The sequence below is a fragment of the Callospermophilus lateralis genome, chromosome 5, assembly GCF_048772815.1.
Source record: "Callospermophilus lateralis isolate mCalLat2 chromosome 5, mCalLat2.hap1, whole genome shotgun sequence".
Classification (NCBI taxonomy): Eukaryota; Metazoa; Chordata; class Mammalia; order Rodentia; family Sciuridae; genus Callospermophilus; species Callospermophilus lateralis.
Window position 1 is genome coordinate 165170824 of NC_135309.1, and position 141655 is coordinate 165312478.

Consider the following 141655-nt stretch of genomic DNA (forward strand, 5'->3'; position numbering starts at 1 on the left):
TCTCCGCGCCGGGGGTCGCCCGCCACTGCCCAGCAGCCCCAGTTGCCGGCGCGGCTCCCGCGGCCGCGCGCTGCAAGCCCGGCGCCGCCCGAGAACACTGAGTCGGTGGCCGCAGCGCTCTCCGCCCGCGAGCCAGGGGCGGGTCCCACGCAGGGGGCGGAGCGCAGAGCGTTGCCCAGCGCGCACGCGCGGTCAGCGGCAGCGCGCCGTGTGCACAGCCGGCGCTCGTTCCAGCGGCCCCGCGCGCGCCGCCGCCCTGCGTTGCTCAAGCTCGCATCGCTGCAGCCTCCTGGCCCCGCCGAGTTGCCGCCGCACGCGCTTGAGCAGGAGGAGACGCCGCTGTAACCAAGACCGCCGCCCCGGCCTCCCCGAGGGTGGCCTGGCCCCCAGGGTCTCCCCGCCCTGCCAACCTGGCGCCGCGAGGCGCCTACACCCACCTCGCCCAGGTGCAGACCTGGCCTCCAGTCGGGAGGTCTGGCAGGTGCTCCATTTTGGGCTACTGCCCGCTTGCCGCTTCCAGCCGAGCGGCACTTCTATGTTGATCTTTCGTTGTCACCGTGACTCAGGGACAGGAAAGGCCTCAGAGGCCTGTGACCATCTTCATCACGCCAGGCCACTAGGTCAAGAACAAAAGGAGTTTTGCCCAAGTGATAGGCCCTGACCAGTTCCGCCCGCCTCCCCCCCCCCCAGCTGGTTCTCACCACCCTCAGTGATCTCCCAGTCCCAGAGTGGGGGCCCAAGCCCCTCTGACCCCTGCATACCCATTTGCCAGGTCTCCAAACTTCCCGGTGGCCACATGGCCTGTAGATGCAATCACAGGAATATCTTTGCTTTTGTGTTTGGGCTCCTCCAGTCCAGCCTTTGTCCTGTCCTCCCCCACTGAAGCTCCCTTAGGACTGTCCTGTCCCATCAGAAAAATCTCTGACTTGAGCTTTTCCTTCTTTTGCTGGGGTGGGTGCAGATGGCCTGGCTGGGCTGGGGCATAGAGGGGGCCTCACAGGCACCCTTTATTCAGAATCAGAGCTAGTTATGCCCCACTCGACACAGTGGCAGAAGAGCACTCAGGGCCATGGGTGGCTCCAAGGAGGGCTTGGTTGAACATCCTGTGCCTGCCCTGGACTCCTTCCATCTCTCCAGGGCTCAGGACAGAGCCCTGTTCCTGGTGTGGTGAGAGGAATGCTGCTTCCATTCTGCAGAACCTGATGGGGCCTGTTTCCTTCTGCCCCACCCCCCCTTCAGGCTGCAGTGCAGGTCTCACTTGAGGAAGACCAGAGGGACTAAAGTGGACTCAGTCACAACCCACCCCTGAAGCTTTCCTGAAACCACTCAGCTTTCTGCTCAGGAAAACTAAAAGCCCATGTCTCAGGATAGAAGTGGACATTCACGAGTCCAGGAGGTCAGCAGCAGTGTGCACTGTCACTGCACATCAGGTCTTAGGCAGGAGAACATACCATTTCCTGTTGGCAGCTTTACTGTTTGGAGAAACAGATGAAGACAGTGCCAGTTTGTTCAAGCCTCCATGGCTTCTCCTTGAGCAGCTTTCTGTGATGGAAACATCAGCTCATCACTTAATCCCTAGCCCATTCTCAGTGGTTGGGGCAAGTGTCTGGCTTGCAGCCATCTTTATCCGCTCTGAGGCCAAGTTCTGCCAGGGCATAGCATAGCTGGCCCAGCAGTGATCCCACCAGACAGCACTGTTGGTGCTTGTTGGGGGCAAACTGGGCCACCCAAGGGTTCTCTGAGAAAAGCTCATCAGCACCCACTATACCCCTGCAGCCAAGCCCCCTGCGCCTGCCCTTTGATGAAGCTGCCTTAACACCCCTGGACTGCTGGGCATGGGGACTGATCTCCATGGCAGAGTCAGAAGCCAAGCCAGACCAGCAGCTCAGATGGCACCCCGCGGCCGTGCACTGGACCAATACCAAAGCCAGCAGCCAGGGTGTGAGCCTGCCCGACACCTCCTTGACGCTCCATCTACCAAGGCCCACCATGGTTGCTCAGCTTGTGTGATCAGCACATCAGGGCACAATCATGATGGAGCCAGACTCCAGGCAAGAAGGGGTTGCTACCAGAAGCTCACCATGTGTGCTCAGATGCCCCCATGCTGTGACCGGCACTGTGGCTGCAAATCATAGATAGGAATCCTGCCATTCCTCTCCACTGTTTTAAAGCAGAAGGCAAAGTCCCGTGGATGTATTTCCTTAGGAAAACTGTTGTTATAACATTATTTATTTAATAATGAACTTCTATTTTGTGGTACTATGAAGTACAAAAATTTAGGAAATTTCTTTTTCTTACCTGCATTTTATTGAAAATCTTGTTATGGTTTTCAATATTCTGCATATTACTAATCTTGTTAAAAGAATTTTGTCAAAACTGGAAGTGTATTTTCTGAGTGGTGAAAACTGTATGTAATGTTGTGAATGTAATCAAACTTTTGTGTACTTCTGATCACAAGGATGATGTGCCTTAAAACACCCCTCCTACCGTGCCAAGCAGGGAGCCAGTCACGAACACCATGCAATAACCAACTGCTTGACCAATTCTATTAAAAACATTTCAAGGCATTTTGGGTGCAAACTCTGTTTATAAATGGACTTAGGGAGCAGATGTTCTGCATGAACACCAACATGATCTATGTGTGGTGTTTCTACCCTGCTGTGAAGCATCCCTGGCTGGAGGGAACATGTTGTATGGAACAGCTGTGAAGCAGTCCAAGGTCCTGGGCAGAGTGAGTGCTGGGCACTAGCATCCCCCTTCAGAGGATGCCTGTCAGATTCTCTCAGATGCCAAAGAGGGGTCTGTATCTGGGCAGTGACTGGGCCATGGGCAGCTGGAACAGCATCCACTGGGCCTGAGTGGGAGGAGGTGGCACCTGAGGCACCAGAGTGGCTGGGCACAGGCTGTGATGCCAGGAATATCGGCGTTCAGAGCCTGGTGGCCAACAAGGTCCTTGCAGGTTGAGATGAGGATGGTACAGAGGCAGGGGTATGGGTGCACCTGCCACACTTATAGGAGGAGCCTCCAGCATGTCAGATATAAGACCTAGGTGTCAGATGCACTTTTAAATTTTATAATTTTATTAATAAAAACTGCATAGCTGAGTCCACAGACACTGATTATAAGAGACGTGTAAGTGGTAAATCCACAGTCACCTCAAAGAAGATATAATAGTGAATGTGAGTGAACCAGAACCACAGACTGGGGGCTCCCAGGTCACTCCTGCAGGCCTGGAGGCAGTGCAGCAGCGGGGGAGGGGTCCTCTCTGGGCTCTTCCGGGCTCCAGTGGCTTCAAGAGGCCTCTGCCCTCCCCCCACATGACTTCCTCTCACCTTGACCTATCCCCATCAGGTACCACCCTGTTTCCAGTTACACTAAGATACTGTGACAGGCCTTGACTTCTCTTTTGGGGGGTTATAACTCTGCCTATCACAATGAGGAAGAGGTGTGAGTAGAGATGGCTGTTTCTCTAGTTTCCCCTTGGCTTGGGGGTGTGGGCAGCTGGGCTGCGGTGCCCCAGGCATATGTGCCTGGATGTTCCTCCATTCTTTTGAACAGAGGGGGCCTGGCCCACCAGCCTCTTCCTGACAGATATTTGGGCTATTTTGGAGTGTGCACGTTAAGAGGAAGCAGCCAGAATGTGCACTGTGCAGACGTGAAAGCAGGATGGGAATGTGAGATGCTCTGGTCTCAAGAGCAACCTAGGAATACGTCCTGGAATTCTGCTGCTGTGGAATTCCCTAACTGATGACCCCTGGATGGAGTATAATCCTAAAATGAGTGGGCATGCTGTAGGAGCCTCCCACACTCCCTCCGGGTCCCTTTCCCCAGTTGGCACTCAGAAGCCAGACTCCTGGGCAGGAAGCAGACACTGGCCTTTGGTGGGGCAGCTGGGCTCTTTGCTGGTGCCGCCTGTCCAGGCCTGTATGTGGGCATCCTCCACTTACTGGCCAGAAGGCTGGCCCCGGTGTCAGGATGAATACTGCCCACCCAGAAGGATGTGGGTGGTCTGGTGCCACCCATGGCTCCCGGCAGACCCCAGCCAGCATCCCACCTCCAAAAATCCCACTGTCCTGCTGTTGGAAAAACTGCTCACACCTTGTGTCTACAGGCAGAGCTAGGAGTCAAATGCTTAGCCTTCAGGGGTCCTGAAGACCAACAGTAGCAGGGACAGCGGATGCCATGTGGGCACACTGCTGTTCTGAATATCCACCCTGGACACCCACGGCAGCCTGGAGTCAGGACTCTCAGTGGGATAGGAGTGTCCTTCATTCCTGTAAGGGCGTGAAGAAGCTCACATAGGCTGAGACTTCACCAGCACAGGACACACTCCTTGAAGGCATGCAGGCAGGCACTCAAGGGCACAGGCTTGCTGAATGCAGCCAGGAAGGCCGTATCTTCCATAACCCTCCATGTTCAATTATCGGATTCCACTTGTGAGGATGGAATAAAAGTGGAATATAGCTCTGCCTTTGTGAGAGAGGAACAGCACTCTCCCATGCAAGGCCCACAGTCCCCTCCAGAGGTGAGATGCCCACAGCCCAGCCTCCCAGGCTCTGTGATGAGGGTGGGTGACTGCTCCACGTGAAGGGCTGGTGGCAATGCTGCTGTGCTGAGCAGTGGGCAGCTGGCTCTCAGACAATGGCACAGGGACAGCAAGGACACAAGGCTTGCCATCCTTTCAGGTAACGTTGAAGATGAACATGCAGAGGGTGCTGCCAGTGAGGTGAGGCGGTAGAGGGGCAGCTATGCAGGGAAAAAGAATTTTAGGGACTCTGCACCAAGAATAAGTGAGACTCACGGACCCAGAGATGTATTCCAGACACCGATTTTCATACATGCCTTTATCAAAACCAGCACTCAGGACATGCTCATCCCACATGACTGGCTCACCTGACCTGGTGGCATGCCCATGCGGGCTCTGACCACTGGGCAGGCTAATTGGGACCAGCAGCTGATTTTTCCTATGTACAGGACTGAGGAACCAGTCAAGCACCTTCAGGAAGGCCAGGGTAAAACCTTTCCACGTGGGGACAATGAGGGATGCCCACCACACCTTCCCACACAGGGAGACCAGACCCCGGGAGAACCAGGGGACAGCCACCACACCTTCCCACCACAAGCCACAAGAGGGTCTCATTGGCAGAAGAGTCCTCACAGAGCATGTTCCTGGGGTAGAACACCCACAACAAAATCACTTCCCAGCACTTCACATCATGTGCATCCGGGCACCAGAGCAGACAGGTACATGTCACCTTGACCACCAAATGTGGCCTGGAGTAGGTTTTGTTTTAATGTGTGTGAGGGTAAGGAGGCGAAGCCACAGTGACGTGCACAGGACAGGACAATGCAGCTACTTGAGGAGCTTGGCCACGTTCAGACTCGGCACGGTAATCTCCCTGAAGATGGGCACGTAGCTGGGGTTTGCCTGTGCAGGGCCCTGCTCCAGCGTCTCAATTATGGTCTGCTTCATGTCCCGGCTGGCATCTCCTCGCACGGCCAGCAGTGCACCAATGTGGTCGTCTCTGTGGGTTGGACAGGGGTCAGTCTGTCCCACTCTGCCCTCCCTTGTCCCCCACATAGTTGTCTCCAGGGGTCAGCCTGTACCTGCTCTACCCTCCCTCGCCCCCACAGGGCAGATGCTCAGGCCCCAGACAAAGGGCAGCGTTTCCTTCTCAGAGAAATCGAGTCTCAGCTGGTGGTGGCCTCTCCAACCACAGATGCCAAAGGCTGCATCTGTAACTGGTGGCTTAAAACTGCTAACTAGGGGGACCCCAGGGGGTTCTTGCTGCAACAGAGCTGTGGCAGTGAGAGGAGGGGCCTCAACGGAGTCAGCTATACTTGGCTTCGAGGTGGAAGGTCCCCCCCCCACCTCCGCCTGAGGCTGGGGACCAACAAGATCACGTGTGCAGGAAAGTGTCTGGGCCATGTATGTCAGGTGGGCTTGCTTTCTTAGGTCCCCAGAGCACCACAGGACAGATATAACCTAGCCCTTTTGGGCTACGCACATGACCCTAGCCTTCCCTACCCCAGCATCCTCTGAAGCATCCAGCTGGAATATTCTTCACGGCCTCTGCCCCACAGCATCAGGGATGGGCCATACAGGAATATGTGGGCCTCGGCTTAGGCAAGGGGCATTAGGCAGAGGACACAATGGTGCCCTGGCCACCTTCCTCAGGCACCCAGTTGGACAAGTATGTGCTCCTCCTCTTCCCAGTGACACTGGGCATTGCAGCCGCTCCCCAGCTCAAACAGGAAGGTGCACAGCTATTACCTGATGTCCGGATATTTGCTAACCAGGGTTGAGACTTCCAGGTAGAGCAGGGAAGGATCCGTCAACTTAATAACCTCAGCCACAGCAACGATGGTGTCACAGTGACCATCCACGTCTTCGCCAAACCCCTGGAAAACAGCAGCAGGGTGAAGGCAGCCTTGGCTGCAGGAACAGAGGCTGGCCTGACACCTCCTACACCCTCTCCTGGCCAACACCTTGCTCTTTCTGTGAATACCTCAAGGTTCATTCCAAAGGGGAGCTGAGCTTGTGTGACTACTTGGCCTGCTCATGCAGCTGGGGAGCCTGGGGTGAGGAGTGCCTGGTCACATCCTGGGCTGCAGACCAGGTGGCAACCAGCATAGTATAGAACAGGTCACAGGCAAGGGCAGAGGATGGGAAGGGAGCATCGTACCATTGAGTCACGGCTGCTAGGAAGCCAACAGTGGCCTCTGTGCTAATGTGTCTCTCAACCATGAAGCCAGGTGGGCTGTGGCCCACCGACCCTAGGGAGGAAGAACTGCCTTCCTGCTAATGCAACTGGTTCCTACCTACTGGCCTAAAATGGCTTGGGGCTGGAAACTGAAAGCCAGACAGAGAAAGACCAGATCCTATGCATGGCACCTGCCGTGAGCTCTTGACAGACTTCCTGAGACACTCACTGAAGCCAGCTTCCGGAACAGGAAGCGGAGCTGCTCGGCCTCCCTGACCATCTTCTCAGCGCCCTCCTTGCGCTCCTCGGCACTCCGGAATGAGATGCGCTTCTGCATGACAGCCCGCAGGTACTCCACTACCACACGCCGATGCGCCTCGGCCGTCATCCTCTGAGAGAAAAACGGTCAGCTGCAGGCTGCTGCTCTGGCATACTCGTCGTGCTCCTTAAACCTGGGTGACATGGGACCAGGCTGCAGCCCATTCTTCCTATTTCCATCAAGATTGCTGGCAATATTTTGCTGGCAACTCAGCCAGTTTAGATCCACAATGCCCTGAGGTTCCCAACAGCACACAGCAAGCAATGGCTAACACAGGCCACCTGCAGCACTGGCACACATGGGTGGGGAGGGCACCCACCACACAGATCCATCCTTGAAAGCAGGCAGAAACATGTGTCCGGGCAGGAACTCACTTCCCACACCATCTGACTCATAGCCAGAGACGAATAGTCTCTGCAGGAACAAGTTCAAGCAGGCTCAAGAGGCTAGGCCAGCTCAGCACTGCTGACCTGAGCCCTCCCCAGATTCCCAGGACATGACCCCTCCTTGAGGCCCACCGCACTCTTGGGGGTTCCAGAACATGAATGCTCCCTGGGGCTGATGGCAATCTTGGGGCTGCAAGCATCTCACCCCATAAATGAGCATGGGCTCAACAGGGGCAAGGCCTGGGTACAGGGTACAGAAGGATTCGTAGGACCCTGTGTGGACCAAATATGCAGCACTTGTCCCATGGTCTCAGGTCAGTGCTGGTCCCAGCAATGTGACATCTGAACAATGATAGGGACTTCCCAAAAAAGAAGAGCCCTGGGACACATGGCACAGCTTACCTGGGGGTCCCAGGAAGGATACAAACGAATAAAGGAAAACCCAGGGCATCACAGGGAGGAGAGGGCTGGAAGCCCAACACAGGTGGTCAGGCTCATCAGAGAGACAGTGCCCACCACAGGTGACAAGGCCTGGAGAGAGGCATCAATGGTCACCCTCAGCTGTACAACCCCTATGGCAATGCTGTCAGCCATGGCAGGGGGCAGTGTGCCCAGGAGAGCACCAGCCTCCCTGGAGGACAGCCCCTTCCCTCAGGCTCCAGGGCTCCAAGAGCCCTGCAGATACATGCAACCACCGGCTGAGGATGTCAGAGGGGGGCCAAACACCCACTGACAGAACACCTACACATGCTAAAAAGAGCAAAAGCATGTGGGCAAAAAGATTTAAAACCAACCAGATTAGTCTGAAAAGTAACTGTGGCTTATAGAAATTAATGTAAGCTTGACAGGCAGGAGAACTCCGCTGAAAGCCTGGTTTGTGGCCAACACACAGAATGTTTACATATATATGTGCAACAACACACAACATGTACATGAATATGCACACAGCACACAAAATACACAAGTGTACAACTCACATATAAAACTACCTATGCATGCATGCACACACAAAACACATGCAATAGAACATGCTCAACATGCACATATGCAATACACACAATATATATGCCACACATAAGCATACACATGTAACACAAGTGTGCACATAAAACACTTGTGTAAACATCAAACACGCATGCCTTCACATAGCACACATGCATTGCACATGCGTAAGTATACACAGGTGTGTATACATATGTGCAATACATACGTGTATGACACACATACAGGAATGGAAAAATGTGCACATGCACTTGTAATTAGCATATGCACATACACTCACACACAGCCTCTCTGGAGTCCCTCCCTCCCTGGGTCAGGAGACTGCAGCTCTCTCTTTCCACTTGGGCTGTATCCCTTTCTGAAAACAGTGCTGTGGCCCACAGTGTACAGGTGACTCTCACCCACAGCAGGGCACTGAGCATGGGGGCTCTGAGTCCAGAAGGTCCCACCCTCATCATGAGGCTCACTGTGGGTGTCGGAGCCCGAGATCAAGGGTGTGTAGGCTCTACCCGTAAGCTGTTGGTGTGGCACTTGAGTCCTGGTGTCCCTGCTGTTATTGAGGACTGGCCTCATCAGAACTGTCTCATGTCCCTGCTTTGGCTGAGACAAAAGCTGTGGAGCCTGGAGCTGTCTTTTGCCCACTGCAAACACATACTGGCCTTCCATGCTCTTAACAACAGGCACAGAGATGGGATGTGGACACAAGGGCCTCACCAACTTCTAGCAGATCTCCCAATAGCCAACAAGGATGGCCAAATTAGCTTGGTCAGTTTGAAGCACATGGTCTCCCTGGTCAAATCACTTCTGGGGCTTGTTTGGTTCTAGGGACCGAACCTGGGGCATTTTACCACCAAGCTACATTCCTAGTCCTTTCTCACTGGTTTTGAGAGGGAGCCTTCCTAAGTTGCTGAGACCACCTTGGAACTAGTGATCCTCTTGCCTCAGGCTCTGAGTTGTGGGGATTATACACATTGCAACTGCACCTGGTTATAAGGACCACTCTTAATGACAAAGAGCTAGAAGATTTTCCTTTAAAATCAGAAAGTGGACAAGGAAAAGGCATAAAAGACCACTGTGCATACACTATGCCGCCTCCCTCCCCAGATTAACCAGACTTGAGATAAGCCCTCCCACATCCTTACCTTTTTGTAAGGCTTTTTGATTTTGGCAAAATCGTTAAAATAGTCTTCCACAGTGACACAGATGATGTCCACAGCGTTCGACCCCAACAGCCACTTCTTTGTCATCAGTTCATTCAGATGTTGCTGAAAAGCAGAGACAGGTCACAGAAATCCTAGCCCACAAAATGCCCGGGGTCGTGTGATTTGGGAGGGTTTTGTCCTTTGATTACAGCAGCAATACATGGTCGGGTAAAATATCTATTTCTGTGTAATCTGCACACCTGTACTTAAACAGGAGTGTATGTTACACAGCCTTGTGATAACATGGAACCGCACGCTTGTTGTGAGGACACTCACTCTATCATATACCCACCCAAGTCTCTGCTGATGAACATCTGCAATTACAAATAATGCTACAACAAATGCACATTTTACATGTCCAATTTCTTGAGTAGAACTCCTCACTCAAACGTATGCAAATCAAACAGCCCTCCAAGGACTACTAATCCGGCTCTACCCAGAACACAAGAAGGCCCTCAGCTGTGCCTCCCTGGCAGTCAGGACTGGGCACTGCTTCACACTGAGGACCCTCATGACTTTGTATCATTTGTGTCCTTTGGATGCCTGCCAGTGCCTTTCCACTGCTGTACAACCGCGGGTGATACTCCCTTCCCAGCAGGACCTATAATGCCCAGCTTCACTTTTAACAGGCACAGGGGTTTCTGACAGTGCCTCCCAGGAACACCGGGTCATGCCTGTGCTATGCAGTGGATCCTGCCTGTTCATGGCCTGGTATGCCTTCCACGGCAAAATTCACTCTGTAAGTTTTGCTGGTGTGCATTTCACTCTTTACCCCAGAGCCAGGCTGTGCATGTGCTCTCACTGTGCTTTGGGGATGGTCTCTTCACACTTGCTCTATCTCTTAACTCACATGCAGCTTGATGCCTCAACTTTAGTGGGAGTCTCCACAGATGTGCCTAAGATGGAGCCCATGTCATCCAAAGTAAGCAGGAGCCCCGGAAGCCCCTCACTCTGGTTTAATGCAGACATAGGGGTATAGCTCAGGTCCTGTACAGCATCCACACTGGGCAGGAGGTAGTATGTTCCAAAGGGCAGCATGGAGACCCTTGTGATCTGCCCAGGAATGGAGGGAGAAGCCAGAACCCCAACCCTGGGGCAGCACAGAGGCCTTCTACCCAGCCCAGGAAGCAGGAACCAGGCCCACCTCCAGGTCCAGGAAGACTTCTTCCAGCAGACTGCCACAGCCTTCCTTGGCAATGGTGTCTAGAATCCCATCCATGCTTGGCTGGCTCAGACACACACCCTCCTCCGCTTCACCCTTTAAATACTTCCTTTTCAGGCTGACAATGGACTCTCTGCAACGAAGAGGTTTGGGTTCAGGGATGTACCCATGTGTGCTCACTCTCCTCCCTGTTCCACACACCACTTACTTGAAGGTCTGGCAGTTGTTAATGATGGCGATCATGTACTGGACATAGCAGTGTGGGTGCTGCCGGTTCTTCAGGTGCTCCTCCTTGTACAGCTGGGCTTCATCCTTGTATCTGGGAACCACATGACAGTATTAGTAAAGGTGTCCTACAGCTGCTTCCAGGACCATGCTGACCTCATGCCCAACAGCACCAAGACGGGTCTTGGGTGGTCATATGAATGAAAAAAGTTGTCTGCTTTAAGTGAATATTAAAAAACAATTTTATGTCAGGTTTTGTGATCTGGTTCAGGTCCTGATCATGAAGATGTTGTGAAATACGTGATTATAAGTAATCAGGAAAACATCAAATGCTAGGTAAAATGTCCCTTTTCAAAATGCTACCTTAATTAAAATATCAAATTAAAAAATAACTTCGAACTGGGCAAGGTGGCACAGGCTTGTAATCCCACTGAGTTGACTCAGGAAGCTGAAGCAGGAGGATCGCAAGGTCAAGGCCAGCCTGGGCAGCTTAGTGAGACTATGTCTCAAAATATAAGGACTGGGGCGTAGCTCAGCGGTTGAGCACCTGGATTCAATCCTTGGCACCACGAACAATAACAAAAAAAAAACAACTTAAGATTTTTGAAATGTCAAGAACTGAGACACCACAGGCTTCACCATAAGAGGTAAGCATCTGCTTGTTCTGCCCTTCTGTCCACGTGTGACTCCAGAACCAACCAGATGAAACTGGTCAGGGGAAATTCCTCTTCCCAGAAGATCCCCACAATTGAACTGATGCTTCAGCCATGGCCCCATGGGTACATGATGGGAAGCTGGGCCATAGCCCCATAAGTGCATGATTGGGGAGCTAGACTGTACCCTCGTGGGTACATGGAGAAGAGCTGGGCCATGGCCTCATAGGTGCATGGGGGGGAGCTGGGCTGTGGTCTTGGGGATTAATGGCAGACAGAATTCAGGTAGGGGTCTGGTGGCTGACACCCAAGTCACCAGAGCAGGACAGATGTGAGTCCACTAAGCTGCAACATGGGGTGCATATAACAGTAATAAAGAGAGAACCAAGTCAAGTCTCTGAAGCTGACTCCTGGTCCAAGTGCAAACAGCAGTGCAGGAACTAGGCTGATGACCCCACAGACAGATGTTACAGGACTGTGATCTGTCTCTTCCACAGACCAGTGCCTAAAGGGCAGCCCTAGTGTCCCAGAGACCTAAGAATCCCAAAGACCATATGCCAGGCAGACTGCTAGCCAGCCAGTGAGATAAGAGGAAGCACCAACACTGTCAGCTGAGCCTTCTATATGTGAGCTGGTGACATATATGGTTACAGCTGAAAATACAGGACACGACCAGCTGCAATGTTTGAGCAACAGAGAGAGAGAGATGAAGGAAAAGGGGGGAGGGGGAAGACGGGGGGAGGGGTGGGGAAGAGGAACAGATCAGGTGGAGTGGTCTGGAAGGAACAGCTTTTTGAGCCAGGATGATGGTACACACAGACTTAATGCCATCCCTTCTTCTGTCTAGGTTTAAAGATCTTCATCGAGAACAATTCAGAGGGAGAGGCACACTAAGATCACTTTGAGTCCCATCGCTGAGGGCTGGTAACACTGATGTTTAGGGGAGTCACCCACCCGGACTCTGTCTGCACAACTGGCTACAGTGCTCATCAGGTCCAGGATCCCAAGGGAACAGTGTGGTCCATTCCAAGGAACATTAGGAGAAAATCTGCAATGCTTTTTTGCCCTTTTTTTTTAATTAAAAAACTTTTTAGCTATTGATGGACCTTTATTTTATTTATTTATATGTGGTGCTGAGAGTCCAATCCAGTGCCTCACACATGCTAGGTAAGTGTTCTACCACAGAGCCACAACCACACCCCACATTTTTGCATTTCTCAGTAAAATTCTAAATGGCTTATGGGAATCTTGAGGCTTAAATTAATTTTAACAACAGCATATTACAATCAACGCATTTTTGCTTTTAACTTTTAAAAATACAGTTTATAAGAATTAGCATACTTGCAAAAATACATACCTACTCAGGAAAGAATTCATTTGCTGAAGACACAAAACTAATACTTTTGTTTTCAAATCTTCACTTATCTGAGCAGCAACTTGAAGATTCTGTTCAAACATCTAAAAATTGGAGAACTTGTGAATTCTAGTAACAATCTCATAGGAGTATAACGTACACATTCCCCATTTATAAAACCCATCTGCTAGGATAGTCCAAATTAGAGAAAAAGAGGAACCACTAGGAAAATAAAGTTACTTAAACAAACAACTTTCTTAAGCAGCACCAAGCCAAGTTGGGACCTGCAGATTGTTTTCTATGGAGGAATGCAAGTTCTCCCACTGCATCCTCTAGGATGTGAAGAGGGCTGACGGGGAGTGGGGCCAGGAGGTCAAGGGACTGGGCCATGTGGATCCCAGGTGCTGGGCTGGAAGTCAGTGTCCTAGCTCTCACACTGCAGCTCAAAGTGATTCATGCTCACCCACTTTTAAGGGTGTTGGAATGAAGGTTTCTTAAGAATCAGGAGGTGGCCATGCTGGAGCTAGGAGAGCTGGGCTCTTAGAGACGGAGAAGTGCAAGGTGCCCAGCGTGCACGCCAGGCTCTGGTCATGATCCATGTGTCAGAATGTCAGTTTCCAAAAGAAAGGCAAGGTAGAATCCCAACCACCGCCCCATCACTAGGTAACACCATCCTCCCAGGCACAACTCCAGCCCACTCCTGCCTTGAAAGGAGAGAAGGAACTAGAAGACACAGCTTGGGGGCCAGGCATCAGAAAGTGAGTTAATGGTAAGGACACAGGTGAGTCTAACACCAAGCACTCTGACTCGTGAACAGGAAAGCATCTTATCTTTATTGCTGTAGGCCTCCTCCAAACTCCCCAGATTAAATTCAATCATGTGGCACTTAAAGACAAATCCTGGATATTTAAACAAGCAAACTCAGAACGGGAGAGCTACATACAACTAACACAAAATTAGGTCCAGTTCAAGCCCAAAAAGCCTTCCCAGGAAAACCTAGGTACCATGGGCAAGACTACTTGGCAGGTCAGATCCTGGATCCTAACTCCAGAGACGGACATTGAGGGTTCTCAACATCTTTACTATGCTCTGCCTCCATTGGTGAGACCCACAACCCTTCTAGCCACCCAAGAAACAGTCTATGGAGCCTATGGCTTGTACCTGGAAGACAATGGCAGGAAGTGTTGTCTGGTAGTACCCATCTTGGTCAGCCTCAGGCTCTGTCTCTTTGCTCCAGTCTTTTCTGTCTGTTTCTAGTGCTTTCCGCAGCCAGGCAATGATGTTGGACTAGAGGTTTGGCATTATGAAGAGAAGGGAAGGTTAGAGTGGGTAGTTATGTCCAAGGATATAACTACCATGTGTAGCTATTGCATAGGCTATATGCAGCACATCAGGCAACCCCTGCTTCCAAGCAGAGGCCCCCAAAGAAGATTCCCTCTCCAGTGGCCCTAGTGGTAGGGTGTGCAGTAGCCACACCAGTGTCTGTGGGTAGACCAAAACCCTCGCTGCAAGTACAGAGGGAGAAGGGACCAGGGACCTCATGGATGAGCACTGTGCTGGAAGACAAGGCCAGACTTGTCAGAAGACCAGAGACAGGCAGGCAGGCAGGCAGGCACGTGGTCAAGCTCAAACCCAACACAGCAACCAGGCCAGCTCAGGATCCAGCACAAGACTCTCTGCCCCAGGGAACCTCCATGAGACTCAGCACACCTTTGTGTTGCCCAGGCACACCCTGATGTCCCATCTTACTGAGACTGGCCAGTGGTCTTGAAGCTGCAGTCAGACCCATTCCTTGGCCCCCAACTGCTACCCCAACCAGGAATCAGCACTAAGAACCCGGTAGCACCACCACAGCCATATGGACACGGGGGTCTGTCTGGGATGGCATGGGCTGCTCCTGCAGAAGAAGAGGCTCCTGTGTCCACAGGACAGGCTCCCCAGACAGGCACAGTCACAGGCCATGAAAGGCTACCCTTCTCTTCACAAGTTCACAGGGGGCCACCAAGACAGTTTCTAGGACTGCAGGCCAGACTTTACTCACAGTGAGCGTTGACATGTATGTGTCGAGCAGCTCAGAGACGACGTTCGGAGAAAGTAACGGCTCCAGGGAGTGCACATCCACTTCTGGGGCCAGCTCCATGTTCCCCATCATCTCCACACTATAGTAAAAACCGTAAGTGACAGATGAACAAGGGACACAGAAAGAACATTCTCAAGTGAGTGTGTGTCTGGTTCACATGGAAACACCCGCTCGCCCTAAAGACCTTCGCGTGGCCAAGGTCCACAACTTGGGGAAAAAGTAGAGGGCCTTGTGGAGACCGTAGGCAAGGGGTTCAGGGACCAGGGTCCCTCCATGACGTCACCTCACTGGTTGTGTTGGCCATGTAAGTCACCTGACCCTGACCTCATCCCACTGTGCCAGCTGCAGTTGTATCAGGGCTCAGGGTGCGAAAAAGCCCTTGGAAGGCGAGATCCCCTGCTCCCCTTCACTGGGTCTCAGGATCTGAGAGCAGGGCTAGCCAAATGGGCTCTGATGGTCACACTTCATTCTGAAAGAAGACAACGAGCAAGGACTGCAACCGGACAGCATGAGCACAGCAGCCCAGAGGCAGAGCCACCACTGTCTGCAGGAGGGCGCAGTCCAGGGCATGGGCACTCGGCACTTCTGACACAACAAACCAGCAAGAGAGAAAAGCTGCAGCCGGCCCTGCAGAACACATGGAGACAAACCAAGTCCCAGGGAGGCCTTCTAAGGGGACACTTACTACTTGTTCATGTGCAGGGGTCGTACAGGTCAAGGTCTGAGCACTCAGAAGATGCACAGGCCCTGGTGCCATGTTCTCCAGGTGCTCAGAACAGTGCCGAGCAGTTACCGACACTAGTCCACTCTCTACACAGGTTCAGCACCTCTAGGGTGAGAACGTGCTTTGTGAGTTCTGCAAGTACTGACACTTTTTCAGCTGAGGGGTTTCTGCACCAAGCCCCCTGCTGCAGCGCACGAGTGTGTTCAGCATGACTTCTCCAGGACAGTCTGATGGGACACATGTGGCCAGGTTGGAGCACACTCCCAAGGACAGGAGATGCTACAGTGTGTTAGGGAGAAACAAAGTCAAGACACAAAACTGAGTAAGCCCCCTAAGCACACCTTCCAGAGGCGAGAGGTAGGGAGGGACTGACCCCAGCTGTGATGCCTGCTGCTTACCTGCTGGCCATGCAAAGGGGCACATTACTCCCTCTGCACCTCAGTTTCCTCACCTACCATGGGAGGGGATCACAACACCCCCTGCCTCACGGGCTGCTGGAGCACACAGTGCATTGAGGCCAAGACTATGCTGGGTAAAGGATAGAGAATGGGTGGCTATGACACGTCATGGCTATGGTGGGGACCAGGGGAGGAAGGAGGTCCGGGACTACTCGGTGAAGCCGACAGACACTGATTCCCAGGGGTGGCTGATATTTTTCTCACACCTCTGTGCTGAAGGGCACAGACTACCACAAGCAGCTACCACGGAACCATGGCATACATGAGAATAAGCTTCGCTGCTAAACAGGAAGGTTTCCTTAATTCTTCCCCAGTAGCAACCACAAGGGCAAAAGTCAAGCCATATACCCCAGCACATTACTAAATGCTGCTTCTGTCCATGAAGCCATGCAAAGTCACAGAGCATTACCCTTGGCTCCCCAATCTCCAAGGACTCAGACCACCCCCGCCACTGCCTGCAGATGCCACCTCACACCATTCTGCAAACCACCTGGCTTGCATTCCCTCATGTGCAAACCAAAGTCCCACGCTGAAAAGTAAAAGGAGTGCCCATTTTTCTAGAACTGTACATGCCTAGAGCCAGCTACCTATTTATTCAGAGACAGGTCTCCCTTGTTGCCCAGGCTGGTCTTGAAGTCCTGGGCGCAGGTGATCCTTCAGTGCTGGCGTGACAGGCATGTACCACTGTGGCTAGCTTATGACTGCCAATTTTTAGAAGATTAATTGCTACACTGTAAAAAACCTGGTGGTCTCCTCACCTGCCCAGTGATTGCAGGTCATAGGGTCATATGCTCCCACCTGAAAAGCTAGGCAGCAGCAACCTGCCAGAGGGTGCCACAGTGAAGAAGCATGTCCAGACACAGTGGGCACAGAAAACCAAGTGCATGCTGGGGTGCTCACATGGAACACATTCAGACCACAGCCAGCATGCTCCAGGCCAAGCCTCTCTGGGTAGGCCAGGGGGCCCTTTACAAGCCTTTAGAAAGCGAGGACACCAAGCCCTTACCCAGGAAACCACCCAGGAGACCTACAGGTGTCTCCACACATTCTCACACAGGTTTCTAGGCAAAAGAACGCATCAGGCTCTACCTGGTGTAGGTGTTCAAGACCCACGTCAGGAGGCTCACAATCTCGCTGGCCTCGAGGTCCTCTGACGCCAGCTCCTGCATCCTTGTGCTCAGGGCCTGGTGGTACATTCTCAGGAGGTTTTTAAAGATCTCATAGTGGGGAGGGAAGCACTGCACCATCAGGTTCTTGGCGACCAAAAGGTCATCCAGGACATACTTCCTTATGATCTCCAGGTGGCGCACGAGCCACATCTTGTCCGACTCCCTGGTGTCTGCCTGTGTGCCCTCGATTCTAGTTGTCACAGTCCTGTCCAAGATGGAGAACATCTTCTCTTTCCAATTTTTGGGCCTCCCAGGAGGAACAAAGCCAGTTTGCTTTTTTCGGTCAAGTATACGTCTGTCAATTTTTTCTTCCCTTTCGATGATCCTGACCACAGAGACCAGTAAGGTGGGGTCCCGGCGGACAGTAACCAGTGACCTCTGCAGCACCATCCACAGCTGCTTGGCCAGCTCATCAGAGAGACCCTGTGTGCTGCTGAAGTAGCCATGGATGAGGGTCATGTCTCGTGTGTTTCCACTGTCCATGCGGTACTGCTCGCACATGAGCCCGTCTCGGGAACACTCCAGGTCCATCAGTTTTCGGTGGGCCTGTAGCAGCGCCCCCTGCTCAATAAGGTCCTGGGTCTCCCTCACGATCTCAGGCACTAGGGAAAAGGTACAAGTTGGCCCCTTAGAAACATACAAGGCTGTGTGCAGGATTCTGTGAGACAGCAGGGCAAACAACCTGAGGCCTCTGTCTCCCCACCTGGAATCTGCTGAAGGCCAGTAACTCCCAGAGGAGGCCTGGACGGTAAATTGGGTTATTTTTGGCCAATCTCAGCTCGTAGCACAGCAGTGCTGCCCACACTCCACCCACTGTGTGGCAGTTGGCTGGGCATGTGCCTAGAAGCAACATGAGCCCCTCTCAAGAGCCAGGGTAGGCAAAGCACTATCTTCCAAATATGGAGACTGTGTGCTCTAAGTGCTGAAGGGACTCCTGATCACCAGGGAGTAGGCAAAAAGGGTGCAACTGGCTACAGAACTCCTCCTGCTGAAGAGTTTGGGGTGGGAAAGTGGGAACCCCCATCTTCCAGCAGTTCCAGGGGTGGAAAAGGCCAGTACTATCCCTTCATCTGCTTGTCCTTCTACTTTGGAATCCAGACTTTCAAGAACACTAACACTTAAAAGCAAACTGCCTACAGAGGATATCTGAAGTCACTGTGCTGATAGGCAAAGGCTCAGGAAAGACCTGAGGGGACTCCAGGTGTATGCCTCAGCAACCCCAGCAGAGAGCCTGCACCAAACCAAGCACAAGAACCAGCAGAACCGGTTGAAAGGGGCATTTAACTGAAGGATTACCACACACCTTAGATTTAATAAAAACTCAGAAGACACCACAAAAAGAGGAAAATAAAAACAACTCAAAAATAAGAACAAGGAAAGCTGCCCCTAAAGACTCAATGGCCTGTTCATTAGACTAAACAACTTGTTAAAGATTCTCAAGAACCAAAAAGACCAGGGTTGGGAGGGAGGGGGGAGGCGAGTGCTGAAGTGGGTGGTGGCTAAATTACATTGTTATATTGTGTGCATGCATGAATCCCACCATTTATGTACATTATAATGCATTGCTAAAAACCTGAAGACCACAGAAAAACAAAAAGAAAATAAGTGATTGTTTTTCATCTTTCTATCTCATTTCCATACACCTAGCATAATAAAAATCCTTAGTGATTAAAAAAAAAGATTCAAGAACTAAGTGAGAAGTGGAGAAAGTAAAAGTGAAGTTTGAACAAAGCTAGAATCCCAAAAGAGAGATAGAAAATGTAAAAAGAAACAAAGAAGCCCTGGAACTAAAAGTACAATGTCTGAGCAGATCTGAGCAGGCAGGAGGCAGAACAGCAGTGTCAAGGGGCATGACAGGGTCTCAGATGTGAAGACAGACAGGAGATGGCTATGGAGAAGTGCATAGAGCCCACGGGACTCGTGGCCTCTAGAGCACAGCAGCATAAGCACTGTGGGAGCTCAAGAGGAGAGGGGCAGGCAAGATGGCAAGATCTGAGAGCAGACAACGTCGCTTGTTTAATGAAAGGCAAGCAGGCAAACATCCAGGAAGCAGGGGAAACAGACAGACCCATACCAAGACAAAGAGGAGCCTGAAAGAAGTAGGAGAGATCATACAAGGACTCCTAAACAACATTAGCAGCAGATTTCTCAACAGAAACTTTGGTGGCCAGAAGAAAGTGGGCTGATGCATTCAAAGTGCTTACAGACAAATGCTGCAGCTAAATCTCACACCCAGCAAAATTGTCAAATCAAAAGTGAGGGAGGCAGGGAGCAGTGACGCATGCCTGTAATCCCAGCGGCTTGGGAGCTGAGGCCCTAGGTGACATGTCTACTCCCTGTCTTAAAATAAAATATGGAAGGGGCTGGGGATGTGGCTCAGTGATTAAGCACCCCTGGGTCCAATCACTGGTGCCAAAAAAAAAAAAAAAAAAAATGAGGACTGGGATTTAGCTCAGTGGCAGGCACTTGCTAGCATGTGCAAAGCCCTGGGTTTGATCCCCAGCACCACAATAAATTAATAAGTTAATAAATAAAAGAGTGAGGGAGAAATTAAGACCTTCCCAGATGAATAAAAGCTGAGGGAGAGCTTTCAGTAATAATAAAGAGATGCAAGAAGTAACATGTAATCAAATAAGAGAAAAAAGATCTTAATAAAGACATTAATAAAACCTAGTATTAAAACTTCTTCAGTTTTTAACCTACCTTTTATTTTCCATATGACTTAGAACACTAATATGCTTAAAAATTATTCTAAAAGCTAATAATACCGTAACTTTGGATCATGACTCCACATTTGGTTTTCTGTATAAGAAACAAACCAACAGTCATCAGTCTATGTTTTGTACACACACAAAAAAGAGCGATACAGAAACAAGAGTTTTGTATGCATTGAAGTTAAGCTGATAAATTCAAACTGCAGGGATATAACGTTAGGATGTTTAACACATCTCCATGGTAATCACACAGAACATATACAAAAGAAATGAGAAGGGAATTAAAAATGTTTCACCACAAAAAAAAATCAAAAACACAAAAGACTGTAATGCAGGAAACGAGAGACAAAGTTATCTTGCATATGGAAACCATGAGCAAAGTGATAGAAATCCTGCCATGTTAGCAATCCCTTTAGGTAAACAGATCACACTCTATGATCAAAAGAAAAGAGATGGCAGCATGGATTTTTAAAAAATTTGGTTCAACTTTGTATATCTACAAGAGACTCCTTTTAGAGCCAAAGACATGAATGGTCGGGCTGTGAAAGGTAAAAGAAGAGTCCATGCCAGTGAAGACCAGAGAGCTGGCCACAGGATCATCAGAGCAGACAAGACAAAAGCTGACAAGAGAAAGGAAGGCCGTCACATATCCACAGAAGGTTCCGCAGAGACTGTACAACTGCATAACAATTATGCACTTATGCAAATTCTGCATTTACTAACAAACCATCAAAACCTATGAAGCAAACACTAACAGAACCAAAGAGAGAAACAGGTCTTCTGTGGCAGCATCTGGAGACTTCAGTACCTCCTCTCAGTAATGGACAGAACAAGCAGACAAAAGTAGGAAACAGAGAAAGAACATGAGCACAACAGAGAGCACATGCTCTCTCCTCCAGCATACATGGACCCTCCCCAATCAGACCATATTCGTGTCTGACAGTAATTCTCAGACCGTAAAGACAGATCCATGAAGTGGGCTGTGGAAAGGTGCCTTCGTGAGCCTTCTGGTGGTTACCATCCCGCCACCTGCCACTCACCTGAGAAGATATTCTTGAGGTTCTCCACAGCTGCAGCCAGCTGGCTGTGCTGCGCTACAGCATCCTTCACATCCTTGAGACTCTCGACTGTGTTGATGCTCTGCCTCCAGTCCTTGCTGACATCGGCCAGCGACTGCTGGATGTCTTTGACATCAGTTAGTGCATTGTGGAGCTGGCTCAGGCCTGTGCGCACCCCGTCCAACTGTGACTGGATCGCAGCCTGCAGGGAGACACCATGGGGTAAGCAAGGCCAGGGATGGCCACATGCTGCTTCTTGATGGACAGACCTTCTCCAAGAGTGTCAAATTCAAGGAGCCAGAACAGCCACTGCCAGAGAAAGGATTAAAACTGACAGGGACCCGACTCACATGACCACTTTTTTCACTGCTCTCTAGGAACACAGCATTTACAAACAATTCACAGCATGCTTGCCAGCCCCTTGGCCTGTAATGCTGTGTGCCACTGGAGGCAGCCAGGCTCATGGCCGTTATCAAATGCATCTTTAAAAGGACACAGCCCATGTTCTCCCTGGGCATTTCCATTTCTTGACAGGGCTTATCAAGGCAGAGAACATTCTCAATATTTCTTCATTGTTGGGAGAGGGGGGCATCCAGCCAGACCAGATTCAGCTGGAGGACAGTGACCTTGTGACACTGACTGCACAGGTGAGACTCAGATCCACACTGTGAGGCAGGCCCAATGCCAGCCATAAGGTAAAGGGCTGGCATTGGGTAAAACAGATGCAGGGGGACAGGAGGTGAGGAAAAGACCAGGCTGCATCAGCCATGGTAGGAGCAGCTGTCATCTAAGAGTGTCAGTTACATTTGGCCACAATGATCACTTGAGGGTTCCAAGTCACTATTGAGTATCACCAGTTAATCCCACAAGTTTCTAGAACAGATAAAAATTCAGGCTAAAAATGTAGCAAATCCAAACTACTTTCTAAATTAGTACAAAACTGCTGTCTCAATTAGTGAGCAGAATAAGTGGGTGCTTTGATGATGCAGCTACCACATCAAGCCGACTGCTCCCTCGGCAAGCGTACAGTTCTCAAGGGAGAACACTCAATGCCAGGTCAGTGTTAGGATGAACTTTCCTCAAAGGTACTCTCAAAAATCCCCAAAAAATTCTGCTGCATGTCAACTGCAGAAGGTCATAGTCTTAACATTTTATAACTATACTAAATGTTTATTTTAATAAAACCTTGCCTTCACAGAGTAATTAACTTGAAAGCCCATCCAAATCAGAAAACAGCTTGAAAAGGGATGACTCCTTCCCTGTCTCTCACTTTTTCTTTTTTCTGTGGTGCTAGGAATGGAACCCAGAGCCTCATGCATGTCAGGTAAGTGCTCCACCACTGAGCTACATTCCCAGCATCCCCCTATTTTTTAGACATACTGCAATGCTGCCCAGGCCGGCCTCAAGCTCCTGGGTTCAAGTCATCCTCTGGCCTCAACTTCCTGCCTTCTGGGACCACAGTGCCACCACCACATCAAGCTCATGGTCACTTACATGTCTACCTATTTTCCACAGAATGGCTGTGGGTCCACTATACTAAGCGTTAAAGTGATTTAAACAAAACTCTCTTTACTGATACTCTTCAAGAGAGCTTTAAATAAACAAGCAGTTCCCTTTCCAGGTAATGCTTAAAAGGCTAAATGGACTCTTTCAGGTAGGCACCAAGGTTGCCCTTGTGGTGCCAGCAACATTCCACAGTTCTCTCTGAGAACCGACTGCTTTGGCAATACACTGTTGGAAGGAGCTGCTCAGTCCAGCTCTGCCTCCTCTTCCATCACAACTTAATTTGGTGAAATCACCATGATGTCAAATAAGGACCAGAAACTCAGGACACATGGCCCAGTCATGCCTGAGTGAAGTCTCCTACCTTCAGTCTGGCCTCCACAGAGGCCTTCTTCCGAGCCTCCCTCCTGCGATACTGCTCAACTTTGTCCAGCTGGTCTGGGCGCTGGAGCATCCCAGCCACCCTCTGGACCGCTGTTGCTACAGCCTCCCTGTCTGTCTCTTTCATGGTCAACGAGTAGGCATCCAAAGGAACCTGTGTGCAAGACGGGTGGGTGTGTGAGAAGAAGGAAGTGCTGGCCCAAAAGTACCCACCAGCCATGACCACAATGGAGTCACAGGAACGTGAGGGAACGTTCAATCCAGGAAACCTGAAAGTGGAATTCGCGTCGCGAACTCCTTAACAAGAACACAAACCTCTGGAACTGAAGTGTGGGAAAATTTCACCTTCAGGGAGAAACGGGGGCACCTCACAGCGACAAGACAGGGACACACAGGGGATGTCTGCACAAGGACCAGGCCACTCACCCAGCCAGACGTCATGTCCCAGGCACCTCTCTCCCCGGCTCGGGGCCAACTTCTCATTTCTGGAGCCCTCGCCCACACCCTGTCCACGCTGTAGGCGGCTGCGTCAGGCCCCTGGAGGAAAGGGGCTCAGGCTGAACCTCGCGTCCCCCCAGCCCAGCCTCCCGCTCAGCCGCCGGGCAGACTGTCTCCACGCGCGGCTCCTGATGAGCACGTGCAACCGGGGCTCAACGACTCCACAGGCGGCGTTCCCGCGGCGGCCGGCGGCAGGGCTCCCACCGTGGGCAGGCAGAGCCCTTCCCTGCCCGGGGAGGGGCGCCACGGAAAGCCGCCCACCTTCCCAGCTGCCGGCCCCGGTGGCCGCGGACGCCTGAGACCGAGAAAGGCCGAGCGAGCGGCGGGACCCCTCGCTAGGGACCCGGGCCGCGCGACCCGCCCCGCCCCGCCTCACCTGAACTGCGCCGCCGCCTCTGGGGCGACCGGAAGTGGACGGGGAGCAGGAACTTCCGCTTCCGGCGATAGGCCGGGGGCGGGGCCCGGGCCACCGGGAGGGCGGGGGAGTTGAGCCGGCGGGGACCCCGGGACCCTACCGGTGGGACCTGCGGGACCTCGGGGCGCGGCCTCGGGGCGGGACCTCGGGGCGGGGCCTGGGGGACCTCGGGGCGGGACCCGCGAGCCTCGGGGCGGGGACCCTGCGCCACATAGGACCTCGGGACGGGGCCTCGCTGGGACCCTGCGTCGATACTGGACCTCATGGCGGGACCACGGGACCCGGTCCCTGGCAAGGGGATTCAGCTGGGAAGGGCCTGGGAGCGGAGACTCTGCAGCCCCGCGGGCAGGGGGCAGCGGACTTCCGGGAGAGGTGGCTGCGCACCACTCTCCTTGGCGGGAACGCTGGGCTCTGAGGACTGGTCCCCACAGGGGCAGGTTTACTGCTGAAGGGACTGCTGGCCTGACCCAGCCCCTCCAGCATTCTGGCCCTTCCCGCCGCCCTCCTGCCTGTTGTCTGCAAGGGCTCCCACAGGCTTGCGCACTCCTCTGGTTTCCCTTGCTTCTCAGGATTCATCCTCCAGCTCCAGTGCCCACAGCTCCTCTCCTTAACCTCCTGCCTACCCCCGGCACCAGCCCTTTGTCCTGTTTTTTTGCTTCATGTGTTCATGTCCCATTGTTGCCCCCACTTCAAGGTGGCAGGGCTGTCTCCTTTGCTGTAGCCCAGGGTATGGTACTGGGCAGACAACATGTGTAACAGGTGGTAGCTCATCACATTGGTCATGACTGCCACCCAGAGACAACTGGGCAGCTGATTAGGGAACTGCCCTGTTACTCCTGGAATCAAAAATGAACTCAGCCCCTGGAGGAACACAACAGATCAGAAACCCAGTAGGGGCAACCGTGGGGTTGAGTCAGGGAAGCTTCAGGACAGTCGTTGGGTCTTGGAAGCAACACTGATCCTTGACAGGAGTGGCAGGGAAGCCTATGGGAAGGACATTGCTGGGGAAGCTGTGCAGAGTCCAGGAGTCCAGGCAGGCGGTCTGAGTTCCTACATGGAGGAAAGGTCCACCAGTCAGGGCTGCACCTTCCCTTAGCAGGAACAGTGTGTGCTAGCCAACCAGGATTTCAGAATTGGTTGAGCTGATGGGGACACTACTTGCCTTAACCCGCCAGCAGGAGGCAATCTTCTACTGTGTTACCAGCTGCTAGACAGCGTGGCACTTCTTGAAGACCAGCCAAGGTAGTTCAAATGGAAGAGTCCGAAGATGGCAGGGAGAGGAGGTACCCCAAGTACCACCGCAACTACAACCACAGCCTGTGCCAGCAGGCAGCAGCACCATAGTGGTGCTGACAGCTAACCTCACTTTATGAGTTCACCTTCTTTATCTTCTAACTTCAGAAAACACCAACTAGTTAAACAATGAATAAATGTAAATAAAATGCCTCTATTATGTTTGAAAATATAATTGTAAATATGTTTTGAAACTAAGAGAAAATTTGCCAGAATGACCAAAGCTTTAGGACAGTTACTTCAAAACAGACATTTAGTGCATAACCATTCTCTCTGGGTCTGGTAGGATTTGAATGTACAGCTCACACACCTTCCTCAGTTAACCAGGATGCTTAGAGATGGGTTGTCTTACTGCAAGTTTAAATTTTTCCTTGCTGCCAAAAAATATTAATTAAAACTCTTTCTCTGTGTCATGGGTTCCCGCAGGTATGGGTTGGAATAGACCCCTGTGGAGGACCGCACCATGCCTCTGGGCAGTGGGGTAAAGAGCCAGTACATGAAGCACTACCAGGAGCTGTTCTGGAAGTATGCGCAGTGCTACAGCATGCTGCCGGAGCAGGCACGTGCTCCCTGTCTCTGAGCGCCCGGTGACAGTACTGCCCTAGGACAATGTGGCCCCTCAGCGATGTCAGCCCCATACCCTGGTGGTGCTCACAGAAGCCACAGAGGCCTCAGTGCTGGAGGAGTCCCAGTGGCCTGCTGGGAAGCAGGGCACGGAGGCTTGGAGGAGCAGGATGCAGCACAGCCAGCACTGCCAGTGAAAGATGTAGAAGAAAAACCTGAACAGCAAACCAGAATGAAAGGACAAGTTTTCTGTCCTCAACAGCAATCAAATGCCTTATTTGCCAGAGGAAACAGGAAAGCAGTTACAAGACCACAAAGATCATCCAGTAAAAAACAAAAACAGAACAAAAAACAAGCACCCATTCACTCTTAAAATGCTGGGTGGGGAAAGACTGGAAGACAGAAGACTCCCAGCACCTGTGTAGGCAGCCTCTGTCAGAGGCAGCCTGTGCACTCTGTGGAGGTGGACAAGAGCAGGACAGCGAGGTTCCTCCACCGAAATCCCCTGGGTGACAGTACATGTGCTGCTATTCAGCAAGCACTCAGACCCATGCCTGTCCTGAAGGGCTCCCCAAGGGACAAGACTGTCTGTGAACTGGGACATGGGCCAAGACCTCGAACACGCAAGCTTCTCAGAGAACAGCCAGAGGCTGTTGTGTTGATGAACCTTGTCACCTACCCCTACAGTAGGGCAGAAGGTTGAAGCCACGGAACTGGGTTACTCGTGAAGACGAGCCCACAGGCCCCTGGTATTCTTGTAAGAGTTGTTTCAGAACATCTCTTCTTTGAGGTGCTGACACCAGATGCCTTTAAACAGCTAAGAGGCTTCCGTTCCCCTCTGGGTGGTACAGGTGGACTGTGAGAACCATTGTAGAGGCTCCAACTCCACACTGGTGAGGTCCCCATCCTGCATGAGACTCAGTTTACTGGTGCATGTAGTTTTCTTTGTGAGAGAGTACCAAGCAAGAAGCACTCCCCATGACCTAGCGTCCATCTGTGGTGAAGCAGGGCTGTGGTGGCTACTGCAGGTACAGAGGGGCTTGTGTTTCAGCTCACACCATCTTCACGTGGGTCGTGTGTTCAAGGATTGGGCTGGTGAGGCCCAGCTTCTCTGGATGGTCTCCGGGGTGCTCCCCCAGCAGTTTAATAGCCACACATATTCTAGTAGACACAGCATGGCCACTGTGTCTAGGTGGTGGTGCAGTTGCTGTGAGCCAGCTCACCCCTCTTTAACTATAGCATCTCTTCAGAACACATAAGGTGCAGCTGGCCACTGTTACAGGCTGTGGACTCTAGCCTCTTCTGCAGCAGCTGGCAGGACACGTAGAACGCATGACCTGGAATCACATGGAAAGGACTGAGATTGGCCCGTGGGGTGGGGACAGGGAAAGATACCATTAGAGACGCCCACACACCTTCTCTGCTCTTCCTTCCATGGCACTTAGCGTTGACGATGTGTGGTGCTCCTGCTTCAGGCTGAAGAGGCTGGCAGATCTTAGCTGCACCTTACAGGAGCGGGGGGACCTGAGCATGCACAGCTGTATCTCAGCAGTGCCCGTCCTTTTGTGCATTTGCCTCTAGGGTGGGAAACAGTCTTCACACTCATTTCTCAGATGGTGGGTGGGTCTGTCCACTGATGAGGCCTGTCCAGGAAGGATGAGGGCATGTGCTCTAGGGAAATAAGCAGGTGCTCAGTCTACAGCTTAGCCCCTGAGGGCGTGTGTTTGGACCCGAGGCTCAGCATGCCTGGGTTTTTACTCAGGGTCTCTGAAGTCCACTGGCTCTTAGCATACAGACTAGTCTCACTCCACATAAAGTGACCATCTTGTCACTGTCAAGCCGTGGGAGTGCCTCCTAGAGCCTCCTGAGCGCTGTGGTCCTGAGGTGAACCTCTGCATGGAGAGCACACCTCGGTGTGGAGGAGGTGCTTACCAAGAGGAAGTTCTACACGGTGTCTGGCACCCTGGCTAGGAATTCTGGTGAGTGTTGGTTTAATCTGTCACACGTCTTTAAATGCTGTGGGAACCTACAGGTTACAGGACCCTGGCATGGTGACAGCGTGGCTCAGGTGGTTTCACCCACCTGGCTGAGCATCATGTTGCATCTGACCATCTTGGAAAGATGGCCGGGTGCGGCGCCTGGAGCCCCACTCCTCCAGCCTGTGGTCTGCCGATACCTAGGAAACACTCGTCTTTGTGTGCTTTCCCCGACTCTAGGCAGAAGTGAGCAGAGAAGGCAGATTGGCCAGCCCCCCTTCTTTTTAAGCAGAAGACACGGACAACGTTAAGGGACTTCGATGTTCGTGACAACCAATGGCTGAGTGTGGGAGCTGCGTTCCCTCCTCTGTCCGAGCCCTCCAAGATTGAGATCACCTTCTTCCCTCTTCTCAAGGGCAGCGGTCACCTTCAAGCCTATGAATTTCTGAGTCATGACAATGTGATGTTCCTACTTTCTTCTTTTTACCAGAACTGATGTGGTTGTAATCGTGTCTCTAATTCTTGGGACATATTGCAAGATGGAGATAGTTTAAATCTGCCTTCAGGTTAGAAAAAGTCTAAAACTCGTTGAGAATCCAGTATTACCTAAAATAAATGCTACATAAAGGCATTTAAAAAACCTTTCTTGGGTGTTTAGCAGATGAAATACAAGAGAAACCTCCCCACACTCAGGGATGTTAGGTGAGCAAGTGTCCTTGTGCAGTCAGCTGAGTCATGGGCCAGCGCAGGAGGACGCGCAGAAACAAGAATGGAGAAGAGGGTGCTGGAGCAGAGGCTCTGCCCCCTGTGAGCATGTGAATGGCCTCCAACCCAGGCTTGGGCTTCTGTACCCACACAGGGCGGAGCGGGGCAGGGCTCTGGCTCCCACAGTGGAGCATCCTCAGTGGAGCATCGTCAGTGCAGGACCAGGCCCCCTCCTGGCCTGCCTGACTGCTGGACTAGGAGTGGGAAGGCCCAGAGAGCACTGAGCTTGGACTCCCCTCCTCACCCTGGGCAGGGGAAAGCCAGGAGGCTTCCTGGTGCTTCCTCAACCCCCCGGGGCTGCTCGGGAGCCAGAGGGAGAGTACTGAGGTGTCTGAGGTCTGGGCCTGGTTCTGGGAGGACAGAGATCTTGCTTCATCCCATGTTGTTAGGGATAGCCATTAAGGAGACAGAATTGCAGCTTCCATACAAGTGGAGGTGGGAGAGGGAGGAGAGTGCCAGGGATTCCAGAGAAGGCTAGGAAGGGGGACCAGGTCAAGGGAAATTGAACTGAAAGAGGGGGAAAAAGCTCAAAATCATTAATAATCTGGACGAGGTCATAGGTTAATGGGTCAAAGACAGTGAAACGGGTATGTACACATGGAGAACAAGGGCTTGGAGTGAAGGGGCTTTGGCATGCCAGCCAGTAAGGCCTGAGGAAGTTTTCGGGGTGACGTTAGCATCAGACAGCGTGGGTTCTGTCAGAAGCCACAGCCAGAGACAGTAACAAAGACACAGAAAGCCATGAAGACACCGAATTCTGTGTGAAAATGCTAGATGGCTGTGTGATATGAGGAAGATACCCTTCAATGAAAAGACAAGGTAGAGCAGAGAGAAAACGCTGGGTGTTTGTAACTGAGCAGAGATTGCTATGTGGGAGAATGACACTGCAAGTGACCCAAGTGTGACAAGGGTGGGAGGACACAGCCCCGGGTGGAGAGGCCAGGACCCTGCCTCCCTCAGCCTGCCGGAGGGAGGCCTGGGTCCCCCAGCCTTTGCCCCCCACAGCGTGGCTCCCCTGGTCCGGGGAGACTGGCTCACAGGCTGGGCCTGCACCCCATACCCAGTCCTGCCTCTCCTGCCCTTAGCTCTAGCCTCCCCAAGTGCAGCCACCCGTGAGGGTGTGCCACCCCACCACTCTGCTGTACAGCACCTGTGCTCTGCCACCAGCACAGAGCGCAAGTGTTTCCTGTAGCCGCTAGCAGGGCACCAGCAGGGCACCAGCAGGACACCATGCACTGCGCCCTGTGCTCCTCCTGCATGGATCCCGGGCACCTGGCACAGGCCCTCTAGCTTTTAGCAGGGGCTCCACAGCGACAACAGAATGAGTGAGAGGGACAAGTGCCTGTGAAGTGGCTGCCCACTCACCCCCAGGAGCCACAGTGCCAGGGTGCTGCCATGGGAGGGGCCCCCATGGTGCCTGGTGAAGGGATGTTGCCCTGTCTCCCAGCCACAGTCTACACCTGGGGCAGTGCCTGGGCCAGTGGAGCAACCCCTCAGGTCCACCTGCCATTGCTGGGAAGGTGGAAGTGCATCTGGGGTCCTGCAAATGGCCGAGCCATCCCAGCAGCAGGCCTGGCTAGTCTCCCTGGGGGAGAGGTGGCGAGGCCTGTGGTGACCACCACTCTGCCCAGGGGTCCGGAAACTCTTCAATCAGCGGTGCTCTTGGACCAGAGGGAGTGAAAGCCCAGCTCCCAGGTCCTGGAGGGCCCCTCCCACACACCTGTTACCCATGTCCTGTGACAGGGTCCCTCAGCTCTGCCCTTACAGGACAGCCCAAGTCTGGGGGTCTGAGGCCCCAGAGGGTCCCCAACCCTCAGGGACGACAGGGGAGGGCCTGGGGAGGGTGCCAGTGTAAACTCAACCCCTGCGTGGCAGGAAACAGTGACTCTGGCTGGAAATCTAGGCTCCACTGGCACTGGACGCACACGCACCTGCAACTTTTTACACAGTTTTTGCAAAAGTGTGAGAGAGGCAGTGTGTGAGACATGGCTGAGTGCTCTCGAGGCCCTGGGCAGCACAAAGTGCACCGCAGGGCATGGCGAACATGAAGGAGTGGCCAGGCACTCTAGGTTCTGAGGACGTTTCATCTGCGGCTCAGTGTCACACACCCTCACCGGTTCTCAGGAGGCACATGGTGACTGAGCTATAAAACTTCTGACTGGAGGGCAGGGGGAGGTGCTGCCAGGCACAGCGTGGGCCCCACATATCCAAGGTCCACAGCACACGTGGGAGTCCCCACATATCAAGCCTGCAGAATGGAGGAGTGGATGCTGAGCTCTGTCCACAAAGTATGGCCTTCCAGGTGGCCCTCGCCTGGCTTCTGTTGGTCCTCTCAGAGGGAATACGGGTCGAATGGCCCTCTGCGCAGGGCTGTCCAGGCCTCGGGCATCCGCAGCTCTTGGTAGGTCCGTGGTGCAGGGGAGAAGGGGTGTCTGGCTACTGTTGGCAAAGTGAGACATCCCTTGCTCCATCTTCTTGATCTCATTGTTTCAGGTTTCCCTGGCTCTAGGACACAGCTCTCTGCCCTCTGTCAGCCCTTGCAGAAGAACTGGTTCCTCTCTGGGAGGCCAGCAGCCCTCAGGCAAAGGGCGGGGAGATGAGGAGAACCTGGCTGGGCCACGCTCTCTGGGCAGGCAAGGGTGGCATGGCCATTGACGGGAGCATTCTGTCACCTTGATGGGAAAGGGATCTCCACAGTCAGGAGCTGGGCATTTGGTTAGAGAAGAAAGTGAAAATTCTGGTTCTACTTTACTCTTAAGACTAAATCCATAAATTCCCAGAGAGCAGGGGTAAGCTGTGTTGGGCAGAACTGGGTAACACTGGGACACTGGGCCAGTGGGCTGAGCAGGGAAGCAGAAGCTGGGCTCCCCGTCCTGACTTCTGTGCCAGGTGGCAGGAGTGGAGGCCAGGAGTCCTCTGGTTGCCATGACAGAGCAGCACCCATGTCACCTTTTGAAAGGCCGCTGAGGGCTGGGCAGAGAGGGAGAGGCTGTAAGTGGCCACTCTCAACCCTGGCTTGGGTGGGTGAGTGGGACACTCTCAGCCCCCTTCCTGCCCCAGGCGAATCCTCCTTACACACCAGGTAGACCGGGGGCTGGGCCGGAGACCCATCTTGCAGAACAAACCCGAGTTTTGACAAAGGAGATGTGCATCCCAACAGCCTCTGCTCTAAGCTGGAGCTGAATACTGACCCCAGGCCATCAATGAGGACACCTAGGAGGTGGAGCCTGGGTCCACGCCCAGCAGACTTTAGCACTCCCGAGATCCGGGGCAGGCCATTCAGAGGACCAATGGTCCCTGAGGAAGAGGGGGCCACACAGGCAAAACTTGGGCTACGGAGACCTTCCCTTTCCGAATTCCTAGAGTGGACACCAGACGAGTCCTCAAGCATGCTGGCTGCAGCATCTAGGAACACTGGACACCTGGAGGGCACAACCTCCTCAGCCTGCCTGTGCCTCCCAGTCTGGCTGCGTGGGTACTGCCAGTCACCCAGGCCTGAGGAGTCGACGGTCCTCAGGGCCCCGCAGAGAACACTGGGAGGTTCCTGGAAGGGACCCATCCACCTCCGTGCCCACAACCTCCAGATCCTGCCCAGGGGTGGGCTCAGCCTCCCCCAGTGAGGCCTGCTGCACATGTAGTCTGTGTGCCTCAGATGTCCACACAGACAGGAGGTGGCAGGGGTGGGAGCTCAGGAGGCCACGAGACATCACTGGAAGCTTCTGACGGTGGCCTTGGGGGCAAGGGATGTCGGCCATTCCCTTACACATTTTGACTTCTCAACACCATCCTGCTGGAACAGACTCAAGCTTGCATGTATGATTTCCCGGGATACTTCCCAAACTCCAGAATGCCCTGCGCACAGGCACCGCCCTGGGCTGGAGGTGCATGGGGCAGCACTGTCAAGAGCATCACTTGAACTGGCTCCAGTCACACCCACCACCTGGGGGAGGCAGCCAGGGTGGACTGAGTGTGGACCGACTGGCCTGCTGGAGAGCCACGGTTAGGGCAGGAAGGCTGAGGTGCTTTTGGGAAACAACCTGGGCACGGCTCCCTGGCTGGGGGCAGCCCAGGGGGGTGAGTCCAGGGGCTCGCGCTTGACCACAGCAGCGGCCCTGGGAGCTCTGCAGTCACAGCCCCGAGCCAGGTGCTGGTGCTCGGGGCAGCTGGGTGTGCAGAGGTGGAGGGGAGGCTCTGGCTCTGGGCAGGCGCAGTGTGAAGGGAAGAAGGGAACAAGCTCCCTGCTGCCTTCAGTGGTGGCCTGGCTGTGGGGGAGAGCCCCTACCGCACCATGCACGAGGTGCGGGGTGTGGACCTGGTGCCTGCAGTCCAACTCTGTCTTCAGGTGCATCCTGGTAGGGAAAGTGACCAGCTGTCTCTTGGCCATATTGCTGGCTCCCAGCCACACCTGGCTGGGGGTGCAGATGTCCACTGCGTCCTCAGACCCAGAGTCATTTTCCATCTTGATTGGCACTTCAAGCAACAGTGCTGGACTGCGTGGGGCCTCTGGGGACACCAGCAGGCCAGGCAACTTGGCATCCTCAGTAGAGTAGCCCCCAGCTGGGAAGCACTGTGCTCCGGGCACAGGGAGCCTCTTCTCCAGACCGCTCTGCAGGGTGTGGCAGGGAGGATGCCCCTGTTCCTGCTGGAGGTCCCGTCGGGGTCTGCTTGGCCTGCTGCAGTAGGCACTGTGGGGAGAGCCTGGCAGGGGCGAGAGGGGTGAACTTCTGAAGGTTGTGGTGCCACTGGTACCGAGCGTGCCCTGGGCTTCTGGGTAAGGCATGCAGGAGACGTGGGACACTCCGCGCATGGATGGCCGCTCGATCCTGGTGGGCTGTGGCTTCGGCTTGTCTCGCTTGTCTGCCGTCCAGCTGGGGTGCCTCATGGGTGTTGGTGTCTCCCAGCAGCAGTTGTGTGCCTGTGTCTCCGGCCGGCCTCTCCCTGCAGCACAGCCGCTCAGCACTCTCTGCCGCTCTGCGTCTTCCCCGTTGCTGCAGAGCAAGACAGTGTGGGGCTGAGTGACAGCTGAGGGCCTCCCGGGGGTCGACCTCTTCGGAAGGGTGCTGAGGTAAATCTGTCCTGGTAAACCCCGGCTCAATGTGCAGGGGCAGCTGCAGGCCAGGCCTCAGGCCATGTGGTCCCTGACAGCCACCCAGCAGCCCGCAGGCCTGCCCCCTCCTGTCCTTCACCTCAGCTCCCGCAGCCCCAAGTCCAGGAAGGCTCAAGGGGGGCAGGCTGGTGCCAGGCCCGGCCTGCTTCCCACCCTGTGCCGCAGAAGGCACTTCTCTGGGACATGTGCCAGTCCAGCAGCACCCGCAGGTCAGGTCTGCCATGGTGGGAAGGCTGTCAAACTGAAAAGCCACCTCTGTGGCCAGGCCAGGTGTGACAGGGACCACACCTGCATCACAGGAGACTGGCTGAGGGTGACACATGGTGGTCAGTCTGGGAAGGCAGACCCACTGGTCAGGGCAGAGTGGCAGGCAGGGGCAGCCGGGTGGTATGGACGGGATGGGGAATGCAGAGGGTTTCCAAGCAAAGCCCACTCCTCCCCACTGTCCCTGCATGTGGACACTGTCCAGGCTGAGAGCTGTGTGGACAGCACCAATGGCAAGGCCTAGTGGGTCCTCTCCCAGCAGTCCAGGCCACCACTGGCTCCTCTCCACACCTCTCTTTGGCCTCCATGGTGACAGGGGCGGGGTGGGGTGGCCTGCACCACTTACCCTGCAGCCCCTGTGGGGTCCAGGATGAGTTCAGGGCCACCCCTGAGGCACAGGCACAGGGCCCTGCTGGGAGCCCGGGTCCAATGGCCAGTGTCCATCTGTGACCTGAACAGGGGAACGCAGTTTTCACCATTGCTGCTTCCTGCAGGGGGTCAGAGGGAAAGCCTGTCACTGGGGTCCTGGAGGGCCCTGGTCTAGGTGCAATGTGGCCCCCAAGTTCCTGAGCCGTAGGACCAGAGCAACAGGGCAACTGTCCCTGTGTGCCACCCACCACCCTCAGAAGTGGCATTTCCACAAATCCCCAGGGCTGAGGGAGCCAGCTCTCCAGGGGACAGGCTGTGTCTCGCCATGTGGGAAGGACGTCAGAGGAACTCCAAGAAGTACCTGCAGTGAAGCTGGGCTTTGCACGTGCGTCTGGTCCACACAGAGCTGTGGTGGCCTGGGCCCTGTGGAGACAAGAGCCAAGTGGCATGAGTGTGCAGATGGGGCAGGCACACGGTGGCACTGTCACCCGAGGAGGGGGCCAGAGCTCCCACTCGCTTACTCCCAGGTCCTTCATCAGGGACAGATTCCAGACAATCTGAGACACGTCATTTTTTGAGCCAGGACAAGGAATCTGCTCTGGAGGTAGATATGCCCACACAATGCATTTGACTTAGGGCTTGGACGTCTTCTTGGAAGGCCACAGGGAGAACAGTGGACTCCAGGGACAAGGTTCTCTAAGAGTCAGTATGAGCAGATGGAGACCACGGGCCGCGGCTCTGGGGAGGGGTGTGGTGACCGCCACAGTCTCCTCCTAATAGTCTGCTTTCTTTTTAGAGGAGGAGCTGAGAGCCTGGAGCTGACCACTAGAAGATTCCAGGGGACTTCTGGCCCAGACCTGGCCGAGTCTCCCTCCCTCTGGGGAGCTGAGGCCAGAGGGGCAGGGTTTCTGAGGGGAGCGGGCACTTCCTGGGAACCACATTCTCACCACTGTGAGTCTGTGGTCACGGAGTGCAGCCAGTGTCCACTCTGCATCAGAAATAAATATTCGTGAGGAAGAGAATCGCACAGTGGCTCCAAGTGTGGAGAGGGGCAACAGCCTGTCACCAAACCTGTCAGGAAAGGCTACGGGAGGCAACATTTGTCATCTGGCTGCAGGCCTGTCTGCCCCAGAGTGCCCTTCGAGGGGAGACCGGGGGTTTGTGTTCTCGGTGGCCGTCCCTCACCCTCCTGGGTTTTAACAAGGCTGTGAGTGTGGGGGCCCCGAGGTGCCTCCCCTTGCCCGATCATCTACCACAGGGCTGCGGCTGACCCAGGGACCCACACCTGCGCCCTCTGCTTGGGCTCCGGGGGCAGGGGTGCCGCTCTCCAGGTCAGCTCCAGAGGAGCCTATGCCGAGTCCTGGGCTATTTCAGGGCTGAAAACAGGAGAGAGAAAGCTCATTCTGAGGCCCTGCGTCAGACCCAGCTCGACCCAGAAAGCAGGAGAACGTGGTGCCTGCAGCTGGGGCCCCTCAGAGTGAGCCCAGCAGGCACCAGGCTGCCCCCCACCTGTCCGCCTGTGCAGAGCCGGGTTCTGGCCTGGCCTCATCACAGTCTTCGCACCTCGCCACTGTGGGGTGGCCCTCCCTAGGGGCTTCCATCTCTCATCCTTAGCAGTAAGGATGGGCACAGGCCTGTCAGACAGGCAGAACAAAAGGGGACCTGGCGTGCCCAGGCTGGAGCGTGTCCTGGAAGCCACCCTCCATCCGCCCTGCACACAGCAGAACGAGGAGGAGGAACATGGGACCAGATCTCCCCACTGAGAGCCTCCCAGAGGGACTGGAGGTGAGGGAGGCCCTGCAGAAGGACAGACCTTGGGCCCTGGCCTCCAGCCTTGGCATCTGGACAGGGCCCGTGATGAGGCACCCACAACTTTGTGGGACCCAGTGGGCCAACCCTGACCAAGCTGTCCCGTTTCCGTGGACGAGGACTGGGGCAGTCGCCTGAGCTGCTGGGCAGGCAGGTGCTGGTGTTGTGGAGTCCCAGGCCTGAGCCCTCATAGGCTCTTGGGCCCATCTAGATGAACCTCAGGAGAGCTGAGGAACACAGGCAGGCCCACGGCCAGGTGAGGAAGAACAGCTCCGCAGGCATGTCTGAGGAGCAGTGGCCACCCAGTCTGCAACGCTGGGTCCCTGTGAACAGCCCAGCACCCTGCTCCTGTCCCAGGGGGGCCGGAGGACTGCAGCTAGAGGGTGAAGGGCAGAACGATGGGCAGGATTTCTGGCAATGCCAGGGAGGAGCGGGCAGTTTCTCCAGAACTGCAGGCTTATTGTGTGTGAGCAGAGCCCACAGCCTGGAGGCTGTGGGGGGCCCTAGCTGATGGCTCCTGGGAGCTGCAGCAGGCTCACACCCACCCCATCAGTGTGCCAAGTCAGAGGCCTGCTAAAGTCTCCTTCCTGCTGGCCCTTGCTGCCCTTCGAAGTGGAGAACCACAGACAGAAACGCAGGTCCACAAGTGATTTCTGAGAGCAGCTGCAGGCTGAAGGGACAGGCCGAGGGCCAGGGCTGAGCACAGCAGAGGCTGACTCGTGACAGAGACCAGGTCTCTAGCCTTCACCTGAGGACCTGCAGAGGGGCCAGCCCAGTTCTGTGAGGCCCATCCAACAGGAGGGGCAAGGAGGACAGCCCTGAGGAGGCCCAGGTGTGCTGTCCACAGGCCCTACTGCCCTTAGGAGGGACAAGGCCTCTAGGAGGAGATGCCAGGGCCCTTGTTCCCTGAGCACCCTGCAGCTGGACAGCTCCTGCGAGGGGCAGGCCAGGTGGTTTTGGCTAGAATTGGGGGCCTATCGGAGACCCTGCTGGAGAGCCCCCCGCCTCTGGCACTATTCTCTCTGAGCCACGCTGGCTGCGGTGACCCTCTGTGGCCCTGGCTCTGGGTGTGCTCTGGGAGTATCCTGCAGCTCACTGAGGCCAGAGGAGGGGCTGGGGACTGGGGATCTTCCAACACAGAGCCCCACATGGGATTCCATGGAGTCATCTCCCACGCTCGGGGAAAGGGGAATGGGAAAACCCATTCTTGTGCACAGCATTTTAAGTCGCTCCCAGGAAACACAGGTGGGCCCATTCTAAGACACAGCAGACAGTATGCCCCAGAAAACCTAGCCCTGGGTGTTTTCCACTTCTGAAAAGCTCAGAAAGCCTGGCGGGACCAGGCTCGATGGACCAGGGCCTGCAGCAGCACAGCCACTGACCCTGGATGGGCCACTGACGCGAAGGCAGCAGGCCAAGGCACCGTCCTCGTGTTGAGTGGTTCTGTGGCAGGCCAGCGTGGGTCAATCAGGATGGGCAGGATTGGAAGCTAGTGTCTGCAGATGAGGGGTTGAAACAGTTTTTCCTAATGGTTGTCACCTACATGGTGACATACTACTTGACCGAAATGAACAAAGAAGATACCGGGCACGCGACACGTGCAGGTGCTTTGTGCCACAATGACTCCTGCTCACCTGGGGTCCACTGTGGCCGTGGTGTCCACCCTGTGCTTGGCCCTCAGAAACGCACCCTTCATCTTCACCTCTGCCAAGGCTGGCAGGAGGACTGGCGCCACGGTGCAGAACAGGGAGAGCCGCGGGGGCAGGATGCTTCCTGATGGGGCCTTCTTCTTCTGTCCCAGCAAGAATTTCAGTTTCCCTTGAAACTGCATCATCTGGCAGAAAGCAGAGGGAGGCGCGTTCACAGCCTCAGAAGGAACCGGCTCGGCTGTGAGGACAGCTGAAGCCTGGCTTGGGAGGGTGTGGAGGACGCTCTGCTCTGGAGCCTAGGGCACCCGCCCACATGCAGGTCTGCCTCCTGCAGACCAGCCCCACCCAGGCCTTCAGGGTGACCTTGGTGGCTCTGTGACTGGTGTAGCCTTGCAGGGACGAGGGTGCTCTTGTGTGAGCGCTCATGGCTGTGTGCATGCACACAGGTGGCACCAGTGCATTTGCTTAGGCTGCCATCAATGAGAGCCTAAGCCACCAGCTGCCTGCAAGGTAGCAACTGTGGTGGTTCTCTGAGGGCTATTTCAGCTTAAATGTCCCATTTCTAAATTATCAGGACCATACCAGAGTCCAGAGTCCAGGTGAGGAGAAGAGATCCCCAGAGCCACAGTCCAGATGGGGAGAGGAGACCCCTAGAGCTCAAAGTCAGGGAGAAGAGACCCCCAGAGCCAAATGTCCAGGTGAGGAATGGGGAGATAGGATTCCCCAGCGCCCACAGTCCAGGGAGACAGGACACCCCAGAGCCCAGGGAGGTGGGACCCCCAGCCCTCGGTCCTATTAGGGTGTGACATGCAGTGGTCACAGGAGTCCCTGGTCATGGGTCCTGGCACAGGGCCCTAAGGCTCTCAGCACAGCATGGACCAGAGGAGTTGGCAGGTGCAGGGACCCAGGTGCAGGCTCTACAGAGGCGAACGCTGGGGGCCTGCGGTGGGCGTGGGCTGGAGGACCCTTGCTCAGCTGCTCCCAGGAGGAGGACGTCTCCCTTTCAGTGAGGAGCTGGAAGAGGACACCATGGATCAAGAAGTGGAAACCCAAGAGCAAGTCTGTGAAGGAAGAGGCCGCAACCAGAGGCTTGGGCAGGACTAAGGGGCCCAGCAGACTCTGCTGAAGGCTAGGGTGTGTCAGGAACGGCTTTAGGAAAGGCACGATTCCCCTCAAACAAAGCGACCCCCATTTCCAAGTGCTTTGCCTGTGACCTGCAGTGGGTCCCACTTGCCCCCTCACCAGTCCTTCACACCTGGTGGTGTCAGGGGACACGTGGAGCCTCTGCAGACCCAACCAGGGCTCATCCTCTCTGTCCAAGGATGCTGGGTCCCCTCTACACCAGGGCAGGATGGACCCAGGTGTCAGGGAGCCAGAGCGGGCTGCAGGCCAGGTCCCGCTCAGGCCCCACCCACTCACCAGAAAACCAGAGGTGCTATCCAGCAGGCAGCGCACGCGGCAGACGAAGCACCGGGTCAGGAAGGCTGAGTACTCGGTGGGAGAGCCAGAGCCTCCTTCCTGGGCCCTGAGCAGCCTCCGCAGCACACTGTCATCTCCTGCAGGACAGCCCAGGAGTGGTGGTGAGGCTGGGAGATGTTGGCCAAGAGAGCCACATGTGCCCAAGATCGGCTTTCACACTGTGTGGGAGCCCTTCAGCCTGCCATGTGGCCCCGACTCCCTGCAGTCCTGGAGAGATGGCTGCCACGAGGGTCTGCCTTCACGGTCCCTGCCTTTACCATATCTGTGAAACCTTACTGCTCTGGAGGCCTGAGGTCGGTCTTTCATCCAACCCTGCAAGCTGAACCGTGCTGCTGCATGAGGCTGAGCTGGAGACCTTTCCTGGAATTATCAGTGTGTGTGTGTGTGTGTGTGTGTGTGTGTGTGTGTGTGTGTGAAAGATGCAGCGAAAGGGATCCCAGGGAGATGCCACCCACCCCAGGACCCATGCCCTGTCCCCTCCAAGTCCACCATCACCTGTTCCCAATAGGTAAGGGGCACCAGCCCTGAAGAGCCAACATTTCCGGGGGCTTTTTCAGATCTTGTAAACTGGGCCAAGAAACTTCCTGGCAGACAGAGCCTGAGGGAGTCTGTGAAGCAAGAGACTACGCAACTCCAAGAGGCGGCAAGGACTGGGTCTCCAGCCCGCAGGGTGCCTGCAGTCTGTGTCCCAAGGGTCCCAGGACACATGCTCAGACCCCAGCTTGTGGTACCACTGCAAGGTGACGTAGCTCTAAGAGCCAGGGCCTTGGTGTCAGCCACTGGGTCGTGTCCTTGAAGGGCAGTGGGACACCAGCCTCCCTCTCCCTCTTCACATCACAGCCAGGAGGTTAGCAGTTCTGCTCCTCCAGCAGCCCCCACCACGATGTGCTGCCCCCTAGGTCTGAAAGCAGTGATCCCACAACTGAGGAAGCACCAAATCTGAGCTGAAGAAACCTTCCTTCTTTATAAATTGGTCACCTCCAGTTCTTGTCATAGAGGTGGAGGGCCAACCACAAAGGGTGTCCTAGGCCTGGCTACAGAGCACAGCAGAGCGGCCGGGGCACAAACACCCTCGGGAGCCACTCACGGTGCCACGTGACAAGCCCGCTGTAGGACTGCTGGGTGGGGAGGTCTCTGGGGAAGGCAGGATCCAGTGTGGAGTCCCACATGGTGGCAGAGGAAACAGAGGTGTCAGCTGTGTGCACAGTGCTCCGAGCTGCCTACCCACCTGTGTCTGGGCGCGGGGGCTGGCCGAGCCCCTGGGGGGGGTCCATGGCCCAGTGCAGCTGCCGGCAGAAGTCCTGGCGGTCCTCTACATGGATGTAGTCATAAATGTTCTGGTGCATCACATCCGTCTGAAACATGGAAAAAGTCATGTCGGCCTTAACCTGAGCTGGCACTTATTCCAGGTGTCGTCCACCTGCAAAAGCCACGTTTGTGAAGAGCAGGTCCCCGGAAGGAGCTCCCGGTTATGAATGTAACTAGGAAACTCACGCAGAGAGGATGAGCTCTGTGTCCCTTCCAGGGGTCCAGCCACTCTGTGGGTAAGACCTGTGGCCCTGACCTGGAGGGTGGGTGGCAAGGTGCCCGGCTGTGACCGGGCCATGACTCAGGTGGATTCCATCGCCCACAGGCTGCAGGGTTCTGCAGAGAAGGGGCAGAGAGCAGCCCAGATGTGCCGCTGTCCTTGACCAGTGTCCAAGTCAGGGCTCTGGGGAGGGTGGCCTGGGGCCATGGGCAGAGAGTCCTCGTGGTGGAAGTGGTGCCCGGAGGCTCTGTGCTTCTTCAGGAGCTCCGTGGACGAGAGTGTGCAGGCTGCTGGCCATATGGTACAGGCAGCTCTGGGCCGGCCGAGAACTCCCGTGTGACCACCAGCTGAGGGTCCAGGGCCAAGGGAGGGACCAGGGCCAGTTAAGTGAAGAGGGGCCAGGTCCAGGTGAGGGGCCAGGGCCAGGTGAGTGGACAGGGCCAGGTAAGGGGCCAGGCCCAGGTGAGGAGACAGGTCCAGGTGAGTGGACAGGGCCATGTGAGAGTCCAGGGCCAGGTGAGGGTCCAAGGCCAAGTATGGGGCCAGGGCCAGGGCCAGGTGAGGGGACAGGGTCTGGCCTTTCAAGGCCCCTCTATCCCAGTCATGGTCTGGGCCCCACCTCAGGTGCTCTGCCATCTTCCAAGGCTCAGCAGTGGGGAGCTACGTCCTCTTGGTCGGTCCTGCCCACAGCACCACTGAGGCTGGCTCAGGCGGCGTGGTGGCAGGTTCTCATTTTCAGGCTGTGCTCTGGCTCTGTGACCACACTCCAGCTGGGCTGTTCTCCTGCGGTAAATGCTTGGCTGCTTCACACTGGCCAGCGCAAAGGATGCCACAGGTCCATGGGGAGAGCCACAGGTGGCCATTGTGTCCGGGGAGAGGAGGTTCCATGGTAGAGGTGAGCAGGTTCCAGAACACACTCCCTCAGTGACACCTGGAGCTCAGTCTGTCCCAGTACAGCCACCAAGGTGGACAGGCCTCCTGTTTGCAGCAACTCGTGTGCATCCAGACTGAGAGTCTTTTCAGGTACTTACTGGTCTTCAGATGGCGTGCCGTGTGCTGCATGTGGATGCATGGACACATGCAGGTGTGTGCTGCCAGACTGTCCTTCTCGTGGTCACCATCCAATCTGCCTCTTCCTCCTGGGCCTGGGCCGCGTGCCCCTGGCTGACTCAACTCAACTCTGCAGGGAATGCACAGTCCGACTCCTGCCTTTTGGTCTTGCTTCAGAGATCTTTCCTCACAGATCTCCTAACTCTGCCCTGCTGTGTGCCTTCCGGGAAGGTGGGCCTCCATGGTCTGCATGTGGTGTGAAGGAGGAGATGAGATCCCTCTTCCTCCCATGGGGTCTGGCCAGCACTGCACCTCTCCTGAACAGAGAGCCCTTTCCTCCTGCCAACAGCAGCCCAGTGTTCACCACAAGCCCAGGCCCTCTGCCTCAGAACACTGCTGCTGTGGGTCTGTGTGACCTAGTGCAATCCACGTGGCCTACAGCCTGTGAAGCTGTGTCCCCAGGAGTACAAGTCCCCAACAGTCATCCTCTCCTTCTCCTCCTTCTTCTGGATATTCTTAACCTCTGCATTTCCATGGAAATTTTAGAATTAGTGTGTCAATGCCCACCAAAAAGTTGTCAAGCTTTTGTTATAATTTCATCAATTCTGTAACTTGGTTTGCACAAAAATGACATCTTAATAGCTATGTCATGTCTCCAACCCATAAATATGGTATAGCTCTTGTGGTACCTGGATTGGCCTAATGCTTTGTATCTTCTGAGTGGAGGAACTACTGTGTGTTGTTGATGGGTTGTTCCTTGGAAGGTGGCGTTTCAAATCCTGTTGTAATGGTGTTTTCCCTCTAGTTCGGATTGGAGGAAGTGGGGTGCTGACCCCCAGCAGCAGGCAGGCGTGATGCAGGACAGGTGAAAAGTGGGCCCATGACTCGCACTAGACTCTCCCACAGGTGTGTGGGTGACTCTGAGCTTCACAGAACCACTGGAGGGTGCTTATCCCCAACACTCTCAGGCCACCCCAGTCTCTCTCATAAGAAAAGGGGTGTGTGGGGTCTGCAGTTAACCACTTGGGGACAGACAGACCCGGGAGAGGCCCAGCACAGCCAGCTAAGGCAAGCCTGCAGACAGGGAACAGACAGAGCTCTGTTTTCACAACTAGCTGGGCACATCTGACTGCCCATGTCCCACCTGACCTCCCGAGCAGGTCCACAAGGCAGTGTCCAGAGAATGAATTCAAGGAGGGAGAGAAGGACACCACTGGTCAGCAGTGCAGCACGGGTGCTGCCGCCCAGGGCTGCCAGGCTCCAGCTCTAGCTAGCGCAGTGAAACCAGCTCCTAGCCCGGACACATGACTCCTTCCTGCAGTCCGTCCTTTCCACCTCTCTGTATAAGCATGACCCTGGCTGCAGAGTAGTAGCTGCAGGGGTCACCGAGCTGGTATTATCTGTGATGGCTCACTTGGGGACAGCTGCCACAGTGACCAGGAGGGGTTGGCAGCTTCCTGAGGGCAGGAATCTAAACCCACCTGCTCATCACAGGCTGGGCACGAAGACACAAGGGACAGAGCATTCAGACTGCCACAGTAAGGAACGGGTCCTGGCTTCTGGCAAAGTGCTCCGCGTGAGATGTTTTCAAGACCACCAGCTGTTGTGGCATCTCATGAAAATTTTGCAAAGCCTGATTTAATGGCATTTGGGAACAGTTTCTTTAAAATAAAGGAAAGCTGTTTTCCACCTCTAACACTGGGGTGGGGATGATGAAGCTCCAAGGAAACAATAATCCCAAGATCAGGTTCCAACTGGGAATCAATGCCACCCTCCTGCACCTCCCTTTGTCTCCACGGCCAAATCCTATGTGAGACACTCCTGGAGCCGGCTCCTGGTGTGCTGTGGAGCTCCGGGACTGCTGGGGAAGGCATGGGGAAAGAGGTGAGGTCCCTCTGAGCATGAAGAAGGCAGGCAGGGGCCCAGCGCCAACTCAGACCCTGCACATGCAACCAAAGGCCATATCCAGGCTATGCGCCCACCTGTCCATGTCCTCAAGCTCTGTGCTGTGAAGAGCCCTGGGACCCAGAGTGAGGGAGGCGTCCTGACAGACACTCCTCTACTTCCCACTGTGAGAGTGGCATCTGGGGGTCTGAGTGAGTGGCAGACACCCTCAGACTGCTCAGGGTCGGTGTCGCCTGAGGGGTGAGGGACTCTGCTGCCACCTCAGTCCCTGGGGATCGGGTGCATCCCCAGCAGCAGGCCATGGGGACACTAGGGCAGGTCCCAGGTACCCAGGCCAGCAAGAGCAGACAGAAAGGCTGGACCCTCCCCTGGGGTGCGAGAGCCTCTGCCAGTGCCAAGGGCCCCTCATGGCTCCTAGGAGCAGGCAGAGGTGGACACTGCCCAGTGCATGAACAGGAAACGAGGCTCGGAGCAGACAGGTGACTGTTGAGCAGCAGAGCCGCCCTCCCCTGTGCTGTGTCCCCCCAGCTGCTGTGAAGCCCACAGGTCCAGCACATAGTCCCCCCGTCGGGTCCCACACAGGGCTGTAGGACTGCCCCAGGTCTAGCGATGGGTGTGTCCAGAGGGGCAACCAACACACGTGGCTGTGTCCTGGGAGAGAGGTGCCCCAGGGTGTCCTCCACACAGCTTCCCCGGGGCTTAGAACGGGAAAGGAATACAACGGGATAAGGCCTGGTGGTCACCAGATCCCTGCGGTTTGCAGGGAGCCTGGCCTTGGACTCAGGTGGCAGGAAGTTGAATTCAGAGGTGGGGGCAAGGAACTGCCATAGCTATTTCAGTTCTGGGAAACTATTTGAAATTCAGTTTTTCTTGGAAATTAGGTAAAAGACATGCTGGCCTCAGGAGCCTCAGGCAGACTTGAGTTTTAACGTGTAGGGGACCCCCACACTTGGATCCTGGCTTCTGCTGCCTTTGGCTCTGTGCAGGCCTGGTTCTCTGCCTGACAGAGGTGCTGGTCTTGGTCACTCCACACACTGTCGCCACCCCTCATGTCCCTCCATGCTGGCAGAGGCAGGAGCCAGCCGTCCTGCCCCACAGGCTCAGCGGGGCAGCCCAGCCACCAGGGGCCTGCTCCAGGGCGGCCCCCCTGCAAACAGGCCTGCTTCTGGCCAGCCCTTGACCCTCAGTGCCCTCCGCCAACCTGGGCCAGGGCCTCTCACTGGGTGGGGTGTCTGTGAGCTCCCTCTGTGGCCCGTGGGCTGTCTTCACACGGCGGCTGCGCCTGGGGGTCGCTGCGGTCTCCTACTCAGAGCCGCCTCCTCAGCCCTTGACTCCTTCCGACTGCTGATTCCCCAGCTGCGGGGGTGTCTGTGTCCCAGGTTCTTCCCCTCCGCCCATGGCTTTTCCTGCTCCAGCACCGCATCCCTTCTCTCCAGAGGGGACGTCTCTGTGGGGTGGCCTGCTCAATGCACCAAAGGGCCCCAGATATGCTTCTGAGTACCCAGCAAGTCCATGGGGGACGTGGGTCCTCTGCTTGACCTTCTGAGTTCCCATCCGACTTTTATTTCCCTCCAGAGTCCAAACAAAAAAAAAAGCCCCCGTCCTCTCCGGGCCTCCAGGGGGCCTTCTGTGTGGCACCCTTTCCTGGGATGTCCCCCTCCAAGCTCGTGTTCCAGGCCCCTCAGCCCAGGCTGGTGAGGAGACCCAGGAGGAGCCGCGGCAGTAGACAATGGCTGCCGAGCATCTGGAGCCTCCTGCAGACTGAGGGGAGACACACCCCTAGGCAAAGCGTGTGGGACCCACCTGCCAAGGCTCGGCCTGAGACAGCTGGCCTCTGCTGTTTCCTAAGCCGTGCCGAGCAAAGGTGACAGCCCAGCACCCCGCAGGCGCCGGCTGGCTTCACCTACCTGGTGGAAGCCCAGATAGTCCACGATGGTGGGCGAGGCGTAGAAGATCATCCCATCGGCACTCACGACCAGGGCAAAGCCATTGAGAGACTGGAAAAGACAAGAAGGCCCGGTGGCCACCTCAGAGGGAGAAAGGCTCCTGCGTGAGTCTCCACCCTCCCTCTGCCTCGCCTTCAAACCCACGCCTCCAGAAGCACCCTCTGACCTTGGTGCGTCCTGCCAGGTCCCCAGCAGAGGCCGAGAGTCACTTCTCCTTTCTCTGCTGGGAGTCAGCGTGGTCTTGGAGATACAAACCACAGACCCAGGCAGAGCAGGGCATGCCGCTGCCCTCTGCCAGGCCTCCCCCTGCTGCCCACTCTAAGGAAGTTCCTGGCTTCTCTGAGCTTTCAACAAACACGGAGTCCATCAGGTGTTTCCTGTATCTGCTGAAACAACCTGGGCTCTTCTTGTCCTCCTGACAGGCAGCCTGCACTGCTGGTGACCCCTGCGTGGACGCGCCCTTGTGTTCTCCTGCAGGAGTGTTCTGTGCAGTGACACTGGTCAGCACTTTCCCCTCAGTGTGGCAGGGCCTGGGTTCCCGGAGGGACTGGGTCGCCTCACCTTTATCTGGCTGGGCCCCGGGGGAGACGCTGGTGACGCAGTGCACTTCCACACCACGTTGATGTGTGCGACGTCAGTGTGTGCAGGTGTGTATCCTCCTCTTATCCACTGTTTCCCCGGAACGCCACCATCAAGCTTGACTTTAAAATTCACCCATGCTTATTATGTACAGCACTCCTCACGACTGTTAGGTATGCTCACAATTGTGGGTCTTTCTTTTTTTAAAGATTGTTTTTTAATGGACATAATATCTTTATTTTATTTTATTTTATTTATTTATTTATTTTCTGTGCTGAACACAGTACCTCACAAGTGCGAGGCGAGTGCTCTACCGCTGAACTATGACCCCAGCCCCCAACTGGGGGGTGTTTAAGGCACGTCACTCTGCTGTGCTGGACTTCACAGTCTACCTTTACTCGCAAAGCAAGTCCTACACTCTGTCCTGTGGTGGCTTCCCAGAGCCACAGCCGGTGAAGATGCACAAGACACCAGAGCCCCTAACAATGACCAGTGAGTGTTCTAGAGACCATCTATCTGTCACCTACCTACCTACCCACCTGTGTGCCTATCCATCACCCATCCATGGTGACTGCCATCCATCCTCCCATCCATCACGCCAGCCTGTCTCTGTCATCCATGTATCATCATCGATCATCTAGCTACCACTTCTACCTGTATTCTATCACGTATCCATCCATCATCTCTATTGTCATCAATCCATCACATCTACCTAATGTATATCATGTATCCATCCATTATCTCTATTATCGCCTATCATCTGTCCATCACATTTACCTATTATCTATGTACTATCTCTATCCATCCATCATCTCTATTATCATCTACTATCTATTCATCCTTCATCTCTATTATCATGTATTATCTATTGATCTGTCATCTCTCTTATCATCTATCATCTATCAATTACCTGTCATCTATCTCTACTTATTACCTATCATCCATTCATTGGATGAATCTCTATCACCTACTCATCTATCCCACCTATTTATCTTTCATTATAGCAACTTTCGTCTATCATGATAATCATTTATCGACCACCTCTATCATCTATCAGTATAATCATATCTATGTATCATCTATCTGGATACATCACCTCTGTCATGTACTACCTACCATGTATCATCATGTGTCTACCTCTCAGCTGTCCGTCATCCTGACACCTCTCTCTTTCTCTCTCATCTGTCCATCAGCATGCCCAGGAGCCCTAGGGAGCACTAGCATGCTAAGTGGAAGACCTTTCAGTCTCACGTTGCCCTTGTGAGTTTGGACAGGTCATGAGTCCACTTGGGCAGTGCAACAGCTGGAGGGAATGCCACCCCCCGTGCCCACACAGCAGCTGGAGGTCACCAGGCCCATGCCAGGTTCGTCCTGGGAAAATGCAGCTGCCAAGGCAGGGCACCACGCTCGTGTCCATCAGCAGAGAGATGGGTTAAGAAACCCGGATCATGTGCACACGGAACCCCTAGTCACCACAAAAAGAGGAGATCCTGCCACCTGCAGCAACATGGTGGAGCTGGCGGAGATCTCAGAGTGAAGACTTCCAGGCAATGGCACAGGCTCTCACACATGATGGAAGTAAGAAAGCTGTTTCCTAGAAGAGGGGGACGGAGCAGAGGTCACTGGGTGGGGGGAGCTGAGGGACATAGGCACCCAACACAGCCACGTCGTAGGGTGACAGTTGTCCACAAAGCAAAAGCTCTGGTCTATTCAGCTCTGGATGAGGAGTTCACACGTTCCCAACACCAAACATGGAAGATGTTTAAAGAACGGAGTGCTGATCACCCTAACTCATCATCTCCACTGCACGAACACATCAGATCACCATACCGTGCCCCACACATGAAACATGCACGCTGGTTATGTCCATGAGGATCCACACTCAGTGCTGACCCAAGAGAACGGGAATGTTCACAAAAAACCTGATCAAGGTTCTTCATGGCAGCCATGTCCATCAAAATTGGAAGCTTGAAACAACCCAGTGACCATCAACTGCAGGAAGAGTCCTATCTTGGAATATTCTTACACAATAAGAAGCAGATTTAAAACACTAGTGATTGTGCATAAGCACAGATGAACCTCAGAATCATCATGTCAAGTCAAGGCAGCTGACCCAGAGGCACGTGCATAGTCTGTTTGTAGGAAGTCCAAGAACAGGCCACATGAATGGACAGCAAGAAGTATCAGAAAGTGGTTCCCTGGGGAAGGCGGGTGGACTGAATAAAAGTTCTCTATACAAATAATTTGAGAACCCAAATTAAGTATGTATTTTCCTAATAAAATATAATTAACAATATTGACCCCATTAGAGTACAAGCTTACAAGATCAATATCAGGAGAAGAAATAGAGAAAGTTATCAAGGAACTAACTACCCCACCCAAATGCACCAGATGGTTTTTACATGGAATTCTATCAAATTTTCAAAGATCAGATAACATCAATGCCCCATAAACTGTCTCAGAGCATAGAAAGTGAAGGGAAACTTCCCACCCCTTTAGGTATGGCACTGGTACTTCACTTGGATATGGAAAATTATCGGCCAACACCACCTTTGAACGTGGACATAAATGTGCTAAACAAAATACCAACAGTCTTCAATTAATTTCACATGAATAAAACAATACATCAATGACAAGGGTAATTGTTCCAGGAATGCAAGGTTGGTATTGTTGGGAATCTACTAACACAATATACCACATTATTGACCTAAGAAGTATCTTCACTGTTCTCCAGAGATGTGAAAAAGTCTTCCACAGAATCCAACACTCACTCTTGATAAAAGAACAACACTGAAAAAACAGGAATCGTTGATGTGGTCTTAACATATGTGTGCGTGTTTTACTCCTGAGGTAGCAACTTTTTTGACAGAGAAACATTCAAGGCTTCCCAGTAAGATCAAGAAATGAGGCAAAGTGTCCCTGCTGCCCACCCCAGCGGTGGGCAAACTGTCCACGCGTGACCGTCACTGGGACACGCCACACCAGCTCTTAACTTGTGCCTGTAGCTGCACTGCCGTGGCCAAGCTGGGTGGTTGAGACAGACAGCACACCCACAAAGCCCAAAGGACTTTCCATCGGGCCCTTAAAGAAGAGGTGCTGCCCGGTCCCGCAATACGAAGCTCATCAGAGGAGCTGACTGATGCGCAGATGTGAACGACTGGCTGGGGCCTAGGAAATGGGAGAGAGCAAAGCTCCTCTCTGCTTCAGTGCATCCCGGAGCCCTGGCCAGTCGATGAGGAAACAGCCAATAAAGGGATCGGTGAGGAATGAGCCCACCTTACCAATGACCTCTACGTACTAGAACTGGCCAGACCAGAGGACGCAACAGCAGATGAAACCCACTTACAGAGACACTGAGGAAGCCAACAACGTGCAAGTAAACCCGACACAAAGTGTGCAGAACCCACATGAAGATAGCTTCAGAGCATCTCGAGAGTCACCAACTGAATCTGAACAACGGAAGGTTCCCCAGGGCACATGAGCTCAGTCGGCGCCACGAAGCTGTCTTCCCTGGCGAACCTGGGAACACACCGCGATATCAGTGGCCAGTCAGCTGCTCACAGCTGGGACAAGGTGCCTGAGACAATCGGCTTAGAGGAGGAGGAGTCGTGGTTCCGGAGGCCTCCGTCCACGGTCGGCCAGCTCCACCGGAGGCCTGGGCTCAGGAGAGCGTGGTGAGATGGGTGTGGACCCGAGTGCTCAGCTCAGGGGGCCAGGAAGCAGGGAGAAGGAGAGGGGCAGGGCGGGGGAAGTGGCCCATCCACAGGCCCGCCCCGGAACCCACCACCTCCCAACAGCACCACCAGCCAGGACCAAGCCCTCAGCACCAAGCCTTTGGGGAACATTGTGGGCCTGAGCAGACACTGACAAACACAGCTTGGAACTCCCAAGGAGCTGACTCTCCACACTCCATGTGGAGTGACAAGCGGATGGCCAGGAGGCACAGAGGACAAACAGGCTGAGGGGACAGCATCTGCCAGCAGCGTCCACAGAGCGTCCACCCTGGTCCAGGATGGGCAGAGCCTGGTGTATGGGACAGGTGCCATCAAGGCAGAGCTGGGCTCAGTGCTCCGTGGCTTTCCCCGGTGTGTTGAGGAGGAGCTGAGAAGTCTGGGGCACCGCTCCCTCGTCCCAGGAGGGTGGCTCAGTGCCCAGGGCAGCATGCCTCTTCCCGCCTGCCCCCGACAGGGACTGAGGCCTGAGCTCCCTTCACACCCCGCAAGGCCACTCTCTCCTGAGCTCTGTGGCAGGTCTGGGCCCCAGGGTTCTGCACACCTCATGGCTCTCATGGCTGGTGGTCTCCCCGCTCCATGCTGGGGGGCTCACATAGCTGGGGTATTTTCTGTTTCTTAAAGGTTTCCCAGAGCCTCTAAACACCAGCGGCCCAGACCCCAGCCTCCCTGATCCTGAGACTCCCGTTCTCCCTTCCAGCGCTGTGACGACTGTTCAGGTGCACCCTACTTAGAAGGTCCCCAGCTCCCACACGGGGCAGTCTGGTCATGAGGCAGAACCAGTGCAGAAATCCACTTCCTGAAGGGAGCCGCTGGGCCGAGCCCTGGCACTGTCCAGCAGGAAGCATAGACCAGAGGCAGGAAGAGCAGTGGGCGATGGCAGGAATGGGCACCCCTCTGGGTGGAGGCCCTGCAGTGCCAGGACCTCTCCGGGGCGCCAAGCAGGGCTGGGCCACCTCTGCCTGTCGCTGCAATTCTCCCTGACTCACCCAATCAGCTCTGCCATGGATTTCCTGCCTCGTGAGGCCAGACGCAGGGAGCCCCTTGGTGACAGACACCAGTGTGTGGGCCGGAACCTCTGCCTTGTCCCCTGCAGTGTTGTTTCCCAGGGTTCAGGTGTGACTCAACCAGGAAAGGTCCTGGTTCCCACGCAGCCGGACATTCCCGGAGCTGAAGAGAGAGAAGCAGGGACAAACCCGCGGCAGCACCGGGGAGCAGGCGTCTCAGGCGTGGGCACCAAGACCAAGCCCCGGAAACCCTCAAGGGGCCCTGCCTTGCCCAGCCACCGGCCTGCTGCCTTCTCGCCGGGGGCTGCTGCAGCCTTGGTCACCCCCTGGAAGTCGGTAAGGGATCAATGCAGACAGCCCTGTGCGTTTCCTCCTGCGCAGCTGGGCGCCGTGCTGGCGAGCAGAGCTGTAGGGTGCCGCATGGCCACCTCAGCATGGCCCACTCTCCCCCATGAGTCTCAGTCCTCCTTGGGGACCTGGAACATTTGGGATCTGCTGATGTCACCAAACGGGAGGCCGAGTCTGCCTCACCACTGACCTGCAGAAGGACACAGCTCTTCCTCCTGGCGCTGGGGCTGCACAAGGAGGGCGTGAGAGACCTCTCCTCAGGTCTGTCTCCTGTGGTCAGGGGCTTATTGGAGAGTGCCAGTGGCCGGAGCCCACCTGAAGACAGCAGGTGTACAGGGTCTCTCACCACCTATGGGTCACTCCAGAGCCACTTAACCTCAAAACCCAAGCCAGTCCTCCTACAGCTCAGAGAAATGTTTCCGGAAGGTTCTCCGAAAGCACCTTTAGTGTTAGCACTTGTGTTGAGGCTGCAACCCACTGAAGCCAGACTGCTGTGTCCCTCGTGCCACTGGCCAAGACAGAGTTTGTTTCCAACTCTTCAGAGATGTGATAAAATACATGGACGTGAGGCCCACCGTTGTGACCACTTCTGAGTGCATAGCTTCACGGCACCACCCTGTGGCCTGCACCTGGGAGCACCACCCCAGCCCCCGGGGATCTCCATGCAGCCTTCTCTGTGCCTCTGACCTCCTGTGAGTGGAAGGGCACAGCCCTCGTCCTTCTGTGATCGGCCTGCTGCCCACGGCACGGCGTCTTCTAGGCCGTCCGTGTTGCAGTGTGTGTCACGCCCTTCCTTCCGTCCTGAGGCCCACTTCTGCAGCTTCCACCTGAGTGAGATCATGTTGGCTTCACAGCAGACAGTCCTCTGCTCCCTCTGTGCTACTGCAAAGGCCTAGACTTACTACTTTTTAATGCTGAATAATATTCCTTTGTGCACACGAAGAACATAGTCCCTCACCCACTCACCAGGTGACAGGCATCTGGTCGTCTGCATGTCTCACCTGTTGTGAACAGTGCTGCAGTGGGCTGGGGGATGCAGATGGATCCTGCACTAGTTCTGTTTAATAGTTGAGCTTTCCACCCTTCCTCACATGCCCACCAACGTCCTCACCCATAGTGTTCCGGCTGCTGTGGTTCTTCCTGGGGGAGTGCTGCCTAACTGTGGTTCTGAATGCTGACCCTGAAGATCAGGAAGGCTGAGCATATTTTCAAGAGACTGTTGGACACTTGTGTTTTCTTTTGAGAAATGTCTTCCAGTCTTTTGCACTTTTTTTTTTTTTTTTTTGGTTCTGGGAATCGAACCTGGGGGCGCGTAACCACCACACCACATCCTCAGCCCTTTTTGTTTGACACAGGGTCTTGCTGAGTTGCTCAGGGCCTTACTAAGTCACTGAGGCTGGTCTGAACTTGTGAACCTTGGCCTCAGCCTCCCCAGCCGCTGGGATCACAGGTGTGACCACTGCACACCTGGCTTTGCACACCGCTGCTCAGGCTGCCTTCTGGCTGCAGTCGAGTCCTGTATCTGAGCTGCTGCCGGCATCAGAGGAAGGTGCACACACGTCGCCTCCTGGGTTGGCCTTTCCTCTTCTGTGTGGGAGGTGATCCTGTCCATCTGTCCTGCTCTTCTTTTCCTCCCTCACGGACACCGGTGGCTCCCTTGACTGGCCTGGTGAGTAATGCTGGTGGGAACAGGTGTGCAGGTAGCCAGGGCAGCTTCGAGAAGATGCAAGGGTGAGGTTCACATGTCCTCGCAACACCCATGGGACGAGGGAAGGCTCAGGAGTGTGGACAGCTCCTGCTGCTCTCGGAACTGTGGCCGGCACAGTGGCCTGACTGTGACCCTAGTGACTGGGAAGGCTGACACAGGGTGGATAGGGCTACTGCAGACAGTGGTGAGGGCGGCGGGGCCACAGCAGGAAGGACAGTCTGCTACTACCCCCTCCAAGCATGACAGGAGCATGGTAGGACCCCTGGGGAGCCCAGCCCAGCACTGGCCCCACAGTGTCACTGGATAGGGCCACCATCCCTGCAGTGGCTGGCTTCAGTCAGGAGCCCGAGGCCATGTCCCAGAACAGGAAGACCTAGACTGCCGAGGCTGGCAGTACAGGTGGCCATCTGGTGCCCACCTTTGAGCCCTGGCAGCCCCTGCTTGGGGGACTCAGGCAGAGATGGGGTGCCCCGAGGCAGGCAGGAAGCCAGGGGTCACTTCCAGTGACCACCTGTTACTCTGCCGTCTGCTCATGTGTGAACCCAGGAGCTAGGGGTGGAGTTGGCTAGAAGGGCAGCCGCAGGGTCCAGTACCACCCTGCAGGGCCACCACGGAGGCCTGGCTCAGCCAGGCAGGTGTGGTCCTCAGCAGGGCGCCCTCCAGGGGTCATGAGAGCCCTCGCTGTCCCCGGGCTGTGCCTGCCAGCCCCACCGCCGCCTTTCCCAGTGCCGCCACTGCACGCACTGACGATATCCCACTAATAATAGTTCAAAGACCAAAGAGACTTTCAAGGCTTGAGTATGTAAAACGTCTTCTTAAAAAAGACTTTATGAGATTAGTCACAAGGAAAAAACAATCTTAATTTTAACTCACAAGGCAGAATTTTTTTTTAAAAGACCATAAAATGCTGTTTGTGGAATCATATGGATTCAATATCAGACTGACTTTCTGGTCCAAAATTGTCACGCCAAGTAGTTGTACACATGTGGAGCCATCTCCCAAATATGCCTTGTGAGTGTTTGTTTTCTTTCCCTCTCTCTTTTTAATCCTGCAAGAGTGTCTTATTTTTTTTCCAAACATGGCACATGGAAAATGAGGTAACTTTTCCAAGTGGAAAAAGGATTAGGCCCAAAGGTTGCATTATTTTTAAGGGGAAAAGTCAGGTCTCTGCTCAATTACCAAAAGCCACGGCACGCTGCACCTGCTGCTTGGGAAGGTGGGCAGCAGCCAGGCCCACTGGCCAGGGCCACTGCAGGCAGAGAGGCCAGAGCTTCAAGCATCTGGACTTCCGTTGGCAAACTCTTGGAATATCCTGATTTCTTCCAGCCCCAGGCAGAAAAATAGCAAGTACTTCAAAGATTATTTTTGTCAAGGTCACGCGAAGGGAAAGAAGAGGGAAAAGGGACAATTCTAAACAGCCCCCTGCTGCTCCTCCTTGGCAGAGGGGAAGTTGGGAGCCTGTCCTCCCCTGAGAGCTGTTGCCAAGGCGACCGAGCAGCAACAGGCCCGCCAGTCACGCGAGCGGGCGGCACCGGCAGGCGGCGGGCAGCTGGCGCGGCCTCCTGGAGCCAGATCACTCGCGGGGCGCCACATGGGGCTCGCGTGCGTGTGAGCAGCATTCTCGCTGGGGAGGGGAATGCCTGGCTGTTTACAGACCCCACAAACAGTCAACTTGGCCTTGAACCTCTTCCATGAAGCAGGCGCAGCCCTGGAAACAGACCCAGAGGTGTGCTGTGGCTGCGAGCCACAGGGGGCTGCTGTTTGGCTGTCAGGCCCAGCCCAACTCACCTGCCCCTGTCTCTCCTTCAGATGAGTGGCTTGCTGCAGCACAGGCCTGGGGGGCAGAGATGCTGGACAGGGACACCAGGCAGGCTTCACCGACCTTGGCAGAAGGCTGCCTCCTTCAAAGGCAGGGACCTCAGGGGCTCCAAGTCCCTTAAAACGTGTGGCCCCAGCACATGAAGCAACCTGTCTGGCTCACCACAGCAGGGACACCTGTGAGGGCCAGCGGGCCCTGAGCACCGTGCAGCAGAGCGGGCACAGGACCCACGTCCACCAACACATCCTCAGGACAGGAGCTCTGGGCTGAACTGCTGAGGCAATTCCAAAGCCCAGCGTCATCTCCTAGAGAATAAATCTCAGGAAAACCCGGCCTGAGCTGGAGACAGTGGCACCCGTCTGTAACCCCAGCCACCAGGGAGGCTGAGGCAGGAGGATGACAAGTTCCAGGCCAGTCTGGGCAGCTTAATGAGGTCCTGACTCAAAATTTAAAATAAAGAGAGCTGTGGATGTGGCTCAGTGGTAGAGCTGGGTTCAATCCCCAGGACCAAACCAACCACTCCTAGGCCCATCTCTGTATGCGGACACCTGCAGGAGGCAAGTTCAGCACCAAGAGCCCAGCTGCAGATGGTGAGGCCAGCAGTGCTGATGGCAAAGGGTACCATGACCCTCCGTCCAGGAAAAGGCCCTCCTGCTCAGGGTGCTGGAGCAGAAGCTGCATCTTGCTGCCCCTGAGACCTGGGACACCCTCTCCAGGTGTGTCCTGTACAAGAGCTTCAGGGCCAGATCTGCCCCAGGCAGGTTTCCAGGCCTTTCCCAGGAGAGCCCAGGGCCATCCTGCTCCAGCTCACGAGGCCAGAAAAGAGAGGTTGGGATTAGGCCCTCGGTATGGAGCCTGGCCGTGAGGACGGGCTGCTTCCTCCTGGGAGCCTCACACAACAGTGCATGGCGTCCTGGGCAGGAGCATGGGTGCCCAGCTCTGCATCCACCACTCTCCCTGGAGCATGGGACTCGAAGGGCACAAGGCTGGGGCAGAAGGACCGTGAAAGTGCAGGCATTCCTGGAGCCAATGGGGGTACTCAGGACGACTCTACTGCATCTCCTCAGCAAGTGTCCAACTTACAACCTGCCCCAGCCATGTGAGCACAATGGACACGGCACTCAGAACCAAGGGCCAGTGGCCTGGAGCGTGCAAGAACAGGGCAGGGGCCAGGCGACCACCACTGCCCAGTGAGTGCCAGTGGTCAGAGGCTAACGGTGGACAGTCAGGGGCTGCTGGTGGAGAGTCCTGGGGGTCTAAAAGTCCCCGAGAGGCCAGGCCCAGTCCCAGACACCTGAACTGCCCTCTGGGGTAGGGGTAGGAGCCAGGGGCTCTACCTGTGAGGGTCAGCTGAGCTGGGAGGCTGCACAACCTCACTGGAATGTGTGAGAGGGCACTTCTAGCAGGCATTGCCCTGGGCAGGCTTGGACGCCCCTATGCATTGCCGGACTACCTGTCACCTGGGCCTGCCTTAGCCTCCACAACACTCATAGGACAGCCACAGGCCAGTGCTGGCCCTCTGGCTGAAGCCTGCTTACACACTTCTCTGTATCTGCTGAACCCTCAAGGGAAAGCCACTTCAAATGCAGTTTGGAACAATAGGCCAGCAGTCATGACACATGGTAATAACATGGGCTTCTGCGGCAGAAAATCCCAGAGGAAGCAGGAAGCCCTGGACCAGGGGATGGACGGCATGTTCTGCATGTTCTGGGGAGTCCTCAGAACTTAGCATGAAGCAGGCCTGGGGCAGCAGAGAGTCCTTTCCAGGGGAGCTGGACAGGAGCCAGGGTATCGCAGAAAAACAGATCCTAGCCAGGCCCAGGTGCCATCTCCTGGTTCCCAGCCCTGGGACTTTATCCCCACCCTCATCCCTCCAAAAGTCAGGGACAGAGGAGGGGTGGGGTGTTGTCTCTGCCCAGTGGCTCCCATACCGGTGACTCTGCCAGGCCCTGTGCCCCCGACTGAACCCAAAGACACCAGGCCAGGATGTTGGCAAAGCACATTCCTGTTGCGGCCCTGGCCCAGAAGGATACGCCTCATCCCAGAGCCCCTGTGTCCCAGTCCCAGCCCCACCCAGGCACCTGGTCCCCTGCTTCTGGCTGCATGGTCCCTGATCCAGATGGCACCACTCTGCCCTCTGGGCCAATTCCTACAGAGTCCCCCGCTCTGAGCCTGCAGCACTGAGTGCTGGGGGCGAGATCTCTGGGGCGTCAGGCTTCTTTGACCTGAGGATCTGGAGGATACATGGCCTCCTGACCTGGTACCGAACGACCTGATGCCCCTGGAGTGGAGGTGGCGGGAGGGAGGACCCCTGCTGCTCCACCGCACACCCCAACAGCTCCATCCTCTTCACAGGACAGCACAATGACCCACACGGAGCGTGGCCAGGTGTCAGTCCAGCTACTGAGGCTCTGGGCATCTCCCTGCCTGTGAGGTCCCATCTGGGAAGGTGAGTTTCCAGGTGTCTCTTTAGAACAGCCTGTCAGCAAACACAGCCCCACATTCTGCACACTGAAGTATGGGAGGCACATGCTCCTGGGAACTGCTCAGGAACCCGGGTGGTTCTTCTGAAATCACATAAGAGCAACAGGATGACTCGGTGACTGTCTGCTACTACATGACCAGATGGCCCAACTCCAACATGCAGGTCATCCATAAGGCTGACCCCACTGGGCCTGTGGGTGCCACTGGCAGAGGGAGCTGGAAGGAGCAGGTGACCCAGGTTGGCAGGAGCCACCCTATCTGCTCAACTGGACATGCTGCTTTCAGAGAACTAGAGAAATTCCCTCCATCTGGGAGGTGACTCAGCAAATCTTCCTGTTTACAACCTGCCTCATATCATAGGACTTCGGTGGAGAGCAAGCTATGCCCTACTCTGAGTAACATCATAGTGTGTAGGATAGCAGTCCTCAGGCTGTGCCTGCCCTGGTGACTCCATGGTGTGTAGAACAGCAGCTCTCAGGCTGTGCCTGCCCTGGTGACTCCATGGTGTGTAGAACAGCAGTCCTCCGGCTGTGCCTGCCCTGGTGACTCCATGGTGTGTAGAACAGCAGTCCTCAGGCTGTGCCTGCCCTAGTGACTCCATGGTGTGTAGAACAGCAGTCCTCAGGCTGTGCCTGCCCTGGTGACTCCATGGTGTGTGGAACAGCAGTCCTCAGGCTGTACCTGCCCTAGTGACTCCATGGTGTGTAGAACAGCAGTCCTCAGGCTGTACCTGCCCTAGTGACTCCATGGTGTGTAGAACAGCAGTCCTCAGGCTGTACCTGCCCTAGTGACTCCATGGTGTGTAGAACAGCAGACCTCAGGCTGTGCCTGCCCTAGTGACTCCATGGTGTGTGGAACAGCAGTCCTCAGGCTGTGCCTGCCCTGGTGACTCCATGGTGTGTAAAACAGCAGTCCTCAGGCTGTGCCTGCCCTAGTGACTCCATGGTGTGTGGAACAGCAGTCCTCAGGCTGTGCCTGCCCTAGTGACTCCATGGTGTGTAAAACAGCAGTCCTCAGGCTGTGCCTGCCCTAGTGACTCCATGGTGTGTGGAACAGCAGTCCTCAGGCTGTGCCTGCCCTGGTGACTCCATGGTGTGTGGAACAGCAGTCTTCAGGCTGTGCCTGCCCTGGTGACTCCATGGTGTGTGGAACAGCAGTCGTCAGGCTGTGTCTGCCCTGAGTGACTCCATGGTGTGTAGAACAGCAGTCCTCAGGCTGTGCCTGCCCTGGTGACTCCATGGTGTGTGGAACAGCAGTCTTCAGGCTGTGCCTGCCCTGGTGACTCCATGGTGTGTGGAACAGCAGTCGTCAGGCTGTGTCTGCCCTAGTGACTCCATGGTGTGTAGAACAGCAGTCCTCAGGCTGTGCCTGCCCTGGTGACTCCATGGTGTGTAGAACAGCAGTCCTCAGGCTGTGCCTGCCCTGGTGACTCCATGGTGTGTACAACAGCAGTCCTCAGGCTGTGCCTGCCTGGTGACTCCATGGTGTGTAGAACAGCAGTCCTCAGGCTGTGCCTGCCCTGGTGACTCCATGGTGTGTGGAACAGCAGTCCTCAGGCTGTGCCTGCCCTGGTGACTCCATGGTGTGTACAACAGCAGTCCTCAGGCTGTGCTGCCCTGGTGACTCCATGGTGTGTACAACAGCAGTCCTCAGGCTGTGCCTGCCCTAGTGACTCCATGGTGTGTAGAATAGCAGTCCTCAGGCTGTGCCTGCCCTAGTGACTCTATGGTGTGTAGGACAGCAGTCCTCAGGCTGTGCCTGCCCTGGTGACTCCATGGAGTGTAGAACAGCAGTCCTCAGGCTGCGCCTGCCCTGAGTGACTCCATGGTGTGCAGAACAGTAGTCCTCAGGCTGCACCTGCCCTGAGTGACTCCATGGTGTGTGGAACACCAGTCCTCAGGCTGTGCCTGCCCTGAGTGACTCCATGGTGTGCAGAACAGCAGTCCTCAGGCTGTGCCTGCCCTAGTGACTCCATGGTGTGTAGAACAGCAGTCCTCAGGCTGTGCCTGCCCTGGTGACTCCATGGTGTGTGGAACAGCAGTCCTCAGGCTGTGCCTGCCCTGGTGACTCCATGGAGTGTAGAACAGCAGTCCTCAGGCTGTGCCTGCCCTGGTGACTCCATGGTGTGTAGAACAGCAGTCCTCAGGCTGTGCCTGCCCTAGTGACTCCATGGTGTGTAGAACAGCAGTCCTCAGGCTGTGCCTGCCCTGAGTGACTCCATGGTGTGCAGAACAGCAGTCCTCAGGCTGTGCCTGCCCTAGTGACTCCATGGTGTGTAGAACAGCAGCCCTCAGGCTGTGCCTGCCCTAGTGACTCCATGGTGTGTAGAACAGCAGTCCTCAGGCTGTGCCTGCCTTAGTGACTCCATGGTGTGCAGAACAGCAGTCCTCAGGCTGTGTCTGCCCTGGTGACTCCATGGTGTGCAGAACAGCAGTCCTCAGGCTATGCCTGCCCTAGTGACTCCATGGTGTGCAGAACAGCAGTCCTAAGGCTACACCTGCCCTAGTAACTCCATGGTGTGTACAACAGCAGTCCTCAGGCTGTGCCTGCCCTGGTGACTCCATGGAGTGTAGAACAGCAGTCCTCAGGCTGCGCCTGCCCTGGTGACTCCATGGTGTGTAGAACAGCAGTCCTCAGGCTGTGCCTGCCCTGGTGACTCCATGGTGTGTAGAACAGCGGTCCTCAGGCTGCACCTGCCCTGGTGACTCCATGGTGTGTAGAACAGCAGTCCTCAGGCTGTGCCTGCCCTGGTGACTCCATGGTGTGTAGAACAGCGGTCCTCAGGCTGTGTCTGCCCTGGTGACTCCATGGTGTGCAGAACAGCAGTCCTCAGGCTGTGTCTGCCCTGAGTGTCTCCATGGTGTGTAGAACAGCAGTCCTCAGGCTGCACCTGCCCTGGTGACTCCATGGTGTGTAGAACAGCAGTCCTCAGGCTGTGCCTGTCCTAGTGACTCCATGGTGTGTAGAACAGCAGTCCTCAGGCTGCGCCTGCCCTGAGTGACTCCATGGTGTGTAGAACAGCAGTCCTCAGGCGGTGCCTGCCCTGGTGACTCCATGGTGTGCGGAACAGCAGTCCTCAGGCTGTGCCTGCCCTGGTGACTCCATGGTGTGCGGAACAGCAGTCCTCAGGCTGTGCCTGCCCTGGTGACTCCATGGTGTGTAGAACAGCAGTCCTCAGGCGGTGCCTGCCCTAGTGACTCCATGGTGTGCAGAACAGCAGTCCTCAGGCGGTGCCTGCCCTGGTGACTCCATGGTGTGTAGAACAGCAGTCCTCAGGCTGTGCCTGCCCTAGTGACTCCATGGTGTGTAGAACAGCAGTCCTCAGGCTGTGCCTGCCCTGGTGACTCCATGGTGTGCAGAACAGCAGTCCTCAGGCTGCGCCTGCCCTGGTGATTCCATGGTGTGTACAACAGCAGTCCTCAGGCTGCGCCTGCCCTGGTGACTCCATGGTGTGTAGAACAGCGGTCCTCAGGCTGCGCCTGCCCTGGTGACTCCATGGTGTGTACAACAGCAGTCCTCAGGCTGTGCCTGCCCTGGTGACTCCATGGTGTGTACAACAGCAGTCCTCAGGCTGTGCCTGCCCTGGTGACTCCATGGTGTGTAGAACAGCAGTCCTCAGGCTGCGCCTGCCCTGGTGACTCCATGGAGTGTAGAACAGCAGTCCTCAGGCTGCGCCTGCCTGAGTGACTCCATGGTGTGCAGAACAGTAGTCCTCAGGCTGCGCCTGCCCTGGTGATTCCATGGTGTGTACAACAGCAGTCCTCAGGCTGCGCCTGCCCTGGTGACTCCATGGTGTGTAGAACAGCGGTCCTCAGGCTGCGCCTGCCCTGGTGACTCCATGGTGTGTACAACAGCAGTCCTCAGGCTGTGCCTGCCCTGGTGACTCCATGGTGTGTACAACAGCAGTCCTCAGGCTGTGCCTGCCCTGGTGACTCCATGGTGTGTACAACAGCAGTCCTCAGGCTGCGCCTGCCCTAGTGACTCTATGGTGTGTGGAACAGCAGTCCTCAGGCTGTGCCTGCCCTGGTGACTCCATGAAGTGTAGAACAGCAGTCCTCAGGCTGCGCCTGCCTGAGTGACTCCATGGTGTGCAGAACAGTAGTCCTCAGGCTGCACCTGCCCTGAGTGACTCCATGGTGTGTAGAACAGCAGTCCTCAGGCTGTGCCTGCCCTAGTGACTCTATGGTGTGTGGAACAGCAGTCCTCAGGCTGTGCCTGCCCTGGTGACTCCATGGTGTGTGGAACAGCAGTCCTCAGGCTGTGCCTGCCCTGAGTGACTCCATGGTGTGTAGAACAGCAGTCCTCAGGCTGTGCCTGCCTTAGTGACTCCATGGTGTGCGGAACAGCAGTCCTCAGGCTGTGCCTGCCCTGGTGACTCCATGGTGTGTGGAACAGCAGCCCTCAGGCTGTGCCTGCCCTGGTGACTCCATGGTGTCTACAACAGCAGTCCTCAGGCTGTGCCTGCCCTGGTGACTCCATGGTGTGTGGAACAGCAGTCCTCAGGCTGTGCCTGCCCTGGTGACTCCATGGTGTCTACAACAGCAATCCTCAGGCTGCACCTGCCCTGGTGACTCCATGGTGTGTAGAACAGCAGTCCTCAGGCTGTGCCTGCCCTAGTGACTCCATGGTGTGCAGAACAGCAGTCCTCAGGCTGCGCCTGCCCTGGTGACTCCATGGTGTGTACAACAGCAGTCCTCAGGCTGTGCCTGCCCTGGTGACTCCATGGTGTGTACAACAGCAGTCCTCAGGCTGTGCCTGCCCTAGTGACTCCATGGTGTGCAGAACAGCAGTCCTCAGGTTGTGCCTGCCCTAGTGACTCCATGGTGTGCAGAACAGCAGTCCTCAGGCTGCGCCTGCCCTGGTGACTCCATGGTGTGTACAACAGCAGTCCTCAGGCTGTGCCTGCCCTGGTGACTCCATGGTGTGTACAACAGCAGTCCTCAGGCTGCGTCTGCCCTGGTGACTCCATGGTGTGCAGAACAGCAGTCCTCAGGCTGCGCCTGCCCTGGTGACTCCATGGTGTGTACAACAGCAGTCCTCAGGCTGTGCCTGCCCTGGTGACTCCATGGTGTGTACAACAGCAGTCCTCAGGCTGTGCCTGCCCTGGTGACTCCATGGTGTGTAGAACAGCAGTCCTCAGGCTGTGCCTGTCCTAGTGACTCCATGGTGTGTAGAACAGCATTCCTCAGGATGCGCCTGCCCTGAGTGACTCCATGGTGTGCAGAACAGCAGTCCTCAGGCTGCGCCTGCCCTGAGTGACTCCATGGTGTGTAGAACAGCAGTCCTCAGGCTGTGCCTGCCCTGGTGACTCCATGGTGTGTAGAACAGCAGTCCTCAGGCTGAACCTGCCCTGAGTGACTCCATGGTGTGTAGAACAGCAGTCCTCAGGCTGTGCCTGCCCTGAGTGACTCCATGGTGTGTAGAACAGCAGTCCTCAGGCTGTGCCTGCCCTAGTGACTCCATGGTGTGTGGAACAGCAGTCCTCAGGCTGTGCCTGCCCTGGTGACTCCATGGTGTGTAGGACAGCAGCTCTCAGCTGTGCCTGCCCTGGTGACTCCATGGTGTGTAGGACAGCAGTCCTCAGGCTCTGCCTGCCCTGGTGACTCCATGGTGTGTAGAACAGCAGTCCTCAGGCTGTGCCTGCCCTGGTGACTCTATGGTGTGTAGAACAGCAGTCCTCAGGCTGTGCCTGCCCTGGTGACTCCATGGTGTGTAGAACAGCAGTCCTCAGGCTATGCCTGCCCTAGTGACTCCATGGTGTGTAGAACAGCAGTCCTCAGGCTGTGCCTGCCCTGGTGACTCCATGGAGTGTAGAACAGCAGTCCTCAGGCTGCGCCTGCCCTGGTGACTCCATGGTGTGTAGAACAGCAGTCCTCAGGCTGTGCCTGCCCTGGTGACTCCATGGTGTGTAGAACAGCGGTCCTCAGGCTGCACCTGCCCTGGTGACTCCATGGTGTGTAGAACAGCAGTCCTCAGGCTGTGCCTGCCCTGGTGACTCCATGGTGTGTAGAACAGCGGTCCTCAGGCTGTGTCTGCCCTGGTGACTCCATGGTGTGCAGAACAGCAGTCCTCAGGCTGTGTCTGCCCTGAGTGTCTCCATGGTGTGTAGAACAGCAGTCCTCAGGCTGCACCTGCCCTGGTGACTCCATGGTGTGTAGAACAGCAGTCCTCAGGCTGTGCCTGTCCTAGTGACTCCATGGTGTGTAGAACAGCAGTCCTCAGGCTGCGCCTGCCCTGAGTGACTCCATGGTGTGTAGAACAGCAGTCCTCAGGCGGTGCCTGCCCTGGTGACTCCATGGTGTGCGGAACAGCAGTCCTCAGGCTGTGCCTGCCCTGGTGACTCCATGGTGTGCGGAACAGCAGTCCTCAGGCTGTGCCTGCCCTGGTGACTCCATGGTGTGTAGAACAGCAGTCCTCAGGCGGTGCCTGCCCTAGTGACTCCATGGTGTGCAGAACAGCAGTCCTCAGGCGGTGCCTGCCCTGGTGACTCCATGGTGTGTAGAACAGCAGTCCTCAGGCTGTGCCTGCCCTGGTGACTCCATGGTGTGTAGAACAGCAGTCCTCAGGCTGTGCCTGCCCTGGTGACTCCATGGTGTGCAGAACAGCAGTCCTCAGGCTGCGCCTGCCCTGGTGATTCCATGGTGTGTACAACAGCGGTCCTCAGGCTGCGCCTGCCCTGGTGACTCCATGGTGTGTAGAACAGCGGTCCTCAGGCTGCGCCTGCCCTGGTGACTCCATGGTGTGTACAACAGCAGTCCTCAGGCTGTGCCTGCCCTGGTGACTCCATGGTGTGTACAACAGCAGTCCTCAGGCTGTGCCTGCCCTGGTGACTCCATGGTGTGTAGAACAGCAGTCCTCAGGCTGCGCCTGCCCTGGTGACTCCATGGAGTGTAGAACAGCAGTCCTCAGGCTGCGCCTGCCTGAGTGACTCCATGGTGTGCAGAACAGTAGTCCTCAGGCTGCGCCTGCCCTGGTGATTCCATGGTGTGTACAACAGCAGTCCTCAGGCTGCGCCTGCCCTGGTGACTCCATGGTGTGTAGAACAGCGGTCCTCAGGCTGCGCCTGCCCTGGTGACTCCATGGTGTGTACAACAGCAGTCCTCAGGCTGTGCCTGCCCTGGTGACTCCATGGTGTGTACAACAGCAGTCCTCAGGCTGTGCCTGCCCTGGTGACTCCATGGTGTGTACAACAGCAGTCCTCAGGCTGCGCCTGCCCTAGTGACTCTATGGTGTGTGGAACAGCAGTCCTCAGGCTGTGCCTGCCCTGGTGACTCCATGAAGTGTAGAACAGCAGTCCTCAGGCTGCGCCTGCCTGAGTGACTCCATGGTGTGCAGAACAGTAGTCCTCAGGCTGCACCTGCCCTGAGTGACTCCATGGTGTGTAGAACAGCAGTCCTCAGGCTGTGCCTGCCCTAGTGACTCTATGGTGTGTGGAACAGCAGTCCTCAGGCTGTGCCTGCCCTGGTGACTCCATGGTGTGTGGAACAGCAGTCCTCAGGCTGTGCCTGCCCTGAGTGACTCCATGGTGTGTAGAACAGCAGTCCTCAGGCTGTGCCTGCCTTAGTGACTCCATGGTGTGCAGAACAGCAGTCCTCAGGCTGTGCCTGCCCTGGTGACTCCATGGTGTGTGGAACAGCAGCCCTCAGGCTGTGCCTGCCCTGGTGACTCCATGGTGTCTACAACAGCAGTCCTCAGGCTGTGCCTGCCCTGGTGACTCCATGGTGTGTGGAACAGCAGTCCTCAGGCTGTGCCTGCCCTGGTGACTCCATGGTGTCTACAACAGCAATCCTCAGGCTGCACCTGCCCTGGTGACTCCATGGTGTGTAGAACAGCAGTCCTCAGGCTGTGCCTGCCCTAGTGACTCCATGGTGTGCAGAACAGCAGTCCTCAGGCTGCGCCTGCCCTGGTGACTCCATGGTGTGTACAACAGCAGTCCTCAGGCTGTGCCTGCCCTGGTGACTCCATGGTGTGTACAACAGCAGTCCTCAGGCTGTGCCTGCCCTAGTGACTCCATGGTGTGCAGAACAGCAGTCCTCAGGTTGTGCCTGCCCTAGTGACTCCATGGTGTGCAGAACAGCAGTCCTCAGGCTGCGCCTGCCCTGGTGACTCCATGGTGTGTACAACAGCAGTCCTCAGGCTGTGCCTGCCCTGGTGACTCCATGGTGTGTACAACAGCAGTCCTCAGGCTGCGTCTGCCCTGGTGACTCCATGGTGTGCAGAACAGCAGTCCTCAGGCTGCGCCTGCCCTGGTGACTCCATGGTGTGTACAACAGCAGTCCTCAGGCTGTGCCTGCCCTGGTGACTCCATGGTGTGTACAACAGCAGTCCTCAGGCTGTGCCTGCCCTGGTGACTCCATGGTGTGTAGAACAGCAGTCCTCAGGCTGTGCCTGTCCTAGTGACTCCATGGTGTGTAGAACAGCATTCCTCAGGCTGCGCCTGCCCTGAGTGACTCCATGGTGTGCAGAACAGCAGTCCTCAGGCTGCGCCTGCCCTGAGTGACTCCATGGTGTGTAGAACAGCAGTCCTCAGGCTGTGCCTGCCCTGGTGACTCCATGGTGTGTAGAACAGCAGTCCTCAGGCTGAACCTGCCCTGAGTGACTCCATGGTGTGTAGAACAGCAGTCCTCAGGCTGTGCCTGCCCTGAGTGACTCCATGGTGTGTAGAACAGCAGTCCTCAGGCTGTGCCTGCCCTAGTGACTCCATGGTGTGTGGAACAGCAGTCCTCAGGCTGTGCCTGCCCTGGTGACTCCATGGTGTGTAGGACAGCAGCTCTCAGCTGTGCCTGCCCTGGTGACTCCATGGTGTGTAGGACAGCAGTCCTCAGGCTCTGCCTGCCCTGGTGACTCCATGGTGTGTAGAACAGCAGTCCTCAGGCTGTGCCTGCCCTGGTGACTCTATGGTGTGTAGAACAGCAGTCCTCAGGCTGTGCCTGCCCTGGTGACTCCATGGTGTGTAGAACAGCAGTCCTCAGGCTATGCCTGCCCTAGTGACTCCATGGTGTGTAGAACAGCAGTCCTCAGGCTGTGCCTGCCCTGGTGACTCCATGGTGTGTGGAACAGCAGTCCTCAGGCTGTGCCTGCCCTGGTGACTCCATGGTGTGTAGAACAGCAGTCCTCAGGCTGTGCCTGCCCTGGTGACTCCATGGTGTGTGGAACAGCAGTCCTCAGGCTGCGCCTGCCCTGGTGACTCCATGGTGTGCAGAACAGCAGTCCTCAGGCTGTGCCTGCCCTAGTGACTCCATGGTGTGTAGAACAGCAGTCCTCAGGCTCTGCCTGCCCTGGTGACTCCAATGTGTGTAGGACAGCAGTCCTCAGGCTGTGCCTGCCTTGGTGACTCCATGGTGTGTAGAACAGCAGTCCTCAGGCTGTACCTGCCCTGGTGACTCCATGGTGTGCAGAACAGCAGTCCTCAGGATGTACCTGCCCTAGTGACTCCATGGTGTGTGGAACAGCAGTCCTCAGGCTGTGTCTGCCCTGGTGACTCCATGGTGTGTAGGACAGCAGTCCTCAGGCTGCACCTGCCCTGGTGACTCCATGGTGTGTAGAACAGCAGTCCTCAGGCTGCCCCTGCCCTGAGTGACTCCATGGTGTGTGGAACAGCAGTCCTCAGGCTGTGTCTGCCCTAGTGACTCCATGGTGTGTAGAACAGCAGTCCTCAGGCTGTGCCTGCCCTAGTGACTCCATGGTGTGTACAACAGCAGTCCTCAGGCTGTGTCTGCCCTAGTGACTCCATGGTGTGCAGAACAGCAGTCCTCAGGCTGTGTCTGCCCTAGTGACTCCATGGTGTGTAGAACAGCAGTCCTCAGGCTGTGCCTGCCCTAGTGACTCCATGGTGTGTAGAACAGCAGTCCTCAGGCTGTGTCTGCCCTAGTGACTCCATGGTGTGTAGAACAGCAGTCCTCAGGCTGTGTCTGCCCTAGTGACTCCATGGTGTGCAGAACAGCAGTCCTCAGGCTGTGTCTGCCCTAGTGACTCCATGGTGTGTAGAACAGCAGTCCTCAGGCTGTGCCTGCCCTAGTGACTCCATGGTGTGTAGAACAGCAGTCCTCAGGCTGTGCCTGCCCTAGTGACTCCATGGTGTGTAGAACAGCAGTCCTCAGGCTGTGTCTGCCCTAGTGACTCCATGGTGTGTAGAACAGCAGTCCTCAGGCTGTGTCTGCCCTAGTGACTCCATGGTGTGCAGAACAGCAGTCCTCAGGCTGTGTCTGCCCTAGTGACTCCATGGTGTGCAGAACAGCAGTCCTCAGGCTGTGCCTGCCCTAGTGACTCCATGGTGTGTAGAACAGCAGTCCTCAGGCTGTGCCTGCCCTAGTGACTCCATGGTGTGTAGAACAGCAGTCCTCAGGCTGTGTCTGCCCTAGTGACTCCATGGTGTGTAGAACAGCAGTCCTCAGGCTGTGCCTGCCCTAGTGACTCCATGGTGTGTAGAACAGCAGTCCTCAGGCTGTGTCTGCCCTAGTGACTCCATGGTGTGTAGAACAGCAGTCCTCAGGCTGTGTCTGCCCTGGTGACTCCATGGTGTGTAGGACAGCAGTCCTCAGGCTGCACCTGCCCTGGTGACTCCATGGTGTGTAGAACAGCAGTCCTCAGGCTGCCCCTGCCCTGAGTGACTCCATGGTGTGTGGAACAGCAGTCCTCAGGCTGTGTCTGCCCTAGTGACTCCATGGTGTGCAGAACAGCAGTCCTCAGGCTGTGCCTGCCCTGGTGACTCCATGGTGTGTAGAACAGCAGTCCTCATGCTGTGCCTGCCCTGGTGACTCCAATGTGTGTAGGACAGCAGTCCTCAGGCTGTGCCTGCCTTGGTGACTCCATGGTGTGTAGAACAGCAGTCCTCAGGCTGTGCCTGCCCTGGTGACTCCATGGTGTGTAGAACAGTAGTCCTCAGGCTGTGCCTGCCCTAGTGACTCCATGGTGTGTAGAACAGCAGTCCTCAGGCTGCGCCTGCCCTAGTGACTCCATGGTGTGTAGAACAGCAGTCCTCAGGCTGCGCCTGCCCTAGTGACTCCATGGTGTGTAGAACAGCAGTCCTCAGGCTGCACCTGCCCTGAGTGACTCCATGGTGTGTAGAACAGCAGTCCTCAGGCTGTGCCTGCCCTAGTGACTCCATGGTGTGTAGAACAGCAGTCCTCAGGCTGTGCCTGCCCTAGTGACTCCATGGTGTGTAGAACAGCAGTCCTCAGGCTGTACCTACCCTGGTGACTCCATGGTGTGTAGAACAGCAGTCCTCAGGCTGCCCCTGCCCTGAGTGACTCCATGGTGTGTGGAACAGCAGTCCTCATGCTGTGCCTGCCCTGGTGACTCCAATGTGTGTAGGACAGCAGTCCTCAGGCTGTGCCTGCCTTGGTGACTCCATGGTGTGTAGAACAGCAGTCCTCAGGCTGTGCCTGCCCTGGTGACTCCATGGTGTGTAGAACAGTAGTCCTCAGGCTGTGCCTGCCCTAGTGACTCCATGGTGTGTAGAACAGCAGTCCTCAGGCTGCGCCTGCCCTAGTGACTCCATGGTGTGTAGAACAGCAGTCCTCAGGCTGCGCCTGCCCTAGTGACTCCATGGTGTGTAGAACAGCAGTCCTCAGGCTGCACCTGCCCTGAGTGACTCCATGGTGTGTAGAACATCAGTCCTCAGGCTGTACCTACCCTGGTGACTCCATGGTGTGTAGAACAGCAGTCCTCAGGCTGTGCCTGCCCTGAGTGACTCCATGGTGTGCTGAACAACAGTCTTCAGGTTGTACCTGCCCTGAGTTACTCTACCCTGTGAAAGCAGTGCCTTTCCCTAACTTACTCCATTTTCTGTGTGAGTGCTGGTGGAAGGACTCCACACATTGTGTTTACAAGTCAACAGCCTCCGTCTGCCTGGCACCACCATAGCACACAAGCTGGTAAGTAAATTAATTGTGCTAGTAAGAATGACTATCTGTGGACTTCCTGAATTAATTAGAAGCACAGGGATGCACGTGTGTGCCAAACCCATATGGGAATATACCATGCCCGTGAGCTCATGGAACACACAGACCCCCAATGCAGCCCCTCCCCTAAGGCGCACAAATGGAGGAGCATCCCGAGCCTGGACATGGTGCATTCTGACCCCAGCACCTGGTCACTTGTCATGATCCTTGCCTTGGAAAGTCGCCAATGGGACGACCCCTGACTGTCCTGTGGCTTCAGCAGAGCACGGTTCCTCCTGCAGAGGACCAGACCCAGCCGACTCCATGCCGACATCTCCAGCTGACACTTGTGGACTTAGGCCTAGAATAGATCCTGTGCTTCGACAGCTCTGCCCCTGAAGCTCTGACAACTTGCAGGGGCTGCATTCCTATCTGCCTTTGCTCCTGGTGTAGCCTCCTGAGCCACGGTGGCTGCCTTCACACTTTCTAGCTCTTCTATGTCACTGTGTCATGGGTGACTTGAGAGTCATAGATACAAGTAAGTAAAACTAGAGTAGCAAAACTGTGACTGCTGGCTTATGACTACCTGGTGACCCCATGACCCACCTGGGCAGCCACGTGTGGGGAAGTGAGGCAGGATCTCCAGAAAGGCCAGGGTGTGGAGGAGCCTGGGCCACTGCCCAGGTCCGGGCATCTTGGGGATTAGCCAAAGAAGAAGTGGAAGAAATTATCTCCACTCTGCTCATGATCCTTTCCAAGCACAGGGGACTGCCCTGCCAGGTGCGACCAGTGACATGGGGCTGGGGCCAGGGCCCAGACTGAGGTAGGGAAGCACTACTGTGTCTGGTGCCCCACAGCAGGAGCCCAGGAGCCACGGAGACACCACACGGGTAGCATCAGATCAGACCATTGTGGTTGAGATGTGAGGTGCTCCAAAGCTCCTGGGGAGAAATGCAAGAAGGCTCAGAGGAGAAGGGATCAGACTATGAGAGGTGCAGCCTAGTCCACGGGTTGATTCCTGGACATGGTGGCAGGTGGGGTGCCGCAGGAGGGGTGCCTTTGGGTTTGTTTGTCCCTGATGAGCGGAGCTCTCTCTGCTTCTTGGGGCCATGTCCCGAGCTGCTTCCTCCACCCAGCCCTGCTGCCATGGTCTCCTCCTCACCTTCGGCCCAGAGCATGGAGAGGGCTGACCACGGCCTGACGCTGTGAGCCAGAGAAACTTCTCTTCCTGCACACTGTCCTCATCAGGTCTCGGTCACAGTGACACAGACGCTGACTAACACAGAGACCAACAGGCCAACGCAAGCCCGCCTCTCTAAAATAAATAACCTCGGGAAATGAGGAGGTATCGGCAACACAGGGACAGGAGGCACCAGGGGCGATTACCGGACCCAGCATCAAGCTGTGGTGCCATGGGATGGTCCACGAGGGCAGCCAGAGGCAGCAGAACCAGGAGGAACATGGAGGAACAATGACTGGACCATTCTGGCTCCCAAAATAAGGACAGCAGGGGGATGACGGCTGTGAGCCTCCAGGGCTGAGGGTGGCAGAAGGCACTCCGGGCACCAAGCTGGGAAATGGGCCCCCAGTGGAATCTAGAGCACCGTGCAAAGGACAGTCGATGGAGAAGCTGCCCCAGAGTGAGTGCACACACCCAGCAAGGGGCGGCCCCCATGATTCTCCCTCCCTCCCTCCCGGACCCTCAGGACCTTGAGTCTTGCTTTCACACTTTCAACATTGAGCTCCTCTGATCTCGGAGCCTCCCACGGCAGTCTGCTGCTGTGTTGGGTGGAGAAACTTCCCACAGTGCCTGGAGGGGCACAGGTCAGGGCTCTGGAGCAGGTGGCCTGGGCTTGGGGTCCAGCGCTCCACTGACCATGGGGTCAGGCGCCGCCCCGCAGCGGCACACCCCTCCCCCTCCCTCCGCAGAGTGGTGGGCCTGGTAACTGTTTTCAGCAGTGTCTGGCCCGGGCTCCCAGTGCCCAGGGTTGAGCAAGGCTCTCAGGTGGTGGGCTCCTGGTGTCGCTTGGGGACAGCTTCCTTTGAGGAACCAGTACCTGGGGCCTCCATGCTTAGTGACTCCTGTGGCTTTCTCTGTGGCAAGGACCATGTCTAAAAACCATGGAGAACATGGATACTTCCTCCCTTAAAAGGATCTCCCTGGCCTGGTCTGCTGGTGACCCACCTGTCACCTGGTCACCCATCCTCGGTCCCCCATGTCCACCTTGGCTGGCCCCCTGTGTCCCCAGCCCCGATTCCTCTGTCACTGTCTTGCCAGCTCTCCCAGGGTTCACTGGAGCAAAGACATCCCTGGCCAGCAGTGCTGCCTATGGGACCATGTGACTCGGCGGTGTACCTGGTGCCCTAGGAGGACCCCAGATGTGGGCAGTGCAGCCTGCCTTCTGTCTATGCCATAGGTACTGGGGCTTCTTGGCCCTTGGGCCTCTCACCTGGCCCCACTTGGGACCAGGGCTCACAGTCCCCTCCAAGAACATGCTCAGAGTGACCCAAGGACCTCCCAACGGTGAAACCCTGGGAACCAAGCCCTCAGAAACAGGGGCCTGGGGACACAACCGAACAGTGAGCCACATTCATGCCACGGCACTGGACTAGGATTGGTGCCAACAGGCGGCCGATCTTCTGGAGGCTTCAGGAAACCCATCTCCTTGCCTTTCTGTTTCTTGGGGCCACCCACGTTCCCTGGCCCACTCCTTCTTCTTCCACCTGCAAAATCAGCAGGGTGACGTCTCTGTTTGTGAAGGATGCAGGTGAGAGAGGTCCTGCCCTTCTCAGGATTCTTGTGGGCCATCTCCCACCTCAAGGTCTTCCCCCTCATCACCCGGCACCATCCTTCGCACCATATGAATCAACCCCACAGGCTCCGGGAATCAGGACGTGGACACCTCTGGAGTTATTGGCGTGCTGACATCCAATCCAAAGTGCTGAATATACTAAGAAGTAGAATAAGGAACTCAAGGGAAAGGACAACAAGCAGAAGCTGACTCTGAGGTGACACAAAGGTGAGATTATCAGGTAAGAATTCTAAAATAGCAAATATCATCACACTCCACAAGGTAAAGGTAAATACTCCTGAGACGAGCAAACGGAAAAAAAATTAAGTCCCTACAGATAAAGAGACTATAAAAAAGAATCAAATGGGAATTTTACAACTCATAGAAATATGAAATAAACACTTCACTAGATGAACTCAATAATAGAATGAAGGTGAGAGAAAAGAATCTATAAAGTTAAAAACAATTCAATAAAAATTATCCATTCTGAGAAAGAAAATATTAGAGAAAGAACAGAGCATCAGGAACCTATGAGGAAATACAGAAAGAGTTAACATCTGTTTCAGCTGAGTTCCTGAAATGGAAGTCAAAGAGATGGCACAGTAATTTTTTTGAAGAAAAATAGCTGAAATTTCCACAAATTTTGTGAAAGAAATAAACTTACAGGTTCAAAAAGATGAGGGAACCTAAAGCAGAACAATCTCTAATATTTAAACAAGATGCATCATAACTAAGCATTAAAATTAAAACCAAAGAAAAGGAAATAGCTCCAATGGCAACTAGAGAAAAAGGAAACATCATTTACGGGGACAATAATCTGAATGACTCTATTTCTCATCAGAAACCGTGGAGAACAAAAGAGAATAGACACCTTTAAAGTGCTGAAAGAACTCCCCGACCAGAATTCTATACCCAGCAAAACTACCAAAGAGACAACAAAGAGCTCATCACCAGCAACTTACACTTTAACAGTGCTCCATGGAGTTCCTCAGGATGAGGGAGAGCGTCGGACATGGAGACTACCTGCAGCAGTGGGACAGGCTCCTCTCACCTCTGAAGTTTCTTAAAGTACGACTATAGAAAGGAGCAGTCATATCATCTGGAGGTTTTCATGTATGCAGACGGATGCTTATGGCAAACATCACATAAGGGAAAGGGCAAAGGGTGTACCTGGCATGAGGTGTTCAGGTTTTACTTGAAGTGCCAGAATCTTACCTCTAAACGTCAGGTTGGCCATATATTATAATCCTTAGAGCACTTAAGAAATAATAAAATAAAATATACACTCAAAAGCCACTAGATAAAGTGGAACACTAAAAAATATTCCCATATCAAAAAGGGACATAACTGATGAAATCGGGAGACCAAAAATAAAATGCAGCCTGGAGTCCAACGACATCAATGGTCATTCTAATAAAAATGCTTGGAATGTGACGATTAAAAGATAGAGATTGTCAAAAAAGACAGAAATTGATTTTCTGGATGCTAGCAATAAATTACAGAAACTTAAAATTTAAAAACAGTCCATTAATAGTAGCAACAAAAATGCAAAACACTCGGGTGTAAAGCTAGCAGAAACACACAGGCCTTGTGTGCTGAAAACACAGAACCCTGGTGAGTGGTTCAGCACTGTCCCAGTCAAGGCCAGATCCTGGGTTTCAGGCCCAGTGCCACAAAACCAACCAACCCCCACAACCCCACCAGAGCCAAGCTGTCATGGAAGCCCCTGGCCCTCAGAAGACAAGTCCCGGCTCTGACTGAGTAGCCCTGGGCCCACCCAGAACAGAACTGAGAACCTATGGCCCTGACTACAGGGCTCACACGGCCGTGGAGGCTCCGGCCCCAGCTCTTCCCATGTCCCTCCCAATCTCCCTCCTCTGCCCGTCCCCACTCAGCACCTGTGTCAAGGCACACACTGGGGTGGCCTCTGGTGCTGGCCTTGGAGGAGCCCAGGACTTAGGCCCCAGAGCCTAAAGAATGGGGACCAAATAGCCAGGCCAGGCCCAGCCCATGGAACCCTGGACAGGCTGAGGGCCCTGCTGCTGAGTCTCCATCTTAAATCGACAGGCTCTTCCCACTGCCCGGCCAGCTAGGCAGCTGGGGGTCACCACCCCTGCAGGAGCCCTCCTTCCCAAGGTCTCTCAGAGGTGGAGGGTCAGGTGAAGAGTGATGTTGGCGTTTTTGTGGCTTCATTCACTTACTTTGCTGGTTGGGAATATTCTTAAGTTTCAGAAAGTACCTCTGGCCCCAACGTTTGAGAGTCCCTGCACTAGAAACGGGAGGAGGAGGATCCACCCACCCACTTCCAATCAGAGCAAATGTCCAGAAACAGAGACACAGAGACATGGACCAACAAGGTAGAACTGGACCTTGTTCTCTGCCTTCTCCAGTAACTGTTGAATTGCCTTCTGCAAGGCAGAGTGGGGGAACCGGTTCTGACCTGGCTGGCGACGGAGGGTGGGTGGGCTTCTGAGGGCTCCAGGGATCAGGAGGCAGTAGACCCTGACCTCCAGCCTGGGGCCCTTCCACCGCTTTCCTTGGGAAAGCCTCCCAGGAGGCTCCAAGCATGCCCTCAGCTGCTGGGCAGCAGCACGAAGCCAGCGGGGCCTGCCTCCCACCCCGAGGCGCCTGGCTTTCAGGTCCAGGGCTTATGGAGGCTCAGGAAAAGTGAGGCTGAGCTTCCACAGATGCCCACGGAGTCGGAGGAACCCTGGAAATGGGGAGGACGCGGCTCCTTCCTGTGCTTGACATGGCAGAGGATGTGATTTGTAAGTCCATCGATTCTCATCAGAGAATTCCCTCGGCAGAGGCCAGAGACCTCCTTGGAGAAACCGCCACCCCCGTCTCAGATCCCCCTCTGGGCCTGCTGTGTTCTGGGCACCCCTTGGCACTGGGAAGGTCAAGAAACTACAGACACAGGTCAGAGGGCTCCAACTGAACCTCGCAGGCAAGACTTGAAGGAGTAGGGCCAGCACAGTAGTGAGGACACCTGAACAAGGGGCACAGGCTGACCCTTACACCCGGCCCTCCACAGCCCTCTCCTCTCTGCTTTGTGCAAGTTTCAAACTTCAAGAAAAGCCAGAGTGAAGGAGGCGAGGCCAGTAGGTGCAGCCTCGCCTGAGGGTGCTGGCCTGTCTGTGGGTGGCTATAAAGATCTAGCTTCTCCCTCAGGGCACTGGAGGACAGGGTGGGCCTGATGCCTGGGCACTGGTGATGGGTGATCAGATGGCCAGTGCCTTCCCACAGCCCACTCCCCCAGAACCAGCTGCAAAGGGTGCAGGGAGCTGCAGAGGGTCCAGGGGTCAGCAGAGCCCACAAGGAGCCCCCCACAGAGATGGGAAAGCAGAGATCTGCCCACACCTTCCATCTACAGAGTCACCTTGGGGCACAGCCCAGGCTGGCCCAGCAAATGTGGGGGACAGACGGATACTGCCCGCTGGCCCTGAGGCCACCCCATGGCTCTGCTCCACGTCAGACCCAAGATCCCTGCCAGCTCCTGCAGGACCTGTGGTAGGCCTCAGCCCCCACAGGCTGTTCTCTCCTGCTCCCTGAAGGACTGGCCCAAGGAGAGCCCGCACCCAGGGCTCAGCACTCCCTCCAGGAAGAGAAAAGCCCAACTTCTGGTGAAACAAGAATGGCCCCACCTGGCTCTACTGCCAGCCCAGGGGGAACCCACATGGAGAAGCTTGATGCTGACTTTTCTGGATGCTTAACTTGGAAAATAAATGTCTTATTTTTTATCAGGTTCTGTCTCAGTGACAAGTGACCAGACAAGGAAGAATGAGGAACAGTCCTGATCCAGCAGGTGGGCCATGAGGCCAGAGTGGCTCTGTTCCAGCCTGGGGGCCTTGCCCCAAGAAGCTGCCCACCACCTGCAGACCCCAGCCTAAGCCACCTGGGGACAGTCTCAGGCGCTGTGCAAGAGTGAATGTTGGGGACTTCAGCTCCTTGTTACTCAAAGGGCCTCCTGCATACCCAGGCTGCACAGGGCCACCGTTCCGTGGGCACTCACCTCCAACAGCAGCCGTCCCTCCTGCACGGGGGACCCTCTGTGTGGACCGTCTCCAGGCGAGGAGGCCCCGGCCGACGGCACGTGTGTCTCCTGCACGGCTGTCAGAGAAGAGCGGACAGTGAGCCTTCGTGAGACCCCAGGCCAGCTGTGGGTCCTCTTAAGCAACACTCCTCTGGTTTCCCCAGCACTCACCCCATGGTTCTTGCTGGACATCCAGTCTGGGCTGTGCTGCCACCCTGTACAGGACACACAGAGTTGTCCAGTCTGTGGGGTGGGGGCAGCAGGAACAGGCCCCAGGCAGCATGGGGGACAGAGCCCAGATGGGAAGCGGTCCCTCAGGACCTGCCAGCTCTGCTCTCCACAAGCTGCTCTGTCTGCCCGACACCAGCACCTGGATGAAGTCCAGTGTCTGCTACGTCCTGTCTACAACCCAGTTCACAGGGTCCTCACAGCTCCCTCCTGAGACTCAAGCATTGGTAGACCCCAACATGGCCCCGCCCATGCCCCTCCCAGGCTGGGCAAAGGCCCCTCGTCCCCCTGTGCCCTGCATATTCTCTCTTCCCCTCACCTGGCATGAGCAGGACAAAGACACAGGCCAGACAAGACATGGTGGGAAAGGAAGCCCGAGGATGGGGCCTGGGGGGTGGAAGGGCAGTCTGGGGGTGCCCCTATCGCTTTGGGGTGATGTCTGAGGGGACTCAGACTCCTTCACAGCCCTGTTGACCAAGTGCTCATCTTGGGACACTGCTCTGGCCTCTGACTCCACAGCAAGCGTCTTCGCTGCCATCAGGAGTCTCCACCTGGTTTCTGAGGGGCCAGGGGCCCAGGAAGGAGCTGGCCCAGGTGCTCAGAGGGTGGATCACAGGTGGCTACCACTTTTGGCCTTGTAGAAAGGCTGGGACGGGGAGCAGCCTCCTTCGCCCCTCAGACTTGAGGAGGAGAGCTGCACCTCATTCGAGGGAGCCCTGTCCTCTCAGGCAGATGTGACCCCAGGTACTTGTTCTGATCTTCAGATAAAATAAACTGGTAACATGGGCACCTGAATCATGCTCCTTTTCCAAAAGGGCAACTGGGGAATCTTCCATTTGGGGACTGGTCCTGGGAAGGACTGTCTCATCTGGTGCCACTCTCATCAGATCTGCCCACCTTCGCTTGTCAGGGACATCACAGAGCTCTGATTCCAAAGCAGCACCCGAAGCCCCTTGTTCCTGCATGGAGCCAGGTTCCCATGAAGGTGGGTTGCTGGCTGACTCCACCCCCACTACCCAGGGAGCCCAGTCCAAACAGAAACAAGCCAGCATGGGACCCACACCTTCGGAAGAGACCCACTGCCTGTCCACAGCCCACCTGGTTCTGGAGAGGCTGCAGTGGGCTATGCTGCTGCTAAGAAATAAAAGTGGTGCTTCAGTGAAGTTTGCCTCACCTCCCACTCAGGCTGGGCTGGGCTTCTCCCCGATTCTAGAACAAGTGGGGTGGTTCTGCCACTTGCCCACTGTGAGGTTCAGGCTATAGACATTCAGTGCCATGCCTCCCACTCCCAGGTGATTCCCCCCAGACCTCTGTCCAATGTCCATGTGGAACACACTGACCATCTCCCTTGGGTTCTCCGCACTCTGGTGTCCAGGGACCAGCACATGGGCATGCTCTGAGCTAGTTAGAAGCACAGGCTCCAGCCCCAGGCCCACCTGCACACTCTGGGGTCCAGATGCTGTTTGACAGGCCTCCCCATTAGATCTGGGCCTGGCCTCAGAATGGGCTGGCGCATTGTGGACAGGATGAACCCTCACTCTGCCGAAACTGGGCTGGCAACCTCCACTCCCCCAGAAGCCACGCTGGGGGAAATGTCAGACCCCCTGGTACCAGGCGCAGAACCCCCTCGAGGTGAGGCCCTCCGGTGGCTGAGCCCAGGAGATGGTGACTTGGTGGCTGCATTGCGGCCTCTCTGTCCTTCCCTTTCTCAGAAGCCTTGGCTCCAGCGCCCGAGTCTCCTACAGCTAATAAGCACTGGATTTCTGTTCACTGCACTAAGTACCAAGCAACTTTACTTTTAATCCCTTAATAAACGGTAAGTTTTTTCTCCCTCCGCGCGGAGCAGGCAGAACGGGGCACTGGAGGACAGCCGAGGCCCTGGTAGCACTGAGCCCGTCTCCGAGGCCAGCCCAGGCCGCGAGGCTCGCTCCGGGGGCCGAGGGGCGGGGCCTGGGCGGGGCCGGGGCGGGGCCAGCTCTGCCGCCGCGCACCGGGAGCTGCCGCCGCCCACGCCCCTCGCGCCCCAGCCGCTGCCGCCGCCCATCGCGTGCCCCGGGCGCCGCCGCTTCCTCCTGCGGCCACGGCCGCGTCACGCGAGGGCGGCTGATCGCGTGCGAGCGGAGCGTGGAGCTGCCGGGGCCGGACGCGGCACCGCCCAGCGAGCCCAGCCTGCGCCGGCGGCTCCTAAGAGCAGGTGTCCCTTCTGGGAGCCAGCGAAGGTGCCGAGGGTCTCTGTGACCCCAGTTAACCGCCACTGCCCACTGCCATCCTCGCTGTCCGCGGATCCCGGGCAGGGCCGCAGGGAGAGGACGGCCTCGTGGGCCACCGCAGTGAAAGAGTGGGCAGCCCTCTTTCTGAGCCCCCAGGCTGCATTCCCAGGCCAGAGAGGCGCAATCAGGGCCGGCCCTGGAAACAAGCAGGATTCCCAGGCCCCTGCTGTGCTCAGCAAGGCCTGAATACCAGCCCACATCCTCCCCATTCTAAAACGCAGGGGGTGGGTCTGCCAACCACCGACCCCAGGAACTTCAGCCATGTTGGGTGCTGGAGATTCGCAGAGACACCCCAAGCAGCCCTCCAGCTGGTGCAGAATCAACTGGAACAGTTCTCACTAGGCTGATTTTTTGCATCCCAAAGAGGCTCATTTGGAATAGCCTGAATGTGAGTTACCATGGAGACGGTTGAAACAGCTGAACCTGCAGCAAGGCAGGGAGGGTTGTGACCTGGACTGGGCCACCCAGTCCTGAAGGTGTCCCACCCTTCCTACCTCCTTGCTGTGAGACCCTTTCTCCATACCCTGGAGACATACCAAGGATACTGTGCCATGGGGACCATCCCCACCAGTGGCTACAGAGGGGTCCTGTGCCTCAGCCTGGCCAAGTGTTCTTAGTGAAGGACAGCATTGTGATTCCTGGAAAGTGGCAGCCTCCTTGCTCCAGGCTCCAGTGAGACCAGCTCCTTGACCTCAGAGCAGTGTGGGTCAGACAGTCCTGTGGTCACCCTTCCCCATGGTCAGGGATAAGGCTGGACAAGCCAGCTGGAGCAGAGATGTTCCAGATTGGCAGTTGAAGTTTCCTAATTGTTTATAGGACTGAATAATGTTTATTTTAGATCTTCTACAGATAGAGAGGAGGGCGCAGGCAGAGCAGGGGGTCCCGAAAAAGAAGGTAGGAAACGAGACAGTAGCAAACAAAGGCAGACAGACCCAGAACAGAAACAGGGGGTCGGCTCTGCCCCCCATTTGCACTGGAGACTTTCCCTACATGATCTGGCCTCTCCTCCATCGGCACCAGGGAGGGGTCTGGCTGGAACTTCAGGCTATAAAGAGCCCTAGCTGCTCATCCACGGGGCTCTGCACACAGCTCCACAACCCCCTGTGCAGGAAAGGCAGATGGACCCACTGCCCAGGTCTAGGGATGAGGGCAGGTGGACAGCGGTGGTGGGCGGTAACAGCTCCATGCTGAGGCCATCCCGTGCATCAAGGTTTCACCAACCCAAACCTGTGAGGGAGGCTGAGGTGTAGGGACAGGCGCACCCAAAGGCCCATGGGACCCAGCTGGCTGGGCTTGTACCTAGCATACACAGAAGTGTCCCAGGGCAGAAGCAGCCAAACAGGAGGAAAGCCCAAGACCCCACTTCCACTGTCCACCCTCACTTGGTAGGACAGCAGTTCCAAGAACCATGGCTTACAGGGACAGGTTCTACAGGAGCAGAGTGACCAGGGAAGATGTGACTCCCTCTCATAAAGCTTCCTGAGGTTGCCCAGCCACCACAGCCACCTGGGGACCCCCACTGCAGACAGGACCCCCACAGCCACCCTGGGGACCCCCACTGCAGACAGGACCCCCACAGCCACCTGGGGACCCCCACTGCAGACAGGACCCCCACAGCCACCTGGGGACCCCCACTGCAGACAGGACCCCCACAGCCACCTGGGGACCCCCACTGCAGACAGGACCCCCACAGCCACCTGGGGACCCCCACTGCAGACAGGACCCCCACAGCCACCTGGGGACCCCCACTGCAGACAGGACCCCCACAGCCACCTGGGGACCCCCACTGCAGACAGGACCCCCACAGCCACCTGGGGACCCCCACTGCAGACAGGACCCCCACAGCAGGAGCCACTGTTGTTCAGGACTGGGGGTCAACGGGTCCTGCCAAGCCCCTGCTGCACCTTCTGAAAGTGGGGCCCAGGACTTCTGCCACAGGGCCTCATGGATTCAGAAGAGAAGCCCAGGGCCCCACGCCCAATTCTGGTCAGCTGCAGCTCTTGGGAAAGAGGTCCATGTCCACAGAGGCCCTTACTAGATAAGGACCGTGCCCGGTGCCATGGTTAATGCCAACCCGAGGAAGCATGGGCGCCCACATAGGAACTCCCTGGTGTGTCTTGGCGTTTCTGGAGGAGTCTGAACTGCGTCTCATACAGGAGAGGCAGCTTCCCCAGGGTGGACACTATCCAACCCTGGAGGGCCTGAGGAGAACACAGTGTGGGACAGGAAGAGTTCTCCCTGCAGCAAGAGGCCAATGTCTCAGCACTGGCCAAGAGCCTGGGACCTGGTGCTGCATCTAATCTCTTATGCCACACGCTGGGCAGGTGACCTCTGGGCCAGTTCTTCCTCCCACCACATGGGGAGATCAGACAAGTGTGAGGGGGATGTGCCTCCATCACCTGAGCCTGCTGACAGCCTCCGCTGACACCTCCTGTCCAGGAACCTTGGCTGCTGTAGACTGGGGGCCAGGAGGTGGCAAGGCCACCACTCGTCACCTTGGAGGCCATGGCTATGTTCTAGAGTGACCATAAATGTGATGACAGGTGCCAATGAGAGTGTGAGAGTGGAAATGAGTGTGTGCACATGTGAGTGAGATGATGTGTGTGAGGGTGTGTAAATGCTGCATGCTAGTGTGGGTAATGAATGCTATGGGCATGTGAGGGTGTGTGTGTGCACCTGTGAGCACTGTAGATGGTGTGTGAGGGTGTGTGAGAGAGTGTGAGGTTGTGACAGTGTGAGGGTGTGTGTCCACCTGTGAGCCCAGTGTACGAAGGTGTGTGGACACTTGATGTAAGCAGTGTGAGCGTGTGTGTGTTTGAGCGCAATTACTTATTGGGTGCGTGTGAACATGGCAGGGTGTGTGGGAACTCTGTTGGGTGTAAGAATGAACAGGAAGGGAGGGTCTGAGGAGGGTAAGCACAGTTGTGGGCATGGCTGACTCATGGCAGGGCATGAGTGGCAGCATGAGAGTGCGTGGAGGCGCCTGCAGGTGATCCCCACAGCTGTGCCAAGAGGGAAAAGGCACGAGGCCTTCCAGGGTGCCCAGCTACAGCTTGTGGGGAAGAGGTTAGAAGGGGCATCAGAAGCCTGGATTCTCTGGGGCAAGAAAAGCACCCGGAGTATAAATGCACACACTCCCTTCACACAAGGGCAATGCCTAGAAGGCAGGAGGGCAGTCCGAGATGGGCACTGCATCAACCTGCTGCAGGTTCTGTAGAAAGAAGTTCCAGATTTTTCAAAATGCACCAGTGAGTTTTAGAGATTTCTCACTTCCATACAGATCAAAAAGAACCACAAAAGATGCACTTCCTCCGAGGCACCGAGGACCGGGGAACACAGCCTGCAGTGCCCACACCATCTCCTGTTAACCACTTTCTCAAGCCACACCAGCCAGAGCTGCAGGGCGTCCTGCAGAAGAAATGCACCCTTGCTCCAAGCCCTGAGAAGTTCTGAAAGATGCAACCAAAAATAGCTCTTTGGGGGGAAAAAGAGCATTATGTATACACTATGTAGACCCATGTTTCTTCCTGATGTGAAACATCTGTTTTAAGCTAATCATTTGGTCATTCTTGTTAAGTTTCAACAAGAAATGCAAGTTTCAGCAAGACATATCAAGAGAAAGTACATCAGGGTCAGTAGAAGTCAAAGAAGTTTTGTAAAACAAAACAAAAAAGTGCCTGCTGAAATCAGATCTTCCAAAATCCAATACTTATTCCATTAATAAAGCACAGTTCTGAGGTGTGCAGAGGAACGTGCATGGGCACTGCCCCACGGCCGAGAGCCGTCCTGAGGCTTCCGCAGGATAGAGCCTCGCTTCACAGTGAGGTTATTCTGCAGGCGAGGACGCTAGCCCACCTCACATGCACAGGTGCAGACCCTGCCCCACCTGTAAACTTTCATGTCCATGATGATGGTCCAGCTCAGGGGCCAGAGAGAGCCACGGATTTCTTTATAATGAACTTATGAGTAAATTCATCAAGTTATATAACCATAAACTTTCAAATAACACTGATGGTGAGTTGGCCTTCCTGTGCTCATCCAGGTCTTTGCTTCCTCCCATAAACCTCCCATCACCGTCACTGTGGGCCTCCAGCAGCCATAAGAGCTTCACAGTGTCACCACGGGGAGATGCGGCCTGGGGGAGTAGAATGTTCTGGGGCCTGATGCTGCCAGTGCCTGCACCTCCTAGGGACATGGTCACTCGTCTACCCAGGCCCTGGCTCATTTCCTCAGCATCATGGCCAGCCCCCATCTTGGGATTAGCAGGGAATTAGTGACAGAATCCAGCCACTTTAAGGCCACGTGTGGAGAGGGGAGCAGGGAGGGCGAGAGGTTCTATCAGGTCTTCCAGGTGGCGGGTGGCGGGTGGCGTGAGGCTGAGCGCGTGGCCGAGGTGGCTGCTGAATGTTGGCTGAGTGGAGACTTAAGGAGGAGCCCTGAGATGGCTGGTCAGAGGCACCCATGCCCACCCAGCCCCAGAGAACCCAACAAATAGAACACTGCCTTCAAAGTACGTGGCTGAGGGAGAGTGCCAGAGCGCAGCTTGGAGGGGTGGGAGCTGGCAGGACCAGAGTCGTGGAAGGGGCAGAGAGAGGAGAACGGGGCACATGTCAGCTGTGACCCCAGCCCCAGCAGACACCAGGGGACACCAGGGACTGGGGACTGCCTGGAGCACGCAGGGCAGCTCTGCTTTAGAGGAGCTTGCTCAAGATGCCACAGCACCATCTTGAGAATGGAGCCTCTCTCACGGAATCCATGGTGCCCCAGGGGACAGCCTCTTCAGAAAGTGGGAAAACTGGATCTGCACACACAGAAGAAAGGAATGCAAGCGAGCGAGCGAGCGAGCGAGCGCAGGAAAGCAAAAGATAGATGCAAAGGAAAAAGGAAAAAAAGAACTAAACCTCACCACTGCAGAAAACCACAAATATGAACAACAAGAGAGATGCAAAGGGACAAAGAATGGACAAACAACCAGAAAACAAGGGCAGGAATAAGTACACCTTGAGTGTAAACAGAGTGAATTCCCGAGTCAAAAGACGGAGAGTGCCTGAACACATGAAGAAAAGACCCAGCTATATACTGCCTACAGGACACTCCCTTCACTAGTAAAGACACACACAGACTGGAGCTGAAGGGTTGGAAAACATATTCCAAGTAGATGATCCCCAAAAGTAAGCAGGAACAGCTGCTCATTTCAGATAAAATAGACTTCAAGCCAAAAACTGTAAAAAGAGAAAAGGAAGATAAAGGGAACAATTCAACAAGAGGAAATCACAATCATAAACACATATACAGGGGCTGGGGATGGGGCTCAAGCGGTAGCGCGCTCGCCTGGCATGTGTGCGACCCGGGTTCGATCCTCAGCACCACATGCAAACAAAGATGTTGTGTCCGCCGAAAACTAAAAAATAAATATCAAAATTCTCTCTCTCTCTCTTTAAAAATAATAATACTATACCAATGTTAATTTCTTAAAATAAATAAATAGATAAATAAACACATATACACCCATGCTGAGACACCAAACTACAGAAAGCAGACATTTTTAGATCCAGAGGGAGAGAAAGGCTCCAAAGCTGTTGTGGTTGTAGGACTCCTCACTTTCATCAGTGGACAGACTATCCAGATGGTTAAAACAAAAACAGCAGAGCTAGACCATGGGCCAAACTGACTGAACACACATTTACAGAGCCCTTCACCACACAGCTGCAGAACACGCATTCTTCTCCTCAGTGCGTGGAACATTCTCCAGGATAGGTCATATGTTAGGCCACAAAACTAGCCTCAAATTTTCAAAAAAATAAGAATCATATCATGTTATCTTCTCTGACCACAATGGGATAAAACTAGAATTCGGCAAAAGGAATTTTATAAATTGCCTGAATACATGGAGATTAAACAGCATGCTGTGGAATGACGGGTGAATGCATAGAGAGATTTTAAAATCTCTTGAAACAGTAAATATGGAAACACAACATAACAAAGACCTACGGGAAACAGCAGAAGCCATTCTACAAGGGGAGTCTACAGTGAGGAGCAGTCACGGAAAAACAGAAAGATCACAGGTAAACAGCCTGGCAACAGCACAAGGAGCCAGGAAAGGAAGACAAATCAAACCCTCAACAAATTAGGAATGGGAGGGACCCCTCAACATGACAAAGCGACAAATGACAACCCACAGCCACCCTCACACTGTGTGTGTCATGCAGGGGAAAAGCCGAAAGTGTTTCGTCCAAGATCTGGAACACAACAAGGATGTCACTCACCAGTCCCACCCCACACAGTGCTAGGAGTCTGAGCAGAGCAGTCGGGCAAGAGAGGGGACAAGGGCACCCACACTGGAGGGGAGGAAGTGGAATCATCCCACTGCAGATGATGCCATCTCAGGAATGAGAATCCTACACACTCCACCAAACAGTCGATCAGCAAATCAAGCTGCAGGACCCAAAATCAGCACACAAGAAACAACCGCCTTTTCAATAAGAGACTGCTCAAAGAGAAATCAAAAAGTAATCCCTTTCACAATATCACAAAATAAACAAAACACATAGGAATGAATATGGCTAAGGAGGTAAAAGATCTCAACGGTGAAAATTATTAAGCATTAATTTTAAAAAATTATAAAGAAAACAAAAAATGGGAGGATTCCATTCTGAATTGGAAGAACTAACATTGTTGTTTTTTATACACAACCAAAAGCAACCTACAGATTCAGTTCCCATCACAGTACCAGCGACACTGTTCACCCAACTAGAAAAAACACTCACAAATTTCATATGGACCTACAGAGACCCAGAGTCGCCCAAGCAACCCGAGAGAGGAGAACAAGCTGGAGGCAACCAACCTGACTTCAAAACACCCTCGCTAAGGCTGGCTCTGGAGGGTCCCCCAAAGGCTCACGTGTGCAAGACCTGGCCCCTGGGCGGGAATATACAGCGCTGGGGCTTTGGTGCCTGGATCATCAGGCTCTGACCTCAGCAGTGACTCAATCCACTGATCGCTGCACAGACAACTGGAAGGTGGTGAGATCTAAGTGGTGGAGTGTGGCTGAAGAAAGTGGTCTGGGTGTTCCCTGGAAGGGTATCTTGTCCCAGCTCTGCCTCCCAGATGCAGGAGCCCAGCAGCCATCCTCCACCAAGACCTTGTGCCATGATGTGTGCTTCACTCAGTCCCAAAGCAATGGAGTCTGCTGACCATGAGCTGAACACTCCAAAATTATGAGCCCAAACAGACCTTTGCCTCCTTTAAGTAGCTTATGTCGGGTCTTATAGTCAGAGTGATGGACAGCTCACCATCCCAGTAATACAGAGCTACAATGGCCAACTCAGCATGGTGCTGGCGGAGAAATAAGGCAGACCAAAGAAGCAAAATAGAAAATTCACAAATCACTCCACATGCTGATCTGTGGGCCGATGATCCATACAGACATTGCTCAAAAGAAGACCTATAAAGGCCAAAAGCACGTGAAACAATGTGCAGCAGTGTGGAACAGGGAAAGGCAAGTCAAGCCCCCAGAGCTATCCCCCACCCAGTGGGAGGACCTGCCAGAAAGGCAACAGTGACCGGGCAGGGAGTGGAGAGTGGGTCTTCTCGCCCCTGCTGGTGGGAGTGCAGAGCGACGTCCACCATGGAGACATAGTGGCCACCCACCTAGTCCTCTCACTATGGCAAGGACCAGAACGACACGGCGGAGATGGCTGCAGAGGGTGACGGGATTGAGAAGACGAGCCGTGAATGCGACGTGAGGGCACGCTACACAGCCTCCAACACGGCTGAACCAGGGGTGCTGTCACGCGTCCTCTTCCAGGTGTGAAGCTGAAATGCTGCCCTGTGGGAAAGAGGCCGGTGGGCGTGGCAGAGAGCCAGCAGACCCAGGGCAGGGGGAGCTGGGGACTGTCCCCTTCACTCAGAACACCAGAGAGGGTTCTGGAGGAGCTGGAGCCCTGTGGCTCTGACTGCACCTCAGACGTCACACTCCTGCATGCAGGTGTCTTGGTACCATTGACAGGACAGATCTCACCTGCTCAGCAGGCAGCAGCAGGCCTCAAGGCTGGGGACGGGCAGGAGAGTCACAGGGGCCCCCAGGCCCTGGAGCGCCCCTCACACCCCGCCCAGCCCTGCTCCTGCAGACCCCACCTCGCCCCTCGGATGCACGTGCATGCCATGGTCTCGCCCTCACTGCTCCCTGGGGACGGCCTCTTCCCCTCCAGCCAGGCTGGTGCCATCACAGTGGGGGACCCTGGTGACTTCCTCACAACTTCTCAGGCTTTTGCTCCCCCGTTGGCTTTATTTAGAGACAGCACCAAGTGACAAGAACAATACGCAGCAGCCAAAGACCTTCCCAGCCATGCCAACGTCCTTAAGCAGAGGCTGGGCTGGCCCTGCCCTCTGCCCTCTGCCCAGTGCTCCTGGCTGTCATGAACTCCAGGACACTCACTGCAGACTGCTCGCAATCACCCCAGAAGGTCATGCATGGCACAGTGTGGACAGCCACTCTGGCAGGGCGAAGTGAGACCCCAGAACAACAAATGCTGGGTTTCCCCTTGGTGATTAAGGCCATTAACAGACACTTTGTTCATGACGACAAAAATCTCATTTCTCACCCACTTTCACCACCAATCTCAGCACTTGTGCTTGATTTTGCCTGAGTTTGACTGCAGGGGTCAACAAGTGACAGGTCAAGTGCCCTCTCCTCTCTAACATCACGTCTCCTGGGTTTGTTCATCGGCAGGGCACTGTGAGGAAGAGCTCCTGGCTATTCGACATTCCTCTGTGTCCGTGTGGACTGACGGGGTCCCAACTTATTTACTGGGTTGTCAGCCATTGCTACTGTGATCCGTCGTGATTCCGGAGTCCACCCTGGCATGGCAGTGGCCCCTTCACAATGGCACTCTACCACTCTGGGTCCACCTTGCCCGCTGGTGAATGGACTTCTGAGGCCATCTTGTATTTTCCCAATCCATCTTTGGTGGGAGCCCAAAAGCTCTTGTGCTTTTAGTAGTGTGGGGTCTTTAGAAAGGAAGGTCTGCATGGGCGGCAGTCAGCTTTTGTTGCTGTGATCAGAGTCTGGACAAAGACAACTCAGCAGAGGAAAGGTTTATTCGTGGCTCACGGTTTCAGAGGTTCAGTCCATGGTCAGCCACCTCCACAGCAGAACATCATGGTGGAAGGGTGGGTGAAGGAAAGCAGCTCAGGACATGGCGGCCAGGAAGCAGAGAGAGAAAGAGAGATGGTGAGAGAGAGAGAGATGTGCCAAGGACAGAATGTAAGCCCCAGAGGCATGTCCCCCGTGACCTAGTTCTCCAGCCACACCCTGCCTGCCTTTAGTTATCACCCAGTTAATCCATGCAAGTGGATCAATCCACTGATTAGGTTACAGCCTCATCATCTAGTCGTTTCATTTCTGAATATTCCTGAATATTTCAATTCTGAACATTCATTTCTGAATATTCTCTCACATGAGCTTCTGGGGACACTTCACATCCAAGTCATAACAGGCTGTTATGTCACTGCTCCCGGGGTGTCACTCTCCCCAGGCCCTCAGTAGACAGGTGTGAACCATACACTCTGTATATACACATGCATGTCTCCATCTCTCGGTATACTGTATTTCTCTGTACACTATATTTTCAGTATACACTGAAAATCCTGAGTTCACACCAATACCTCCAATTCGAGTTCAAAACCGCAGATTCAGTACAGAGTGAAGTCATTTCCCCTTGTATATTGTGTGGAGATTTCTCTGGAGGGACTTAAACTAACGACTCACTTTCTTTAATGGTATCCTGACTATTCAGGTTTTCTGTTTCATCTTGAATCAGTTTTAGGAAGCTTTGTTTCCTAGGAATTTTCCATTTGTCTTCAAATTTATTAGCATTTATTCGTTCCTAACAGCCTGAAGTTATCTTTCAAATCTATATAGATGCATCTATATCCCTAATACTGTATATATATTGCTTTAGATATTATTGTGTGTATATTCTTTATGTTCTTAATACTGTTTTTTTGTTTGTTTGTTTGTTTTGTGGTGCTGGGGATTGAACCTAGGGCCTTGTGCATGTGAGGCAAGCACTCCATCAACTGAGCTTATCCCCAAGCCCCCTAATACTGGTTACTTTTTTCCTTGATCAATCTCACCAGAATTTATAAAGTTGATCATTTTAATGTTCTAATGTTTTTCTATTTCAATCAACATATTATTTTGCATTATTTCCTTTCTTTGGCTCTATTGTTATCATACTGTTCCTTATCAAAACTAATTGAGCTGAGTATTATGGCACAAGACTGTAATCCCAGTGATCAGGAGGCTGAGGCAGGAGGATTACAAATTTAAAACCAGCCTCAGCAACTTAGCCAGGCCCTAAGCAACTTAGTGTCTCCAATTAAAAAATAAAAAGGTCTGGGGATGTGGCTCGGTGGTAAAGTGACCCTGAGTTCGATCCCGTTACCACCCCCACAAAGTCACAATCACAAAGAAACATGGTGGGACCTCAAACGCAAAATCAGCTGGGACGACAGGGTGTGCCACGGTGCCCAGCTTGACTGTGACTTTTAAAATTCATTAAGATTTATTTTATTGACCAAAATGGTTCCATTCACTTAGAAAATTCATTTATAAATCTGTTTTGGATATATATAATTTTGTTTTGGGATATAGCCATTATATTTTTTGCATTTGTCAAATCTATAATTTTTATTCTTTATATGTCTTACTAAATATGAGCTATTTGTAATCTTTCTAATGATGAATTTATGTATTCTTTTTTATAGTTCTGTCAATATTTGCTTGATACATTTTGAGATATTAGGAGTGTACTAATTTAGAATTATTTTATCCACTTGATGAGATTAACTGTTTAATAATTATGTTGAAAAATCTCTCCCCCACCAGCTCTAACTCCAATAAACATTTTAGACCAAAATCAATGTTTTGAAAGAAACATACTCTCATCAGACTTCTTGCAGTACCTTTCCTGTCATTTATTTTGGCCCTTCCTGCACGCTGGAGTATCAGATGGGCTTTCTGTGAATAGCGTGTGTGATCTACGCCAACGATCTCTACCTTTTACACGGCAGGCTTAGTCCATTCACGTTTATTGTTGTGCTGCCTATCTGTTCCACCCCTGTAGTGGTTTTCCCCTACTTTCTTGTCTTTTCCTTCAGACCACATTATTTCCTTCTCATTTTTTCCTTTCCATTAGTTTGAAAATTAAAGTCCACTTCCATATGGAAGTTAGAGAATCAGCCTCCAGGGTCAATAGCAGGACCTGAGAATGCTCTGACCCGGATCACCATCCTCAGAGCCACACACCATCATGGCCACACTTTATTCCTGTTCTGCTCTCACTATGTTGTTGCTACAGCTTTGCACAGTTGTGTTCAGGTTGCTTCTCTCCGAGTGACCACCTTGCCACTCCTTGTCACTTCTGCATCACAAATCCTCACCTGGAACTCCCGTCCTCTGCCTGAGGTACACCCTGATATTCCTTCTAAGCTCTCTCTGTTCTCAGCTTCCTGGTTTTAATCTCTGAGTACTCCTTAATTTCTTGCCAGCTCATCCATCAATGTTGAAAGGGTCAGCCTGCTTTATCTTGCATTTTTGGCTGCCTCAGCAGAAGGATGAATTGGATGCTTGCTGGAAATGGAAGAGATGAGACTTTTGAATCCCAGGGGGGCAAGGACTGTGCATTTAAGTCCACAAGCATGAAGAAGAAGGGGCTCTTTCAGTATGAGTCTTAGCAGAGGCCCCAGGACAGCAGATACCACTCTCCCAAGAAAGTGGGCAGAGGAGGCACATCCAGAGTGAACAGGAGGGTGTCCTCAGAGGATCCGGTGAGTCACTCCCCCTCCTGCACTAGGAGAGCAGCAGCTTCTCCCCAGGCCCCTCAGTGTCTGTCTCCTAGGGCTGGTGAGAGCCCCGAGGCCACCACCCCTCTGACGCTGATCCAAGGGGCCAATGTGCCTGGAGCTCTCCACGGGCACGGACTGCAGGTGGGGATCCTGCCACCTTGGAGGCTGGAAGGCACAGCCCTGGACCTGGGGCCACACTGCGGCTCCCTAGGCTGGGGGTCCAAATGCTGCCCGAGGTGCCTGGAGATGACACCAGGGGCCAGGCTAAGGAGGGAAATGCCAGGGACCACCTGCAGGGTGCCACCCACACCAGGCTGTACAGAGACGCGTGATGGTCTCCCACGTGACCAAGACACCTGAGAGCCCCCTGGGTCCCACTCACAGCCACGCCAGCCTCATGGGACGGTTCCTGGCCTGTGTCCTCTCCTGCTGCTCCCACCCAGGAACTACAGCTGCCAGTGCAGGGGACGAGGGATGAGCAGTCTACCTGGCTCCCAGGACCCTACCCACAGCAGCCCATGGCCGCACCTGAGACAGCTCAGTTCTTAACATGTCACTAGACTGACCCTGGTGATCGAGCAGCCTGCGGGGGCCACCCGACCAAAGGTGCTGTCCATCTGCTGGAAGGATGGTGACGCCTGGGGATGTCTGGACACTCCCAGGCTGGGAGAACCAGCCACAGAGCGGACTGCTGGGCAGTGCCAGGGAAGCACAGACTGGAGGCCAGCTCCCCCCTGGGTCCTGGGGAGAGCCAGCTCCGCGAGGAGGGAAGGAGCAAGTCTCTCTCTTCATGGCCAGGCTCACCTCCTGGAACAGCTGGGAGAGGAAGGAAAACCAGACCAGCCCAGGAGACCATCAAGAGTGCCCCCACGACGACCACGGGGCAGGGTCCACTCCACCCCGGAGCTGCCACACCTCCCCTCCCTCCAGCACCCACCCACTCCAAGCCGAAGCGCTGTCTAAACATCAGCCTAGATGGACCTGAGGAGGCTCCTTCCGGCAACGCTCCCTCCAGCTGAGAGCCAAGCAGGGAAACCTCAGGCTCCAGGAGGCCAGGCGCGCCCAGGAGGACTCCCCTACTTGCACCACAGGCCCAGTGACCAGCCTCAGCTCTGCTCCCCAGAGCAACAGGGAGCACCTGTGTCCTGTTGTCCATCCTGCTCCTGTCGTCCACGTGGGCAGTGTCTGCTGGTGCCACCAGCTCCCCTGGGTTCCACTGGGACAGTGAGGGCTGTGGTCCACACCCACAGGGGCCTTAGCAAATGGCTGGGCATGAGTAGGCCAGGAACTTTCCAAATCTTCAAGGTCTGGTCCCTGCGATGTGTCTCTCCTCACACGGTTCGCCATAGCAGAGGCATCAGTCCCCAACACCCTGCTTAGGAGCCCCGGCTGAGGATCCAGCCTCATCCCGTGCAGGTTCGACTGCCCTGCACGAACACCATGAAGCACGCTCTGTCACTTCTGAGGAGTGTGCCCTCCCCTCCGGTCCCCAGCCATGCACCCATTCTGAGTCCTCACCCGGAGCACGGCTAATGCTGCATCTGACCTCCGTGCTGCGGTGAGGGCAGGTGATCTCTAGCACCGCGGAGGCCAGCTGCGACCTTCCCAGAGCTGTCCAGCAGCCACACTCCCACCGCAGCCCCGACAGCCTCCCAGCACACACCTGAGTTCAGTGCCCAGATCTTGGACTGCGCAGCTGCCTGAAACGCAAGGCCTCCGCCCAGACCCAGGCTTGCCTTCTCCCAGCCCAGGGCTGGAGGCACAGCAGAGGACCCGATCTGGGTGTGCCACGGCTGCTTCAGTGTGGTGCTCCTCTGTGGTGCGCACGCCTGGCGAGCCTCAGGTATGTCTCCTCCCATGAGGGGAAGATCCTTAGAGACCTCATTTCCAAATGCCACCAGGCTGCTCCAGAACCTGGGCTGGGGACCCAGCGCGCAGTCCATGATGGAGATCGATTGTCAGGAGGAGGGTGACTGCTACAGTGATGAGTCTCACTGTGCTGCCCGGGCTGGTCTGGAACTCCTGGGCAAGGAGTCCTCCGCCTCAGCCTTCCCCGGGGCAGGAAGCGCCACCACCCTTGGCTGAGAAGGACAACCCCATCGTGGGAGCTGAAATCCGTGTCTCAGGTAAAACTGCTGCTTCCATCCACGGCCTGGAAGCTCCTGCTGGTCTCAAGCACTTGCTCAGGCACATCCCTGAACTCAGGGCCCAGGACGTACCTTCCTGGTGTCAGGGACCTTCTGTCCCAGGGTCATAGTGCAGCAGACATGCCCACACAGACCAGGTGAGTGCGGACCTGGGGGACCCCGGGCATGGGTGCCGCAGGCTGAACCCAGAGCAGCGGCCCTTCCCAGGGCTGCCTCCAGCCGCCACACTCCCACGGCAGCCCCGACGCCTCCCAGCACACACCCGACACTCCACCACGGTCTCCAGGTCCTCCTGGGTCCTGGCTGAGCCTCCCCTTCTGCTTGCTGTTCCGGGCGGTCCTCTCTCTGGCCAGTATCTCCACAGAATGTACCTCTGTTCATCTGATCAATGCTCCTGTCCCCCTGAGTCCTCTAGAGGATGCCGTCCACGTGGCAGGCCTGGGGCCTCTCAGGCCCCCCCAGTCAGTGCCCAGGGCCATAGGCCCCACTTCCAGCTCAGGCCTGGAAGGGGCCCAGCTCTGCTCCTGCCCCAGGACAGGATGTGACCGCCTCCTCCACATCCCCTCCCCCACTGCCGTCTTCACCCTGAATTTCCCCTTCTGTGGATGATGAAGTTCACAGGGTGGAAAATCCCAGCCTGACAGTGGCCCACAGAAGGCGGCAGCAGCAGAGGGTTGTGCAACTTGAAAGTGCTCTATAAGAAACCAAGTAAATAAAAACAAAAGCTCTCAGCCTGTGCCACGCATTGTCACATCTCCAGGTTGTCTTGACCCTCCCAGGCTGGAACTTTCCAGGTCAAGTCCTTCCCAAAGGGGACTTTTCATAAAGTCTCAATGAAATGAGCTTGTCCACTTCTCAGTCAGGAAGCACAGATGAAGATCCAATCTCTGCAGCTTGACTCTCTTCTAAGCATACACTGCACACGAATTCAGGAAAGTCTGAAATTTACCGGTCCCCTTCAAGTCTGCCCTCAGATCTATTCAAGTGGAGCGTCCTTCTCATTAATGAACCACGTGAGGGGACCAGGCAGGATCCTGTGCAGGATACCAAGGCAGGTATAAACTGAGCTCATGGTAAGAGTGGCAAGGCTCCTACAAGCCTGTGTCCGCAAGGATTGGCTTTCTCAGCACAGCCCACGCACAGCGACCCAGGATTCCTGCAGTTCACGTCACAAGCCCTGGAGCTAGGTGTAAGTCAGGAATTCATTCTGTCTGTTGGCTCAGTGTGGAGGTTCGGGGGAACCAGCCAGAAGCAGCAGAACTGGGGCTCTTCTCCTCCATCCAGCGGGGAAACCCAATCTGACCCAGAGGTGGAGTCTGTGTGTGTCAGTGCCAGGAAGGTGAAGTGACCACACCTCCAGCTGCCCAGACACGGAGGCTGCCCCTCCTAACTATCCCATGGCATCTGGGATTCACTGAGCCCACTTGGCTTATTTATTTTCATATATGCATTTTTTTAGCACTTCTGTGGAATGAATCCTCTACCACTGACCTACACACCCACCCTTTTTATTTTATTTTGAGACAGGGTCTCACTACATTGCCTAGGCTGGCCTTGAACTTGCAGCCCTCCTCTTCAGCCTCCTGAGTCTCTGGGATCACAGGTGTGCACCACTGTGCCCAGCTCACATGGTTCATTCATAAAAAGGACCCTCCAAGAAGAGCGGATCTGGGGGGCAGACTCCACTCCAGCTGCCCACAGGTGGCAAGGTCAGACGACACACACCCTTCTGTACACAGACCCTCCTGGAGAAGAGGTGCAAACTGTGGGCACTGACCCGGCCGCAGCAACCCAGGCAGAGCTGGGTGGGAGGAACCTGGTCTGGGTGGAGAAACGGTAAAGCCAGGGCATTTCCACAAGAAATTGGGAACCCAGAGAAGAACCACAGTGCGCCGTCACCTTTCCATTGGGACAAGCTCTGCAAGTGCCTTGGGACTCAGTTCCTGTGGGGATTGGGGTTAGGGTAAGAGGACTGGGCAGAGGACCTCAGAAGACCAGAGCAGGACAGCTGCCTCAGATGTCAGTGCTGAGCCTTCCTCTCCATGCCCTCTCCATGCCCCGGGGGCACCAGGGCCAGGGGGCCCACACATGGAGACGGGTCCCATGCTGCTTCAGGACATGCAGGGGCCCTGAGAGCTGGCAACCCTCCCACCCGGCAGACCTGCAGAGGCCTGTCCACAGCTCCATGGCCCCACCCACCCTGCCTGATGCAACCCTGTAGGCACACAGCAGAAAACCCTCCCGCAGCATAAAGCCCCCAGTCCACACGTGTAGCCTGCTCGAGGCCATCTGAGATCCGGCCCAGGACCACCCAGAGCGGGAGGTCTGAATAAGCAGGAGGGCAAGACAGAGCCTGGCCATCACCTACATCATGTGCTAAGGAGAAACTAGGTGCAGAGAGCAGAAGCCTGGTGGACAGAGATGGACAGAACAAAGGCCCAACACGCTGGGGAAGGGCACTAACCCTGCTGCCCAGGGTGCCTGGAGCCAGTGCAGATGGGGAGGGGCCTGACCTGGACTGTGGGTGAGGTGGGGTACACCCCAGCAGCTGCAGCGCCCACAGTGCCCAGGGCAGGGGGCCAGACCTGGAGTGTAGACAAGGGTATGCACCCCAGCAGCTGCAACGCCCACAGTGCCCAGGGTAGGGGGCCTGACCTGGAGTGTAGACAGGGGTATGCACCCCAGCAGCTGTAGCAGCCACGGTGCCCAGGGCAGGGGGCCTGACCTGGAGTGTAGACAGGGGGTATGTACCCAGCAGCTGTAGCAGCCATGGTGCCCAGGTCAGGGGGCCAGACCTGGAGTGTGGACAGGGGGTATGTACCCAGCAGCTGCAGCGCCCACAGTGCCCAGGGCAGGGAGCCTGACCTGGAGTGTAGACAGGGGCATGCACCCCAGCAGCTGTAGCAGCCATAGTGCCCAGGGCAGGGGGCCTGACCTGGAGTGTAGACAGGGGTATGCACCCCAGCAGCTGTAGCAGCCACGGTGCCCAGGGCAGGGGGCCTGACCTGGAGTGTAGACAGGGGGTATGTACCCAGCAGCTGTAGCAGCCATGGTGCCCAGGTCAGGGGGCCAGACCTGGAGTGTGGACAGGGGGTATGTACCCAGCAGCTGCAGCGCCCACAGTGCCCAGGGCAGGGGGCCAGACCTGGAGTGTAGACAGGGGGCATGCACCCCAGCAGCTGTAGCAGCCATGGTGCCCAGGGCAGGAGGCCTGACCTGGAGTGTAGACAGGGGTATGCACCCCAGCAGCTGCAGCGCCCACAGTGCCCAGGGCAGGGGGCCTGACCTGGAGTGTAGACAGGAGGCATGCACCCCAGCAGCTGTAGCACCCACAGTGACCAGGGCAGGGGGCCTGACCTGGAGTGTAGACAGGGGGTATGTACCCAGCAGCTGTAGCAGCCATAGTGCCCAGGGCAGGGGGCCTGACCTGGAGTGTAGACAGGGGGCATGCACCCCAGCAGCTGTAGCACCCACAGTGACCAGGGCAGGGGACCTGACCTGGAGTGTAGACAGGGGTATGTACCCAGCAGCTGCAGCATCCACAGTGCCCAGGGTAGGGGGCCTGACCTGGAGTGTGGACAGGGGGCATGCACCCCAGCAGCTGCAGCATCCACAGTGACCAGGGCAGGGGGCCAGACCTGGAGTGTAGACAGGGGCATGCACCCAGCAGCTGTAGCACCCACAGTGCCCAGGGCAGGGGGCCAGACCTGGAGTGTAGACAGGGGGCATGCACCCCAGCAGCTTCAGCATCCACAGTGCCCAGGGTAGGGGGCCTGACCTGGAGTGTAGACAGGGGGCATGCACCCCAGCAGCTGTAGCAGCCATAGTGCCCAGGGCAGGAGGCCTGACCTGGAGTGTAGACAGGAGGCATGCACCCCAGCAGCTGTAGCACCCACAGTGCCCAGGGCAGGGGGCCAGACCTGGAGTGTAGACAGGGGGTATGTACCCAGCAGCTGTAGCACTCACAGTGACCAGGGCAGGGGGCCTGACCTGGAGTGTAGACAGGGGGCATGCACCCCAGCAGCTGTAGCAGCCACGGTGCCCAGGGCAGGGGGCCTGACCTGGAGTGTAGACAGGGGGCATGCACCCCAGCAGCTGTAGCACCCACAGTGCCCAGGGCAGGGGGCCAGACCTGGAGTGTAGACAGGGGTATGTACCCAGCAGCTTCAGCATCCACAGTGCCCAGGGTAGGGGGCCTGACCTGGAGTGTAGACAGGGGGCATGCACCCCAGCAGCTGTAGCAGCCATAGTGCCCAGGGCAGGAGGCCTGACCTGGAGTGTAGACAGGGGTCATGCACCCCAGCAGCTGTAGCACCCACAGTGACCAGGGCAGGGGGCCAGACCTGGAGTGTAGACAGGGGGTATGTACCCAGCAGCTGTAGCACTCACAGTGACCAGGGCAGGGGGCCTGACCTGGAGTGTAGACAGGGGGCATGCACCCCAGCAGCTGTAGCAGCCATAGTGCCCAGGGCAGGAGGCCTGACCTGGAGTGTAGACAGGGGGTATGTACTCCAGAAGCTGTAGCACCCACAGTGACCAGGGCAGGGGGCCTGACCTGGAGTGTAGACAGGAGGCATGCACCCCAGCAGCTGTAGCACTCACAGTGACCAGGGCAGGGGGCCTGACCTGGAGTGTAGACAGGGGGTATGTACCCAGCAGCTGTAGCACTCACAGTGACCAGGGCAGGGGGCCTGACCTGGAGTGTAGACAGGAGGCATGCACCCCAGCAGCTGTAGCACTCACAGTGACCAGGGCAGGGGGCCTGACCTGGAGTGTAGACAGGGGCATGCACCCCAGCAGCTGTAGCAGCCATAGTGACCAGGGCAGGGGGCCTGACCTGGAGTGTAGACAGGGGGTATGTACCCAGCAGCTGTAGCAGCCATGGTGCCCAGGTCAGGGGGCCAGACCTGGAGTGTGGACAGGGGGTATGTACCCAGCAGCTGCAGCGCCCACAGTGCCCAGGGCAGGGGGCCAGACCTGGAGTGTCGACAGGGGACATGCACCCCAGCAGCTGTAGCAGCCATGGTGCCCAGGGCAGGGGGCCTGACCTGGAGTGTAGACAGGGGCATGCACCCCAGCAGCTGTAGCACCCACAGTGCCCAGGGCAGGGGGCCAGACCTGGAGTGTAGACAGGGGGCATGCACCCCAGCAGCTGTAGCACCCACAGTGCCCAGGGCAGGGGGCCAGACCTGGAGTGTAGACAGGGGGCATGCACCCCAGCAGCTGTAGCAGCCATGGTGCCCAGGGCAGGGGGCCTGACCTGGAGTGTAGACAGGGGGCATGCACCCCAGCAGCTGTAGCACCCACAGTGACCAGGGCAGGGGGCCTGACCTGAAGTGTAGACAGGAGGCATGCACCCCAGCAGCTGTAGCAGCCACAGTGACCAGGGCAGGGGGCCAGACCTGGAGTGTAGACAGGGGGTATGCACCCCAGCAGCTGTAGCACCCACAGTGACCAGGGCAGGGGGCCTGACCTGGAGTGTAGACAGGGGTATGTACCCAGCAGCTGTAGCAGCCATAGTGCCCAGGTCAGGGGGCCAGACCTGGAGTGTAGACAGGGGGTATGTACCCAGCAGCTGTAGCAGCCATAGTGCCCAGGTCAGGGGGCCTGACCTGGAGTGTAGACAGGGGTATGTACTCTAGCAGCTGTAGCACCCACAGTGACCGGGGCAGGGGGCCTGACCTGGAGTGTAGACAGGGGTATGTACTCCAGCAGCTGTAGCACCCACAGTGACCAGGGCAGGGGGCCTGACCTGGAGTGTAGACAGGGGGTATGTACCCAGCAGCTGTAGCACTCACAGTGACCAGGGCAGGGGGCCTGACCTGGAGTGTAGACAGGGGCATGCACCCCAGCAGCTGTAGCACCCACAGTGACCAGGGCAGGGGGCCTGACCTGGAGTGTAGACAGGGGCATGCACCCCAGCAGCTGTAGCACCCACAGTGACCAGGGCAGGGGGCCTGACCTGGAGTGTAGACAGGGGGTATGCACCCCAGCAGCTGCAGCACCCACAGTGCCCAGGGCAGGGGGCCTGACCTGGAGTGTAGACAGGGGGTATGTACCCAGCAGCTGCAGCACCCACAGTGACCAGGGCAGGGGTCCAGACCTGGAGTGTAGACAGGGGGCATGCACCCCAGCAGCTGCAGCGCCCACAGTGCCCAGGGCAGGGGGCCAGACCTGGAGTGTAGACAGGGGGCATGCACCCCAGCAGCTGTAGCAGCCATAGTGCCCAGGGCAGGGGGCCAGACCTGGAGTGTAGACAGGGGGCATGCACCCCAGCAGCTGTAGCAGCCATAGTGCCCAGGGTAGGGGGCCTGACCTGGAGTGTAGACAGGGGGTATGTACTCCAGAAGCTGTAGCACCCACAGTGACCAGGGCAGGGGGCCTGACCTGGAGTGTAGACAGGGGGCATGCACCCCAGCAGCTGTAGCAGCCATAGTGCCCAGGGCAGGGAGCCTGACCTGGAGTGTAGACAGGGGGCATGCACCCCAGCAGCTGTAGCACCCACAGTGACCAGGGCAGGGGACCTGACCTGGAGTGTATGCAGGGGCATGCACCCCAGCAGCTGTAGCACCCACAGTGACCAGGGCAGGGAGCCTGACCTGGAGTGTAGACAGGGGGCATGCACCCCAGCAGCTGTAGCACCCACAGTGACCAGGGCAGGGGGCCAGACCTGGAGTGTAGACAGGGGGCATGCACCCCAGCAGCTGTAGCAGCCATAGTGCCCAGGGCAGGGGGCCAGACCTGGAGTGTAGACAGGGGGCATGCACCCCAGCAGCTGTAGCAGCCATAGTGCCCAGGCTAGGGGGCCTGACCTGGAGTGTAGACAGGGGCATGCACCCCAGCAGCTGTAGCACCCACGGTGCCCAGGGCAGGGGGCCTGACCTGGAGTGTAGACAGGGGGTATGCACCCCAGCAGCTGTAGCACCCACGGTGCCCAGGGCAAATCACACAATTAACAGTAGACACCTACCTCTGACCATGGCTGAGCCTGTTCCTTCCTAAAGTAGACACCTTGCTTCTCTGGAGTCCCTGGCGTGGGAGCCCAGGGCTAGGGCTATCCAGGCCTCCTCAGAGCTACCCTGGCTCCGAGTACTCAGTGCACCTAGGGCCATCCTATCAAGGTGGTGGAAAGCCCCTGCCTAGGAGTGTGGAGGAGCAGCCAGGACCCTGTAACCTGGCCCCAGAGAAGGCCTATGGCCTGAGCCTGGGCCGAGCAAGGCAGTCTGGGGAGGCGGGAGGAGGAGATGCACAGGTACCGCACCACACTCTCCGGGTCACAGTTGGGCCCAGGTGAGACCCACGGCACTCAGGTGGACACAGGGGGATCAGATGAGGCCCAGGGCTGCGGGTGCGAGTCCTACCTTGGAAGAAGCTCTTCACCCTGAGATAGCTCACGCTGAGGCGCAGGACAGAGAGCTTATCCAGCTTGGCGACGACGTCGGGGGGGAAGGGCAGCAGGCTGGCCAGGTGGTCCAGCTCTGCATTCAGGCGGTCCCGGTGCCTCTTGGAAGGGTTTGACTTCTCGGCCCCCAGGGCAGGCCTCCTGCGGGAAAAGACCACATCAGGCAGGAGCTTCTGGCCTCAGGGGCGGGACCTGGTCTCTGGAGTGGCCCTGCTAGGAGCAGGAGCAGAGGAGCCGCAGTGCTGACGAGAACCGAAACCCCTTCCTGAAGACGCACAGGAAGCCAGTGCCCAACGCCTCAGGCTGCAGCTTGGGGACAAAGACCAGCGGAGGGCTGGGGTCGTAGCTCAGTGGTAGAGCGCTTGCCTCGCACATGTGAGGCACTGGGTCTGATCCTCAGCACCACATAAAAAGTAAGTAAATAAAATAAAGGTCTTGTGTCCATCTACAATTAAAATATTTTTAAAAAAGACCAGCTGCAGAGGACAGGAGGGCAGGGGAAGGTCACATGCTCTCCACCTCCTGGCCACAGCCCAGCAGGTCAGGACACCTGGCCCAGGCTGTCTGGGCAGAGGCGGTGCCTGGAAAACCTGTGTTCACGCCACCTCCTGCAGTGGTCCCTGTTGCCTGACAAGGCTGATGCATTCCAGGAGAAAGGGAGTCCCCCCACGTGGTGAGCCCAGACCCACCCCTGGGCATCTCTAACCACCCTGGGCAGCACCGGAGGTCTGTGCTTGCAGGCACTGCCCCACCTGGGAAGAACCAGCACGTAACACCCTCAGGACAGCCATGCGGCCAGACACCACTGGCCGTCAGAAGGACAATGATCCCAGACCCACCCCACCAGCAGAGGAGCCCAACGCACAACACACGATCCCATCTGCACAAAATGCCAGGAAATGCAAACTCATCCACAGCAGCAGGAAGCCGACCAGAGGCTGCTTGGGGCAGTGGAGGGGTCCCCAAGGGGCACTGGGAAACCTGGAGTGATGGAAATGTTCGTGATCTTGATTCGAAAATGGTTTCGTCAGCAAGGCTCCATCAGCCCATTCACTTCATCCGCTGAACTGAAACATGTACTTCAGTCACATCCCAGTGAAGAGGGAAGCAGCACTCTTCCAGGCTGCTCCGAGCTTCGGACACGGTCCCTGGGGAGGCTCAGCCACCCCAGAGGACGGGAAGTGGAGGGAGGAGCAGGCTACCAGTTGTTCCAGGCATTTCACCTCTGGAGAAAGTCGCGACTGAGAATCACATGGCCCCCAAGGGCCAGCGCTGCCCCGCACCCTGTGCCTTGGGGTGCTCAGGAGCTGCTGTGGCCCCGTGCCAGTGCTCAGGAATCTCCACATGTCCCTCTGTGGCTGTGTGCCAGCCCGACACTCCACACCTCACCACCTGCCCTTTCCAGGAGGAGACGGACAGGCAGGCCTGAGCCCACCCACGTACAGACCAGGATGCCAGGCCACACCTAGCCCAGCCCTCGGCCCTGGCAAGAGGCCAGAGCCCCTGCAGATGGGTAGCCAGCTCCAGCAGGGGCTGCAGGAGGGGCTCTCTGGACGCCAACAACAGAGCCAAGTCCAGCTGTTTCCCAGAATATGTCCCCACAGGACGGACACGGCAACCTTCACAGGGGCACCCACCCCAGACAAGCTGGCCTCAGCCTCCTCGCTGCACAACAGCGGGAAAGCGTGTGAGCGTGAGCAGCTGCTGAGCTCAGAGCCCCAGAGCTCCCTGCTGGAGTGTGGTCTCCACTGAGGCACTGTGCCTCAGTGTGGGACCTCGGGGCCAGGGGGGAGGTCCTAAGGTGACACTCTCCAAAGGGCTTGATGGAGTCCTTCCCCACGCTGACTTCCCCTCCCACACATGCCTCCACCATGACCCATCCTGCCAGGCAGCTGAGGGGCCTCCCAGAGCCAGACCACGCCTTGGACTCCCAGCCTCAAAATGTGAGCGGCACCAACCTTCATTCTCTATACATTACCCAGCTGAGGCACTTTGTTTCAGTAAAAGAGAGCAGACTAACACAGTGACTGTCCACATTATCCCTCAAACCACAGTTCCACATTGCCCAGCACCCCCTCAGGTCAGTGTGGAAAACTGGCTAGTCAGTAAAGCCATTCAGGGAGAGTCCAACTGCTGAAAGGTTTAAGTTAAAAAAAAAAAGTGTGTGTGTGTGTGTGTGTGTGTGTGTGTGTGTGTGTTAGAAGATAAAACAGGAAAATTCTCTTAACTGGAAACACAGAAGTTCTCTGTAATCAGATGTAAAGTTCAATCACCCACAAAGGAAAGATGATAAACTCAGCTCCACAGAAGTCCAAGTTCTCTGCATGGCAAAGATTCCACAAGTGAAGTGGGAACTGGGGAAAGTAGACACCCCTAGAGAGGATAGGAGGGTCCCCGATGCCCAGCAGGCTGCCACAGTAAGAAGCACAAAAGCATGAGTCGTCTCTCAGGAAAATGAGCACGGGTCTCCACCCAGAGTTCACAGCAGAGGAGACGGCAGCTCTAGACTTGGCCCCGAAGAGACGCGGCGGCTCTAGGTCTGGCCAGGGATGAGACCGCAGCTCTAGGTCTGGCCAGGGATGAGACCGCAGCTCTAGGTCTGGCCAGGGATGAGACCGCAGCTCTAGGCTTGGCCGAGGAGAAGATGCAGTCTGGCCAGGGAAGAGACGCGGCAGCTCTAGACTTGGCCCAGGAAGAGACATGGCAGCTCTAGGTCTGGCCAGGGATGAGACGCGGCGGCTCTAGGTCTGGCCAGGGAAGAGACACGGCGGCTCTAGGTCTGGCCAGGGAAGAGATGCGGCGGCTCTAGGTCTGGCCAGGGAAGAGACGAGGCGGCTCTAGACTTGGCCCAGGAAGAGACATGGCAGCTCTAGGTCCGGCTGAGGAAGAGATGCGCCAACTCTAGTCTGGCCGGGGAGGAGATGCGGCAGGTCTAGGTCTGGCCGAGGAGGCGACACCGTGGATCTAGGCCTGGCCGAGGATGAGACCCGGCACTCTAGGCCAAGGAGGGGAGACTGCATCACAAGCTCCTGGCTAGGGGTAGGAAACCTAAAATGCACCAGCTCTGATGCTAGCGAGGGTGACACAACCAGATCCCGGCCCCTGCCGCCGACCAGCAGCCCCACCGACCAGCAGCCCTGCCAACCCCCGAAATCGGCACCAGACCTGGGGTCTGATTTGCCTGCTGCAGCCCCATATCAGGTCTGGGTGGCAATGGGGGCCGAAGACCCTCCTGGGACAAAGCCCTTGAGCTTGCGGCAGGGTGAGCAGCAGCAGCTGGTGTGTCCTTCACCCACGTCCCCATCCCACAGGGACATGTGGGAGGCCTGGGTGGGCATCACTTGCACAGCATATCTGCGCTCCAGCCCAGGAACCTGCAGCTGCAGACTCACAGGCCGATGACAGAGCAGGGCTGGCAGGGCACGGCGCTGCTCAGCCACACAGCAGCCGGCTCCACCCCAGGAAGAGGGAAGCCTGTGCTGGTCTACCCACACACGTCTCAGGAGGACTCATGAGAAGCAGCTAGACTCAGGTGCCTCGGGGAGGGGACCAACTGCGGAGACCAGCCGTCCCCTGGGGTCCCAACCAGGCGAGGGGCTCACCTGTCCAGAACAAGGGCAGGTAGAAGCGGATGCCTGAGGGCTCACTCACAGTCTGCCTGCTGCCCTGGACTGCCCAGTGGAGCTCTGCACTTCAGCTGGTGGCCATTACGTTCCTCTGCCCCACCCTCGGAGCATGCTTCCACACCCCAGCTCCTCCTTAGTGTGTCCAGCTCAGCCCTGAGGACCTGTGCCGATCCACAGACCCACCCTGCCCTCTCCAGGCCTGCAGCCCAGGAGGCTCCAGCTCCACGTGCCACCAGAGCTGCCTCCCAAAATCCAGCCTTGGCGTGGGCAGGGGACTTGAACCCACTATGACTTCCCATAGGAGGTCTGCTCTATCACAGAGGCCACACATGGACAGGGCTGCAAGGCAGACCCTGCCTCAGCCTCACATGGCATCACACACTGGACCACGGTCCCCACTGTCACACACAGTTTCGGCTGGCGACGGCCTCTGGGCATCCTGAGGATGTGTGCCTCTGCATCCCTCCTGGCAGGTGGCCCCAACCAAACCACACACCTTCCTCCTGCTTCAGGTCCCTCCAAGGGCAGGTGGAGGGGCCAGCAGCAGAGGTGACCCGCGCAGGGCAACCAGCAGGCCCAGGCCCACTGCGCCCACCCTCCCTGAACCCTCTTTCTCAGTGAAAGCACAGCGTCCCCGCTGGCAGCCGCCGGGCAGAAGACGGCACACTCACTGCTTCTGAACCGGCTTCCTCCTCTTCCTGCCCGCGTAGGTGCACTCCGCCGGTGGGATCATCATCTCTGGGCCTGAAAATGAAAAAGGGCAAATCAAGTTGGAAGCACCAGAGGACCCCAGGTGACCCTCCAGAGTCCACCACGATGTCCCAAAGTCACCAGCATCAGGAAGGTCAGCTGAGGCCACTCTGCTCTGGGGGTCCACACTGTCCTAACCCAGTGCCGGTCAGCTAGGCGTGGTCATCGGACTGCAGCAGAGCCAGTGGCCCGCCGTTGGTCTGAGCAAAGCCCCTCACAGGCACTGGGGAGGAGGCCTGGCCCAGGAGCCACCTTCGGGAGCCGCGCTGGGAAGGTCTCTCTTCATGGCCTCTGCTTGGCCAGCTGGCCTCCCCTCTGGCCTCCAGCTTGGCCACCCAGCTCACCTGCCCCCACCCGAGGGAAACAGCCCATGCGCCTAGAGGGTCTTGATTCACCAGGCAGTCAGGGTATCAAAGCCCCCAGGGCACGGCCCAGGCTCTGGGCCTTGGGGGTGCCGAGACGCCCTCATCCGACCTCAGGCACATGCTGTTTGGAGGAGGGGACAGACACACACCCAACGGCACCAGGAGTGGCCATGAAAACACCAGAAATGTGTGCTGGACCCTGGGACTAGAGACAGAGGTAAGCTGAGTAAAGGCACAGAAGGGCCACCCCACAGATGCCAACTGAAGACACCGGCAGTCGCATGAGGCCCCGATCAGGCGGCCTTCAGAACAAGGAGCATACCAGGGACAAAGCAGCATTGCATGGTAGCCGCATCTCCCAGAGGACATGGCACCCTGAATGTGTGCACACCCAGCAGCTGGGCTTCCAAGCACCCAGAACCAGGTGCCCAAACTGGAGGGAGACATTGGAGACATGGCCATGCCTCTCTCAGTGGTCAGCAGGACAAGGACAGTGGACATCAGCAAGGGTGCAGATGTCCAAACAGCAGTAGATGGAGCTCACGGAATGCGCAGAACACGCCGTCCAATGACAGCAGAACACTGTCCAGGAGAGATGGTGCCTGGACATCAGCAATCACAGACCACAGAACTGAACTAGAAAGGCAGCGGGAAAATACCAAGTCCCTGGAAAGCAACACACTTCAAAGTAACCCGGCCAAAGAGAAGGCATCAAAGAAATTTTAGGAATACTCTCATAAACGGAACAAAAACGAAAACATAAGTGCATCCAGTGCCACAGAACCCAGTTATGAGCACCAACAGAAATCTATGCATCAAATGCTCGCTGGAAAAATGAACCATCTCAGAACAATCTACGCTTCAAATGTCAGCAACTGGAAGACAGAATGGACCCCAACCAAGAAGGATGTAAACGACAAAGAGGAGGCAGTGGGACTTGCAGCCCAAGGGTAATGACAAAAACTCCAGGTGCTCCTTAAAACATCAGCAAAACTGAAGAGCCTCTTGCCAGACCCATCAAAGAAATAAGGTCATGATCTACAGGAAAGAAAGAAAGAACGTCACTAGAGATCCCACAGACACCAAAAGGAATGTGAGAGAATACAGTTATGGACTGAATTGTGTCCTCCCAAATCCTGTGCTGACCCTAATGCTTCCCAGGACAGTATTGAAGCCAGGGCCTGCAAGATGATAGGGTCACACAAGGTTACTGGAAGAGCCTTGCTCCCATAGGGCTGGCCCCACAGGGAGGGGTGAGACACTCTGAGCTCCTGTCCCACCCTGTGAGAACAAGGCCACCTGCTAACCAGAAGCTGCCCACCCAAAACCAAGTCCTGATGTGCTTGATCCTCAACTGTCCTCCTGAAGAATCCTGGGACCAGTCCTTATGCAAAGCATTCAGTCTGCAGTATTTTGTTATGGCACCCAGCAACTAAGACAGACACTCTTCAATATTCAAACATTTAGGTGAAATAGGAAAGCTACGAGAGACACAAAACCCACAGATCACTTTTAAAAAGTAGATACACCAGAGAGTCCTCTGTCTACTCCAACAAACCAGAGATACCCCACCGTCCTCAGTCCATTCCAACACACCATAAATACCCCCAACGAGTCCTCTGTCTACTCCAATAAGAAATAGATACCCCAGAGAGTCCTTTGTCTCCTCCAACACACCACAGATACCCCAGAGAGTGCTCTGTCTACTCCAATAAGAAATAGATACCCCAGAGAGTCCTCTGTCTACCCCAACACACCACAGATACCCCAGAGAGTCCTCTGTCTACCCCAACAAGACACAGATACCCCAGAGAGTCCTCTGTACACTCCAACACACCACAGATACCCCAGAGAGTCTTCTGTCCACTCCAACAAGACACAGATACCCCAGAGAGTCCTCTGTCTACTCCAACACACCACAGATACCCCAGAGAGTACTCTGTCCACTCCAACAAGACACAGATACCCCCAGAGAGTCCTTTATCTACTCCAAAAAGACACAGATACTCCAGAGAGTCCTCTGTACACTCCAACACACCACAGATACCCCAGAGAGTCCTCTGTCCACTCCAACAAGACACAGATATCCCAGAGAGTCCTCTGTCTACTCCAACACACCACAGATACCCCAGAGAGTACTCTGTCCACTCCAACAAGACACAGATACTCCAGAGAGTCCTCTGTCTACTCCAACAAGACACAGATACACCAGAGAGTCCTCTATCTACTCCAACACACCATAGATACCCCAGAAAGTCCTCTGTCCACTCCAACAAGACACAGATATCCCAGAGAGTCCTCTGTCTACTCCAACACACCACAGATACCCCAGAGAGTACTCTGTCCACTCCAACAAGACACAGATACCCCAGAGAGTCCTCTATGTACTCCATCAAGACACAGATACCCCAGAGAGTCCTCTATCTACTCCAACACACCATAGATACCCCAGAGAGTCCTCTGTCTACTCCATCAAGACACAGATACCCCAGAGAGTCCTCTGTCTACTCCATCAAGACACAGATACCCCAGAGAGTCCTCTATGTACTCCATCAAGACACAGATACCCCAGAGAGTCCTCTATCTACTCCAACACACCATAGATACCCCAGAGAGTCCTCTGTCTACTCCATCAAGACACAGATACCCCAGAGAGTCCTCTATCTATTCCAACAAGACACAGATACACCAGAGAGTCCTCTGTCTACTCCAACACACCATAGATACCCCAGAGAGTCCTCTGTCTACTCCAACACACCACAGATACCCCAGAGAGTACTCTGTCCACTCCAACAAGACACAGATACTCCAGAGAGTCCTCTGTCTACTCCAACAAGACACAGATACACCAGAGAGTCCTCTGTCCACTCCAACAAGACACAGATACTCCAGAGAGTCCTCTGTCCATTCCGACAAGACACAGATACCCCAGAGAGTCCTCTGTCTACTCCAACACACCATAGATACCCCAGAGAGTCCTCTATCTACTCCAACACACCATAGATACTCCAGAGAGTCCTCTGTCCACTCCAACAAGAAACAGATACTCCAGAGAGTCCTCTGTCTACTCCAACACACCATAGATACCCCAGAAAGTCCTCTGTCCACTCCAACAAGACACAGATATCCCAGAGAGTCCTCTGTCTGCTCCAACACACCATAGATACCCCAGAGAGTCCTCTGTCTACTCCATCAAGACACAGATACCCCAGAGAGTCCTCTATGTACTCCATCAAGACACAGATACCCCAGAGAGTCCTCTATCTACTCCAACAAGACACAGACACCCCAGAGAGTCCTCTGTCTACTCCAACACACCATAGATACCCCAGAGAGTCCTCTATCTACTCCAACACACCATAGATACCCCAGAGAGTCCTCTATCTACTCCAACACACCATAGATACCCCAGAGAGTCCTCTGTCTAGTCCAACAAGACACAGATACACCAGGGAGTCCTCTGTCCACTCCAAACACACCATAGATACCCCAGAGAGTCCTCTGTCTACTCCAACAAGACAGATACTCCAGAGAGTCCTCTGTCTACTCCAACACACCATAGATATCTCAGAGAGTCCTTTGTCCACTCCAACACACCATAGATACCACAGAGAGTCCTCTGTCTACTCTAACACACCATAGATACCCCAGAGAGTCCTCTATCTACTCCAACACACCATAGATACCCCAGAGAGTCCTCTATCTACTCCAACACACCATAGATACCCCAGAGAGTCCTCTGTCTAGTCCAACAAGACACAGATAAACCAGGGAGTCCTCTGTCCACTCCAACACACCATAGATACCCCAGAGAGTCTTCTGTCAACTCCATCAAGGACATAGATAATTCAGGTATTACTCTGTGTATTCCATAAATAAATTGATAACCCAGAGAGTACTCTACTGATTCCCACAAAGAAACATATAACCTGGATAGTACTCTGTCTATTACAAGAAGGCAAATCTTGGCTGAATGGCTTCACTGGTATAACTTACCATTTTCAAGAAAGAGCAATTCCAATTCTCTACCATCTTTGGCAGAAAACCAATAAAAGATTTATACATTTAACTCATGTATGAGTTAATCATTACCCTCATTTTAAATGAAGATAGCCCATGAAAAGGAAATTACAGGTCTACATTCCTCATGAACATAGACATAAAAATCCTCAATGAGGGGTTGGGGTTGTAACTTACTGGTAGAGTGCTTGCCTCACATGTGGGAAACGCTGGGTTCAATCCTCAGCACCACATAAAAACATAAATATAGCAAAGGTATTGTTTCCATCTACAACTAAAATAGTTTTTTAAAATCCTCAGTGAAATGTTAGCACACGGACCTATCAATATATAAAGAAAATAATGCATTCCACCTATGTGGGATCATAGAGGAATCCAGGTTGCTGCAACACCCAAGAACCAATCACTGCATTCACTCTATCAACATCTAAAGAAAAGAGATTTGACCATCTTAATACATGCAGAAAAATCACTTGACAAAATCCAAATCCATATGCTAATTTGAAACCTTGCATCAAGGCGGGGCTGGGGTTGTGGCTCAGTGCTCACGGAGCGCATGTGAGGCCCTGGGTTCGATCCTCAGCACCACATATAAATAAATAAAATAAAGATATTTTGTCCACCTGTAACTAAAAAATAAAACCTTACATCAAAGTAGGGACAGAAGGGAATGTAACTGACTTGATAAAGGACATCTACAAAAAAGCCTGAAGCCAGCATCTCACCTACAATGAATGGACCTTGCTCTGAGGCCTTGAATGAGGCAAAGACGCCCCAGTCCATGGTGATCATTGCATTTGTGTGAGGCGTCGGGTTCGATCCTCAGCACCACATAAAAATAAATGAATAAAATAAGTATTCGTGTCCAAACACAACGTGTGTGTGCAGAAAATTTTCCAAATGTAATGAAAACTGGTAACCTCAGATTCAAGAAGTCCAATGAACCCCAAGCACAAGAAACCCAAGGAAGAGTACATGATAACCAGACCAAGCACATGGTCACCAAACTGCTCACAACCAGCAGCAAATAGAATGATTCTAAAAGTCAGAGAATACATTGGGCACAGAGAAGCAGAAACCAGGACAGCTGACTCCTTGTCAGAGGCAATGCAGGGGAAAGAGAGAATCCTAAAAACACCCTGAACCCCAGAATCCTACACCCTGTGAAAACACCCTTCACAAGTGAATGAGGACATTTTCAGACACACAAAGGCTGAGGATCCTTGCAGGGGCTAGGACAGTATTAAAGGAAGCCTTCAGGCCAAAGGAACCAATTCCAGGGGCAAGAGGAGCCTGCCCACTGGACAGAGAATGGCAACAGCAGGGTAAGACACTCATTTTCCACAATATACAGAGGGTGGTAGACTGCCCCGTGGGGTTTGTGACCTACGTGGACACCAAAGACCAGCAGGGGGAGGTGCTGGGCAGCACTGAGACTGTCACCCTCCCCCTCACCCTTTCTTGCCTGCTCTGCAGGAGGGAGCTGCACCTTGTGAGCAGCTCTCTTCAGCGTGAGCACTACCTCCGCCTGCCAGGAGAGGGCACTGGGGAACCTTGCAGAAGGGAGGTACCTTAGATCCTGCTCAGCACCAGGGAGGCTGGAGGCTCAGTGAACTCCTCCTCATCCAGGGGCTGTATTACCCTTCTCCAGCAAGGCCTGGACCCAGCTTCCAGAGGAGAGCTCCCTGATGCCTGCCTTGGTAGCAGTCACTCCACTACTGTAGTCAGTATCTCTTAATACTGAAGTTTCTCAATTCAAATTAAAAACTTAGATTAAACAGGAAAGTCTGGTTAAAGTCCATGTTTTAGAGACACACACTAAAACACCCAGGAAGGAAGTGGCGAGCCGGCGATTCATTCAGACACAGAGTGGGAAGGCAGTGGAGCTAAGTGGCCTGGGTGGCAGAACCAGGTTCAGGGATCACTGACCACCTGTGCTCACTGGCAAATTAGCAGAGCTCACTGAACACCTCTCTCCACTTGTCTGGAATAGCTGAAAAGTTCCTTCATTAAAAGAACGGGTTTGCGGGGCTGGGGTTGTGGCTCAGTGGTAGCGCACTTGCCTAGCATGTGTGAGGCACTGGGTTCAATCCTCAGCACCACATGCAAATAAATAAAATAAAGGTTCATCAACAACTAAAAAATTAAAAAAAAAAAAAAAGAACGGGTTTGCGGCTGGTACAGTGCTTGCCTTTCATGCACAAGGCCCTGGGTTCAATCCCCAGCCCCACCAAAAAAAAAAAAAAAAAAGGTGTTTTTTAAAAAGCATGAAAACGTGGCACTAGAGTCACCATGCTATGGCCAGCTGGTCATCACCAGAATTCCCAGCTACTCACAGGGAAGAGCAGTGCTTCAACCAACAATGCAGAGCCACAGGATGTCCACACGCCGCAGAGTGAAGCTGGACCCTTCCTCACGCAAAACGAGTGATATTGACAGAGACCTAAATGAAGAGTCAGAACTGAAACACAGGAATAAGCCCTCACAACCTTGGATCCGGCAATGATCAAAACTGCATCAAAAAACAGTGACAAAAGAAAAACCTGAATAAATGGGAGAATCAAAAACTAGGCTTCATAGGACCCTATCAAGAAAAAAGCTGGGTCAGGGACACGCATGTGGGGAGGCCGAGGAGGCAGGGCACCTGAGCCCAGGAGCTCAGGATCAGCCTGGGCAGCAGTGTGTGGCCCGAGTTAGAGAGAAAACAAAACATGAAGTGAAAGACGCCCCACAGAACAGGAGCAGGGCTGTTGGATGGGAGGCCCCCCGAACGCTCACGTGTGGGCCAAGGTAAGGGGGTTTGAAGAGGAATGACTGGGTAACCCCGGGCAGGACTGAGTGAGTGGTGGCTGAAGGTGGGTGGGGCGTAGCTGGAGGAGAAGGGTCCCCAGGAGCACAGCTTTTAGGGTGGATATTTTGTATCTGGTGAGTGAACACTTCCTCTCTCTCTGCTTCCTGATCATCATGTGAGCTGCCTCCCCACACCACACTCTTCTGCCATGATGTCCTGCCTCACTTGAGCCCCAGATGGAGACCCCTGGAACTGTGAGCCCCTGAATAAACTAAAATCGTTCCTATCCAGTCTGTTAGTCACCGTATTGAAGAAGCTGACTAAAACGAGCAGAGATTGACAACTCACACCTGATGGGGCCTAACATCCAGAACAGACAGAACTCTTGCAGCTCAACAACAAAAAGATAAGGAAACAATTAAAATATGGACAAAGGACTTGAGCTTCTCTACCCACGCCACACGAGTGGTCAGTGCATGGAGCCCAGCCTCCTGCACGTTGAGCAAACGGACATCGAACCCGTGAAATGAGCCCCCAGCACTCACACCAACAGCACTCATACTAACAGCACGGCAATCTTGTTAGGGGTGGGGACTGGAACAGGATATTGCAGAGCCGCCATGGTGCATGGCAGAGTCCCCCACGAGCCAGCAAGGCCACTCCAAGGGACGTCGCAGAGCTGAAAGTACATGTTCCAGCAGAACCTGCACCAGAATGCACACTCCTGTTCACTGCAGCCAAGAAGGGCACACAGCCCACGTGTCCACCACAGATAGGTTAGTCGTGGCCCGTGCACACGATGGAAGAGCCTCAGGAAGGGATGGAGCCATGACACAGCAGCATGCTGAGCCTGGGGGTGGCACTGAGGGAGGCCAGACAAGGGTCACCTGACTCTTCATACACAAGCACCCAGAATGCAGGCAGTGGACGTGGCTGCTGAATGGCTAAGGCCACTCAGTAATGATGACGCTGGGAACCAGACAGAGGTCGGGATCACACACCTTTGACTGTGCCAAGCACCACAGAACTCAAGTATGCCCGGTCAGCTTCAGTGGTGTGCACTGAACTTCAGGAAAAAGACATAAAGTGAACATTAACACACATCTGTGGACACAGCTTCTGAAGTGTGCAGACAGACCTGCACTCCCTGGGCTGGGCACAGATGGGTCTCTGGAGGGCACAGACAGGGCTGGGAGCTGCAGGGCCTGAGGGAGTCAAGCCAATGAGATGACTCCCAGAGAAGGAGGTGTCTGGGCTTCTGGATGACAGGAGGGTGGGCGGTGGTGGGGCACAGTGGCTGAGTGAGGTGGAGGGGCACGGCTATGGGGCTGGCCTTCAGAAGGGGAGCCTTCTTGGGAGTGGCGTAGGGCTCCTGCCTCACCCTTGGAGCCGCCCAGGGCTGACCAGTACACTTCTCCAAGAAACCAGAGTGGGCATGTGGAGGCGGGAGGCCAGTATGCAAGGCCATCCCATCTGGACGGCAAGGTCTTTCAACTCAGACAGGAAACTCCCAAGCCGCACCCAGGCCGGGCCCAGCCTGGGGGGAACAGGCCAGGGACATTTCCCGGCACCCTGAGAAGACCGGGCTTGCAGCAAACCCCCAGACCACTCTCCAAGTCCCAAACAGTGAAAGGGATGGGCTGACCACATATCTCCAGAGACCCCAACCCAGAACTGCCACCCTGACCCACCCTCATGCCAAAATGAGGCCCAATCCTCAGAGTAGGAAGGGTTCTGGGGCCACGGAAGGGGCCAGAACACCAGGAAGACGGAGGAGGGCAGAGGCTGCTGCCGGGTGGCCCATGCAGACAGTCTTCACTCACCTACATTTCAAACTCCCTCCAAGCAGCAGGAACCCAGGTGGGAGCCAAGATGCCCTCCCCAGCCTTACCCACCACTCACTAGGTACCCCTGTGGCTGCCACATGCCCAAAGCCACTTTCTCCTGGATGTCCAACTCGGCACTGGCGAGGCCTAAAATGCCGGTGCTGGCACAAAACACCCAGAGTGACAGCACTGATCCAGGGCTGGGGGCAAGAATCCCTCACAGCCACCCTCACCTGACACCACTTGGTTTCTCCCTATGCCTGCTGCCTGTCTGAGGGTCCTGGGCAAAGGTGTCACTGCACAGATGCCCCCTCCCACTGGGTGCTGTGTACCCTCCTCTGCCCCTTGAGCCAGACTCCCAGCAGAACCCCTCCTAGGGGGGCTGTGTTGGTCTGCCAGGAACAGCCTCCTTCCCTGCTCTGGAGGCAGGCAAGGATGCCTCCCAGTCATGGGGGGAGGACCTTGGTGGCCTGCGCCAGGGTCCTTCCCAGTGACAAACTCCTAAGTGCCTCTCACAGTAAGCCCGCCCTGCCTATGTGGCCTGCCACGGGCAGCCTGTGGGCCTCCTGTGGGCCTCCTGTCCACAAAATGGAGAATGTGCTTCTCCAGGAAACCTGATGGTTTACAAGAGCAGAAACAGAGGAACGGAGAGCACCCTCAGGCAGCCCTTCTACACTGTCCAAGGCCGGGTGTCCCCAAGCCCATCCACCTGCATTTTCAACAGCTCTGGGACCATAAGGAAGTACTATCTTGCTGGAGATGGGAAGCCACACTTGGTCAGAGCCCTAGGTGCCACCTTGACATCATCTGTGAATGGGTGACAACTACCAACTTACATGGCTGCCGTGAGGCTGAGTTAGGGCCGCTTAGCTGTTGCCCTGGTGAAAGCCCACTGTCCCAGACCTTCACTCTGAGGGGTCCCAGACCCCTCTGGGAATCTGCAGAGTGCGGCAGGAGGCCCCAGTGGTGGGTATGGGCTAAGAAGTGGGCCCATCCTCTGCTACCTGGAGCACCCTCTGCTGTGGATCACTCGGCCAGGCCAGGAGACATTCCACACTGTCCAGTACCCACAACACTGTGGGCCAGACACCCCAGAGCACATGCAGGCACACATGTGTGGGCACACACCCTCTGCAGGACCCTCACAGCCTGCTGGTCGCACAGTCCTGAGAAGGCAGCCCCCTCCTTCCTCAGGACAGCTGGGGTGGCCACCCCAGACTGACCCTCTGGACCCAAACTCTGGAACAAACCAGGAAACAGGCCTGTGAAGCTACACACAGGAGCTGGAACTGTCAAGGCCTGGGCCCTGGCAAGTAGAGCCCTGGGGGGCCAGTCACAGCTGTGGACTGCCCCCTCCCAGGGAGTTGCACAGATCGCCTCCCCACCCAGGTCTGTGCATTCAGTTTCCAGTAACAACCAGCTGCCTAGTCCCTCATCCTTCTCTGAAAGTATCCACAATCTGGGATTTTCGGCCACTGAAGACTCTAGGAGCAAAATTGCCACTAACAGAGCAAATTCCTGGAACCCTGGAATTCCCTCCCAAGCATGAGCTCTGCCTGGAAATGTTTGACCCCAACCGAGAGGCCCACTTTGCCACCCTCACAAGGCTCTGCCCACTGTGTCACTGGCCCCTGGTAGGGCTCAGGTGGCCTGGAGGGAGCCCCCTGCCAGAGTCTGTCTAAAACGCTTCCGAAAGAACTTGCGCCGAGAGCAAAGGGCAAATTAGCTTGGCTAATGTCCACTAGCAGCGGGGGAGGGGACTGGGGTTGAGAATATTCCTGGACAGGGGAAACTGAGGACCCGGGACGGTGAAAGCCGATTGGCTTCCTTCAAAGGTCTAGGTGCTAAGTGAGGAACCCCACTGACTCCAGAATGCCCGCCACGTCCAACAGCCTCCGGGCGACGCAAGGATGGGTAGAAGCCGAGGTCCCTTGTGTCCCGGGCGGCCAAAGCGCCAGAGGTGGGGAGGGGGAAGCCGGCAGAGCCCTCTGAGGGCACTTACCCGGGGCCGGCGGGGCTCGGAGGCTCAAGCGGTACCACGCGGGGAGCCGCCCTGGCCGGGAGCTGTGGCCGTGCTGCTGTCGGCGCTCGCATCTCGGGGACCAGGCGGCAGGGCGGGCGCAAAAGGACGGCCCCACCCAGGCACGCGAGCCGCCCCGCCCCGGAGCGGCCAGAAAGGGGGAGGCGGCAGGGGGCGCGCGCGGGCGTCCTCATCCCGGCCGGTGCCGCCCCGCATTCTGGTCCCGCCAGGGTCCCCGTGTCTGGGCAGGGTGACGCTGGCGCCCTTCGAGGGCCCGCGGTACCCCCAGGTCTGCGCGCGCTGGGTTCGGACAGAATCCTGGGCCTCGAGGTCCTCCCGGGTCTGCACGCCCGGGCGAGATGGCGGAGTGCGCACCCCCAGGGCCCCAGACCCTGCTCCTCCAGCGCCCCGCGCCGGGTCCCAGCTGGGGAAGGCGGAACTGGCACCCTAGGGTGTGCGCGGGTGAGGAGGCCCGGAACAGGTACTGTGGGGCCGGCGTGCGCCGCCGTCCGCTGTTTCTAGAATCAAAAGGTCTCTGCGACGTATAAAATGTCTGTATGACACTTGGTGAGCTTTGACCCTGAACTTCCCGGGAATGAGATGCTCCCGGCACGCACTCTCCTCCTGTTTCAGCGTCCTGGCGGGACGGACGCGCACTGCCCGCCCCTCTCTGGAGGTCCAGACTCTGCGCTGCCCTCACGGGGTCCTCCCCAAGGGTCCCGGAACCCAGCCCGCTGCCTTCCGAACCTCCCGATCCTCAGGTACGCCCCCAGGTCGCCCCCAGGTCGCCCAGACCATCCCAGATGGTTTCAGCCCCCTCCTCTCCTCCCTCCCGGCCACACGTCGTGATTCTGGCACCGTTTTACCCTGGGGCGTGGGCTGACCAGGTGCACAGTTCTGGCCCGTGGGAACCGTCTCGGGTCTCTATCTGGCGCCTAAAGGACTTCCAGGGTTCCTGGCCGCCCCTCTCCTCACGCCACCTCCCTCCGGTCGCGTGGGACGGTCCCTCGCCTGCTCCTCCGTCGCTCAGGTCTACCTCAAAGCCCCGCAGACCGCGCAGGCTTTGCCCGCAGCCCAGGTGCGACTCCTGGCTCCCAACCAGCCTGAGGAAGGCGCCGTGTTCCCACGGCTCACGTGGCCGCCGGCCGTGGGCGCTCTTCCCCGGACTCTGGGCGGCTGGCCCTGGCCCTCAGAAGAGGCCCTGCCCCTCCTCCCTTCAGAGCGCACAGCGCCGAAAGCGCCGGTCTCCTTCCTGCTTGTGTGTCTCCCAGGTGAGTCCGAGGGCTGCTCAGGCCCTCTCCGCCCTGGCAAGAGCTCTGTCTGATGGACGGCAGAGGCAGGAGGATTGTGAGTTCAAAGCCAACCTTAGCAAAAGCGAGGCATTAAACAACTCAGTAAGACCCTGTCTCTAAATAACATACAAAAAGAAAAAAAAATAGGGCTGGGGAAGTGGCTCAGTGGTGAGTGCCCCTCAGTGGTGAGTTCAATCCCCACTACAAAACAAACAAACAACAACAACAAAAAAAAAAAAAACTGATGGTTTTATGTGGGTTTTGATATGAAATAATATTGCTGAATTAAAAAAAATCATTAGTTGTATCTTGATCTAATTTTTGTGAAGTAAACTATGGATGGAAGAAACTGGAAAGCTCTGAGGTAACCTGTTGACTTTAATTTCTTTTTATTTTTCAAAATGTCTATAATTCATGTACGTTTTGTAAGAATCACGGTGCACTTTTTGTGAACTGCTGCGGAGCATTGGACCATAGGCCTATGTGGTGGTACCTGTAGTGCCAGAGAGGAGGGGTGTGCCGTGTCAGGGCTGGTGCCTTGAGAATCCCTCCCAAGACCTTTGGAGCTTCCTAGATAGAGCTGACACTTGCCCTAGGTGGGCGACAGCCCCCACATCTCAGGACAGGCACCAGTGGAAGGAGTGACTTCCCTGCTGTTCCTGGGGACTGGAAGCAGAAGCTGCCTACATAACTGTAGCAGGAACCTCAGCCCCACAGTCCTTAGTTCTCTGCCAAAGGAGGCATGACCCTTAAGGCCCCCTGAGGTCCCAGGTGGAGAACTCTGACTCTCTGGACCACAGCCAGAGAGCTCTTGGTCTCCCAGGCAGAGTTCCCAGGCACAGGACCTGTCTGCCTCCGTGACTTCTAAGACAGGTGTGGGGGCCTTGTGTTCTGACGTGATCACCTGCCCCCATGGGTCCCAGTGCAGCTGACCCCCTCCCACAGCATCCCTTTCTGCCTTGAGGTGCAGGGGTCTGTTGCAGGTCCTCCCCAGAACTCTCCCTGTGCGCTCCTCCCATCAGGACCCTCAGCTGGAATCAGAGCACTGTGCTTCTGAGCACTCCCCTACTCAGACTTCCACCAGTGGGCACAGATCCTTTCCTCGGGGCCACTCAGTCCTCCCAGGACTCTGCCTACAAGATGTGGGGATGGCAGCTTGGAAAAGACAGATGCCATGCCCAGCCCAGGGTATACCACATCCCTGGAATGTGGCCATTCAAGTAAGCTCTTGTGGCAGTATCTGAAGGGTAGCCTTGCAGGTGCCCAAGGCTGCTTTAAGCCCCACCTCTCCCAAAGAGGCCCGAGTTGGCCTCCCTGAAGTGTGGAAAGGCCAAGCTGCTCTCTGTACTGAGCATGGGGAGGTGGTGACCCCCACTGCTCCTGGCTCTGCCTCCTGCCCTTTCCTTTCCACATCCTTTTGAGAACTGGGCAGGAGCTTCCTGGGCCTCTTCTCAGGGCAGCAGGACTGAGTGGATTCCTCGGGGGCCAGGCCAGGACCCAGTGGTACAGGCTGCTCCCTAAAAGCTATGTCCTGCAGTACTAGTGCCTCACAGCATTTACCCCTCAGCTATGGCTGTTTCCTGGCCCCCAACTCTCTCGGAGGACAGAGAAGGGTCTGGATGTTTTCTTAAAGACCACTGGGAAGTTCCCACCATTCAGTCACTGTGACGTCTGTCCTGCTGGCTGGTCCAACAGCATTAGGTACCTTCTCCCACCTGGGTCTGCAGGTGCTGTGGCTCTGGGTGGCAACACGGTGAGGAAGGAATATGGGGCTGGACACACCTTCATGTCCCATCTGCACAGGTAGCTGAGGGTCCCAGAGTCCCTACCTGCAGAGCAGGAGGGTCGAGCAACCAGGGTTCCAGATGCTATCTCTAGATCCTCAGGGGGCCCACCCAGCAGGCAGGAAGGAGCAGCAGCCATCTTGGAGGGACAGGTGTGACCAGTGGGGCCAAACTGCATTCAAGTCACGTGCTGTCAGGAATCCAAACAGGAAATAGACTAGTGTTACGCTGTTGACCGGTGACGAGTCCTCGCTTCCCCAATGTTGGAGAATAACACCAGAGAGCACGCCGAGGCAAGGTCAGAGTAGAAATTAGAAGTTTATTAAAGGACAGCAGAAAAGACTTCTCCCGGAGGAAGAAGGGGACCCAAGAGGTGGAATCCGTGGAAGTGCAGTTGTTTCCCCTTTTTATAGTTTTGATGATGGAATGTAGGTTGGAAGGCCCGAGGGGTGGGACACAGGTGGGACAAAGAAGTAGTCTGGGCAGGAAGGACTTCATTAACATTCCATGAGTTGTCCTGCATTTCCTGGAATCTTTCTCAGCATGGCCTCCATTTTAGATTTCACTCGGTATTAGACCTGATTTACCTAACTACACTGACTACCTAACTTTAAATCTGGCTTCATTCCCCCCTGTAATTTGGGAACTCCTTACTGCTGTAAGGACGGGGGGCAAAGAAGATCTTTCTGGCTTCTTCAGGCTGAAAAGGGACGGTGTGGGGCAAGCAGTTTGGAGTCCCCCTTTAAAAATCGGGTCTATCGAGTGGTCCATGATAGAAGTCTGATTGAGAAGTAATAGACTGGAGGGCCATTTGAGTGATGGGTGGTCTATAAGAGAAACAAGAATTCATTAGTACTGGAACCAGATTGATGCAGCAATAAATCCCATAGCACAGGAATATGCCAATGAGTATGATGGCAAAGACAAAGACTAACAATGTTTTCCACCAGGAAGTACCAAGAACCAGGAGCTAAGATATTGTCTCCATGACAAGGTTGCTGAGGACATGGCTTCTATCTGAGCATGTAAATCTTTAAGGATATTTGTCACATTGCCAGAATTGTCAGGGGTGTAAACACAACATTTAACTTTTAGGGTTACAGATGTCCTTTCCCTTAAGATATAGTTTAATAATTTAATGTCATCTGGTCTTGTAAAATCCTTTTACTAGTATGACCTCTGTGTCTAATAGAGAAATCTTTAATTCTGTTACTTAGGGCTGGATAACCATACTAGCAAACACCATGCCTACCTGTGTAGGTTAGAAATAAAGGCCTTAAACTAAAAACTACTCTGGCAGTTCCTTTTGATAGTTATCAGGCATTCCTGTCTGAGAATCTCTTTTGTAGCCTCCAGTTTACTTATTTTTAGAAGTTACATTTAACTATTATTATTATTTAAAATGCCCAGGAATAGCTGTGTTTTGGCTTTGACTGTCTTTGCTAAGTGTTTAAGATGAAGCAAGTCAAACCGACTTTTGTTTCTATCTATTGTTAACAGTCAACTGAGTTTCCCTGGGAACTTACAGCAGCTTCTCAGTTCTGCTAGTGCCATTTGCACTAGGATGGGTCCAGGCCTTGTTTGACCATGTGGCTTCCCTCGGAAGCATCAGGGATGTCTCCCTTTTTTGATGACCCTCCTCTTCACAGCAAATGCACTGATTGGCTTTCTGTCCTCCACTGGTCTCATTAATCTCCCTGATCAGGAAGTTATGTGGCCCAGAGTTGCAAAGCTCTTTGGAGAAGTCCCCTATTCCCTGATTCAAACTGACTCAGAGGGCAAGAGCCAAATATTGGTTTTCTTGGCCCTTTTAATTTAACTAATTTTAAAACTTAATCTTAAACATCCAGCAAATAAATTTCAACAGCCTTATATTAAGAGTACTGGGCTTTAATGTCTATCTCTCTATCCTATAGGTGATAACTCCTTATCTTAAATTAACCCAGGTTGTGAGTTCTTAAATCAGTACCTCTTTAAAACATTAACAGGCAATCTTAAATCATTTATAAGAAAACTACAAAATAAAATTATCAAGAGTAAAAACATTTAGTTCATATAATAGCTACCTTGAATTTTGGTGGAGTCTATCCCCTGTTTGAGATCCTGGCAATCGTGACAAAAACCAACTTTTGAGACAACTTTAAATGTACTGAAATCTGGCCTACTTCTTTCGTAGTCATTCTCACATGTAGTGAGATGGGACATAGAGCCTTATCTCAGGTAAGGCAGGGCTCTTCATAAATTTTAAGTACTGTAGTTCTGAAACTGATCTTTGCTTTTTAGACATCATTTTACAAAGCCTACATAAATTGTTGCTCAAGTTCACATGAATATTAGCTAACACAATATAATATCACATCTAAAACATGAATTAAAGAAAAGCTGAAAGCTTTTAACCTTTTGTATAAAAGTAGCAAAGTACTTTTGTGTTTTGTAATAAAACCTTTACATAGATTAGGCTCTCATTAACTTAAAAATAACATTTAAATTGTATCTCAGTGTAAAAAGTAACATGGAACTTTACATAACTTATTGATAACAAGTCCAGTTATAGAACACAAAATGATATAAATAAATCTCCAACATGTTTTTCTTTTTTAAGCCTAAAATTACCATACAACTTTAGATCACAGCTTGATATAATGCTCTTTCTAAAGCTTCTACCTTACAGACTTGTATACCTGGAAGATATGAACACATTAATAGCACCAATTACATCGATGTTTTTATATTAACCAAGTTTAGCTTTTAAAGAAATAACATAGCACAATTCTCTAAAAACAGCACTTGTTTAACCAGCTGTTTAATTTCTTTAAGATTACTTGCTCAAAAACTTACACAGACCTTCTTTATATCACTTACTTAAACCCTCTTAATTACTTAATCATATAGACTCTTATCCAGAAACACATTTTCCCTCTATGAAATCCATACCTAGAACCTTCTAGTTTCTCTTTATTATCTGTTAACCTCCTTCTGTTCACATTTTGAAACAATACTTATAAATTTTATAGACATCTTTTTTTCATCTATTTACCAAATTTAAATTGAGTCATTTGAATCACGTGAATCAAAGATATTTGGATCCATTTTTTAAAATTTTTTATGAGCGCTCCTCATATATCTATCAATTGTCATATCACTGCATGATATATGGACATTCACACATACAGACATGCCGACATACAACACGTAACACAAGTGTAACAACACAATAGTAAAGGCCTTGTAGCTTTTTCAGGTGAAATCTCATTGCAATGTTTAAAAAAAAACTCCAGTTGATCAAAAATAGAACTTACCAGAAACACATTAACTTGTCTGTAGGATCAAAATCATGAGCTCAAAAAAAAAAAACAGAATCTAAGAAAAAAGCAAAAGTCCTAGAAAAAACTGACTGGCCAGTAATTAGTAAATGCCATACAATTTACTCTTTGGTTTGATCTAGTTTGAGTTCCCATAAAAAGACACTTTTACTCTTTTTTTTTTCTTGGGCCTCAGATCTGTGTCCTACTGAGTGCTCCAGGCTTCTTCTATTTTCATATCAGCTTAAGTCCTGGCTGAGGTCTGGGAAAACTGGAATTCTGAGCACAAACCTCATACCTAAGGCATTATAACCATAAATCACAATTTTCAGGTTTGGATGTTGAAAATTATGATACAAGTTTAAGATACAATTTACAAAAGTTCATACCTTTACATTTTCCTACACTAGAAAAACTTGCTCACACAAAACTGAAAATAGGATCTTAATAATAAAAAAGCTACCACAGAAGAAATTTCTTCAGGATCATTAAGCCACTTTCTTTGTTCTTAAGTTCCTAAAGTAGTATTAAGTTACATTAAATCGCCTGAAAAATTTTTAAAAAGAACCACACACTACCATGTGTATCCAAAATTAAGCTTTAAAAATTTTTAGACTGTTGCTATTTAATGTCATTTTAATAAACCAGGCCAACATCCCAATCCAACACTTTCTTTTCCTGAATCTTACACACTGAGGGGAACAGATACCATATCATAATTTACTATCCTTGTCCAAGTTAATGCACTGGTACATCTAGTGAAATCTTCTCAGGCTACCCAGTTAAAAATTGATGAAAAAATAAAACTGAATGATTGGGAGTTACTTGCCAACTTGGAAGTAGAGTTCTTTTAATTTTCTATCCTAAGTATCTAAGTTCTCTGGCATGAATTATCTGAAATCATAAACTAAACAATTACCTAACCCCAACTTTTAACTGCAAGATTATGCAATGCTTCAAACTCATTTAGATACCAGATGTTACAATGAAACATCATCTTTTAGACACACATTTAGCCTAGATTATCCCCAAGAAACAATCAGAAAATATCTCTCCAGGTTTTGAACTTCCATTTAATTATGACTCCTATCAGTGGCACCATAGATTTCCCCATGAGTGGACCAGATGTTTTCACATAGGGGCAACTGTGGTGTAAAATCAAGGGTCTCAGTGTGACTGACTTTACTGCATTCAGGTGGAGTAATCCTTACAGTGCAGGGAAGAAATGAGGAATTGCCCCAAAGCGAAAATGGCTTTGGCAGCTGCTGGGAGTCCCTCAGTTTCCCTTTTACTTACAGGATTAGCTCCTTTGGATAGATCCAATCCCAGGCAATCTGACATATCTCCTAACTTTCCAATAGAGTCAGTTTTTATCTGCCTTAGGTCTTGAAGGGGGAAGGGGGTATGTACTTTGATCGGCCCAAATTTTTCTCTTGATTCTTTTTCCTCAGTGAGTCCAAGATTTTTTCTCTTCATGGCAGATATCATAGCTAAGTCTACTTTACACTGTTGGCATAATTTAGGATTTTCCCTTAGAGCAAAGAAAATCTGAACATACAGCACCTCACACCATTTCCTTTTTTTGTAAATTTTATCAAACTGTAAAATTGTATTAAAATTGATATTTTCCTCTGGTGGCCAGGTTTCTCCAGAGAGTTTGTATTGAGGCCAGGCCAAGAAAATGAGGTGCTTTTTCTTGAGCGTCTGAGGGTCAAATGTATCCCAATTTTTCAATACGCAGGCTAGTGGTGCACCTGGCATATTGGAGAGAGAGAAGCTCCCGTCTGAGTGAGAAGAAAACAGGACTCAGGCGCCCATGCCGCACCGGAGAAAACTGTTCTCATTAGGGACGTCTCCCTAAGCTTGAGCTTCCTAAACGGTCCAGAAAACCTGTCTCTCACCTTGCTTTGCCAAGGGGTTTCTGGTCCCCTTTAGCAAAGTGCTAGGGTCTCAGTTTGCCCTGTGCCAGAGACCCTGGGAGGATTCAGACTTAAGGGCATTACTGCATCCTCCTGGCCACTAAGAACCCATTGGAAAAGAGAAACATGTTCTCTTTTGTTGCCTTTGCTCTGTAGACTAAAGGAACCCCCTAAGGGTTAAGGGATATCTACTGGTTGTAAGGTAGCGGATTACCGGAGGAGTTGATTCTAAAAATGCCTCTCTAGCAGCTTAAAGAGAACACAGCTCATTTTAAACATAGGGGCGGTAAAACAGACTAGTGAAAGTTACCTATGCATCTTAGAGAACCTGGGCAGATTTTACTAATTATCTCATGCCTTTCTCAGCCCTACAACCTGAATTGCTGACCTGCGAAGGAAGGGGAGCATCCGGGAGGAATGGATGCGGGGTTGGGAGTGTTGCGTAGCCCATACAGAGGCAAATGTGATTGGGGCTTTCCCTCAGTGCCATTCATCTACCGATCACCCTAGATACCCCTGAGGGCTGTCGGGAGGGGGCTCAAGAGAAAGGAACCTTAGGAATCGTCTGAGTGTAGCCCAGACCGGAATTCCGCAGTTGTTCCAAACTCCTTCTGAAACCGCTGTTGACCGGTGACGAGTTCTTGCTTCCCCAATGTTGAAGAATAACACCAGAAAGCACACGCCGAGGCAAGGTCAGAGTAGAAATTAAAGTTTATTAAAGGACAGCAGAAAAGACTTCTCCCGGAGGAAGAAGGGGACCCAAGAGGTGGGAATCCGTGGAAGGGCTGTTCTTTCCCCTTTTTATAGTTTTGGTGATGGAATGTAGGTTGGAAGAGGGGTGGGACACAGGTGGGCCAAAGAAGTAATCTGGTCAGGAAGGACTTCTGAGTCAGCACCTTTGGGGATGGGCTATCTCCAAGTCTGTTGGGGCTGTTTTCTGAGCTCCATTAACATTTCTTTGAGGTGGACTTTGGCCTAGGGCCTTTTCAGGACTTCATTAACATTCCATGAGTTGTCCTGCGTTTTCCCTGAGTCATTCCCAGCATGGCCTCCATTTTAGATTTCACTCAATATTAGACCCGATTTACCTAACTACACTGACTACCTAACTTTAAATCTGGCTTCATTCCCCCCTCTAATTTGGGAACTCCTTACTGCTGTAAGGAAGGGGGGGCGAAGAAAATCTCTCTGGCTTCTTCAGGCTGAAAAGGGACGGTGTGGGGCAAGCAGTTTGGAGTCCCCCTTTAAAAATCGGGTCTATCGAGTGGGTCCATGATTTTCTCTCTTCATAGCAGATATCATAGCTAAGTCTACTTTACACTGTTGGCATAATTTAGGATTTTCTCTTAGAGCAACGAAAATCTGAACATACAGCACCTCACACCATTTCCTTTTTGTAAATTTTATCAAACTGTCCCAATTTTTCAATACGCAGGCTAGTGGTGCACCTGGCGTATTGGAGAGAGAGAATCTCCCGTCTGAGTGAGAAGAAAACAGGACTCAGGCGCCCACGAGAAAACTGTTCTCATTAGGGACGTCTCCCTAGGTTTGAGCTTCCTAAACGGTCCAGAAAACCCGTCTCTCACCTTGCTTTGCCAAGGGGTTTCTGGTCCCCTTTAGCAAAGTGCTAGGGTCTCAGTTTGCCCTGTGCCAGAGACCCTGGGAGGATTCAGACTTAAGGGCATTACTGCATCCTCCTGGCCACTAAAAACCCATTGGAAAAGAGAAACATGTTCTCTTTTGTTGCCTTTGCTCTGTAGACTAGCAGATTACCTGAGGAGTTGATTCTAAAAATGCCTCTCTAGCAGCTTAAAGAGAACACAGCTCATTTTAAACATTGGGCGGTAAAACAGACTATTGAAAGTTACCTATGCACCTTAGGGAACCTGGGCAGATTTTACTAATTATCTCATGCCTTTCTCAGTCTCAACCCGAATTGCTAACATTTCTGACCTGCAAAGGAAGGGGAGCATCCAGGAGGGATTGGATGCGGGGTTTGGAGTGTTGCATAGCCCATACGGAAGCAAATGTGATTGGGGCTTTCCCTCAGTGCCATTCATCTACCGATCACCCTAGATACCCCTGGGGGCTGTCGGGAGGAGGTTCAAGAGAAAGGAACCTTAAGAATCGTCTGAGAGTAGCCCAGACCGGAATTCCGCAGTTGTTCCAAACTCCTTCCCCCACCTCCACGCATCCGAGGCAGATCGGGATTCGGGACACCGCGTACTCACGCCAATTGCTCTCCGGGCCCAGACAGAAAAGTTGGAAGCGGCTTTGGCAGAACCCAACATGCCTGCTCTGTATTGAACAGGTGATTGAGAGCTGCCTAGGCCGAGAAACCTCTCACCCGAGTCTTGAAGAGTGGCGGCTGCACTAGTTGCGTTTAAGTAGCCAACGGGTGCCCACCTTACCCTCCAGAGAGAAAGAGAGAAAGATGCACCTCAAACAGACATGGGGTGCGTGCACTTACCTCGGTGTAGAATCTCGGTGGGACCTCCAATATGAAACCGCTGTTGACCGGTGACGAGTTCTTGCTTCCCCAATGTTGAAGAATAACACCAGAAAGCACACGCCGAGGCAAGGTCAGAGTAGAAATTAAAGTTTATTAAAGGACAGCAGAAAAGACTTCTCCCGGAGGAAGAAGGGGACCCAAGAGGTGGGAATCCGTGGAAGGGCTGTTCTTTCCCCTTTTTATAGTTTTGGTGATGGAATGTAGGTTGGAAGAGGGGTGGGACACAGGTGGGCCAAAGAAGTAATCTGGTCAGGAAGGACTTCTGAGTCAGCACCTTTGGGGATGGGCTATCTCCAAGTCTGTTGGGGCTGTTTTCTGAGCTCCATTAACATTTCTTTGAGGTGGACTTTGGCCTAGGGCCTTTTCAGGACTTCATTAACATTCCATGAGTTGTCCTGCATTTTCCCTGAGTCATTCCCAGCATGGCCTCCATTTTAGATTTCACTCGATATTAGACCCGATTTACCTAACTACACTGACTACCTAACTTTAAATCTGGCTTCACTTCCTCCACCTCCACACATCCAAGTCAGATCGGGATTAGGGACACTGTGTACTCACGCCAATTGCTCTCTGGGCCCAGACAGAAAAGTTGGAAGCGGCTTTGACAGAACCCAACATGCCTGACCTGTATTGAACAGGTGATTGAGAGCTGCCTAGGCCGGGAAACCTCTCACCCGAGTGGTGGCTGCACTAATTGCGTTTAAGTAGCTGTCGGGTGCCCACCTTCCTTACCCTCCAGAAAGAAAGAGAAAGATGCACCTCAAACAGACATGGGGAGCGTGCACTTACCTCAGTGTAGAATCTCGGTGGAACCTCCGATATGTTACCGCTGTTGACCGGTGACGAGTCCTTGCTTCTCCAATGTTGAAGAATAACACCAGAGAGCATGCCTAGGCAAGGTCAGAGTAGAAATTAGAAGTTTATTAAAGGACAGCAGAAAAGACTTCTCCTGGAGGAAGAAGGGGACCCAAGAGGTGGAATCCATGGAAGTGCAGTTGTTTCCCCTTTTTATAGTTTTGATGATGGAATGTAGGTTGGAAGGCCCGAGGGGTGGGACACAGGTGGGACAAAGAAGTAGTCTGGGCAGGAAGGACTTCATTATCACTTCTTTGGGATGGACTTTGGCCTAGGGCCTTTTCAGGACTTCATTAACATTCCATGAGTTGTCCTGCGTTTTCCCTGAGTCATTCCCAGCATGGCCTCCATTTTAGATTTCACTCGGTATTAGACCTGATTTACCTAACTACACTGACTACCTAACTTTAAACCTGGCTTCACTAGGAGATCCACCGACCAAGGACATCTGAATCAGTAAGATGCAGATCAGGGTCCTTCCTGAGCCCCGGAGGCTTGACCAGAGCAGCCACTAACATCACCTAGTCTCCCAGGGGCAATCTCCAACTTCCCAGACCCAAATAGGCCTCCATTTCCACTACTGATGATTGCTGAGAGCCATAGCCGAGTTGGAATGATGCATGGCATTTTTGGGAGTGGTTGAGAGGTGGCATCAGCAAGCCATTGAGATGATGATGGTTATGTTAAGCTGTGTATTCAATTGTATATTAGACCCTGCTGTCCGCCTCAGGCACCGGCTACTTTAGAGTTCTCAGGGTACTTTGGAGTTCTGATTCCTGGGGAGTTCGTGTTGGTTGGGGAAGGGCCGGAGGAGGGATTTCCGGTTGGTGTGTGGTGGGTCCTGGGGGAAGGCTGCGTGCTTGGTTTGCGGGAGTTCAGAAATAAAGTTTGTTCCTGCTTGAGTGGCTCTTGATTTGTGCCCAGCCAGACTGCAGCAGATGATCTGACCCAATTACCTACTTACACTGACTCCTTGTGAAGCCAGATTTAAAGTTAGGTAGTCAATGTAGTTAGGTAAATCGAGTCTAATATCATATCAAGTGAAATCTAAAATGGAGGCCATGCTGACAATGATTCCGGGAAATGCTGGACAACTCATGGAATGTTAATGAAGTCCCTGAAAGGCCCTAGGCCAAAGTCCACCCCAAAGAAATGTTAATGGAACCCAGGAAACAGCCCCCAACAGATTTGGAGATAGCCCATCCCAAAGAAGTGATAAGCCCATCCCAAAGAAGTGATAATGAAGTCCTTCCTGCCGAGATTTCTTGTTTGTCCCACCTGTGTCCCAACCCTTCCCCCTTGCATTCCATCACCAAAACTATAAAAAGGGGAGACAACCGCACTTCCACGGATTCCACCTCTAGGATCCCCTTCTTCCTCCAGGGTCCCCTTCTTCCTCCGGGAGAAGTCTTTCCTGCTGTCCTTTAATAAACTTCTAATTTCTACTCTGACCTTGCCATCACACCTTCTTATTTACTTGGCCTTGAAAAGGATGGACATTCTGACACCTGAAACAATTTGGGAGAAGCTTGAGGACATTATGCTCAGGGAAGTACACCTGAACAGGACAAGAGCTATAAAGTTCCACCTGGCCGAGGTCCCTAGAGTGGTTGGATTCATAGACAGAGGTGGAAGGGGTTTTCAAGATTAGGGGAGAAGGAGAAGGGAGCTGGTATTTAATACAGGCAGAGCTTCAGTTTTGGAAGATGGAAAGTTCTGGGGATGGCGGGTGACAATAGTCACACAGCAAAGTGAACATTCTATATGCCACTGGATTGTGTACTCAGAAATGGTAAGCATGATGAACTTCACGTGTACCAGACATATGCAAATAGGCAAGAATCTCCTTACCAACCCATCCACCAGGCAAGGTCTGCCTCTCAGAGGCACAAGGGGCAGCCTCCTGAGCCTCTGAGGAATCAGACACCAGTCAGATAATGTCCCGTGCACTGGCACGTGAGAGCCAATGTGGACTCATGAACTGCACTTTAATGTTGAGAAGCCAGGAGTGTGGCTGGCCCTTGACCTTCATGTCATCAGGCCACATAGGGTAAAGGGTCCCTGATGACAAACTCTGACCTTGCTACTCACCCTCCAGGCAGCAGGGAGGCCCCTGGTTGTCAGAGGGTGTGAAAGCTCGAAGAATCTGGCATGAGCCCATGGCAGGCACAGGATCCCTTATCTCCCCATCCTGACCCCGGTTCCCCTCCCGGCACCTGCTAACACCACCTCTATCTGCATAGTGGGCTCCAGGGGTGACCAGGTGATGGCACAGGAGGGACAGCCTTAGCTTTACGTGGACTGTTTCCCCTCAGGAAGGGCCCTCTGAAGTTTGGTGGGAACTCCAGGGTGGAGAGTGGTTTGTTTCTTCTTTTCTGTGCTCAGACAAGGTGCCAACCCACGCACGCATCATCCACAGCAGGAGGCTGCTTGGTCTTGAGGTCGCGGGAGAGGACTTGCTGCAGGTCCCAGCAGGCCTGGCCTCTCTAGGCCAGTGCCTTGTCCATTACTGTCCCTGGCTCACTCCATCCTGACGACCAGTTGAGTGGACAACAGGAGAGCGAGCTGCCTAGAGCGTCCTGGCCACACCCCATAGCCACCCTGGCACTGGGGGATGCTAACAGCCCTCAGCCTCTGCAGCTGCTGTGAACACCCTCCCAGCAGCTGGCAGGCCCTCTGTGGCATGACCATACTGCCCCCACGTGGCCCAAGGCCGTAGGTGTCCCACTGGCTGTGAGGGTGCTGCAGGAGGCGGCCAGCGATGCATTTTACAGGGCGCATTTCCCAGGTGTCCTGGTTCTTACTGCTCAGACCCCACCAGGAGCCTGCTCAGGGGTATGCAGAGGGTGGGTGGGGCTGGGGGCCCTACTGCACTTCAGGTAGGCTCTGTAAGCCCCTGCCTTCCCAGGACTTCCAGGGAACAGTGGTGGATGCCCTACCTCAGTTCCCAGGCCACTTGCCACCATCTCCACTGGCTGAACATTCTACCCCAGCCATTCTGAATTCCTGAAAGTAGTATTACATTCTCAGGTGTGCAGCACAGGGACTCTCAGGTGTGTGGTGGAGGTGTACTCAGGCATAAGAGCAGGGAGATGAGGCCGAGTAGGCTGATCATGGGGCCTGTGGGGCTGAGACGAGGAGGGAGCACCCTCCACAGACTCCTCCAGTAGCAAGGCAGCAGGGCTGGGACCCTGGAGGAAGTGGAGAGACTGGGGCTTTAACTAGATGGCGGTCAGGTGCCCATGAAACAAAGAAGCGGGCAATGCACACTGAACTCCTGGGTCTGAGGTGTGAAAGTTGACCTCACTGGACCGGGGTGGGGTCAGCTGCTGGTCTGGGTCACAGCTTGTCAGCGTCCAGGAGGCAACCATCATGGATGTGAGTAGAAATTTTCATATACCCCAGGAAACCCCACAATGGAGTCACATAAAGCCCCATAGGCCCCTTGGCTAGTTACATCTACAATGCCACTCTGCCACCACACCCCCTAATGATCCCAACAACTAGATACCACAGACAAGAAACCCTCACCCTCCAGGTCCCATCCTAGGCCAGCACAGGCCCCAGTGGACCCCATGGACACCCAGTTTCTCATCGGTGGCACCCACAAGAATCCAAATGTCCTCATGTCCTCCCCACAAGTCTGACTACACCACCCATCTCCTTCACGCAAAGCTCACAGGTGAAGGGCCTAAGTCCCCCAGTTGGCATGGGGCCGCTGGAAGTGGCCTCACCTCTGTGGGACATCTGTCTCCCTGTCTCATGCCTGTCCTGCTGGTCCCATCAGATGCAGCTTCAGGCACGTGAGTGTGTCTAGGATGATGGATGCTGGGGATGTGGGCACATTTCTTCCCTGTTTGATGAGGAGCTACAAGTAGGCCTTGAGTCTGTACCTTTACTTTATTGCTTATGTTGCCTGTTCCAATGAATACAATAAACTCCTTTTAGAAAAGTAAGGCACGTGAAAGCCTCTGTGCAAGTTCATTTCACTTAAAAATTCTATTGGCTGATAAAAGCATTTCCACTACAGAACTGGAGATCGAGGAAAGCACATGATGCATTTTGGGAGAATACCTGAACCATTATTAGGTTTCGCCTCATGGCACAATTAGCAGGCCAGCAAACCCAGTGTTTCTTATGTTGACATGGTGGCTGCTACGACTGCAAAGCCCTAGTCAGCTTATCCACATAGGTACAGCCAGGTCCCCAAGTGTTAACCACACAAGATCCGACGGAAGAACAGCATCTAACTGCATCTGGGTCCCCATTTGTTACAGGGAAGGAATTTGGCATTTTCAGTCTTTTCTCGTATGACGTGCTTCTGTCCACGAGGCGTGCATTATACAATGCTGAAGACCATGGAGAGATACTGCTCATAGGACACCTGAATCCAGCCATCTTGATCTGTGTCGTAACGTCTGAATATGTCCGTCAACCTCTGGGAAAAGAACAGGCATTTAAGAGCTTGGTGTGTGCTGAACAGAAGGACAAAATGGGACATCTGGAAACAACCTCAGAATCACATGTCCCTCATCCCTGAGAGGGACATGGGTGATGGACACCCATGCCAGAGGCACAGGTGGAAGCACTCTCAGCACTGTCTACGGGGCAGTGGAGCCTGAGGACATGGGATGAAGGGTAGGGCAGGCCTGGCCCCATTAGACTCCAAATGGGTACTTCCTCCCACTCTGGGTCATGGGCTTGTCAAAGTTCAGAAGCATCCCCATGGGTGGCTGGCTCCTCCCGAGGGCTCATCTTGGTGGTGAACTGGGCCAGGGAAGATAGTCCTAACACGGGTTCCTACCCTGGAAGCCAAGCCCAGCAGGGGAGGGCCAAGCCCCTCTAGCCCCCCCCACCTCCTGCTTGACTTGCCCCTGCCCTCCAAAAGCCCGAGGGCCCAGGCCAGCCAGAAGCAGAGGGACAACCGCTCAACCCTGAAGACAGGCTGAGAGTGCCACTCCAGAGGTGGACTCAGCAGCCCCGACACACTCTAAAGAAGGCCAAGGACAAGACAAACAGGCACAAGGGAATTCTGTATGACAAAAGAACCTGACAACCCCAGCACCCTGAGGGTCAGCCATGTCTGCCAGTCCTATCTCCAGGACACCAACTGCGAGTTCCTATGTGAGAACTGCTAGCACAACACAAGTGACAGTCATGCACTACCAGGTGGTTCTAGTCAACAGTGCGCAACATGTGGCCAGGGCCACGCTGCTTTGGTTCTTTTCTGTTCTGTGGCCCTAAGAACTGAACCCGGGCAGCACACATGCTAGGCGAGTGCTCTAATGCGAAGCATGCCCCAGTCCTTATTTCATTTTGAGACTGGGCCTTGATAAGTTGCCAGGCTGGCCTTGAACTTGTGGTCTTCCTGCCACAGTCCTCCGAGTTGGGAACAGGTACAATTTGGACCCAATGTCTCACAAAGGTCCATGTGTTGAAGGCTTGATCCCCAGGCATGGCAAGATGGGGAGGTGATGGAACCTTCAGGAGACAGGGCCCAGTGGGAGGAAATGGGTTGACTGGGGGTGTCCCCTTGAAGGGGACATGGGGATACCAGTCCTGCCTTCCCTTGCATTCGCTTCACAGCCATCACAAGGTAATTCCTCTGCCATGCACTCTTGCCAGGATGTGCTGCCTCCCCATAGTCCCAAAAGCCATAGAGACAAGCAGACAAGGCCTGAGTCCTCCAAAACTGTAAGCAAAAACAAACCTTTCCTCTTAAGTGGGTTTATCTCAGATATTTGTTACATAAAAGAAAGCTGACTGCCACAGTGGCTAACCTACCTGGCCTAGGAGTGCAGCAGGCTCTGCCCTCCCAATGGTGTATTGCTCAGAACATGTCTCTCTGTTTCGTGATGTTTGTCAGTACAAGAGAACACCAGCAACAGCTAACTCTGACTGAACAATGGGAAGCCTGGGCCTGTAGCTGAGAGGCAGAGCACCTGCCTAGCATGTTTCAGGCCCTGGGTTGTCCCAGCACCGCCCAACAAAACAAAATGCAAAGAACTCAAGTAAATTTCCTTTTAATTTTATTTGTATTTTTCTAAGATTTCTATAAGTTTTCATGTTGTATTTTTTTTTAAATTAATTTTCAAAAAACTTTTTTTGCAGTGCTGGGGATAAAACCCAGGGCCTTATGCATGCTGGGCAAGCACTCCACCACTGTGCTATATCCCCAGCCCTCAAAAGCCTTTAAAAAAAAAAAAAAAAAAAAAAAAGCAGATGAAGGAAATCATTCTGATAAAATTTTTACTTATGGGACATGGCTTTTGCTTTTAGATTCTCCCCTTCTAACATTCCAGGGTGAGTGTTGACCCAGAACTGACAACATCCCCCAGAGCTACAGGACACGGGTCTGGGGGCAGAGAACTCCTAGTGGGCCGGGGTCCTAGCGGGACCCCTGTTGCTGAGAACCCAAAGGAGACCTTCACCCAGGCAGCAGAAGGGCCAGATGTTGACTTACAGAACAAATTAAAACCCAGACCCCATAGCACTTCAGAGAGTCCCAAAAGAGAGCCACATTGCACCTCTTCCTTGGATGTTCAGAGGACATGGGAAACACAACCCAACATCAGGGAGCACTGAGCAGCAGGCAAAGGCAAGGCTCCCCCTCCAAGACCAGAGGCATGAGAGCCGGCAGACTTTTCTCCCACCCTCAGTGAGAACCTGTTAAAGAACCTGGAGGCTGCGCTTAGCTGACCAAAGGCAACACACTTTAACTGATCTATCATTTAATGGGAAAAAAAATTAAGAACAATTACCAAAATTCTACATTATGTCTAAAAACCCAATGCCATCAATGCCTCTCAATGATTCCAGAGTCAGCAAGGAGTGCCCTCAGTCTGGACTCCAACTGGGGGAAGAGGGAAAGAGGACTGAAATGGAGTTCGTCAAATTCCATGCATGCGTGATTTTGTCAAAATGAACCCAACTACTATAAATAAATATGTGCTTTTAAAAAAATTAAAAAACCCCCCAAAACAAAAAAGCAAAAAGAAACTCCTATACAGGCCTTATACATTTCATGGATGGCCAGGTATCCTGCTCTGGGGTGAACCCTTCCCTTCTCCTGCCCAGCCCCCACAGAGCCACTCTGTCACCTGCAAGACAATGCAGCCCTGGATGAAGTCATCAAAGGCAATCTGCCCTCGTCCTTGTCTGTCAAATTTCCGAATGAGGATGTCGTGGAACTGGTCAGAGAGCCGGTAGCCTGGGAGAGGAAAGGTCAGAGTCAAGATGGGCAGATGAGGTGGGAGGAATGCACCAATGCTCATGCCCCCTGCCTACTCGCCAGCCTCCCCACAGCAAAAACTGCCACTCCATTCAATGCACTCGAGAGCTGAAAGACACCGCCTGACCAGCCATTCCTAAACACGCTTAGTTTCCAGGACTACGATGTGACTTACCTAGAGACCAGTGCCCTCTCCCTGTAGGACAACCTACTGTTCTCCTGAGCACAAGCATCTGCTGGCTAACTGCACCCTCCCCACAGGGCAGCCAGGCATGGCAACCCGAGCCCCTGGAGCACCTCACTAGTCTGCCAATCTATTGAAGCCCCGAAGGACGCGCTGCCCTGGCTGCTTATAACCACAGAGTGCTCCGAGAAATAAAATACCAAAGAGGGTTCCAGTGAAACAAATGAAGACATGAGGAAAGGGGAATGACAGGGCACATGACATCAGGGAACTGAGGACACAAGGAAAGTCGGCCTCACCAAGTTCAAAATCCCCAGGGTCACTGAGTCCTGATTCCTCTCCAATTTACTGAGCATGTCTGGAGAAGGTCTCCAGTGGAGAGAGGGTCTGAAGGAAAGTGGAGGAACCAGATGTAGACGGAGGCACAGGAGGACACAGCTCACATGCTTCCTTCTTCACCCCCTACTACCTGCAGCTCACCTGATTCCTTCCCTCACCCCCCACTACCTGTGTGGCCATGGTATCCTTACTGATTCAGGAGACAAGATCCAGGTGCCAATATATTTTTACCGGTTTTCAGTCTTGTTGGGGTCTTTGCAAGGATATGCACACCTATTGTCTGATTGAATCTCACAGTTAATTACCTGTATGAACACTTATTTATCATTTTACTATAAAGACTCAAAACACACAAACATGTTCATAGTACCTTCCAGAGCACTCAGGGGGAGCTGGGATTTAAGTACAGGAACTAAATGAGTCCCTGCAGGTTGAGTGGGACCCCCAACTGTAGTCAGAAAGAGAGCAAGTAGGGAACAGCTGCACTCATCTCCTTACACCTATCAAGTACCTGGCAGGTGAGGCAGCACCCTGGCTGAGCCCTGACCTGATGAGGATGGAGCCTGGAACACGGCCACAGGGCACTGCAGATCCAGGGTGTGGATGGGGTGACAAGAGCCATTGCTGATTTCCTGCCAGGGCTGGAGAAGGCCAATGAGATGGGAACAAAGATACAGAATTTCCAGTCTGAACACTGAATTTCCAGAAACAACTCCACAGATCCTGGAATCAACTCCAGGTCTCTGGCACTCTTGCAGGGAAAGCAAGAACAGAGAAAGATGGGAAAAGCAAGCAATGAACAGAAAGACCAGGAAAAAGGCTCAACGGGAGGACAAACCCGGTTGTGTGGGAGCCAGGAGGCACTCTGCACATGGCCACAACCCAATCGGCCTGGCCAGCAAGATGTGGGGGCAAGGGTCACCTTGCAGACCCAGCTGCCCACCTGGGGAGTACCTTCTCTCCACAGGATGAGGGCTGACTCTGGAAATACTGCTCTTGAGCCAAACAGCTCTGACTGCAACATACATCATCCATTCCAGTTCCAGCTAAGCTGCCCCCACCCAAAAGGGCAAGGTCACCTGAGGCCTCCCAGCCTGTGAGAAGCAGCAGGAGGACAATTCCACACCAACAGGGCACACCACTGGGAAGTCTGGACCCTCTCTGGACAGACCAGGTGAAGCAGGGGCTGCAGGGTCTGAGTGAGGCAGTCCTTCTCACCTCTGCCAAGCCCACTCTCCCAGAGCCCCCAAGGCAGTAGTGGCCTCCTGGAGAGGGGATAGGGATACGCCTCCTGTGTCTACTTCCAAATAGCCTTTGGTGATGCAGCAACCCAGGAACTAACATGAGGAAGATACCACCAGAAACTGCCCAGTGGACACTCCTGGTCCAGGCCATGCAGCCTGTGGGTCAGATGGTCAGCACCAGTCCAGAGTCCCCTGCCCATCATCAGCCCCACCACCAGGAATAGCATGGCACCACTGCAGTCACAACATGACCTGGGAGAAACTGGACAGACAGCAGTGATCACCAGTGGACAAGGAAATAGGAGGAAAGTTAAACCATCGGTGGTCTGTATGGCACCAACCAGACGACGCCATGAGAAAGGAGATGGGGCTGCTGGTCAGGCACAACGGTCATAAAACGCTGTTAACCTCGTAAGATGAACTGCTCACACTGACCTCCTAGGCAGGTATCCACCTAATCCAGCTGCAGAATGAGGGATGCATGAGACACGAGCCTCGAACTTGCTCAGAAAGCTTCAGCCACAAAGGGAAGGAGCAAATGTAGAGAAAAGATTGAAAATGAGTGATGGAAAAGTGGAGGTGGATTATACTTCCACAGTTTTCATTAGAATAAACTAAACTGCAGAAGTTGCCAGAGGCAGGGTGGGGGATGAGAGCCTAGGGGAATCCTGGGTGAGCAGGGGTTCTGAATGCACTGCCCACCAGAAGGGACAGCTTAACGTAGGTAAGCCAAACTTCAAGTTAACAACAACCACGTTGCACCTGAAGAGCCTGCCAGCAGCCACACTGGGGAAGGTGTCATGCCCACACCTGGCCATGTTAACAAGTTTAAATACACAGTGAAAGGGTCATCAGATCCACTGAGTGGTCCTACCAGAGTCACACAATGCCACCTGGGCTGGTCTGAGACGCCCACTGTTAAGCTGCTCTGTTACCTGAGAGCAACACATCCATTCTCAGAGTCAAAACAGAGCAGGAATTTTTGCTTCTAAGGCCAAATCTTAACAGTTACAACCAAAAATCTTCCAAAGTAACTGACCTCCTAGGCAGGTATCCACCTACTCCAGCTGCAGAACAAGGGATGCAGGGGACATGAGTCTCAGACTTGTGCAAACAAGATGACCATGTTCCTTTTCATGGAAGACAAGGGGGGACAACCCTGGAAAATGAGAAACCAAGCTCAAGAAGAAATTTGGCAGGACCACCAGAGAGGTACTACACAAGACACCGCTCCTCCAGAAAGCACCCGGGAAGCCAGAGGACTCTGGGTCTGCCTCTGAGGCAGCCTGTGCTCCTGGCCAGCCACACCCTCACCACGACTACAGAAACAGAGGTTCTAAAGCATCCTTGGCTTGAACAGGTCACAGAGAGTCTGAGAGGCTGAGGAGCACCATCCACATCAATGTTTCCACTGAGTTCCAATGACCCAGTGGTCACTGTGCTAAGCACAAGCTCCAAGGCCTCTAGATGTGGGGCAGGCTGACATTCTGTGGTACTGAGACTGCACATGGGCCCAGCTTTGTCCCCAGCACCATGTGGCACTTGCCCCACTGGGCTGTACTGGGCCTCCTGTGCCTTCACTGGCGCTCTCTAACCATGCAGCCACTCTGCCTGGAGACCCTTCTTCCACCACGCCAGGAGACAGGCCAGCCAGGACCTCACCAGGCCCCCCACACAAAGATGCAACAAGATTGGGTGTATTCCAAATTCTAACTCAGAGCTGTCCTGTCCAAATCCTGCCTCACAATCGGTGAGTTCTCAATATCTTTCCTAAAATCAGCCCTGTGGACAAGTTCATGAGGTGAGAAGGAAGAGGAGGAGGAGATGGCCATGAGCCACATGCTGGGAGAAGTGGGGAGGGGTGCAAGAGCCATGTTAGCAACCACAGGAAACACCGAACTTGAGCATCACAAGACTCCAACAGCACAGCACTGTGGACTGTGGTCTAATCTTTCATATTTTTCCTAGAGAGCACTTGTAAGCATACTTTTCAATAAGCACAGAAGAGTTTGGTAACATAGACCAGATGATGACAGCACTACGCAAAATTGCTCTAGATGAGTCTAGGTGGAACTATGAGCAGCTGCGGGCTGGTCCCAAACAGCTTGGTGTTTTCTTTGTAAGTAAAAATCGCAGCTTCCTTTCAGGCCCAAGATCAGTTCTGGAACCCTTGGGTGAGCTCTGGACAAGTACTCTGAACACTCAAGAGAAGCATGGCATGCTGTCACATACCTGCACACAACAAGAGTGTGCACATGTGGACACATGCCACATAGACACACAGCGCATTTGAGAATGGGCACGTGCTCTAATTCTCCATTGAGGCACAGTTTGGAAGGACTGAGAGTTAGAGCTGATAACTTACAGAATTGCCTCTTAGGGTCATTTTATCACTGTGTTTTGATGCATCAGGAAGCATAAACTGTCCCACACCACTTTATCACTTCCACTTGAAATTGTTTCAAAAGCCCCATTCTCAATTTTGTTCATCAAATCACCCCATAGGAAAAAAAGAAGATGATTTGCATAGCCCTTATCTCATTTTGGATGAAAAACTGAATAAAAGACTACATGTCAAATATATACAATAAATACTATCAAAATATGACACTGTACAATGTAACATAAACAGAAATTTCACATGGACTGGGTTAAAAATCTGTAAGTTGAACAAAGTAAAATAAAATTCAGGGTCTCCTAGGTTCCAAAATGAAATATGCTACACAATCAAGACAAGTGAATTACCAAAACCTGAGAGTGCTTGCTTGAGCTCGTTCTTGTCGATCATTCCAGAGTTGTCCCTGTCATAGGTGCGGAAGACATTCTGCCAGTCTGTGATGTACTTCCACACGCCTGTGAACTCGCTGAAGTTCACGCCAGCCTTGTTCTCCCGGTCAAACATAGCTAAGGCAGAGGGACAGAGTATCAGTGCTGAGACAGAGGAACGGTGTCAGGCAGGTCTCTGAGCTGTCCTTCAGAACGCCAGCATGGGGCCAGCCTGCAGATCACCGTGTGCTAGCTCACAAACAGGACTTGGCTGAATGGGGCCCTGCCTGGTGGAGGCCTAGGGGACAGTCATCCAGCCCTGGTCCCAGAATGATACTACGCAGACACAGCTGTGTGGCAGACCGTGGGTGGAATCACAGTAAAAGTCCAAATAGCACTTTCCACTGAAGTGGGCTCTGGAAAGCAGACTCTCTGCTTGTGCTTGGTGACCTGAGGTCACCAAGGTGCAGAGGTCCAGGAGCCCCTGCTCCGGACTCCCAGTCCCAGGAGAGAGTAAACTCTGCCACCCCTCAGGAGCTAGAAACAGTCCTCCAGGGACAAGGGGAATCTATTCTAGTTAAAAAGAGACCTAGCCTACTCTCCCATTAGGATTTAATTAAAAAAAAAAAAAAATAAGTCCACATTTTTCATTTAAAAAAAAAATCAGTGTAATTCCAGGTCCAGATAATAAGAATCACTGAATATAATTACATGTTACTGCAAAATGGCTAACAAATAAAACAAGTCAGTCTGAAGTGCTGTTGTAGAGAAAATGATAAAATTGCCTGTTGTTTTAGGAGACTAAGGCCAGACTATAGGAAGAATGCTCCTGGATCATATAGAAGTCCATTCCAGGTCAGTAGCACATCCCATCATCAAAGAACATGTGAGGACTGAGCATTCAGATTCCTCCACACAGCGCAGAAGCATGTTTGTAACGATGGGCTGTTTTTAACATCACCGCCTCAAGCGTGGACTGTACAGAGGTGTGGTATCAACATGCTGGTGAGTGCCACTCCAGCCTGCTTCTGTACCTGGGCAATGCCAATGAAAGCCACCCAGCTGAGGCTGAGCAGAACAGCAGCTTCCAGGCCAGCCTCTGGCAGGGAAGTGCACATGCCCCATCCCCTGCTCCATCGACATCTTTCCTGGTGCGGAAGGCTGCATCCCTGCCAGCACACCCGTGCTTACCTCAATGTCTTTACCCATAGCAAGATGCAGTGCCTGTGGCCTACACCACGCACCCTGCAATATAGCACTAAGCTCACAGACAGAGAGGAACCCAGAAGGAGAGGCACAGGACCCAAGGTTCCATGTCAAAGGCAACCAGGAAGGGAACTACATCTTTGGAAGAGTAGGATAGAGAAAAAAAATCATCTCTCAGAACACGAAACCTTCCAGAAACTGGTGGAACAGTGAACTTTCCTTGAGACTATGTGACAGTGAACCCTTCCCTCTTGGATCTGGAGCTCAAGTTCCTGCTACTTCAAACTGAGAAACCCCACACCCTGGCTGCAGAAATACGAATTTTTTTTCTGGAGGATGTATTCCCAATCAAGCCTGGTTTGCACACATTGAGTTCAGCCACACACAAACCCACAAAGCAAATAAAAATACTAAAATACTAAGGAAATTAGCCATGCATGAGGTTCAGCAGGAATAACAGTCAGACATGGATCACCTTCTCAAGGATTCAGGAGTGTCAGGAACACATGGTGAAGTAGACAAGTTTAACAAGTAACCCCCTCTCACAGTGCTGGGGACTGAACCCAGGGTCTTGAGCATGCCAAGTAATACCACTGAGCTTCACCCCCAACCCTTTTCATAATTAAGCCAAGTCTTGCAAACTTGTCCAGGCTGGCCTCAAACTTGCAATCCTCCTGCTTCAGTCTCTTGAAGCAGCTGGAGTTATAGATGTGTGCTACCATGCCTGGCAAATATTTAATTCTTCAATAAAAACATTTATTTAAAATGTAAGAGACCATAACAATATTCAAAGAAATAAAAGAGAGAATCATAAAAAACCAGCAATAAGAGACTATCAAAATTAACTATTAATAACTATATAATAACTTTAAAAATTCATTATAACAAAAAACTAACTATATAATAACTTTAAAAATTTTATACACATACTATCTTTAGAATTCAAAAATTGAAAATGCCAGTTAAACCGTAAATTAAAACTAAAAACTGTGAAAGCTGTATACACAGAGGTGAGAAGTCCAGAGGCAGGATGTGGCATACAAGGGCCAGCACCTCCTGAGTAGACTCCAGAAAGCATACGCTTATCTAGGTAGTTCCCAGGGGAGCTTGTCTGCAATACTTACAAATGATTGACCTGACAGTCACTGGGTTAAACGGGGTCCATGTGCCTGCAAACAAACATAGCAACAATTAAACCAGTGCCTTCCCCCTACCCCTAAAGAGGTTCTCAGCAGGGGCCTGGCTTCAGGAGCACCATAAGATCTTCCCGTTGTCACAATAGGAGGAGCCTAAGCACTGAGTGGGCAATATCCCATGTCCTGCCAGACATGCAAGCTATTTATGACCACCAAGGTGGTCGCTAACTCTCTGAAGTTCTGGCTGAGAGTGTTTCTGGGGATCATAGACACAGCTGGCCAACTCTCTAAGACAAGACACATGGTCACAGCTTCTTACACAGAGGAGACACAGTAAAAGCAGCAAGGGAAAAGTGGATGGGAAACCAGATGTGAGCCTCCAGAGTCTAGCCAGAGCCTGCTCAACTGCACCTGTGAGAGCTGCCACAGGGCCACTGTCAAGGACACTGTCCAGGGCACTTGATCTTTCTCCAAGGAGACAGAATTAACAAGT

The 141655-nt window shown here is 54.2% G+C and overlaps 3 protein-coding genes across 4 annotated transcripts in view; all 3 read right to left on the reverse strand.

Moving 5' to 3' along the window:
* Positions 1-4829: 4829 nt before the first annotated feature.
* Exoc3 (exocyst complex component 3) lies at positions 4830-24022 on the reverse strand. The gene is made up of 14 exons (XM_077109415.1): positions 23969-24022; positions 23521-23631; positions 23078-23248; positions 21193-21412; positions 17359-18040; positions 15049-15166; positions 14169-14294; positions 13011-13111; positions 10984-11094; positions 10758-10908; positions 9554-9676; positions 6934-7095; positions 6275-6402; positions 4830-5525 (listed from the first exon to the last, which is right to left on the reverse strand). The coding sequence occupies exons 2-14, from the start codon at positions 23575-23577 to the stop codon at positions 5354-5356; spliced, it is 2322 nt and encodes a 773-aa protein (XP_076965530.1). The 5' UTR covers positions 23578-23631; positions 23969-24022; the 3' UTR covers positions 4830-5353.
* An 8583-nt stretch (positions 24023-32605) lies between these two features.
* Positions 32606-104350, reverse strand: Ahrr (aryl hydrocarbon receptor repressor). The gene is made up of 10 exons (XM_077109541.1): positions 104289-104350; positions 99951-100132; positions 76074-76171; positions 45673-45762; positions 40511-40637; positions 39223-39359; positions 37789-37988; positions 34707-34768; positions 34323-34464; positions 32606-33593 (listed from the first exon to the last, which is right to left on the reverse strand). Exons 1-10 carry the CDS (start codon positions 104348-104350, stop codon positions 32606-32608), a joined length of 2088 nt encoding a protein of 695 aa, XP_076965656.1.
* Positions 104351-130937: 26587 nt separating this feature from the next.
* LOC143404837 (programmed cell death protein 6) overlaps positions 130938-141655 on the reverse strand; it is a 14893-nt gene continuing 4175 nt past the window's right edge. The window contains exons 3-6 of one of the 2 annotated variants that reach the window (XM_077109505.1): positions 141151-141195; positions 138806-138958; positions 134157-134266; positions 130938-131494 (exon numbers count right to left, since the gene is read on the reverse strand). In XM_077109505.1, the coding sequence (XP_076965620.1) occupies positions 131396-131494; positions 134157-134266; positions 138806-138958; positions 141151-141195 (407 nt within the window). In that variant the 3' untranslated portion in view covers positions 130938-131395. Of the gene's footprint in view, positions 131495-134156; positions 134267-138799; positions 138959-141150; positions 141196-141655 lie in introns of both variants that reach the window. The other variant, XM_077109504.1, reaches the window with a different exon arrangement.

Coding starts and splice junctions, on each gene's coding strand:
- Exoc3 (XM_077109415.1), bottom strand. CDS start 23,577: ATGAGAAGTTGGCCCCGAGCCGGGGAGAGAGGTGCCTGGGACATGACG. Junction 14,295..15,048: donor CATACATGTCAACGCTCACT/GTGAGTAAAGTC, acceptor CCAAACCTCTAG/TCCAACATCATTGCCTGGCT. Junction 10,909..10,983: donor AACAACTGCCAGACCTTCAA/GTAAGTGGTGTG, acceptor TCTTCGTTGCAG/AGAGTCCATTGTCAGCCTGA.
- Ahrr (XM_077109541.1), bottom strand. CDS start 104,350: ATGATCCCACCGGCGGAGTGCACCTACGCGGGCAGGAAGAGGAGGAAG. Junction 34,769..37,788: donor ACGGCCACAGTGGACCCCAG/GTGAGCAGGAGT, acceptor TTGTCTCCACAG/GGCCCAGGCCACCACAGCTC. Junction 33,594..34,322: donor GACCCCACAGGGGCTGCAGG/GTAAGTGGTGCA, acceptor CTTGCTCTGCAG/CAACGGGGAAGACGCAGAGC.